Source organism: Hyperoodon ampullatus (assembly GCF_949752795.1).
Source record: "Hyperoodon ampullatus genome assembly, chromosome: 8".
NCBI classification, from domain to species: Eukaryota; Metazoa; Chordata; class Mammalia; order Artiodactyla; family Ziphiidae; genus Hyperoodon; species Hyperoodon ampullatus.
Genome location: NC_136921.1, coordinates 19,944,659 through 20,088,837, shown reverse-complemented (window position 1 = coordinate 20,088,837; position 144,179 = coordinate 19,944,659). Strand labels below are relative to the sequence as shown.

Below are 144,179 nucleotides of genomic sequence, written 5' to 3'. Positions count from 1 at the left end.
ACCTCCTTCCCCCTGTGGAGGGGCCCTATCACCTCCTTCCCCCTGTGGAGCCAGACAGGAACCACAGCAATCCCCCTACGGAGCCTCCCCTACCTCCCAGGTGCTATTCTAAACACACCTTATCTACAAGCCTCATGTACTCCCCACAGCCACCCCAGGGGGTAGGAACCACAATTATCCCCATTTTGCAGATGGGAAAACTGATGCATGCAGTTAAGTGACCAGTGGCAGAGCTGGGATACAAGCTCAGGCAGCCTCGGGCCAGAGCCCCCAAACACTTTCTCCTGCTTTGGAGCCCCTACAACCTTGGAAGACATAGAGGTGGAGAAATTGAGGCTCAGAGTGGTTAGGAGACTTTCCCAAGGGTGCACAGTGAGGCAGAGGGTGACTAGAGCCCCGGCCTGCTCCTCCCCCCCTTACTGTGTTCTCAGCCCCATCCTCCCGATTCTCCCCAGCTTCCCTTCGCTGTGCTGCCCATCCTCACGTTCACCAGCATGCCCGCCCTGATGCAGGAGTTTACCAATGGCCCGTGAGTACTCCCCAACCCCAGCACTGGACTTACATTACCACACTTGATCCTCACAACCACCAAGAGGTAGGAATTCCCATTATTCCCACTATCCAGATAAGGTCAGAGAGGTTAAGAAACTTGCCCAGGGTCACACAGCTAGCTAGCAAGTGGAGGAGCCAGGACTGGAATCCTGGGCCAGGGGCTGTTTCTAGAGCTTGAGCTCCTCCCCCTCACCTCAGACTCTGCTTTGGCCAAATCCTGCCAGTGTGGTGCCTGGAGGGCCCAGGAGGCAGAAGTTGGCCAGGGGTCCGCTCCAGGGCCCACAGCCCTGGGAAGCTGGCTTTGTGTATCCATCCCCCACCTTAGCTCCAGGCTGGCTGTGGGCACTGGAGGAGATGCAGCCAATCCTGAGCCTCCCTCTCGTCCCCAAGGGTGAGCAAGGCCTTCACTTCTTCCATCATGGTGCTGATCTGTGCCATCAACCTCTACTTTGTGGTCAGCTACTTGCCCAGTCTACCCCACCCTGCCTACTTCAGCCTTGTGGCACTGCTGGCCGCAGTCTACCTGGGCCTCACCACCTACCTGGTACTGTTGGGTCAGCGGGCGCCTTGGGGATGGGGGAGGCAAGGAGAGGAGACAACAGATGGAGGGCTTAGCGGGGGACGCACTGGGGCTTCCTCAAAGGTCTTGTCCTCTCCCCTACTCATGGTCACCCCTCCTCCAGGCCTGGACCTGTCTCATCACCCATGGAGCCACCCTTCTGGCCCACGGTTCCCACCAACACTTTCTGTACGGGCTTCCTGAAGAGGATCAGGAGAAGACCTCTGGATGAGCTCCCACCCAGGGCATGGCCGAGGGTGTAACGAGTGGGGCAGACTGGCCTGCTGGACCAGTGGGGGGCGGGGGCCGTGTGTGGAGGCAGCAAGATGGAGTTCTGGAAGCAGGCCAACCCTGGTTCCCCTGGTTCCGTAGGGACCTGCTGTCTCCTAGTTTGGACAAGTGATTAACCTCCGGATCTCAGTGTTCTCAACTATAAAATGGGGACACCAACCTTGCAACGGACGTAAATAAAGCACTTTAACACAGAGCCTGGCACTTGAGACTTAAAAAAAAAAATCATTCCTAAAGTATTCATTGAGCACCTATAGGAGTGACCTGACAGACCAACCCAGTCGGGGGTGGGACACAGGCTCCAAACTGGTACTTAAAATAGAGTCTGAAAATGATAAATAAATGCTAATTCACTTCTTATCCAAAAGAGCAGGGAAACGGAAACAGGAAAGCACAAAATCCCTGAACCATCAAGAATAGTCCCCCTCCCCGAAGGTCTGCCTCACTCCCACTGTCGCTGGAGTGGCCTCAGCCTTTCTGCTCCACCTGAAACCCCTTTTCCAGGCAGTAAAACAGAAGCGCGGTTCTCCCCTCTTAGGGCGCCAAGTCCTAAGGAACCCAAGAGTCAGTGCCTCTGAGGCCCAATTCCTTTGCCATCTCCCCAGGGGACCAGGCGGCCGGGACTCCCACGCCGCGCAGTTAACGCTCCCTGGGCGTTGACTCCCAGCTCCCCCTAGGGGCAGGGACGATCCCGAGCGCCGGTACTCCCCGCCTCCAAAGAGGAGGAGGCTGTCACTCGGGCCTCGCGCCCGGGGGCCTCGGAATCCGCCCAGGCGGGAAGGTGGGGTGAGCTCTGTGGGCGGGGAACCCCCTCGGCCGCAGGGAGCGGCCCGGCGCCCTTTCGCCCCTTGAAGGGGCTGCACTTTACAGACGCTCCCTGGGCTGTTTCTAGGCTCCCCCAAGTCCCTCCTGCCTCTTCCAGTCCCTCGGACCCCAGCCCCTGAGCTGTGGCGCGAGCGTCGGCGAGGAGGGGCCGCCAGCACTTTCCCTTAGATTGAGCTTGGAGTGGGCGCTGTGCCTGGAAGCACCCCCGATTTCCCGGGGATGCGGCGGGGCAGGCAGCTAGGCTCCGCGCTCCGGTTGAGGCGCTTGTTTATGAGAAGAATTTCCTTTCTTAAAAGGGCAACGAAACAAGTGGGGCCCTCTAAGAGGGACGGGATGGGACAGGTCTAGCTCACCCGAGCAACGGTGGAGAGGTACCTGGGCTAGAATGCCGCCCAACCTCCTTCTCCCGGTTTGTCCCTGGAGAAGATGGGGCCCCTGCGAACTGGAAGAGAGGGTGAATGGGGGCCAGGTAGCGGAGAAACGGGAGACCCCTTTCCTGCTTCCCTGAGGTGCCCCCAGCTGTACCCCCTGCCCACCCCTCTGGTCAATTCTCTAGGCATTAGTTGGGTGCCAGCCCTGTGCTAGACGTGGGGAAGGGAGGCACAGTCTCCAATGAAAGATGTCAACTCTCTAGGAGCTCACACTGGGTTGGGGGGCACCTAAGTAAACGACAACAAAACACTGACGATCGGAAGTGTGCGTCAGGCACACCTGCAACCGATAAGGCAAGGCCCACAGGAGATAAACTCCTGGACAATATTTTGAAAGCTGAATAGACAAAGGGAGAGCAGTCAAGGGGGAGATGAGCATGCCGGGAGTTGGGGTGGGGGGTGGGGGTCAGTGTGTGCAAAAGCTAGAGACTTGCAACCTTGTTGGGAGTTCCCCAGAAGAACAGGCAGGCTGGTCATACGAATAGTCAAGCCTGGAGCTTAAAACTTGGGGTAAAGGAAGGTGAGGAAGGGAGGGGACCAAAGGGCCAGCTAAGGGTTGCTCTGGGCCTGGGTAAGGCGTTAGCGATGAAGTCAGGCCAAGGTCAGTCATATCCAGACAGGGACGCCTCCAAAAGGGTTGCTCCCTCCCCAGTAGCTCTGGTCCTCCCAGCCCCCAGGTTCAGATCTAACTAGATGCTTCATCAGCCCCTCAGGCTGGGAGTGGCCTGACACCCAGAAGCTTCCACCCACAACTCCATCCCCACAGACACCCCAGACCCGGCACTGCACAGGCGTCCTGACTCACTCCGCATCCACCCCGCTCGGTCGTAAGGTGCACCACGGGGTGTCTCGGAGCCTGGGCGGAGGGCATCCGGCCTTTCTGCTCGGCATTCCCCCTACCCGCTTGCCTGGGTTGGACCCTTACCAACCCTATTTGGCAGAGAAGGAAGCTGAGGTGCTGGATGAACAAGACACTTGTCCATAGTTGCCAGACCGACCCCGGCTGAGTCCTAGTGTTTCTCGACTCACAGTCCCCATGACTTTATCCGTCCTGGGGCGCAAACTTATGAAACAGATAAAAATAAACTAGGCGGGTACGGCGACCCCCCCACCTGCTGTAGTAGAGAGCGTAGAGGGAGAGCAGCTGGGTGTGGACTCCCCTCCCTCCTGAGGAAAGCCAAAGAACCCGCCCCACCTTACAGAACGCTTCCACCAGCAACTCTGTCCCCACAGACCCCAGACCCCCGCACTGCACGGGCGTCCGGGCTCACTCCGCAGCCACTCCGCCCCGGCGGAAAGTGCACCGCTGAGCGTGAGAAGAGGGCAGGTCTCGCTGGGAGGAGACCCGCACCAGCGAAGGCTCGGAGGAGACGATGGCGGGGAGCGGGGCGGGGGCGGAGAGTTGGGGTAGGAGGTGAAGGGAATAGCGACGGGAGCCCTATCTCCGCGTCAGCTCCCCTGACCCTCAGTGGCACGGTCGGCCAGGTTCCAGCCTTCACAGAGGGAAAGACGAAGGGAGTGGAAGGCGAGCCGCCCTGCTCAGGCGAGGGGCGAGGCCTGGGGTTCACTCAGCCCTCCGCCGCACATATCCTTTTGGGGTCGGCGCCGGCTGAGCATCCGGAGAGAATGCCGAGGCCCCGCCCCGGGGCCGTACCGAAGGGGAGGGGGCTCGGCGCGGCGACCGGAATCCAACCTCTGCCTCCGCCGGAGGGCGGGTCGAGTCACTAGCTCGTCGGGACTCAGTTTCTTTATCTATAAAATGGGTTAAAAAACGGGTTGTTCTGAGAAGTAAATGAGATGAGAGGCGCAGCCAAAGCGGGACCCAGACTGAGCGCTCGCCGCAAGTTGGCGATTATCGTGATTAAATGCAGTGATGGCAGGCAGCCGGCCGGCGGCGTAGTAAGATGTTCCGGAAAAACCCGAACAAACTTTTTGGCTAACCCAATAGCAGAAGGGGGGTCGTGGAGTCCACAGGATTCACAGCCTCTGACCACCTCCTCCCCGCCCTGCTGCCCAGCCCCGAAGGTGGCGCGCCTTCGGGCGAGCGCCGCTCCCCTCGCGCGGCCTCTCGCTCCCCGGCTCCCCCCTCCGCCCGGCCTGGAGGACGTGCGCCGCGTTAGCACCCAGCGGCCGGACGGGACTGGACGCGCCCGCCCCGCCCCGCCCGGCGGGGGAAGGAAATGCTGAGGCGGGTTTGTCAAGGCTTGGCGTTATGAATATTTTTAAAACGTGAACACAAAATAGTAACGGCAAATGGAAGGAACTTCATAAACAGGAAAAAAAAAACCGCACCCCCAAACCTCACCGCGCGCCACACGGGAGTTTCCCTCGTGAAGAATCTGCGTGGAAACGCGGGCCCCGCGCCCGCCGGTGTGTCTGCACAGACCCAGGTGGAGCGGGTGTTCAAGGTCCTCCAGTTGACGTTGTGGTCCCCACGGTTGGGCACTGAGCCCGCAGGGATGGGGGCCCCACTGTGTGTGGCCGCCGCTTGATTTTCCCCCCAGACCAACGGTCACATCGTGGCCGGCGTGGAGGAGGGGAGGGGCCTAGAAAAGCCTCTTGGAGGGTCTTGGAGGGGGTGTCAGTTCTTCGAGGTCGGTGGGATTTGGCTGTGAGAAGTCGGAGGAAGCGCATTCCAGGCCGAGAGAACAGCATGTACAAAGGCCCTGAGGCGTGGAGGCGCTTGGCCTCTGGCGAGAAAGCCAGGTGGCTGGAGTGGACGTGGCCGGGCGCCAGGTGAGGCGGTTGGGAGAGGTCGGCAGGGGGCATCCCGGGGCATACAGCTGGAATTTCCACGCCCTACAACTCCGGGTTTAGGGGAAGGGGCCCGAGACTGCCGGTAGGTGGTGACGGTCATGGTCCGGTTAAGAGCCTAATTGTGTGGATCTGCACAGCCGTGCACAGCCAGCCGTTTGAAGGTAGCAAAGAGTCTTTGCACGCTCACGACTTCCCTGCGACATGGCCCCTAGACCGCCGGAGAGACCCATTTTACAGGCTAGACGGTGTTACCCCATTTCCCAGATGAGGAAACCGAGAAGCTGCCAGCCCCCGACCCTCGGAATGTGCAGAGGTGGAGCCGCGCCGCCCTCTGGGCACTCCCGGGCGTGGGCGCTCCGGGCGGGCCCTGTCCCCAGGCCGCCCAGCGCCGGAGAACAGTGGGCCGGGTGCCGGCCCTGCCACGCAGCCGCAGAGGCTCGGCCCCGCAGGCGGGCGGGCGGCAGGAAGGGAGGCGACGCCCCCTGGAGTGCGGCAGGAACCCGGCCGGGCCCGCCTCCTAGCCCGCCAAGCCGCGCCGGCCCCAGAAGTGATGAAAGCCCCGGCCAAGTCCAGGTCACGCCGAAACCGTTGCCCTTTTAAGGGGGAGCCTTGAAACGGCGCCCGGGTTCCATGTTTGCATCCGCCTCGCGGGGAGGAAACTCCATGTTGTAACAAAGTTTCCTCCGCGCCCCCTCCCTCCCCCTCCCCCTTAGAACCTGGCTCCCCTCCCCTCCGAAGCTCGCGGGGATCCCTCCCTCCCACCCCTCCCCTCCCCCCCGCGCCCCGATTCCGGCCCGAGCCGGGGGGGAGGCCGGGCGCCCGGGCCAGAGTCCGGCCGGAGCGGAGCGCGCCCGGCCCCATGGACAGCTCGGCCGTCATTACTCAGATCAGCAAGGAGGAAGCGCGGAGCCCGCTACGGAGCAAAGGTACTGGGGCGCGCGGAGGGACCCGCAATCCGGGCGCTGCGGGGAGGAGGAGGGGGCCGCGACCCTCCCCGGGGCAGCCGCCGCTGCCGCCCCGGGCTCCCGACTCGGCGGGGCCCGAAGCTTCCAACCGGAGGGGGAGCTGGTTGAGAGTTTGAACTCGCAGAGGCTCAGAGACGCGGGGCGGGGCCTGCCGCCTTTTGGGCGCTCCTGTCTGCTCGAGGTGGGGAAACTGAGGCAGGGGTAGAGAAGGGGCGCCCTCCGGGTTTCCCGGACTGGCTGTGCGCGATGCCCGAGAGTCGCCCCCTCCCCCCCATTGGCGCCAGTGGGGCTGGGAGATGGGGGCGTTGAAGAGGGCGCCTTCAGGCCACCAGCTGAGACTCCGCCCCCTCTGGGCCGCGGTCTGGTTGGGTCGAGGGAGGGGGCGCAGAGGTGACAGCGGGCTGGGCAGGGTTGGAAGGATCTCCCACTACCACACAGCCACGTTCTTCACAAACTTTCCCGTCATTGGTGGAGGCGCCGAGCCTCTCGGAGACGCAGAGAGGGGCAACCGCTTTTAAGGATCGCCAGCGCGCCCGCGGGGAGACCCGTTTCGGGCCGGGAACTCGGAGCCCCGGCTGCAGGCCGGTGGGCGCCGGTTCTGTGCGCACACGCACCGACCCGAGATGCCGCCGGCCTCGGCCGGGCACCCCGGGGCTTGACGGGTCTGGGCAGAGGGTCTGCCCCTCCCTGTCCCGGTGTTGACTTCAGAGGCTCGGAAGTCCCTCTAGGTCTTCGCACCTGTGGCCTGGGCCTAGCTCTGCCCGGGCCGGGTGGAGGGGTGTTGGAGGGCGGGCTGTCTATCAGCGGGACCTAAGTTGGAGGTCCGGGCGGGAGCGGAGGAGGAGGGGCCAGCAGATGGCGGCAGGACAGTGGCCCCAGGCCCCCACCCCCTGTCTCTGGGCCCAGCCTCAGGGAGGACTTTGGACCTCTGGAGGCGGAGAGGATGGAAGGAGGGGAAGGAGAGCAGGAGTGGGCGGGCCCCAGGGCCCCAGGCCTCAACCCTCTCTGGCAGGGGCCCTACTGAATAGGGGCTGCTCAGGTACAGGGTGTGTCAGGAGGTGCCCCTAGTGGGCTGATCCCCCAGCAGTGATGGAGGCTGTTAGGAAAACACCTTCAGTTCCCGCCTCCAGCCAGCCCACTCCCTAATGTGGGTAACTTTGCACCCACACTAGAAGAACTTGTGGGGAGCGGAGGGGTGGCCTGGAGCCGAGACTGTCAGGATGCCACCTTCGTGTGTCTCCCTCAATGAAGGCAGCACGGCCAGACCCTCTCAGCCCAGGGGTTCGCGCCTGGGCACATGTGCCCACCTCTGCAGGCCAGTCAGTGTGCCTGCCCCCACCTTGGGCCTCCCTCCACCTTGGGCCTCCCTGCTTCAGGTGACCAGAAGCCAGCGGCGTCTCAGAAGCCCCGGAGTCGGGGCATCCTCCACTCACTTTTCTGCTGCGTCTGCCGGGATGATGGGGAGGCCCTGCCTGCCCACAGTGGGGCGCCCCTGCTCGTGGAGGAGAACGGTGCTGTCCCCAAGGTGTGTGATGGCCAGGAGGGCGCTGCAGGGGCACCTGGGCTCAGCCCTCAGGGGGTTTAGGGGGAGGGGGCTCTTCATGACCTGCTCATAGGCCCTGGAGGGAGGCTGGAGCCCCCCTGTCCCCCCAGCAAGCCCTCCACCCTCCCAGGCCTTCCCAGCCCTGAATGCCCCAAGACTGCCTCCCAGGGTAGGGCCCCCCCAACCACGGGAATTCTGAATTTCCCCTTCAGAAGTGGAAGCTTTCCTCTGCCTTGGTTTCCCAGGTCAGGAAGTGAAGCCCAGAGAGCCAGGCGGCCTACCCCAGGCTCCCGAGTTGGCAGGGGCAAAGCTGGGAAGGGGTTGGTCTCTCCCACTGTCCTTGTGGCTCGCCAGGTAGAGGGCTGGGGGAGGGAAGACATGTGGAGGAGAAATGACGGGGGCTTGAGAGAGGTGCCCGCAGCCAGCCCCGCCCGTCCCCACAGCAGACCCCAGTCCAGTACCTGCTCCCCGAGGCCAAGGCCCAGGACTCGGACAAGATCTGCGTAGTCATCGACCTGGACGAGACCCTGGTGCACAGCTCCTTCAAGGTGGGCCCTGCCCAGCAGCCCTCAGCCCCGGGTCTCTAAGGGAGTCGGCCCTGGCCCGGGAGGCGGTCTCGGCGGGCCTCGCTCCAGCTCCAGCAGCTCTTTTCCCCCCTCACAGCCAGTGAACAATGCCGACTTCATCATCCCTGTGGAGATTGATGGGGTGGTCCACCAGGTGAGGGGCCGGGTGTGGGGGGATGTGGTAGGCTTGGCATCTGTCTTCCAGACCCCAGGCTCTTCCCACCAGTCCTGAGAGTCCCGGGTGGGGCTCTGATAGATGTGGAATGTCAGAGGCCCAGAGAGGGTGTGAGACTTGCCTGAGGTCACACGGCCCCTCAGGGACTTGGCCCGACTCCAAGGCCTGCAGGGAGTCCGGGTCCTCTTCGGTGCCTCCTCGCCCCACCCTGCCCGGGACCCAGTTCAAGTAATTCAGGATAGGTTGTGTGCTGTCCAGCCTGTTCTCCATTACTTGGCTCGGGGGCCGGCGCTCTGCAGCTCTGGGGTGAGGGGATTGCCCCCAGGCCCCTACATCTGGCTGAGGCCATGGTGGAGGAAGGGGCTGGGAATTAGTGATTCCCTTTGAGGCAGGGCCCGAAACCAGGAGTTGGAGGTTCATTTTGATTCTCTTCTGGGTGGGTGGGTGTCTTCCCCAGTGGTGGTGGCACCAGCTGGCTGAGTGGAGCCCGCAGGCCATGGGACCAGCCTCCCTCCTGTGCCTCCTCCACCCACTCCCTCCCAGCCCCCGGCCACCCCGCCCCGCCCAGGCCTGTGGGCCAGCAGTCCCCTCACTGGCCCACCCCCCAGGTCTATGTGCTGAAGCGGCCCCACGTCGACGAGTTCCTGCAGCGGATGGGTGAGCTCTTCGAATGCGTGCTGTTCACCGCCAGCCTTGCCAAGGTGAGCCCTCCACCCTCCGACGGCCTCCTGGGGCATCTCTGCTTCCTATCTGCCTCCAGCGCACGACCTCTAGGCAGTGACCTCTGGGTCGCCCTTGGCCCTGGATGACCCACCTCCTGCCCCCCAGTACGCAGACCCAGTAGCTGACCTGCTGGACAAGTGGGGGGCCTTCCGGGCGCGGCTGTTTCGTGAGTCATGCGTCTTCCACCGGGGGAATTACGTGAAAGACCTGAGCCGGCTGGGCCGAGACCTTCGGCGGGTGCTCATCCTGGACAACTCGCCCGCCTCCTATGTCTTCCATCCAGATAACGCCGTGAGTGCCGGGCAGGATGGGGATGGGGGCCCCTGCTGGGGTCCGGTGCCCTCCCATTCCTCCCTCTTTCCTCAGTGACCCATGCCTGCTGCCCACCCGCCTGGTCCACCCACTGCTGCTCCCTGTTCTGTGTTAGTCACTCAGCCCATTCTGCCTGCAGATACAGGGCACCTGCCATGGGCTCGGGTCCCTGCTGGACACTGGAGCAGTTTCCATTTTTCGTACCGCCAGTTGTGAGCTGTTAGTGGAACACGGAAATAATTTAGTGGGTCTTAGTTGGGATTTTTTAAAAAAATGAAATAGAACTGAAAATATCAGAGTGCTTAGCACACGGTAAGGTTGAGTATGGTTCCGTAGAACCTCTGCTCTGACCTGTGTGTAAATGTGCCTCACTGGGGCTGCTGTCAGAGTGTGTGAAGGCTGTGGGTAAGGGGCTTCCAGGAGGCGGCCCATCGAGCAGTGGGTGCTCAGGATTGATCTGGACATTCTGTGCTCCGGGCCGCCTGGCCCCCTCACCACCCTACACCCATCTCCTCAGGTACCGGTGGCCTCGTGGTTTGACAACATGAGTGACACGGAGCTCCACGACCTCCTGCCCTTCTTCGAGCAGCTCAGCCGTGTGGATGACGTGTACTCAGTGCTCAGGCAGCCTCGGCCCGGCAGCTAGTGAGGCGCCACGGGGCCAGGACCTGCCCCTGACCACACCCGCACCCCTCACACGCGGACTCTTCCTAAAGCAAACTCAGCAAAGAAAACAGCGCCACGGGGAAGTGGGCGTCTCCCCCGCCAGCCCGGCCAGGCTGTGCAGGGGGCAGCAGGCTGCACCGAGGGCGACGAGTCCCTGGGTCCCTGTGTCAGTGCCTTAGAACCTCCTCCTTCTTGGGGGACCTGTGGGGCCCTGCGTGCCGCCTCCCTCCTCTCTCTTTCTCTCTCTCTCTCTCTCTCTCTCTGCACGGCCATGTTTCTCTGCTGCCAAATTGGGTCCCTCGGGCCCTTCCAGTTCTGCCTGGGGGAGGGGCAGGGTTTTGCTGCCCCGCGCCTTGGGCCCCCTGCCTGGGGACAGTGGACACCAAGTGCCTTGCATAGAGCCCTCTTCTCGGCCCAATTTTCCCAGGGCCACAATCCGGGTCAGCTCTGCCTGGAACAGCCATCAGGTTGCAGCAATCTAGGCTGGTGGGGGAGGACCCAGTCTCCCCACCTCCTACCTTGGGACTGCTATAGCCTCCACCAATCTCTAACTAGGAGGGCGGGGAGGGTAGAAGATCTGTTACCACTTGTAAAGGGAGCAGGGGTCTATCCTTCAGGACCCTAGAATCCAGCTTCTCTGGGCTCATCAGCACCTGAGGGCCGCTTCCCACATGGCCCAAGCTCCAACCTCTCACCTTTGCCTTGACCACCCCGAGGCCCTGGGGTTCGGTGCCCCAGCTCCGAGTGTGGAGGCATAGGCAGGATCCCTTTGCGGTGCCATATAAATATGTATATGTGTATATAGATTTTTAGGGGAAGGGGAGAGGGAAGGGTTGGGGTGGAGACATCCCTCCCTCACCCCTTTCCTGGACCCATAAACTGGGGGGGAGGAGGGAAAGGATTTCTACATTTTTTAAACTGCTATTTTCTGAATGAAACAGGCTGGGCCAAAGAGCCCCAGGCCCTGTCCTTTGTCCCTCACACCCTCTTCGATCCGTTTATTCAAAACACATCTGTTGAGCACCTTCTCTGTGCCCAGCGCTATGCTAGGCCCACCATGGCGTGTGCATGTGTGGGTCTCTACACCACCTAACAGGTGCCTCTCCCACCCACCCCATACTTCACCGGTGCCTTTAGGGGATCTGTAGGAGGTGGGACCCTTCTTGCGGGGTTTGGGGGGCTCTAGGAAGCCTAGCCAAGCTGTCCCCCTCCCCTGTGCCAACCCACCCCTGCAGCCCTCTGCCTCGGGCAGCTCCCAGGACGTGCTGCCTTCCAGCTCTGAGGCCTTTGTCTGGAACCCCTCCCCCAAATGCTGGGTCTGGAGGTCAAGGCCTTGGGCTCTCCCCAGGGCCTATCGGTTAAGGGGACCCACATACCAGTGCCAAGGGGGATGTCAGGTGGAGATGTCGTTACCCTTCCCCCCCTCCCAGCGAGCTGTGGGTGGGAGGGAGGACAGGTTGGTCTGAACAGGTGACCTTCCCAACTAAGTGCCTTCTCTGTAACGGACAGCCCCAAAGTGTGATGAGAACTAAAGAGAAAGACAGACCCCCTTATCCTGACTCTCTGGTTATTGGCGGGGGGACGGGGGGGAGGCGTTGACGTGCGGAGAGTCCCATGAAGCCATACCTCGCTTCAACAAACCCTTAAGAGCGACGGCGGTAGTAGTGGAGGGAGGGGCTGCCCTAAGCCCCCTGGGGCTTGAAGTCCGAAAGTGCAAACCTTGAATGGATCTGAGTGCATCCGGCTGTGCTATTTAATTCTACCTCTCTTTGGCCTCAGTTATCTAATCTGCAAAATGGAGACAGGCCCTCTTTACAGAATTGATTAAATGCCTGCACAGGGAGGACTCAATATCATTAGCTCTAAAGCAAGCTGAAATGCGTCCCTAGGAGAGGCCCCTGGAAGGTATTCGGAGACGGGAGGGGTGCGGTCTCCACTCCGGAGCGGAGGGGAGGGGCTCACGAGGCCCCAGAGGGGGGAGGGGGGGTGCGGGGCGAGTTAGAGGGAAGCCAAGGTCAGCTCCAAACGGAAGTACTTAGAACGCGGCTGACCCAGGCCGCGTGCGGGCGGCCGAGGCGTCGCGGGCTGAGCCACGCCGCCGGACGTGCTGGCAGGCTGAGGCGTCTGGGGCTCTGGGGAGGATGGGTGGGGTGGCGGGCTCAGTCTCGTTCACCTCCGAACCCCCTCCGACCGCGGCCTCTCACTACCCGCCGGCCGCACCCTCGCACGAGCCTCTGGCCCACTTCCTGCCTCCGCCCCTCCGGCCCTGGCAGCACTTCCTTTGCAAAACTGGGCAGCCCCAGGCCCTGGCAGGAAGTGCCTTCCCGGCCCGCCCTCTCCTGCTTCCCACGGTGGCCGCTAGAGGCCTCTGTCCTCGCGGACGCCCGGGGTCCCCAGCGCCGGGCCTCCGCCGCCCGCCCTCTGGGCGCACACACCCAGCCCTCTCCCCCACCCCGCCCGTGGCTGGAAAGCTGAGGGCAGGCTTCATTCCCCCCTCTCCCGGGAGTGGGTAGCTTCTGGCTCCATCCCGCCCGCCCGAACAAACCCACTGCGGGGAAGGAAGGTCTGCCCCTCCCAAAGGTTGATCCCTGTTCCCGCAGCTCCACCTCCCCTACCCCTCCCACCCCCTCCCACCCCCTCCCACCCTTACCTTGTGGATCCAGCCTCAAGGCTGCCTGCTGGTGCCCCAGATGCTGATCTGCCCCCCAAGTCTCTGAGGGGATCTGCAGTGTGATACTGCCCCCTCCCCGCTGCTTTTCCCTGGCAGAAAAGTGTCACGAAGCATCCACCTGGGAAGAGAAGCCGCAGTACCCTCGCTCAGTGCCATCAGCTCCAGTGCCAGTCTGAGCGGAAGCCCCGGAGCCCTTGGCAGGGTGAATACCGAGTCCTCCCTGCCTCTGCCCTGACCCTGCTTGGGGTCCTGCACTATTTCCTGCTCTCCATGCAAACACCAGTCCCTCCAGATTTGCATCCCCCCAGAGAGTCGCCACAGCTCCCAACTTTGAACGAGACCACAGCCAGCCTTCCCCCGCCCCGCCCCCCACACACTTCACCCACAGAGTTCAACACAGCCACGTGTATCAGAGCTTACTTTGTACCAGGCACAGTGCCAGGACCGGGGGACATGCCATCACTAGGCTGTGCCGCCTCTCTCAAGGAACTCACACCTTAGTGTGGAGAAAGACACCTGAACGGCCTGTCCAACCCTGAAAGGCTGCAAATGCAGTGCAAGAGATAACACGGAGGGCAGGGGGCACAGGGGACACCTAGCCCCTCTGCGGCGGCCACGGGGGGTGGGGGGGACTGGAAATCCTTCCCGCGGGAGTGAGGCTCAGAGGATTTGGGAGGGAGACGAGGTTCGGGTGAAGGTGGTCTGTGCGTGGAGGTACACCAGGAAAGGAAGCCAGAGCTTCAGGAGGGCCACAGGAGGAGCGTGGGAAGTGACAATTTTGGAAATGCGCACAGTGGGGGGAAGGATGGGAAATGACGCCGCAGAAAGCGGGAGCGAGGTATCGAAGATCTGTAGGCAGACCGAGGGAGTGGCCTTTTCATTGCGAGCAGTGGGTGACATTGAGGGACACTGGGGGACACTGAACAAGAGACGGGCCGACTCAAACCTGGCAGCTGCGCGTTGGAAGCTAAATCAGGGGTATGGGGACATAGGGCTCTCCCTGCGGGGAGACCACAGCCGTGGTTCTGAAGACAGATGATGAAGACCTGAACTGAAGCTGAGGCAGAATGAAGAGAGAAGGACGAAGCGATGGATGTGACATAGGAGATGAACTTGGCAGGAAGCTGTGGCTGGTTGGCTCTGGGGGCATGGGCGGAGGGGAGGGAGGAAGGCAACCTGACTTCTGGCTTTGGAAACTTCAGCTGTGAGAATGTCTCTCACTGAGCCTGGTGTGGGGCTCAGTTATTCACTATTTGCTTGTTACGCACACAGAGAACAGAAGGAACAGGCAGCTTTTTTTGCACGTCTAGGAATTTATATGGTAGATAAAATGTATATGCATATAATTTGTATGCATATGGGTATTAATTTCATCCTTGTTGGTAATAGCAAAGCACTTGAAATAACTTCAGTGTCCAAGAATAAGGCACTAGTTAAGTAAATGTCACTGTATCTATACCAGAGAATACTATATAGTGATGAAAAACAATGAGGTGGAACTATCCAAGCAGATATAGAATGATCGCCAAGATAAACCGGTCAATGAAACAAAGCAAGATTCATAGCAATGGTGATGGTGTTTTCCCACTAAAGAGAAATATAAAAGTAGACACAAATACACGTATATAATTTTGTATACTTCCGTAGGGTACACAAGATATGGGAGTTGTGGCTAATTGTGGGGAACAGAGCTGGGGGACTGGGTGGGAGTCATTTAAGATGGGAGGGACACGTTTTATTATATATCTTTATATTTTGAATTATTTTACCAGGTACATTTATTAATTTTTAAAAATAAAAATCGATTTAAATTAAAAACAGCTTTCTAAATATATTATCAAAGATAGAAATCACAAATTCCATTTCTTTCCTTCAAACAGTCATTGCATGCCTACTCTGTACCAGGCACTAGGGTACAGCAGTGAGCAAAACAGACACTGTGGGGAAAACAGACATTAACAAAGTAATTACAAAATAATATTACAAAAGGAGAAGTAGAAAGTGGTAAATAATCTGAAACTTTTCTTCTGCCAGTGCCTGGAGATGACTTCTAATTGCCCCAAGATTACGCCACTATGACCTCTAATTGCAAGGGGGAAATGTGCCTTTAAGGTGGCGATATCTGGCAATCTCCACCGTAATCAAGGGATAAAACTTCGCCTTCACTCATGCTGAGACAACTTGACATTGTGTACCTCCTGATGCCAGGCAGTGTGAAGTACACAGCAACACTTTTGACCACACTGCTCAAAGTGTGGTCCACTGAACGGAACATCAGCACCATCTGGGAACTTGATGGTAATGAAGAGTCTCAGGCCCCCCTCCAGACCTATAGAATCAGAATCTGCACTTCAAATAGATTCCCCAGTGATTCTTAAGATATTACAGTTGGAGAAACACTGTCCTTTTTCACATATTCTTGAAAAATTTGTTTAACCAGAACCTACCAAGCCTTTAGAGGTACTTTCAGTTTGTGGGAAATACAGGAGGAAGAGGAACAAATTTAAAAATACACAAAGAGGGGCTTCCCTGATGGCGCAGCAGTTGAGAATCCGCCTGCCAATGCAGGGGAAATGGGTTCGAGCCCTGGTCCGGGAAGATCCCACATGCCATGGAGCAACTAAGCCCGTGCACCACATCTACTGAGCCCACGTGCCACAACTACTGAAGTCCACGCACCTAGAGCCCATGCTCAGCAACAAGAGAAGCCCGCGCACCGCAACGAAGGCCCAACACAGCCAAAAATAAATAAATAAATAAAATTAATTTTTAAAAAATACACAAAGAAAGACAAATCCCAGTGTGAACACTCTACAAGACATTGCCCTTGACTCAGGAAAGCCCATGTCATAGAAAAAAGTAGCAGGACTCTTCTAGATGAAAAGATACTGAAGAGACATGACAATCAAAGGAAATGCATGATCTTGATTTGATCAAGAATCAATGAAACCAGGTGTTACAATCCTCCTGTGGACAACCGGAGAAATCTGATTATGTATTTCATGGAAGATGATATTAGAAATAATTGTTAATGTTCTCAGTTGCAAAAATCGTATTACAGTTATGAAGGATATTGTTCTACTTCTTAAGAGATGTATGACAAATATTTTGAGCTGAAGTATAATAATATCTGCAACTTCCAAATATATATATATATATAGCAAATGTTAATTCTTGAGTCCATGGGTGTTTATTATTATACTATCATACTATTATTTCTACTTTTCTATATGTTTGACATTTATCAAAATTAAGAAATTGGAAATAATTTTTAAAAACATATGTTCTCCTGACTTCCCTTGTGGTCCAGTCGGTTGAGATTCCATGCCTGCAATGCAGGGAGTGGAGTTCAATCCCTGGTTCAATCCTTGGTCGGGGAACTAAGATCCCGCAGTTCTACCCCAAAATTCTAAGGCTAAGTTAAAAGGCAAGCAATAAATTAGAGAAAACTATACCATAAATTGCAAGCAGTTTACCAACCTTAATACATTAAATATATAAACAACTCCAACAAATCAGTTAAAAATTCATAGAAGACATAGCCTGTATATACATACTTAAGCTGCATCACTCGGCCTGCCGGATCTTACTTCCCTGACCAGAGATTGAACCCGGCCCCAGCAGTGAAATCACCAAGTCCCAACCACTGGACCGCCAGGAAATTCCCCAATAAATATATTTTTTAATGGTCTATCTCACTGGTAATCAAAGAAATATAAATCAACACAAAGACAATTTTCTTTTGGACATTCAAACTGACAGAAATTTTCTTAAAAGCTGGAGTCCAGGGGCTTCCCTGGTGGCGCAGTGGTTGAGAGTCCGCCTGCCGATGCAGGGGACATGGGTTCGTGCCCCGGTCTGGGAAGATCCCACATGCCACGGAGTGGCTAGGCCCGTGAGCCATAGCTGCTGAGCCTGCGCGTCCCGAGCCTGTGCTCTGCAACGGGAGAGGCCACAACAGTGAGAGGCCCACGTACCGCAAAAAAGCAAAAAAAAAAAAAAAAAGCTGGAGTCCAGTACTGGGCAAACAGCCAGATGCCTGTGACTATAAATTAATGCGATTTTTCTGGAAGGCAACACGCCTATTCACATCTTCGACCCAGCAATCCCACTTTTAGGAGTTCATCCTAAATAAATAATAATGGATACAATCTATTGGCAAAGATTTAGCAATAAGAATACGTATCACATTGGGCTTCCCTGGTGGCGCAGTGGTTGCGAGTCCGCCTGCCGATGCAGGGGACGCGGGTTCGTGCCCCGGTCTGGGAAGATCCCACATGCCGCGGAGCGGCTGGGCCCGTGAGCCATGGCCGCTGAGCCTGCGCGTCCGGAGCCTGTGCTCCGCAACGGGAGAGGCCACAGCAGTGAGAAGCCCGCGTACCGCAAAAACCAAAAAAAAAAAAAGAATACGTATCACAGCATTCTTAGTGATATCAAGTAATTGGATATAATTCGAAAGTCCAATAATGAGCTATTGCTTACATAAGCTATACTATCTATCTAATGGATTATCATGAGATGATTAAAATGACACTGCCAATTAGCATGTAACATGTCACAGTAAAAAGGATATATATGAAGACCGATAGATGATAGATAGATATTATATACATATATTACACACACAGCATATGTACTGGGCAATAACTTGAAAGAAATACTCCAAAATAACCCAGATTTATCTCTGTAGTGGAATTATAAATGAGTTTTTCCTTTCCTTTTTGCCTGTCCGTAAAATTGAGTGAACATATACTTTTTATTCACACAAAAATGTGTTTTTTGTTGTGTTCTTTTTTTTTTTTTTTTTTTTTTTTTTTGCGGTACGCGGGCCTCTCACTGTTGTGGCCTCTCCTGTTGCGGAGCACAGGCTCAGCAGCCATGGCTCATGGGCCCAGCCGCTCTGCGGCAGGTGGGATCTTCCCAGACCGGGGCACGAACCCACATCCCCTGCATTGGCAGGTGGACTCTCAACCACTGTGCCACCAGGGAAGGCCTGTTTTTTTAGAAACAAAATACCACCTGCAGTGTGTGTATTCCTCTTATCAAACTGTGCGTGAGCTCACACACACACCTGCATGCACATGCGCACGTGTGCACACAAATGTACATTTGGTCTCTAGAACTCTTGGGAAGGTGTGGTCAGGAGAAGCAGCTGCCCTCACCCAGCCCACTTCCGCGCACCCTCCTAAGGACCACAGTTCAGAGGTGACAGGAGAACTTCTGCAGCAGTGGAGGTTGGGGGCAGCTGCCCAGGGTGCTGAGTCTGTGGGCAACGCCGACCTGTGAGTGAGACCCGCTCCTGAGAGGGCTGCGCTCCTTTCCCCTTCTGAGTGAGAAGCCCCCCTGGATCAGGTTCAGAAATGGAAGCTGGGGCTCCTGGGAGAGAGCAGCAGAGCAGAGTCCAAAGGCAACGGTTTATGGCGGCTCATAAAAACTCCAGGTGGGGCTTCCCCGGTGGCGCAGTGGTTGAGAGTTCGCCTGTCGATGCAGGGGACACGGGTTCATGCCCCGGTCCGGGAAGATCCCACATGTCGTGGAGCGGCTGGGCCCGTGAGCCATGGCCGCTGAGCCTGCGCGTCCGGACCCTGTGATCCGCAACGGGAGAGCCCCGCGTACCAAAAAAAAAAAAACAACTCCAGGTGGAGTCAGCGCGTCTGAAGAGGGAGGCAAGAAGAGCACTGTGCCCCTCTGAGCGCGCGACCTCTAGGGGTGCCAGTGTCCCATATGTCCTGGAAGGGCCCTAAGTCTGAACACCTGGCCCTGAATCCCTGGGTCCAGGGCTCCCCCACCCCAGGGCCACTCCCCCAGGGAAGGAGGGAGGACGGCAGTGCCGGCTCCTCTGGGTCGAAGGGAGGAAGTGTCCAGGTGCCCCTATCTTTCCTGGCAGATGCTGTCCACCTGCATCCCATTCTGCCTGGGCCCTGGGCAGAAACGCATCCCATCCCTGGGCGCCTGCTCGGGAGCCAAGGGTGGGGCACCTTGGCTCTGGGCGTCAGGCGGTCGCTGGGCTCCTGGCTCCCGGGGACCTGGCGGGCACCTGCCTCCCCACCCCCGCACCCATCCTCTCTCTCTCTCTGGGGCCCTGTCTTCCCTTATATGGTGAAGGCAGTTCCTGGGGTGGAGGGGGGAAGGGACAAAGGTCGCTCTCCTCCAGCCAGCCTGCCACAGCTCCCTGAGATCTCCCAGGTGGCAGCTGCCTTCCCCCTGACAGGTAAGGCCACCCTGTGGGGACACACGGGACCACAGGTGGTGGGAGAGGAGAGAACAGGGTCCCCTGCTCCTGGTGGGTAGCCTGGGGCCTCCTGCAGCTCCTTGGCGCGGGTGTGCGGGAGAGGCTTCGTTCTCTGCAGAGTCTGGAAAGGGCAGGGAGCCCAGTGTGGCTTCCTGGGCCTCCAAGGGAAGGATTGTGCAGCTTCACCCCAGACAACTGCTCTTTCCGAGCCCCACTTGCCGCCAGTCTCCACCCCACCTCAGGTGTCACCCATCCCCGCCCGACTGCCCTGGACTGACGAGTATCTGGGGACTTCTAGATGTAAAACTCTCCAGTTCTGGGCAAACTGGGACTAGCGGGTCACCGTGACCTCACTCTCCCTCTAACCCCTGCGCCCACTGTCTCTTTGCTCATTTCTTCCTCATCTGAAATGGTTTCTTTATCTGTGTCCCCATTCCCTTGACACTCCTGGGACCTCAGGGCTCTCGCCTCTTGGATACTAGGGTGTGAGCAATAGCCATCAGGGATTGAATGGGCAAAGGCAGAGAGGGGGCGGGGGACTGGGGGCAACAGGACCCTGGGCCCTGGTCCAGGCTCAGCCACCCTCGCATGCACCCCTGCCCCATCTGTCCCCCACAAGGGCCCGTCCCCTCAGCCTCACCAGGCACTGTGGCTCCATTCAGCTAAAATGGGGGGTGGGCAGGGGAGGTGGGAGCCAAGTCCAGGTCAGGATCTTGGGATGCATTGACCACCCGCTTCCCAGGACGCCTGTTCAGGCCCAGGTCGAGGCAGAGTCAGCAGGCTGGGGGCTGGGCTACGTCCACTTCTTCTGCTCTCACGGGCCTAACAAAGCAGGAGGGTGTCCTTTGTTTGGGGACTGCCACATCCCTGTCCCGCTGAGAACCGCATGACTAAGAATGAAGACAGCACTCTGGGGCTCTCTGGAGCCCCAACTCTGAGGACAACAAGGCAGCAGTTACGAAAGGAACGATGGGACCTGGGGGCAGCAGGAGCCCTAACTCCCTCCACGGTCCCAAGAAGGGCCATCCCTTTTATTCTGCGGTTCAGTCTTTCAGCTTCAAGAGTATTTACTGAGCACCTACTATGTGCTAGGATCTGGGGGCTACACAGACAAATGTGTCTAGGTCCTTGACCTTGGGGACCTCAGACTTATAAACAGATCCTCTCATCATCATGTGGTCAGGGGTCCAAGAGAGGCATCCGGCCAGGATGCCTTGGAGTTCCTGAGGAGGGGTCCATAGCCTAGCTTGAGGATTCCGGGAAGGTATCTTGGAAGAAATGAGACCTAAATTGAGTCAAGAAGAGCACGTGAGTGTTGGCCAGGTGAAGACAGGTGGCGAGGGCCCTGGAAAAGAAAACTAAAGGAGGAAAGAGGGACATGAGGGGAGGGTGAGAAGCAGCATGGGTGGGTGGGGGTGGCCAGGGCCAGTGAACAGTGTGGTGTTCCTAGAAGCAGAGAGAGGTGGGGGTGTGTTGGGGGCAGACTGGAGCGGCGTTCAGGTGGACAGAAGGGCCAGAGAGGGAGGGGTCCAGGCTGCTGCACCAATGGAGGGCTTTGGGCTCTGGGAGTGTTGGTGCCCTTCCTCGAGGTGGGGACTGAGGAGAGAGGGGACCAGGAGTGAGGGGGCAGCCAGTGAATTCAAGCTGAGAGAGAAGACATCACATATCCAAACCCAGGGCTGTGCTGTCGGCATTGGGGCAGCATGGGACCCATATTCTTCCCAGCAGTTCAGGAGAGACTGGAGGCTGGGGAGGACCAGGGGGGCGGGCCAGAGGCATCTGCTCTGACCAACGTCGACAGGGCAGGAGCAGTTGGCAGGTACCCTTGGAGCATGAGTCACCCTCTCGGGGCTGCCCTCCCCAGAATGCCCTTGCTCACCCCTTGCCTGTTCAAGCTGCTGGAGGTCCCCAGTCCTGATTTCTCTCTAGGGAGAGAGAACCCCAGCTGGAGGTCCCCAGTCCTGATTTCTCTCTAGGGAGAGAGAGCCCCAGCTTTGTCAAGCCCCTGCTTGCCATAATCTCCACTGCTTTGATGGACAAGAAGAGCCTCATCTTGTCTGCCCTCTATTCCTCTTGCTGTTTCCTCCTAGACTCAGAGCGTGTCTCTGTGGGACTTTAAATATTTATTTATTTATTTATTTATTTATTTGGTTGCACCGGGTCTTGGTTACGGCAGGCGGGCTCCTTAGTTGTGGCACGCGAACTCTTAGTTGCGGCATGCATGTGGGATCTAACTCCCTGACCAGGGATCTAACCCAGGCCCCCTGCATTCAGAGCAGAGTCTTATCCATTGTGCCACCAGGGAAGTCCCCCTGGTGGGACTTTAGAGATCACCTAGTTGTCGACCGCCCACCTCACAGATGAAGAAACACAGCCATGTCTGTACAGCTAGTGAGGGTCAGTCTGTTTTGGTGAAAAGAGGGATGTGGACGAAGGTGGTGATTGAAATAAAACAGAAAACATTTTCCTCCTTTGTACCCAAATTGGTTCGACTGAGCCAGGAGTCCTGGGAGCCCTGGGGCCTCTGTGGGTTGAGAAATACCTCGTGCAAGAGGCCCTGGCCGACAGGGTCATCAGACAGGACCCAGGCACAAGGGGCTCCTACATGTGCAGTGCTGGCCGTTGGCAGGTGGCCCTGATCTGCCGGAGGGGGCGCTAATCAAAGGCTGGGCAGGGAGACCTTGCCCCCAGATTCCACAATGCCAGGGAGACGGGCTCACCCTTCAGGACTCGGAAGAGGGAGTCTACCAGCAGTAAAAGACCAGGTCATTGTTCCAAGGGGTGACTCAGACTTCAGGTGCAAGGAGAGATTAGATAGATTCCAGCTGTCAGTGCATGGAGGTGGGGGCCACATGACCTTTCATTTATTATTCACTGATTCAAGGAGCATTCATGGAGGGCAACTCCATGCAGGGCTGGGTGGTAGGTTCGGTGGGGAATGGGGTGGCCTCCAGCCTGGGAGGGAGGAGCAGGAAGCCAGGGACAAAAATAACCGGGGACAAGTGGCTCTCCTCCTCAGCTCATCAGAATCACTGGGGAGTTTTAAAAGCACCTATGCCCCGCCTCCCAAAAGGCAGAAAATAAAGTACCCAAGACTGGGCCCCACCCAGGCCTAATTAAATTAGAATCCCTGGGGATATGGATACATCCTGAGCATCGGAGCATCAGTGTTGTTTAAAATCTCCCTAGGGAGAACGGAGCGAGAAGCGTGCTTCTCAGGGAGGAGACTGGCTTGCCAGCGCACGGATCCTTCTGAACTAACTAAGATTCGCAATGCAGGGGGCGAAGGTCCCGGTGTTTTTGTTGTTGTTGTTTAGGTTCTAATTCGTCCCCTCTCCGGTCCCGATTACTGTACTCAGTAGATTTAGATGGCATGGACTTGAAATAAAGCACCTTTGTGTTTAAAAAAAAAAAAAGCTCCCTAGGTGATTCTGATGAGCGGCTGGAGTGGAGAACACAGCTACAGGTCAAAGGAATAGAGCCACGACAGACACCATGAAAGAAGATTGGGGAGAGAGTTCTTCCCGCTCAGTGGGTGGAGGGTGGTTCACATTGGAAGGATTCACTCATTCATTCATCCATCCATCCACTCAATCACTTTAACCCACACACCCAACCAAGCCCCCGACTACCCGCCCATTCATCCATCTGCCCATGCACCCACTCAGCAAAGTGCCAGCGGTGCTACGTGCTGGCGATTCAGTACGGAGCAAACAAACACGGTCCCACCCCATTTTGTGTGGGCCACCAGAACAGTAACTGCAGGGTGTCTGGAGCTAGCAAGAAACAGGAAACTGCTGCATACACTTTTCTTTTATTGTGGTAAAATACACAGAACATAAGACTTACCATTTTAACCACTTTAAAACATACAATTCAGGGCTTCCCTGGTGGTACAGTGGTTGAGAGTCCGCCTGCCGATGCAGAGAACATGGGTTCGTGCCCCGGTCCGGGAAGATCCCACATGTCACGGAGCAGCTGGGCCCGTGAGCCATGGCTGCTGAGCCTGCGCGTCCGGAGCCTGTGCTCCGCAACGGGAGAGGCCACAACAGTGAGAGGCCCACGTACCGCAAAAAAAGAAAAAAAAAACAAAAACCATACCATTCAGTGACATTCAATACATTCACAATGCTGCACAACCACTACCACTATCTAGTTCCAGAATATTTTCATCATCCCAAATGGAAACTCCATACCCACTAGGAGTCGCTCCCCATTCCTCCCTTCCTCCCAGCCCCTGACAACCACTAATTGCTTGCTATCTCTATGGATTTGCCTATTCTGGATATTTCATATAAATTCAATCATACAGTACCGGGCCTTTGTGTCTGACTTTTTTCACTGGGCACAAAGTATTCAAGGTTCATCCACATCCACGTTGTAGTGTGTATTGTGCTTCATTCTTTTTTTTCAGCTGAATACCATTCCATTGTGTGGACAGACCACCTTTTGTTGATCTATTCATATGGACTTTTGGGTTGTTTCCACCTTTTGGCTATTGTGAATAGAGCAGCTATGAATGTCACGTACAAGTTTTTGTTTGAACACATGTTTTTTTCAATTCTTTTGGGTGTGTACACTTTTCAACCCTTATTTATTCTTTGATTTCTTTTTAAAAAAGAAAACTCTGTATGATGTATATATATATTTTGTTTGTTTGTTTGTTTGTTTGTTTTTTAACCAGGCATGGCTTTGATCAAAACTTTTCAGGAAGGAAAACTGTTTGGGGCTAGATCAAGAAGGCCTTGATTGCCAGGCTAAGGAGTCGGGGGAGACTTTTTGCAGTAGGTGATGAGGGCAGGTATTTAAACAAGAATGACAGGATCAGAGCTGGGTGAGAAGACTGGAGGATGGGCCCCCGGCCAATCAGGGCCCAGGGTGGGGAACCTCCCCCAGGTCCCTGAGCCCTGGCCTCGGGGCACTGAAACCGAGGCACCCCCAGGCCTTCTTTTTTTTTTTTTAATATTTATTTATTTATTTTTGGCTGCATTGGATCTTCGTTGTGGTGCGTGGGCTTCTCCTTGCGATGGCTTCTCTTGTTGCAGAGCACGGGCTCTAGGCACGTGGGCTTCAGTAGTTGTGGCACACGGGCTTAGTTGCTCCGCAGTATGTGGGATCTTCCCAGACCAGGGCTTGAACCCGTGTGCCCAGCATTGGCAGGCAGATTCTTAACCACTGCGCTACCAGGGAAGCCCCCATGTCCTCTTCTTACTCTGATACCACTTCTCCCCAGGCTCATCCGCCATGACCAAACTGAGTGCCAAGGTGAAAGGCTCCCTCAACGTCACCACGCCCGGGGTGCAGATATGGAGGATAGAGGTAAGGACCTGCCTGGGCACAAAGGGGGCTCTGCAGGACTGGGATGGACCAAGGGAAGGGAGAACCCTGGGATTACTGACTGTCCTCCATCCTGCCCTGCTGGCATGCGAGCCCCTGGTGCCTGTCCCCAAGTGCCATCCCCACCCCCTCCTCAGGTATCGGGCTCCTTTTCCTTCCCACCCTCCTCACATCCATTCACCTTGTCAGTTTTCTCATGCCCTCTTCCTCCTGGCCTTCCTTTCTTAACTCTCCATTTGGTTAAGGGAGGCAGGGAAGCTGGGGCTCCTCGGTGGTTGACCCTCTGACCTCCCTTCCCTCCCTAGGCCATGCAGATGGTGCCTGTTCCTTCCAGCACCTTTGGCAGCTTCTTCGATGGTGACTGCTACATAGTCCTGGCTGTGAGTGGGGGATGGGCAGGGGAGGGGGCTGAGCAGAGAGCAAAGCTCACGGTAGCAACATAGAGGAAACTTGAGGCTGGGGGCAATGGGAACTGCCGCCTAACTTCACCCCAGGACAGCATTCACTGGGTGTTCCCAGCCTAGAGGTAGCTCCGCAGGGTCAGAGATGTAAGAGGCTCTCCCTGCCCTTGGGCTGTGAGCTCCCAGCTGGGGTGACCATCTGTGGATTTGCAGTCTTGGGGGATCTTCCGAACTGGTGGGATGTCACCCTACCTTGAGCCCATGTTCCCAAAATCTGTAGTCAACTTCATTTCACCTTCTCAGTTTTTTCCACATCCTGTATTGTTAACGCATTTGTACTTTTCCTTATATTGATTCACTTTTAAAATTTAACTCCATTTATTTAAAAACTTAATATCATTATCATGAATGGAACACAGTGTCCCCTGTCACAAACAGAAAGTAGCTATAAAATATTTCCATAGGGCTTCCCTGGTGGCGCGGTGGTTGAGAGTCCGCCTGCCGATGCAGGGGACAGGGGTTTGTGCCCTGGTCCGGGAAGATCCCACATGCCGCGGAGCGGTTGGGCCCGTGAGCCATGGCCGCTGGGCCTGTGCGTCCGGAGCCTGTGCTCCGCAATGGGAGAGGCCACAACAGTGAGAGGCCCGGGTACCGCAAAAAAAAAAAAAAATTTCCATAATCAGGGACTTCCCTGGCGGTCCAGTGGTTAAGACTCCGCGCTTTCACTGCAGGGGACGTGGGTTCAATCCCTGGTCTGGGAACTCAGCTCCTGCATGCCCGGTGGCGTGACCAAGAAACAAAATTCCATAATCATTTCATATGTACATTTCATTGTATACCACCCAATCACCTATCAGACCTCTGATGGTCTGTGCACATCACTTTGGGAAATGCTGTAGTCCAACCAAGTTATTTCCAAGATGAGATGAGGAAGGCCCAGGTGGGGGAAGTCACTTGCCCCATGTCTCAGAGAGTCTGACAGAACTGGGCCACGATGCAGGGCTGCTGACTACCAGTCCCATGAACTTCCCCCATGCCAAGCTCCCCTGTGGCCCAGGCCCCACGAGCTTGTGAAGCAGGGAGGCAGGGAGAGGGCTGTGGGAGCCCAGGACCTCGGGTACACTGGACATGCCCTCTCCCTAGATCCACAAGACAGGCAGCAACCTGTCCTATGACATTCATTACTGGATCGGCCGGGACTCGTCCCAGGATGAGCAAGGGGCAGCTGCCATCTACACCACACAGATGGATGACTTTCTGAAAGGCCGGGCTGTCCAGCACCGCGAGGTCCAGGGCAACGAGAGCGAGACCTTCCGAGGCTACTTCAAGCAGGGCATTGTGTACGGAGGGGCGCGCTACAGGCTTGGGAATGGAATCAGGGCTGGGGAGGGACACCAAGGCTGGGGGGCAGACCTGGGGCTGGAAAGGGAGCCTGAGGCCGTGGGGGGAGCCCATGAGAGTAATTTTTGTTCACCTTTCTAATCTTCCACCCCCATTTCTGCCGCTGCCCTGTCCTTGGTCTTCATCTCTCTGAGTGTGTCTTTGGCTGCCCCGGAGGCCATTCTGAAATTCTGTAACTCTGCATACCATGAATTTGTGTAAATCAACCCCTATTTGAATGTCCTGGAGAGCTCAGCACCAAAGGAGGCCCTCCGGGGCCTCATATCAAGTCTCCCCACTGGCCAATGAGCATATGACTGCTCCTTCTTTCTCTAAAGAAAAATTTCACACTAAAATCCAGATTTCCAGCTTTTCTTGAAAAATCTGAAGTTCTGACCTCCCGGCTTTTCCCATGGAAACACACGGTCAGGAGCCAAGTTGCTACTGACCTGTGGGATAGGCCAGGATTTCTCCAGTTAGCCACAGTCCCCACCCTTCCCTTTTGTCTTGCTCTCCTTCTTTCTACACTCACAGCAGCAGTCCACTCCTTTGAGCACTTGAGGTGGTACCTCTCCTGGCTTAAGTCTGCTTGGGCTGCCATAGCAAAATACAAAAAATACAAAAACCAAAAAATAGATTGGGTGGCTTAAACAACAGAAATTAGTTTTCTCACAGTTCTGGAAGTTGTCAAGTCCAAGATAAAGGTGTCAGCTGATTTGGTTGCTGGTGAGGTCTCTCTCCCTGGTTTTCAGATGGCCACCCTCTCACTGTGTCCTCATATGATGGAGTGTGAGCAAGCTCTCTAGTGTCACTTCTTATAAGGGCACTAATCCAATCATAAGGTTCCCACCCTTATGACCTCACCTAGGCCTCATCTAATCTATTACTTCCCAAAGGCTCTATCTCCAAAAACCATCACATCGAGGGCTAGGGCTTCAACATATGAGTTGGGAGGCGACACAATTCAGTCCATAGCATCTCCCCTCTTTCCTTCACTTCAGTCCCCTGTCCTTAGAATCCTATCTGGTCCTTCTACATTACCACATTACCATGTACCCGTCTTCGCAGGGCTCTCAACAGGGCAAGGACTAGCATGAGGTGAGCGAGGCATCTAGGGTACAAACTCCAAAGAGGCACTCACTGCCAGGGTCGTGTAAATTGAGGCAATAGACTGACTTTGTATGGCCCTGAGAGTGAGTGCCTCCTTGGAGTTTGTGCCTGAGGTGCCTCATGCACCTCCCTAGTCCCAGCCCCAGCCCTCAAATGGCCCCCGTGGCAACCAGGTACCCAAGATCTGGGAGGACGGGGACCTATCACACCTTCCAGCCCACTCCCTTGGGTCAGTTCACCTGTCTTCACAGGATCCGGAAAGGGGGTGTGGCTTCTGGCCTGAAACAAGTGGAGACCAACTCCTATGACATCCAGCGGCTGCTACATGTCAAGGGCAAGAGGAATGTGGTGGCCAGAGAGGTGGGCATCAACCAGGGCCCTGGGCATGGCCTCCTCTCCCCGCTCCCAGCCTGGGTGGAAAGCAGAGGCTGAGGAGGGGTGAGGGGCAGAGAAGGGGTGGGGAAGAGAAGATGGGTGATGGGGGTGAGGGATGGGGTCCGAGTGGGGTCTGCGCCTGCCTCGTGGCTCTCCAGGTGGAGATGTCCTGGAAGAGCTTCAACCGTGGGGATGTTTTCCTCCTGGACCTCGGGAAGCTTATCATCCAGTGGAACGGGCCAGAGAGTAACCGCATGGAGAGACTCAGGGTAACCCTGCTGGTGCACCACCCCTCGCCCCAAATCCCACCCTGCCCCGACCTGCTCCTGCACCCAGCACCCAGCCTCCCTCCCAGTCAAACTTGCCAGACCGCTGACACACCCCCAAGCAGCCCCCACTTCCCCAGGCGTCTCTCCCCTGACTGTCCAGGGTCCTGTGTTTGAAGGTGGATCTGAGTCTTCCCGTGTATGGGGAGAGCGATGCGTGCTGGAGTTCGCGTGTGTGTACACTGGCTGACCCACTCAGGTCTAATGAGTCCCTGCTGTGTGGCAGACCCTGTGCCAAGCATTGGGCATCTGATGGTGAATGAAATGGGCAGCGCCCTGCCCTGGCTCTGGCCTCCAGCTGGCTGTCCAGTGGGGAAGACAGACATGGAGGGCAATATTGGAGAAGTGAGGGGTGGGGAGTGTGGCGCTGGGGGTTCTGAGAGTTCTAAGAAGGCTTCTGGGGGGAGGCAGGAGAGAAGTGGCTGGCGGGGAACCTCCTAGCTCAGCCAGAGCACAAAATGAAGGCTCTGAGGAGCTTGGAGCAGAGGGCAGGTGGGTCTCATAGGACATGTTATGTGGTCAGAAGTCTGTGTGAGAGGGTTGGGTTTTGTTCTCAGTGCCCGAGAGGCCGTTGAAGGCCACTCTGACTTTTGACAAGCGAGAGGGGGTGGAGGGTTTGAGGACACACAGGGAGCCCCTCTGGCCGTCTGGGTGAGGAGCGCGGCTGGGAAGGTGGAATCACAGGACTTGCGTGTCAGACTGGGGGTGACGAGAGAGGGGCGAGGCAGACGTCAAAGGATGTGCTTTTTGTGGGGATGGATGGAGTCCCATTTCCTGAGATGGGAAGATCAAGAAGCAACAGAGCTGGGGAGAAAATCAAGAGTTCGGTTTGGGACATCTTAAAATGGGGTTATCGTGGGAGTTGGAGAAATAGGATGAAAACAGAGGGCTGGGCAGGAGACAGATATGGACCTGAGCGCAGAAGCCTTGGGACTGGGTGAGAGGGCTTGGGGCGGGGGGGAGTGGAGAGAGAAGGGGACCGGGGCGGAAAAGGCCAGTAACTGAGTAGTAGACGTTGGGCAGAGGAGGGTAAGCCAGCCCTGTGTGTGAGTGTGCGTTTGGACATCTGTGCGAGCACATGAGAGACTGCTGTGTGTGTGTGTGTATGTTTGGGCGTATGTGTGAGCACATACGTGAGCCTCTGTGTGTGTGTGTGTGTGTGTGTACACGGCTTTGGGGCAAAGAGACGGAGGACTGTGATCTTCAGGGCTCACCTCTTACGCAAAACTGTGAAGTAAAATCACAAATTTCAAACGATGTCAAAAACGAAGGCCCAGTAAGTCCCCTCCAGACCCTCTCCTGCCCAAGAGGAAACCTGCTCTTCCTGGGTTTTTTGCCTGGTTTCCTCACATGCACCTAAAAAGCCTGGTCCCCCATCGAAAGGGAAGGGCCGGGCAGGTGCCTCCCCCTTGGGGCTGCTGTAGGGAGCTGGGCTCTCCAGGTGTGGTTTGGGGTGGCAGGCACTGCCCTGTCCCCCGCCCCCCGCCAGCCTTCACGGGTCCCGGGGCCTCCCTGCAGGGCATGACCCTGGCCAAGGAGATCCGAGACCAGGAGCGGGGTGGGCGCACCTACGTGGGCGTAGTGGAAGGGGAGGACGAGAAGGCCTCGCCGCAGTTGATGGAGATCATGAAATATGTGCTGGGCCAGCGGAAGGATCTGAAGGCCGCCATGCCTGACACGGTGGTGGAGCCGGCACTCAAGGCTGCCCTCAAGTTGTACCAGTGAGTGCCCAGCTCCCTCTGGGCTCCTCTTGACCCTGGGGGACTTCCTGGGGGAGGATTCCACAGGCGAGGTCCCGGGACCCCCCTTGTCTATGCCGCACGTTTGTCCTGCAGCGTGTCTGACTCAGGGGGAAACGTGGTGGTCAGAGAAGTCGCCACGTGGCCGCTCACACAGGACCTGCTCAGTCACGAGGTGAGAGGGTCTGGAGGACGCCCCCAGACCCAACTCCCATCACCCCCCTGCCCGCCACCTGCCCACTCTCCCCCAAGTAGGAGCGGCACCAGGGGCCTGGGCGGCTGTGGAGGAGGAGGTGGCGTGTGAGGGAAGGCGACCTCGTGTGCCTGCAGCTCCCCCAGCCCAGCACTGAGGGCGCCCTCAGGCTCTCACCCTGCTTCCTACTCTCCCGCCTCCAGGACTGTTACATCTTGGACCAGGGGGGTCTGAAGATCTACGTGTGGAAGGGGAAGAATGTCAATGCCCAGGAGAAGAGGGAAGCCATGAACCAGGCACTGGTGGGCCTGGGCATCAGGGAGGAGAACTTGGAGGAGAAGGCAGAGAAGCCGACTCCAGCAGGGAGAGGGCAGCGGGGTCAGGGCCAGGCACAGCCCCAGGCAGAGGCCAGGGAAAGCTCCGAGCCTGATTTAGCTCCAGGGGGTCTGGATATCCGCTCTGTAGCCATCTTGGCGGGTCTAGGCACGTTGCATAGCCAACCACCCGGCAACCTGGGGGCCTCTGAAGAATGCGGGCTCCCACCTCCAGCTTGGTTGGGACAAGGGAGGGAGAAATGGAGGCTGGCCTTCCTACAAGAGGGGGTTGGGGGCTTCCCTGGTGGCGCAGTGGTTGAGAGTCTGCCTGCTGATGCAGGGGACGCAGGTTCGTGCCCCAGTCCGGGAAGATCCCACATGCCGCGGAGCGGCTGGGCCCGTGAGCCATGGCCGCTGAGCCTGCGCGTCCGGAGCCTGTGCTCCGCAACGGGAGAGGCCACAACAGTGAGAGGCCCGCGTACTGCAAAAAAAAAAAAAAAAAGAGGAGGTTTGGTCAGCATGGGGCTGAGGCCAAGTCAGAGTTTGGGGTCCCTGTAGGAGGCCAAGTCAGAGTTTGGGGTCCCAGTAATTCTAACTGGCTTGGGGTCAGCGTTGGATTGGGGGTGGGGTTCAAGGTTGGAGATGGAGGCTGGGATCAGGTTTGGTTCAGATTTGACCTTGGGGCTGGGGTCAGAAGTGGGTTTTGAGGTTAGTAGTGGATTCAGGGTTGAGGTCAGAGCCAGGTTGGAGGTGGTGTCGAGTTTGGAATCTGGTTTGGCCTTGGGGTGGGGGTCAGAGCAGGGTTAGGTTTGGGGTCAACCTGGGACTGTGGTAAGATTCTGGTTTGGGCTTGGGACCGGGGTAGATTAGTGGTTGGGTCTGGTTGGGGTTAGAGCCAGGCTTTGGCTTTCACTAGGGGGTGGGGACTGGGGGAGGGACACAGGCCCAGCCACCTCCTTCTCTTCCCAGAACTTTATCAAAGCGAAGCAGTACCCACCGAGCACAGAGGTGGAGGTGCAGAATGATGGGGCCGAGTCAGCCGTCTTTCAGCAGCTCTTCCAGAAGTGGACAGTGCCCAACCGGGCCTCAGGCCTGGGCAAAACCCATGCCGTGGGCTCCGTGGGTGAGGGTTGGTCTGAGGCAGGGTGGGACCAGAAGCCGGGAGCGGGGCCCAGAGAGCACAGACCTGTCTCCTGCCCTCCTTCCTGAACACGCCTCTTGCATGTGCACTTTCACCCTGGCTCTGGACTCCCCAGGTTGGGTGGGGACACAAAGGGACTTGGAGAAACTCAAGAGTTGTCACAGAAAGGGAGCTGAGAACAGCCTGACTTTCATTTGGAGTGGGGTTGGGTCTCCCTGGAACCCAGAAAACTTTAGTCTCCTGGACAATATTTGTTGAGGGCAAGCTCTGTGCCAGGCACCTGGGGGTGGAGAAAAGGGTTGTCCTTTCTCTGGCTGCTCTGGGAGGCCCCGGTGAAGCATGAGCCTTACTGGAGGGAGATATGGTTCTGTGTTATAACTCTGCCATTCTCCAGCTGCATGACCTTGGGTCAGCTACTGAATAATCTCTAGCCTCAGTTTCCTCATCTGTAAAATGGGTCTAAGAATTGTAGCTTCCACTCAGGGCTGTTGTGAGAACCTGGGGGAACTCAGCTGGTGACACTGGGTTTCATGATTCCCCCTCACTCCAGCTAAGGTGGAACAGGTGAAGTTTGATGCCACGTCCATGCACGTCCACCCTCAGGTGGCTGCCCAGCAGAAGATGGTCGACGATGGGAGTGGGGAGGTGCAGGTAGGGCGAGGGAGGAGGGTGGCCTGGGATGGGTGGGGAGGGGTTGGCAGAGCCCGTCCTGGACCTCACACTAGCCTGGTACCCGCCCCAGGTATGGCGCATTGAGGACCTAGAGCTGGTGCCTGTGGATTCCAAGTGGCTCGGCCACTTCTATGGGGGCGACTGTTACCTGCTGCTGTACACCTACCTCATTGGCGAGAAGAAGAACTACCTGCTCTACATCTGGCAGGTCAAGCCACACCCCACCCTGTCCAGAGCATAGCCAGCGCAGCTCCCCCCTCCACTATACCCAGGCTAAGTGGCCATTGCGCTTGAATTGAATACCTCTGGTGATGGGGATTTCACCCCTTTTCTATCTTGGAACTGCTTTGGCTGTGAGATCCCACGGACACTGAGTATCCCCACTCACAACCCTTTCCCCTTTTGATTCTCTGAGTCTCTCTTCCAACTCCCATTCCCTTTATCTGCTCTGACTGTGGGTTTCTATGTCCAGATGTGAGGGAGCAGGGAGATGCTTGGGTGCTGGGGTTGAGTGGTGTGGTAGCCATGGTGTTTCCCTGAGAAAGGTTCAGTAAGCAGGAGAGGAGGTTTGGGGTCAAGGTGGGTCAAGGGTGGACTGGGGCTGCAAAGAGATTAGGTGTGGGGCTGGGATCAGAACTGAGGTCTGGGTCAGGTGGGGATTTGGGCTGTGTCTGGGGTGGGGCTTGGTGGGGAAGACAGTTGGTTTTGGGGCCAGGCAGAATTGGGGATGGAGTTGTGGCTAAGGCTGGGGACGGAGTCAGAATCGGGGGCTGTCCTCATCCTACCCTTTCCATCCTGCTCATCCCCAGGGCAGCCAGGCCAGCCAGGATGAAATCACAGCCTCTGCCTATCAAGCAGTCATCCTGGACCAGCAGTACAACAATGAACCAGTCCAGATCCTGGTCCCGATGGGCAAGGAGACACCTCACCTCATGTCCATCTTCAAAGGACGCATGGTGGTCTACCAGGTGTGGTTGCTGGACCGGGGTGCCTGGCAGTACCAGCAGCTGAGGCGGGATGGGCATCCAGGAGATGGGGAAGGGGACATAGGGTGGGAGCGGGGCTAGGGTGAAGCCTATTCTCCCTAGGAGAGGACTGTTTGAGGCTCCATCATCTATGTGGAATGGTAATAGAAATAGCAATTCAGTATTTTATTTTATTTTATTTTATTTTTTTGCGATACGCGGGCCTCTCACTGTTGTGGCCTCTCTCGCTGTGGAGCACAGGCTCCGGACACGCAGGCTCAGCAGCCATGGCTCACGGGCCCAGCCGCTCCGCGGCATGTGGGATCTTCCTGGACCGGGGCACGAACCCGTGTCCCCTGAATCGGCAGGCGGACTCTCAACCACTGTGCCACCAGGGAAGCCCCAATTCAGTATTTTTAAAATCCATTTGATAAACACTTAGCACATAACATACAAGTACTGTTTCTCTCTACACCCCTACTCCTTGGGCCCTCTCCATGAAAAAAAGAAGTTATTGTGGCTGGATCTGCCTAACGATGGACCTGTCTAAAATGCACTGGCGCCTTTTGACATAATGAAATAGCCGTCTCTTGCATTCCTTTAAGCAATAATCTGGTTATTGAGCACTTACTAAGCATACAGCCCTCTGCAAAGCGCCAAGGGGGAGAAAAATGCCATGCTAATGCTGTTTACCATCTTGTTGGGCAACCAGTGAACCAACAGCCCAAGGCACTGTGTGCTTAAATGCCAGAAATATGTTGCATTCAAAGGGGAGCATGCATACAGTAATCAGGGAATAGGCATAGAGTCCATGATGGAAAGGGGGTTTGGAGGAGGTCTTGACATTGGGGTCAGAGTTGAAGAGCTCAGCAGAGGTAAAACGAGGGCATGTGATGCAGGGGCACAGCCAGGACAAAGGCCCAGAGGAAGGGCCCCATGGGGAACAGTGAGAAACTGGCCAAGCTACATGGAGGGTTTGGAGAGAGCTGAGAGTGACCCTGGAAAGGAAGTCTCCACCTTCAACATCAAGGGCCGCGCTGAAAGCTGGGCTCTAGTCTGTAAGCCGGATGAAGGTTTCAGGCAGGGAAGCACCCATGACCAAAGCACTGTTTTGGAAAGACTGCAGTCTGGTGGTGGCATAGAGGACCGGGGGGGCAGCAGACCCACCCCACCTCTGTCGCCCCTCTAAGCCCCCATCACCTTTACTAAGTTACTCCTGCCCTTCTCTCCCTGCAGGGAGGCACCTCTCGGGCTAACAGCGCGGAGCCTGTGCCCTCCACACGGCTGTTCCAGGTCCGGGGGGCCAGCACCAACAACACCAAGGCCTTTGAGGTCCCAGCCCGGGCTGCCTCCCTCAACTCCAATGACGTCTTCATCCTCAAGACCCAGTCTTGCTGCTACCTGTGGTGTGGGAAGGTGTGTGCAGGGTCCAGCGGCCTCCCCCTCCCCGCGTGCGTCTTGGCGGTCCCCCAGCCTCAGAGCTGCCTCCCCGTGTGGGTCAGGGCAGGGGCCTCTGGCCGGATAGGTCCCCCTCTCTGGTCTCCCTGATGCCTCTAGCCCTGCCTCGCTCCTTCGCGGCGCTGGGTCTGGCCATCCTGATTCTCTACCTCTGCGTCCGAGTAGGTCTCTCTCCTTCCGTTTGTCTCTGGACACCCATGTCTGTCCCCGTGTTGCTCTGTCTTAATGTCTTGGGTTCTCTCACTTTCCCCCTGCCTGTAGCTGCCTCCCCATTTATCTCTGTCAGGAGGGCTCAGTCTCTTGGAGACTTCCTCCTGCCCAGTAGGAGTGCAGACTCTTTTGTCTCCTCTGCCATCCTTTGGGGCACCAGGGGCAGAGGAGAGGTTGGGAGAACTGCCCCTGCCTGGGCCGTGTGCGTGGGCCCCTCATCCAGGAGAACCTCCCAGACCTGGGAGCTCTGGGCCAGTGCATGTGGTGGAAGGAGGGGGAGGCGTGGCACTGGAGATGGGCTCCCCCAGCACAGCCGACCCCCCTTTTCCCAGGGCTGTAGTGGGGACGAGCGGGAAATGGCCAAGATGGTTGCTGACACCATCTCCCGGACCGAGAAACAAGTGGTGGTGGAAGGGCAGGAGCCGGCCAACTTCTGGATGGCCCTGGGCGGGAAGGCCCCCTATGCCAGCACCAAGAGGTAACTCCCAGGTCCCTCGACCGCCAGCTCACTTTGCGAGGCTGGAGAGCCTCCCGGCACCTCCACCCACATGGCCCAGAGCCTGCAGCAGGTATGGATTGAGAACTCTGTGTGCCAGGCTCTCAGGGCTGCCAGGTGAGTAAGGGGCAGCCCAGGCCCTTGGAGCCTCTGAGGCACTGGGGCTGTGTCTGTGCTGCTTACCCCGGAATGCCGGGGGCCTGGTGGGGGTATTTCCACAGCCATAGGAGGCAGCTCAAAGAGAGGGGCAGGGTTATAGGTGTGCCCTTTGGGAAGAAGATGCCAGGGTCCCAGCAGCTCCTGTCCTTCCATGCTGCCACAGGACCAAGATGCTGAGGAACACAAGCTGTAAACCCTCTTTTTCTAAAGAAGGTCCATGATCCACTATTCCCCAGTTCAAAAGCAAAAGGGCATGTACTACAGTAGCAGCAGGAGGAATAGAGGGAAGATATCAGGAAGAACTTCCTAACAGGACTATAGAAGAGCCACTGAAATATATGTCCTGGAAGATCGGTGGGAACTTCTCCCTTGGAGAGCTCCTGGACTCTTGGGAGGATGCGGGAACTTTTGTGTGATCAGAAGAAAGAGCATTTTCCTAGGAGACAGGCTTTCCAACGTGATCTCCTCTCCACCTTGCAGGCTGCAGGAGGAAACCCTGGTGATCACTCCTCGGCTCTTTGAATGTTCCAACCAGACCGGGCGCTTCCTGGCCACAGAGATCCCTGACTTCAATCAGGATGACTTGGAAGAGGATGATGTGTTCCTGCTAGATGTCTGGGACCAGGTAGGTTTGAGGCCTGGGGACCTCCCTTCCCACCACCTCAATCCCCAGAGCCAAGAAATAGTGGCTTTAGGGATCGGTAAGGTTTGACGTTTACTTGGCTCCCATATACGTTCTCCCTGGGAGTGGTGTTGTGAGCCCAAGAAAGAAGGCGGCAAGTAGAGAGGGACTGCAGGGCAGGATGTATTCTTCTCCCAAAGTCCAATTCATTTCATGAGGTAGAGGAGTGTTTTTGAGGGTCTTTGGCTCTGGAGAGGCTGGGAGTCACACATCTGCAGAATATCTAGGGAGAGGGCATCTGTCCAACCTCCATTTCCAGAGGCAAAATCAAGGCCTGATGGGGCCTGCCCAAGGTCAGGGGCTACTTCTGGACATCTGAGCCTGGGGGAGCCGAGAGAGGACAGGAAGGACTGACCCTGGGTTGCTCCACAGGTCTTTTTCTGGATTGGAAAGAATGCCAATGAGGCCGAGAAGAAAGCTGCAGCCACCACGGTGCAGGAATACCTCAAGACCCACCCCAGCGGCCGGGACCCCGAGACCCCCATCATTGTGGTGAAGCAAGGACACGAGCCCCCCATATTCACGGGCTGGTTCCTGGCTTGGGATCCCTTCAACTGGAGTGTGAGTGGCCCCAGCCCACCTGCCCCTTCCAGCCAAGTGCATCCTTCATGGCACATCGAGGGCAGGGTGGACTCCTGGCTTTTCTGTTCATTGTGATGGACGACCTGTGATATATCTGTAAAGGGGTTTGAGGAGACTTAGAATAAACAGTAAGGCTGCAGCAAGACCATTAAGGCCCCTGGTGAGGGAGAAGAAAGGAAATCTATCAAAAACCTAGGCTAATGACAGTGTCTTGCTTGTGCACTAGATTTAGCTCAAAGCTCTTGGACATTATTGGTAAGAGCTGTACTGATTATTTAAATGCAAATTAATTAAAATTTGCATTTAAATTGATTAAAGAATTGATTTCTTTAAAATTAAAGAATTGATTTCTCACTAAATTAATGAATTAAAGAATTGAAATTAAGGAACTGATTTCTCACTAGTCACATGTGGCTGGTGGGTACCATATTGGACAGCACAGAAAAAGAACATTTCCATCATCATTGCAGAAACTTCTATGGGACAGCATTGGTGGGTCCTCTGAACATGTCAGTTCTAAAGGGAAGTGTCTAAAGACGGATGTCTCCTGGCACTAAATTCTAAGCAAAATGGGTCCTATACGTGGTCCTTACCTGAGGGACAGTGAATCAGATTTCCACAGGATTTTCTAAACTGGTCTCAGATAGAAGCAGAGGGCAGCTCCTCAAAATGGAACCCCAGTGAATGTTCTCTGAAGGAAGGAGGAAGGCTAAGGTAGAATGAATGTTGGCCTGGTGGCTTTGGGTACATGAAATTGACACAACAGATGAGATTAGGGAAACAAAGCTTAGATTAATTTCCTCAAATGTGTTTAAACAAATTCAGTGTTTGATGAGCTAGGTTTAGTCTTGATGATGGATTCAAACAAATCTCAAGGCGGCACACCTAGATGCCAGAACTTCTCAAATTCAGGTCAGTGTCCCAAGTCAACAACTCTGGCAGGTCTTCCCCCGCCTCAGGTCTGTGCTGGCGTCTCTCTCAGACTCATTCATTCACTCACTCAATCATTTATTCATTCACTCATTCATTCAGTCAGCATAACTGGAGCTCATAATGTGCCATGCTTGCGGCCAGGCCCTGGGGATGTGGAGATGGGGCTCCCCATGGATCCAAGGTCCCCTCCACTCCCTTCACTCCTCCATGGTAGGGTCCCCTCCAGGCTCTGAGAGGAGCCCCCCAGTTCTCCAGGACCCCTCAGTCCTCCAGAGCCTACACAGTGTGGGCAGGGGTCTCAAGACTGTGGGCGGCTGCTTAGACCCCGAGGGTGGGGAAAATTCACACTTTCCATCCCCATGTTGGGCCAAGCAGGGCAAATAGCCCCCTGCCCCAGCCTGTTACCCGTCAGCCCTTCGTGCTCATCCTTACCATCCAACCTCCTTTTTCAGGGACGTCCTCCAGCCTCCCCCTGACCTCCCTCATCTCCTTCTCTCCCCCGGGCCCTAGGCCAGTCTTCTTTCAAAGCCTGAAGGAAAATGTTCTTCCGTCTCCTCTGCTGAGACCCAGGTCTAATTTGTTACTTTACCTGCAGAATGCCAAATCCTATGAGGCCCTGAAGGCGGAGCTTGGAAACTCTGGGGACTGGGGCCAGATCACTGCTGTGAGTATGGGGCAGTTGGCGGTGGCCATTGACAATGGTCAGACCCGTGAGAGCTGAGAAAGCTCCACGGAAGATGACAGGGTCCTCTGCTTGCTTTCCATTGTTCCCTCCCACTTCTCCTAGAAGTTCTTCTTGCTGTTTAACTTCAATGCCTCTAGCTGTTTTGTCTCCTCCATTCCCCAGTGAAATGGTTCCCAAATTTTATCATGCATGAGTCTGGGTGATGGGGAACTAGGGGATGGGGGAAGCTTATTAAAATGCAGATTCCAAGGTCCCACTTCCCGAAATTCTGGTTTGTAGAGTTGGGCTGAGACCCAGTAATATGTGTATTTTTCACAAAGGGCCCAAGTAATTCGATGCAGTTAGTCCACAGATCACACTTGGGGAAATAGTGATGTCTCTACTATCATCACCCTGGGGATTCCCTTCTCTGGGTAGAATAACCTTTTCCTCCGATGTTTCAGTTAGTTCATGGAAATGTGTTCCGCCTACAGGCCTAGGATGTGGAAATAGGAAATCAAAGTTCACAGGCCTGTAGGGGAAACAAGACCAAGTAGACTCTGCAGAAGTGTGTCCAGAACATGAGAGCAATTTCCCAAGCATGCTGGGTTATCAGCAGATAACACGTGTGGCCCCTCAGCCTCACCCGCAGGCTGGGAACCCTGTGGCACTCAATAAACCCTTCTTGGTTGACGGATGGTGCAGGCGGGAAAGCATAGATAGATAGGTCAAGGCTAAGTGAATTTACGGATGACTGTTTCACAACAGATAAGAGAAAGAGGGTCATAAATGTCCAAGGTAGACCTCGAACATTAGGGTAGCCATGGAGAAGTTCATAAGTCATAGAACAAAAGTCATCTTACACCAACTGGCTTTGGCTGAATACAGACCATCAAGCTTTAGCTCATGGGTCCTGTCCAAAGTGCCATGTTTTTATGAATGTGTGTATGTGCGTGTGGACAGTGGGAGGCGCGGGTCATGGAAGGCTTCTTCTTTGTTTGTTTGTTTTTTTTTTTTGGCCACACCGCAGGCTTATGGGATCTTAGTTCCTTGACCAGGGATTGAACCCGGGCTCTCGGCAGTGAAAGCGCCGAGTCCTAACCATTGGACCGCCAGGGAATTCCCATGGAGGGCTTCTTGAAGGAGGTCCCCTAGGGTCAGTGTTGACTTCAGAGAAAAAGGCAGCCTGGGAGGCAGCCACAAACCAGCTGAACTAACAGTGTTTTCCTTTTCTTCCCTAGGAGCTCACAAACCCTAAACTAGACGTGTTCAACGCTAACAGCAATATCAGTTCTGGGCCTCTACCCATCTTTCCCCTGGAGCAGCTGGTGAACAAGCCTGTGGAGGAGCTTCCCGAGGGCGTGGATCCCAGCAGGAGGGAGGTGGGTCAGACTCTGAGAAGGAGGATGAATCTGATTTAGTGAGAGATTTCCTCCTGAAAGGTGAATGGGAATTATTCAGGCAGAGTGGGTTACTCTTGGAGAAGGGAACAGTATACACGAAGCCCAGAAGTAGGAAGTAAACACAGCTCGGGAGAAAGGACGAGGCGGCCAGAGCGGTGGGGTGTGTGGAGCTGGGGAGGGGCGGCTGAAAGGGGGGCGGGGGACTGGGCAGTGCCTTCTACGTCAGGCTAGGGGTGGGCGGTGTCCATTCTAAAAGTCAAGGGGAACCATTATGGTGAAGTTGGGGAGTGGCAGTCAGGTTTATGCTTTTCAAAGACCACACTCTAGTTGCTCAGTGAAGAATGGACTGGAAGGTGGCCAAAGCAGCAGCCACAAGTCAGGCTGCGAGGTAGACGGGAGCCTAGAATAGATGGTGGCAGGTGGAGGTGGGGGTGGGTGGGGGGAAGGAGAAGGTTTAGGGAAGTATTTCGGAGGTTAAGTCAACGACACTTGGTAACGACCGGATAAAGGTTGTGAGAGGGGAAAGTTGTGTCATTTTCTGAGATAAAAATCCTGGGTCAGACCCAGCTTAGAAGGGGACAATCATGAGTTTAGTGGCAGCCATGTTGTTTGCAGCACCCAGGAGACATCCTGGTTGAACTACATGTTTGGCGGGCTGGCAATTCAGGGGAGCACCGGGGAGGACACTCATTGCCACAGGGTCCATCAGGTAGCCGCACCTGCTGTCTGTGTGGACCACTTGTGGGAGAGAGTTTGACAAGAAGGGCTTGTTAAAAAACACATTTCTGGACTCTTCCCTGGTGGACCAGTGGTTAAGACTTTGTGCTTCCACTGCACGGGGTACGAGTTTGATCCCTGGTCAGGGAAGTTCCGCATGCCATGCGGTGCAGCCAAAAAGAAGAAGAAAACAAAACCCACATTTCTAGTATTCATTCCCACTTCATGAAGGTCTAAAATAGACTGCAAATCTAGCCTGAGAGGGTACTGAGAGAAGAGAAAATTTACTCTGTATATAATAAATCATAAAGAAGTCTTAGAGATAAATTAATGAATCTACAGAAGTGAGATGACTATTTTCTCCAGGAACATCTGTTATGGGTTTGGGCCCGATATATGCGTAAGTGTATTGTTTCCAGAACATTGCATCCTGCCCGTCACCTTTAGAACCCTTTTATGCATTCTCTCCCACATCCACCCATGTGTCCTCACTGTAAAATTGGGATGATCCCAATATCATATAATATCATATTATTCATAATAATGTTACAAATATTATTACTTGCCCAGCCCCTGGTACATAGGAATTGCTCTATACATGTAGGCTGTTATTATCATTGCTTGTTCTGCACCTGAGAAAACTCAGACCCAGAGCGGGGAAGTGACTTGCCTAATGTGATGTAACTAGTCAGTAGCAAAGTCAGAGCAAGAATCAGGTCTTCTGAGTCCCGCTGGTACTGTCATATCATGTAGCACAGAAAAAGTATTTCTAAACGGAAGGGCAGACAACATTATTGAACCAGGTGATTAAAAGGGGGCTAAATATTGACAATATATTTCGTTGGTAAGGCTGTGGAGAAACATATATTATTCTGTTGGTGTGAGGGCAGAAAGTTACAACCCCTGTAGAGGGGAATTCTGCAATATCTAACAAAGTTAAATATGCATTTACCGATTTTAAAAAATGAAAGCTAAGTAGATCGCTAATTTTGAATATAACAAACGGAATCAAGACAACCCCACCGTGGTAGAAGCAGTCTAAAAAGTCTTAGATTCTTTTTAAAAAATCAGTTGCTGCTGATTTCTTTTTTTAATTGTGGGAGTAGCGTGGATTCTTGCAGCAGAGCTGTGGGCTCCGTGCCAAGTGGGGAGAGTGGACAAGCTCTCTGGCTGCTCCAGACATAGAGGCAGTAGCAAGAGGGTAATCTGTTTGAGTACCAATGAGTAAACCACAGAGAGGCGGATGTGGGCATGGGTGAGGCCAGTAATCAGCTGGTAGGACCACAGGGTTCAAGAACAGGACCAGTGGAAAGATACAAGTCCACTGGGATGGGCAGTCCCTGCCCTCTAGCCTGGGGGTCAGAGTCCAAAAGTCTCAACCAAGCTGCAGAGCCAGCTTGGGTGGGACAGAGAGAGGGCACCTAAGGCACTTGCAGGCCATCGAGACGGCAGCCACAGCTGTGAGGGACCTTCTTCCGAAACAAGGTGCTCCACTGCCCTGCCTGGGGGGAGCGGGGAGGGCTCCCAGGAGCCTTGAGCAGAAAATGCCCAGAGGTGGGATGACAGGTTAGAAAACTGGGGCTTCAGATACACCTGAGCTTGAAATCCATCTACAGGTGTTTACCAAGAAGCCGTTCAGTTCAGGGCTCTCTGAGGGAGTCACAAAAACATTCTCCAGGGCAATCCTACATAGCAGCACAGCCCGGATTGAAAAGAAACCCGTTGCTCTCACCCCGACTCTGTCCCCTTCTGGTGCCTGGGGGAGCAGAGATGGAGGTGGGAGATGCTCTTTTCTAACAATTTTAATTTGGGGTTCTTACTTGAGTATGCCTTGAGGATACTGGCCAGCTCCCAGAAGTTTCACTACTATATCATGTTTGAACTGGGAGCAGAGGTCATTTCAGTCTTATGGCTGAAGAGACCCAAGGTCTAGAAAGGTGACTCCCAGTCGTGATTTTCAAACCAAGAGTGAAAAGGTAGAATTTCGCTATCTGATCTTCTAGATTATCCACAGGATGAGAGAAGCTGGTACATGTCATTTACCCAAATATTTTGTTTTCCACTCAATAGCTAGGCAAAATTTGGCTCTAAATTTGTTTTGTGGCTTTCCTAGCTTCTTTTCTTAGCATCTTTCCCCTCACCTCAGTTGTACCCCTGCTGCTACCTGCCACCATCTCTAAGCAAAACCTGTTCCCACAAAATAATGGCTGATGCATTTCACAGTGGAATATAGAAGCCTGGTGAGGTTTAACCAGGAACATGTTGCCTTTTAACTAGGAACAAACCTAGAAGCCAAGAGATGACGATAACTATAACGATAAAATTCAGTCACCTGTGAGCACAGTAGTATACATTGCCAGTCTGGGAGGGAAAGATGACCTTTACAGGATCCCTGAAATCACTCAGGAAAGGGGGTGAGTGTGGTGCAGTGGAGCATGTATTGGGATCAGATGACCTGAACTTTTTTTTTCCCTTTTTAAAAAAATTATGGTGAAATATACATAATATAAAATTTACCATCTTAGCCATTTTTAAGTGTACAGCTCAGTGGCATTAATAAACACATTCACATCATTGTACAACCATCAACCCTGCCCATCTCCAGAACTTTTTCATCTTCCCAAACTGAAACTCTGCACCCATTAAACAACTCCCCCATCACCACTCCTCCCCCAGCCCCTGGCACCCACCATTCTGCTTTCTGTCTCTATGGGTTTGGCTCCTCTAGGAACTGCATGTGAGTGGGCTCATACAGCATGTGTCTTTATGTGATTGGCTTATTTCACTCAGAACAGTATCCTCAAGGTTCATCCATGTTGTAGCAGATGTCAGAATTTCCTTCTTTTTTAAGGCTGAATAATGTTCTGTTGTATTTATATACCACTTTTTGCTTATCTATTCATCTGTCAATGAACACTTGGGTTATCTCCACATTTTAGCCATTGGGAATAATGCTGCTATGAACATGGGTGTACAAATCTCTCTTCAAGACCCTGCTTTCAATTCCTTTGGGCATATACCGAGAAGCAGATTGCTGGGTCATATGGTAATTCTTGAGGCATACCATACCGTTTTCCATAGTGGTTCCCAGCAATGCACAAGGGTTCCAGTTTCTCTACATTCTTGCCAACACTACCGTTTTCTGTTTTTGTTTTGTTTTTGTTTCGTAATAGCCATCCTAGTGACCATGAAGTAGTATCTCATTGCAGTTTTGGTTTTTGTTTCCCTAATGATTAGTGATTTTGAGTGTCTTTGCATGTGCTTATTGGCCATCTGTATGTCGTCTTTGGAGAAATGTCTAATTAAGTCCTTGCCCATTAAAAAAAAAATTAATTTATTTTTGGCTGCATCATCAGAAAATAGTTGCAAGTCATCAGATATATGACTTGCAACTATTTTCTTCCATCTGTGTGTAGTCTTTTTCTTCCCCACGCATGTTTGTTTATTTATTTATTTGCTGCACTGCACACCATGTGGGATCCTGGTTCCCCAACCAGGGATCGAACCCATGCCCCATGCATTGGGAGCGTGGTGTCTTAACCACTGGACCACCAGGGAAGTCCCTGTGTGTCGTCTTTTGATGCACAAAATTTTTTAATTTTCATGAAGTCCACTTTTTCTTTTTTTCTTTTGTTGTCTGTGCCTTTGGAGTCACATCTAAGAAATCACTGCCAAATTCAATGTCATGAAGCTTTTTTTTTTTTTTTTAAATAAATTTAGTTACTGGGCTTCCCTGGTGGCGCAGTGGCTGAGAGTCCGCCTGCCGATGCAGGGGACACGGGTTCGTGCCCTGGTCCACAAAGATCCCAGATGCTGCGGAGCGGCTGGGCCCGTGAGCCATGGCTGCTGAGCCTGCGCATCCAGAGCCTGTGCTCCGCAACGGGAGAGGCCACAACAGTGAGAGGCCCGCGTACCGCAAAAAAAAAAAAAAAAAAAAAAAAATTAGTTATTTATTTTTGGCTGCGTTGGGTCTTCGTTGCTGCCTGCAGGCTTTCTCTAGTTGCGGCCAGCGGGGGCTACTCTTTGTTGTGGTGCACGGGCCTCTCATTGTGGTGGCCTCTCCTGTTGTGGAGCACGGGCTCTAGGCATGCGGGCTTCAGTAGTTGTGGCTCTCAGGCTCAGTAGTTGTGGCACATGGGCTTAGTTGCTCCACGGCATGTGGGATCTTCCTGGACCAGGGCTCGAACCCGTGTCCCCTGCATTGGCAGGCAGATTCTCAACCACCAGAGAAGCCCTCTCCCATTTTTATAGAGAGGAAAACTAAGACCTAGAAAGAGAAGCAACATTTTAACCAAGCTAAGTCAAATGTGGTAATTCTTATTTCAGGGTTAGTGTGACCTTGACCCTGGTCAAAAGAAAAGCAGCTCTATCTGCCTCATGTTGTTACCATCCTTTTCATTATGTTCCAAATTCAGGGATCAAATCTCTTGAATCTCAAAATGCCACCTCTCCCCTTCCCATCCCTTTCCTGGCTCTCACATTGGCTGTTTTTGCTCACTTGATTTCTGTACACACCTATATGCCTCAACAAGTCGAACTCTGGCAAGAACGTGACCTTTGCCCTCTGGTTCCTCTCCTCTTGTAGGAGCACCTGTCTGTTGAGGATTTCACCAAGGCCTTGGGGATGACTCCTGCTGCCTTCTCTGCTCTGCCTCGATGGAAACAACAAAACCTCAAGAAAGAAAAAGGACTATTTTGAGAAGCAAGAGTAGCTGTGGTTTAAAGCAGTACCCTACCCCACTTGCAGAGCTTCATTTTATTACTGGTATTAGTCCTATATTAATGGAAGTGAAAATTTACAGTTGTACCTGTGAGCAGCCGTCTGTGGCAATGTCACTTCTGTTTAGTAATCTACCGATTCCTCCATAAGGAGCCTGTGGTCCCAATTTCAGCTCTGAAGGTGGTTGCATTTTTTTTTTATCCTGGGTGTTGCATTACTTTTAAACCATCCTGTTCTAGAGCTTTCCCTTCTTAGAAGAGCAGCCCAACACTTCATGGAAGAGCCTTCCCTAGGCTTTTATCATGACTCATTTTTAATTATGGCAGGTGGGCTGAAGCATTTTGCAGTTTTATCTTTCCGAGTAATGGCTTTTCCTTTTCACATATACTTTTCTCACTGCCTTCCTCAGGTGATGTTAAAGGGGACCCATTCTTTGAAAGAGCTGAATGGTTCAGGTGATGGCCCTATTTAGGAGGTTTCACAATACTCACTAACCAGTACCCAGTGAGAGCAACATACCCACTAGGCCTAGGCTTGAGGCCTAACAGCAAGTATGAAATGCAAATGCTATCTCACCCCCGTCTCTGGTACTCTTAATAATAAGGCGAAGGAAGAGCACCATTAAGGCCCATGCTGGGTTTAAAAACTGTTATCCAGAACCTCTGCAAAGCTTCACAGGCTCCTCAGATGAAATCCACCGGAGGTTGGTGCTGACTCAGCCATACCTGGTTTCCCATCCCATTCCCTTTAAGGTGTAACAGTGCACTTGAAAGTCCAAGTCAGAAGGCCAACAGAAGGTGATTTCCACAACTTCAACAACTGGTTAAGTGTCTGCAAGAATATGTCCTTTTCAGAAATAACAGTTGAACCAACACAAGGTTAATAAAGGCTTTAATTTCACACACAAAAAACTCTATGCATAATTTAAAAAGGAAACAAAAAAACCGTACAGGGTACAGAGGAACAGTTCTGCTATAACACAGATAAAGTGCCGCTCCATACAAAACAACATAAAGAACCAGAATCAAAAGTCACTCTGAACACAAAGAAAATCACCTCACAAATAATATGGCCAAAGCTGCCAGCAAACCTAGTAGTGGCTCAACTAGGCAAAGTGTAGGAAGCTTACTTCTGTTCTCCTCTCCGTAGCATAAATAAACAACACTGACAATAGGCCAGAGAAGATGGGGATGGAAGGAAAAGAGAGGGAGGGAAACCTAAAGACGAGAGGTGTGTACAACCACTGTGTCTCACTCTTCCACCCATTCTCTTCTTGAAACAGACCAGTTCAGATGACTGCTCTTCTGTATTGGCATTGGACCTAACGAACTCCAGTCCTGATGCAGACCCTCATCCACTCTGACACCAGTGGACACGCCTCTACTTCAAACCTCTGCACTTTAAGTCCAAATTACTGAAATCAACTGCTTGTATTCATACTGGCACATTTTTTATTAAAAACTTCAAAACCTCAGACACATAGCACACATGGAAAGGAAAACACTAATTGTGTGTAAATATAATACAACAAAAGACTGCCTGAAGTTTAGTAATCAAAGCATGCCATAAAGAAGTCAGTGGGCGTGGTGAGACACAGCAAAAGAAACCTGTCACAAAACTCTCAAGGCCTAACAAACTATAGTTTTCCAATAAAATAAATATATATATTTTTTCAGATGTTAATAAGACACTGATAGAGACAAAATTAGAATTTTGAAGTAATGCATTAGAAAGATGTTAGAGGGCAGAAATCTGTTTTTGTACACACTTAAAGAGCATTACTCGGTGTAAAGCAAGATGGGGAGGAGGAAAAAGATGTTTCTATTTTGGGGGGGACACTTTTATGTGACTTGCATCTAGTACTGGGTGTTGATTTTTCTAAAAATCTCCATGTATACACAAGATCCACATGTACTTGGAGATCCAGCTGTTTCCCTGATTTAAAACAAAAGGGCAAAAATGGTTGGATGACTAAGAGCATCCACTGTAGTCAATTTAGAGGACAGAGAAGAAAGAGGAAGAAGGGTAATATTTTTATTTGTTTTAATATTATCTCTGTTCAGTAGATCACAAATGAGTTTACAAACTACTTTTCCCGCATGTTTTCAACGCCCATGCTCTCTTCTACACTCATAATGCTCCACTACATATGAGATACTGCCAAGAATATCTTTAATTTAGGTGTTTCCTAATAATTTTCATTATACAACTAGCTGTACATGTGTAGAGCTATATTTATAGAGTTACATAATGGTAACTTCAATATGGAATAGGTAAATTCATCAATTCACTTGCTGAGGTTTTAATTCTTAAAGTTTATTTTAGAAGAATTTTACACTTGAGCAAGGAGAGAAGTAAAGAAATGTCTAGTCTAGTATTTGCCTCCCAGAGTTAATGAACTGATCTTTAAGTATCGCTGCATACTTCTTAAAATGTAAACACATTTACATTTGTTATTGAGCCATTAAGTTAGGCCTGAAATTAACAGACCATGGCAAGTAAACAAGTAGCTCTTGGAATCAAAATATAAATAGAAGAATAATTCATGGACTTGCTTCTTATTCTATCCTGCTGAAACAGAACTTCTGAGTCTGTACACATAAATATATTCCCTACAAAACAGAATCTATCTCCGTATAGGCCTAAATTATAGTTAGGGCTTCTAAAGTGATAGCAGCACCTGGGCACATGCAACTTTCCAATCCTCTGTAATAATATTAGGTGATAATAATCAACAAGTTTGAATTTTAGTTTAGCTTTCCCTTCCAAAAAATTCCAATTAAGATCAGTTGTATGTAGAACTAAGAACTGTCAAGTTCCAATTCAAAGTCATTTAAAGTAACATATTTGGTATTTTCAATAGGAGTATTAGTTATTGTGCAAGCTGCCTGGAACTGAAGCTCTCCGTCCCTATCTAACTTGTCCCTTTCGGGCACCAACAGGCCAAATGCCCCATTCCCCAATTCTGAGCAAACTGCACAAAAAATATTATCTACTTGTAATTTTTAAATACATACAGTCAGCTCAAAATAACAACAAACTCCATCAACATGGTCCAGCTGAACACTCCATGTGTAGTCATTAATCCTTCACTGAACCAAAATGAGAAAGTAACTCTGTAGTGAAAGGGGTAATAGTTGAAGGAGTGAAGGGAGAGAGGAAGGCTGACCAGGCCAAAACAATGGACAGACATCAAGGGAATTTCAAGTCCCAAACCTGCAAGTATATGAGCAGTGACATAACTCATCTACTTTTTTCAACTAGTAATTCCTGCCTAAGACATGGAAGAGCAAATCAAATTAGGTTCAAGCCAAGTGTACTTCTAAACCATACGCACACACAGCTATGAAAAGCAAGTCAAACGAGGGTACTTCATGGGCAACCTAGGCTTATGGCATTATATCTATTTGTTTAAATGCCCTAAATGCACCCACTCATGTCAAATCATCCCAATCATTTTTAACAGCATCTCTCAAAAGCTCTCAAATACAGACACAGAGAAGTAATAAACAGCTAAAGAATTTGATTATCACTTCACTCACAGATGAGAAAACCAGTTATTTCCAAGAAAAAAGTAAAATGGCTCCCCAGTGGAAATAAACAAAATTTTAAAAGCTAGTTTTTTAAACAAGTGTTTTCCTCTGCTCTATACTACTCCTGCATATCCTACCACTGTACCACGTTGGAAAGTTCACTACCTTAACAGGTAGGTAAATGGTAGGAGACGAAGCTTTTATCAGTAGTTAAGCAAAAGTGCTGGGGCCATTTACAATTCAAAGATTCAATATTTTAGAATAGGTTACTATGTCAGAACACATCCAAGTTTCAAGAGTAGGGCTGGAGCTCTCTTAAGGCAATCTTCCAGAAAAGATGTTACATCTTCTGTGATGTTGGACTTAAAAATGAAAGAAAATGTTGAAGGTTTCATTTTGCTATACTTAACTCTGTGTGATCCTAATGATTCCTGGGCTCACGAAATTATTTTAGGAACAAAATTCTACTCTCAAACTCATTCTTTATATGGTTTCACAAGCTGTTTAACCAAGCTGGTTATGTCAGCTGAGTGACTAACATAGCACTTAATGTTGAACCCCATTTAACCTCAACTCAAAGCACCTAAAAAGTAAGATAATTATGCACCTTTGTTATTTGTTAGTTCTTGGAATTACCTAAACCAATCATATTTTAATTCTCATCCTGTTTTAAGGGCAAAGCCAGACAGCAAATGGTTATATGTTTAAACTTTATCCTATAGCTCATGTGCTTAATTTCACCCTTGAAGCAGGGCTTTCAGCTTTAGTGGTCCAGAGTTTCACCTTTAACACAAGAATACTCCTCCTGACCTCTCTATGTATGGGAGACAGAGATGCTAGCATTCTTCATATTCTCTAGGTAATCTTGTAGGGGAGTCCCAATTGGGACAACATCACTTTCCTACCTCTTAAAGTTTTGGCTGCAGTCTGTTAGGGTAATGCTTGCTCCATGGAAGAATGACACAGAAGAAAAATAAAAGATTCTATCTTCACCATGGTAATAATATAGATGATATACAATGAAAATACTGTGTGAAGGAATCTCTTTAAAGAAAATACAAAGTGTACAATGAATACCAAATGTGGGAACATAACACATTCCAAAGCACCAACAATCCATTTCTTGGGACTGCATGTAAACAGCAAAAGCATTATGAATCCATGAAATAATTTTTTTAAAAAAGCTCCTCAAGTCAGGTGGCAGAAATGTCCCTCCTTTGTCAGGAGGACAAACTGTCATTAGTGTAACATGGAGAGCTGGCTTTCCAGTGAACTTTACTAACAGGAAACACACATGGAAGATTACAGACGTGAGTGAAACTACTCAAGGAACATAAAAGCTAAATGCCAAATGATATGTATATCTTCACACATTTCTCAGGTGAATGGACTCTTTGACAACTTCATTTCATCTCCAAACTGCTGTGCTATTAATTTTGAGCAGGCATACTCTGGTGGGCTATCCTAACTCTTTAAGGCTCCATTCATTCCACATATATGTGTGTGTATGTGTGTGTGTGTATGTACATATATATATATTTACAACATGTATTCCTAAGACAAAAGGAAGTGCCACTCTTGTAGGAGAAAAAAAGGATAATCAGCTACAGATGTGAGACCAAAGTTTCCATAAAACAATTAATATGGAGCGTTCCGCATAATTGCAGTTTTCGTCTTTTGGTTTGGCCCTGAGCTGTTTGTTGCTCCCGCATCAAGTAGAGTTCTAAATTCTCCTCGGGCAGAGGAAAGAGAAGTGGGTGGCAGTAAGAGAGAATATGCAGTGCACACTGCCAACCCAGGAGTTTGTTCCTCATGAAGCCTGACGAGTGGTCTTTCCCACTTCCATACTAAGTGCCTGAGAGGTCTTTTCTGTTTCCAGCAGCTCATCAAAGATCTCCCTTAAAATAAAACAAATAAAAAGTTAAATAGGAAATTCAGTGAACAGAGACAGAGGACAGACAGAAAATAAACATTGATAAAGGCTGCATAATCCCATGATGCCTAAATTTCATTAAATAAGCAGCTCATTCATTTTATTACCATCTTAACCCCATGTGCCAATTCTTAAAAATACTTGGGGGGAATGGCAATAGCTAGCTTTGATAGAAACGCTATGTAGTTCCTATCCATATAACTCAGATCTTCTAGCTGATACAATGAAAGACCAAAAAGTTTTATGACAGGACAGCTTCCATCATAAAAAGATCTTAAGTTCTATACCTAGATTCTACTGTGTGAGTTAAGAGAAAAAATATTTTGGAAATATCAAGACATGAGCCCTAAGCAAAGACAATAAAAATCATAAATCGTCAACCAATTAACTGATGGGAACATTTTATCCTTAAAGAAAAAAAAAAAAGAATTCAAGTGATTTTTAGCCCACGGCTTCAGATCAGGCAAAGTTTCTTACTTGTGCATATAAAAGAAGATGTAACCACTTCGATCTCGATCACTCTGCACAGAAGCCTCTTGGATTTTAGATACCTCTAGGTCATTATAAGTAAACCAAGCCTGCTTCTTAATGTCGTACACATCACTAATGTAATGACCTGAAATAAATAAAATCTTAAAATTAAGGTTATTTTTTTAAAAAAACGTATTGAAGGGGCTTCCCTGGTGGTGCAGTAGTTAAGAATCCTCCTGCCGGTGCAGGGGACACGGGTTCGAGCCCTGGTTCAGGAAGATGCCACATGCTGCGGAACAACTAAGCCCGGGCACCACAACTACTGAGCCTGTGCTCTAGAGCCCGCAAGCCACAACTACTGAGCCCATGTGCCACAACTACTGAAGCCCACGCACCTAGAGCCCACACTCCACAGCAAGAGAAGCCACTGCAATGAGAAGCCCGCACACCACACCGAAGAGTAGCCCCCGCTCGCTGCATTAGAGAAAGCCCGTGCACAGCAACGAAGACCCAACACAGCCCCACCCCCCCAAAAAAAAAAAGTGTTGAATTTTTCTCAGGGACAGGAAGTTTCAGAAAGAGAAACAGCCAACCCCATTTCACCTTACTATACCAGGACAACTTTTTTGATAAATATATTTTGTTTAGGGACATTTGGGTCACACGTGAATAGAGAAATCAAAACAGTTGTACCTGTTAACACAATACACACTTAAGTGTGATCAAAGAAAAGATTTCAAAGTTTTTCTTGATGCGTTTAACTTACACCTCACAAATCTAGGCTCAGAGCAACCCAATAAGGAGTAAATACTGGCTAGTCCATTTATAAAATGCTGAAATCCTAATGTCCATTTACCTGAAGAAGAAGTGCTACCAATGTGACTGACAACACTGATGAGCCGATAGGAATGAGGAAGATTTCCTGTCTGGAAAACAGAAGTGGGCATGACTTTCAACTCTTCATCTGAATACAAGCAAAACACTAATTTTAAATTTATTATCAAAGCTGACATGGCAAAGTTTCAATGTGTGGGGGGTTAGACTCAATAAAAAAACCCAGTGGTTGGTATTGTTCATATCCTTTGACCCAAGAATTCTACTCCCCAAGAATTTATCCTAAGAAAATAATGCAAAAGAAGGAAACAGTATATATGTATATAATTATTCACTGTAGCATTATCTATAATAATGAAAATTTGGAACTAACAATACGCTCAGTAATAGTTAAATGGTTACTGGTATATCAACTCAGTACAGTATTATTCAGTTATTTAAAGAAAAAATATGTGGGTCAGCAACATGTTAACTTGTTTTTCAAACTTACATGAACACACATAATAACTATAGCTCTATAAAATAGATATGTTAATGGCTAAGTACTGAAAAACAGAATGGAAAAAATGAAAAGAGTTGCTGTGTTGCTGTAGGGATTATGGATGAACTTTTACATTTAAAAAAATGCTATTAAAATATTATTAGCAGAAAAGTAAAACAAAACTGAAAAGTGGTATTCATGGACTTCAGGCAGCACTATAAGATATAATTTTGGGAAGAAATACAGCTATAGGTAAGCCATTAAAATGTTCAAAAACTTTGATGCTGTAATTTATTTCTGGGAATTTCCTTAAAGAAGAAAATCCTAATACAGAAAACACTACATTTATATACAGTTCCTTGATATGTTACTTATTATAATGAAAAAAAACAACTTAAATGCTCAATGTTAACTAAAAATTAAATAAAATAAATAGCATGTTCATTGATGGAATACAGTATAGCCATTAAAAATGAAATGCTTATAGTCTTTAACAAGTAGGATAAAAACTGTACTTATTCTATGACTTTAAAAGCATACTTGGAATACTTTGGGGTAGGGATGATAAAAGAATATATCAAATGCTAACAGTAGTTGTGTTAGAATAGTGGGATCCTGGGTAATTAAAATTACAAAAAATTTGGAAAATGGGAAAAAAGCAATTATTTAGGGTAAAAAGAGATTTCAAGTGCTCTAGTTAATGTCATCAATAGTTTTTATTGAGTAACAATCAACTATTTTTAGTATTTAACCTTAAAGATAAAATAGTTTTGGTAGAACTGAAGGTGATTTAATATACATATAACTTTGAGAACTATTACTAAGTTAGTACCTAACATGCACATAAGGTGATCAGGACGTGTGTTTTTTTTGGTTTTTTTTTCATTTTGTTTTGAATCTTCTGTGTCAGAAATGAGGAGCAAAGGCCAAGAGAAAGTGAAGACCATATGATGGCTGCCAAAGGGGCAGAAGGGGACCTGCAATGGACACTGACAGTGGGGCCTTTGAAGATAAGGAACAGCAGCAGTACTGACAACTTGACCTCCGAAGGGAATATAATGTCACCCACCTCAGCATTTCTTTTCAGCTCCTCAGCTTCAGCTTCTGTATACTCCATATCTAAAACATCCTCATTTCCAGAGTCCTCATCAGAGCCCAATGAATCCAGAAAAGAGTTGTTAAACTCTGAAGAACACAAAGACAAAGTCTTGTAAAAGTTCTTGGAATAGACACAAAGAGATACGATTGGGAAGGTATAGAACAGCTTGAAGTACACATTTGATCATTCTAAGAAACATAAAACATTATTATTAGGGTTCCAATTCACCCAGCTTACTCTAGGGAATAAAAATTCAGGCACCAGTTATCTGTAAAAGAAATGTTCCCTTTTGTTTTAAATATATTTATATGAAAGGGGATAATACTCTTTTAAGAAAGGAATAAAACGGACAAAAAAATTACAGATAATCCAATTTCACTGAATTCTCTATTATATAAACTATATGTTAGATTTGACACACTTGGTGCATATTATGGATGCCACCAGCAAACAAATTATCTGACAGAAAAGAGACCATAAGAAGATCAACATCCTTTCATTTTCTTCAACATTAAATCATACTTTGAAATTTAACAAAAATAATGGAAATTCAACCTTAAACTCCTAAGTTTTACCTAAAATTCTAAACAAACAAATAAATCCAAGGTCCAATTTTTCTCCTTAATAATGTGTTTCCACTGGAAGAATCCATCTTTACTAATGGCTTCAAATAAAGAATCCCAGGAGCATCTGTGCATAAATGACTCTTTGTTTTACAGAGTTGTTTAAAAGACATGAACACTTAAGAATGGGAAGAACAGGAAGAGACTACAGTATCAAAATTCTGGACTCTGGAATATAGAGGGGTGACTGACTTAGCAGACCTAAGAAAGTCAAACCTAAGCCAGTAATGGAAAAGTTGAGAACCAATCCAATTTATATTACAGAGTCCTCAAAAGACATACAACTTGGAAATAGCAGGTACCTCTAAAACTGGAGGCTAAGAAGAGGATAAAAATAAGGATTAGGTGGGGCTTCCCTGGTGGCGCGGTGGTTAAGAATCCACCTGCCAATGCAGGGGATATGGGTTCAATCTCTGGTCTGGGAAGATCCCACATGCCGGGGAGCCACTAAGCCCGTGCGCCACAACTACTGAGCCTGCGCTCTAGAGCCCGCGAGCCAAAGCTACTGAGCCCACGTGCCTAGAGCCCGTGCTCCTCAAACAAGAGAAGCCACTGCGATGAGAAGCCTGCGCACTGCAACGACAAGTAGCCCCCACTCTCTGTGGCTAGAGAAAGCCCTCGCACAGCAATGATGACCCAACACAGCCAAAAAGAAAAATAAATAAATTAATTAAAAAAAAAAAGAATTAGGTGAAAGCTGTTTGAGATACAGACTCCTAGATCCACTTCCCCTTACTTCATGCTGCTGGGCAATGACAGAAGTTGGCAGCTTTGTTCTTTGGAGAGTTGGTAAAACAGTCTCTGGATTGGAGGATTCCAGGCACAGGGGAGTACCATACTGAAAACAGGGGAGTAGGTGACAGTGTGCATATTGAAAGATGAATATAACTCCCATCCCCACCCCCAGCCCTATGCCTATACTTGGCTTCTAGAACTCTGGCAGCCACATCTTTTACCTGTAGGCAAGGGCAGGAGACTAGAAAACTTTCTTTAGGAATCTTACCAGTCCAAGGGAAGGCCTAAAATATTAACATCATCCCCCAAACAGTAAAACCCTGTAAAACTCAAAGTTGACAAGCCCTAGCTATTCATATACTCAGAGCTTCCAATCATCTTTTTAGTCCCCTTTTTTTTAAACATCTTTATTGGAGTATAATTGCTTTACAATGGTGTGTTAGTTTCTGCTAGTCCCCTACTCTTAATCATGAGCTGACAGCCAAGGATTACTAGATAATTGAAAAAAGACTCTAACAAGGAATATAAAGACCATAATAAACACACAGGACAGAGCAATCTGGAGAAAAGAGAATCTATTCAGGGAGATGGAAATGTCAAATAAACAAAAAAAATGAACCATATTTAATATCTTCAGAGAGTTGAGATGGTATTACTTCTCTGAACCACCCCAACCCCAAAATGTTATAAAAAAGTAACAATCACAAAAACCAGTTCTTGAAAATTAGAAATATGGTAGAAATAAAATACTAAAAAAAAGTTTGGAGTTGGTGATAATGTTGGAGAAACTTCCCAGGCAGTATAGCAAAATAACAAAAAAATGGAAAACAGAGAGAAGAGATGAGAAAATTAAGAGGATCAGACTAGGACGTCTGAATAACAGGAGTTTCAAAAAGAGAAGAGAGGAAGTAGAATGAAGGAAATCAGTGCAAATTTCTTAGAATTGAAGGACAAAAGTTTCTAGATTAAAACAATCCTCTAAGTGCCCAGCAGATATGGATGAAACAGACACACATCAAGGCACATCACTGTGAAACATAATCACAATGGAAACAAAGAGAAGATCCTATAAGCTTTCAGAAAAAAAAGATGTCACATCAGAATAAAGAAGAGCTTTAGACTTCTCATACAGCAACCCAGCAAACAAGACTTTTGTCATTGCCAAGCAGCATGAAGGTGCGGGGAAACAATGCTTTTACAATGATTGTAAACCCAGAATTCTATATTCAAATAAACTATCAGTCAAATACTGGGGCAGAATGAAACTTTCAAGTCCTCCAAAAAATCTAAGTCACATCCCCTCTTCTTCAAGAAAACTACTGGGGATGTTCTCCATCAAAGCCTAAGTACACAAAGGATGAGAAAAGAGTCATACAGGAAATGAGAGATTCGAACAAAAGAGCGAATCAGAGGGAATCCCCTGGAGAATGGTTAGGGAGATCTCAGGATATCTGTGCATGGATGTAGAGGGCAACCAGTCCAGACTGGAACAATATGACTTGAGACGGCCATTCATCACCACCATTGCACCATCTTTTATATCTGAGGACAGAATGCCTAGGTGAGCCTAGCTTGAATTCTTATTTGTAACTGTCTCAACCATCTGCCAGTGAAATTCTTGCTCTCTCCACCATGCCCTGGTGTCTAGATCAGCCTAGAACACTCATTTTATACCAGCAAAGTGTTTTGCTTTTATCTATTTCTCAGAGCCAGAGAAAAACCAGAGTGATCTTAGAAAATACAGTTAGCTCACTTCCCATGACTACCTGTCCTGGTAGACTTCCAGCACATGGTCCATAAATTAGTTCTGCCAAATCCCCTATGGTGAACCTTACGCTTTTGAATACTCATTCACGACTTTGCTCACTGCCTTCCCCAGAGTGAGCTCTTGTAAATTCACAGGGAAACTGAAGTCACATTATCTTCTCCTAATAGTCTTTTTTTTTTTTTTTACATCTTTATTGGAGTATAATTGCTTTACAATGGTGTGTTAGTTTCTGCTTTATAACAAGGTGAATCAGTTATACATATGTTCCCATATCTCTTCCGTCTTGCGTCTCCCTCCCTCCCACCCTCCCTATCCCACCCCTCTAGGTGGTCACAAAGCACCAAGCTGATCTCCCTGTGCTATGCGGCTGCTTCCCACTAGCTATCTATTTTACGTTTGGTAGTGTATATATGTCCATGCCACTCTCTCACTTTGTCACAGCTTACCCTTACCCCTCCCCATATCCTCAAGTCCATTCTCTAGTAGGTCTGTGTCTTTATTCCTGTCTTACCACTAGGTTCTTCATGACATTTTTTTTTCTTAAATTCCATATATACGTGTTAGCATATGGTATTTGTCTTTCTCTTTCTGACTTACTTCACTCTGTATGACAGACTCTAGGTCCATCCACCTCATTACAAATAGCTCAATTTCGTTTCTTTTTATGGCTGAGTAATATTTCATTGTATATATGTGCCACATCTTCTTTATCCATTCATCCGATGATGGACACTTAGGTTGTTTCCATCTCCGGGCTATTATAAATAGAGCTGCAATGAACATTTTGGTACATGACTCTTTTTGAATTATGGTTTTCTCAGGGTATATGCCTAGTAGTGGGATTGCGGGGTCATATGGTAGTTCTATTTGTAGTTTTTTAAGGAACCTCCATACTGTTCTCCATAGTGGCTGTACCAATTCACATTCCCACCAGCAGTGCAAGAGTGTTCCCTTTTTTCCACACCCTCTCCAGCATTTATTGTTTCTAGATTTTTTTGATGATGGCCATTCTGACCAGTGTGAGATGATATCTCATTGTAGTTTTGATTTGCATTTCTCTAATGATTAATGATGTCGAGCATTCTTTCATGTTTGTTGGCAGTCTGTATATCTTCTTTGGAGAAATGTCTATTTAGGTCTTCTGCCCATTTTTGGATTGGGTTGTTTTTTTGTTATTGAGCTGCACGAGCTGCTTATAAATTTTGGAGATTAATAATTTGTCAGTTGCTTCATTTGCAAATATTTTCTCCCATTCTGGGGGTTGTCTTTTGGTCTTATGGTTTCCTTTGCTGTGCAAAAGCTTTTAAGTTTCATTAGGTCCCATTTGTTTATTTTTGTTTTTATTTCCATTTCTCTAGGAGGTGGGTCAAAAAGGATCTTGCTGTGATTTGTCATAGAGTGTTCTGCCTATGTTTTCCACTAAGAGTTTGATAGTTTCTGGCCTTACATTTAGGTCTTTAATCCATTTTGAGCCTTATTTTTGTGTATGGTGTTAGGGAGTGATCTAATCTCATACTTTTACATGTAGCTCTCCAGTTTTCCCAGTATCACTTATTGAAGAGGCTGTCCTTTCTCCACTGTACATTCCTGCCTCCTTTATCAAAGATAAGGCGACCATATGTGCGTGGGTTTATCTCTGGGCTTTCTATCCTGTTCCACTGATCTATATTTCTGTTTTTGTGCCAGTACCATACTGTCTTGATTACTGTAGCTCTGTAGTACAGTCTGAAGTCAGGGAGCCTGATTCCTCCAGCTCCGTTTTTTGTTCTCAAGAATGCTTTGGCTATTCAGGGTCTTTGGCGTTTCCATACAAATTGTGAAATTTTTTGTTCTAGTTCTGTGAAAAATGCCAGTGGTAGTTTGATAGGGATTGCATTGAATCTGTAGATTGCTTTGGGTAGTAGAATCATTTTCACAATGTTGATTCTTCCAATCCAAGAACATGGTATATCTCTCCATCTATTTGTATCATCTTTAATTTCTTTCATCAGTGTCATAATTTTCTGCATACAGGTCTTTTGTCTCCTTAGGTAGGTTTATTCCTAGATATTTTATTCTTTTTGTTGCAATGGTAAATGGGAGTGTTTTCTTGATTTCACCTTCAGGTTTTTCTTCATTAGTGTATAGGAATGCCAGAGATTTCTGTGCATTAATTTTGTATCCTGCTACTTTACCAAATTCATTGATTAGCTCTAGTAGTCTTCTGGTAGCATCTTTAGGATTCTCTATGTATAGTATCATGTCATCTGCAAACAGTGACAGCTTTACTTTTCCTTTTCCGATTTGGATTCCTTTTATTTCCTTTTCTTCTCTGATTGCTGTGGCTAAAACTCCCAAAACGATGTTGAATAATAGTGGTGAGAGTGGGCAACCATGTCTTGTTCTTGATCTTAGTGGAAATGCTTTCAGTTTTTCACCACTGAGGACGATGTTGGCTGGGGGTTTGTCATATATGGCCTTTATTATGTGGAGGAAAGTTCCCTTTATGCCTCCTTTCTGCAGGGTTTTTATCATAAATGGGTGTTGAATTTTGTTGAAAGCTTTCTCTGCATCTATTGAGATGATCATATGGTTCTTCTCCTTCAATTTGTTAATATGGTGTATCACGTTGATTGATTTGTGTATATTAAAGAATCCTTGCATTCCTGGGATAAACCCCACTTGATCATGATGTATGATCCTTTTAATGTGTTGTTGGATTCTGTTTGCTAGTATTTTGTTGAGGATTTTTGCATCAATATTCATCAATGATATTGGTCTGTAATTTTCTCTTCTTGTAGAATCTTTGTCTGGTTTTGGTATCAGGGTGATGGTGGGCTCATAGAATGAGTTTGGGAGTGTTCCTTCCTCTGCAATTTTTGGGAAGAGTTTGAGAAGGATGGGTGTTAGCTCTTCTCTAAATGTTTGATAGGATTCACCTGTGAAGGCATCTGGTCCTGGACTTTTGTTTGTTGGAAGATTTTTAATCACAGTTTCAATTTCAGTGCTTGTGATTGGTTTGTTCATATTTTCTATTTCTTCCTGATTCAGTCTTGGCAGTTGTGTATTTCTAAGAATTTGTCCATTTCTTCCAGGTTGTCCATTTTATTGGCATAGAGTTGCTTGTAGTAATCTCTCATGATCTTTTGTATTTCTGCAGTGTCAGTTGTTACTTCTCCTTTTTCATTTCTAATTCTACTGATTTGAGTCTTCTCCCTTTTTTTTCTTGATGAGTCTGGCTAATGGTTTATCAATTTTGTTTATCTTCTCAAAGAACCAGCTTTTAGTTTTATTGATCTTTGCTGTCGTTTCCTTTTTCATTGATTTCTGATCTTATCTTTATGATTTCTTTCCTTCTGCGAACTTTGGGATTTTTTTTGTTCTTCTTTCTCTAATTGCTTTAGGTGCAAGGTTAGGTTGTTTATTCGAGACGTTTCCTGTTTCTTAAGGTAGGATTGTATTGCTATAAACTTCCCTCTTAGAACTGCTTTTGCTGCATCCCATAGGTTTTGGGTCGTCGTGTCTCCATTGTCATTTGTTTCTAGGTACTTTTTAATTTCCTCTTTGATTTCTTCAGTGATCACTTCGTTATTAAGTAGTGTATTGTTTAGCCTCCATGTGTTTGTATTTTTTACAGATCTTTTCCTGTAATTGATATCTAGTCTCATAGCATTGTGGTCGGAAAAGATACTTGATACAATTTCAATTTTCTTAAATTTACCAAGGCTTGATTTGTGACCCAAGATATGATCTATCCTGGAGAATGTTCCATGAGCACTTGAGAAAAATGTGTATTCTGTTGTTTTTGGATGGAATGTCCTATAAATATCAATTAAGTCCATCTTGTTTAATGTATCATTTAAAGCTAGTGTTTCCTTATTTTCATTTTGGATGATCTGTCCATTGGTGAAAGTGGGGTGTTAAAGTCCCCTACTATGAATGTGTTACTGTTGATTTCCCCTTTTATGGCTGTTAGCATTTGCCTTATGTATTAAGGTGCTCCTATGTTGGGTGCATAAATATTTACAGTTGTTATATCTTCTTCTTGGATTGATCCCTTGATCATTATGCAGTGTCCTTCTTTGTCTCTTCTAATAGTCTTTATTTTATTTTATTTTATTTATTTATTTATTTTTTTTGCGGTACGCGGGCCTCTCACTGTTGTGGCCTCTCCCGTTGCGGAGCACAGGCTCCAGACGCGCAGGCTCAGTGGCCATGGCTCACGGGCCTAGCCGCTCCGCGGCATGTGGGATCTTCCCAGACCAGGGCACGAACCCGTGTCCCCTGCATCGGCAGGCGGTAATAGTCTTTATTTTAAAGTCTATTTTGTCTGATATGAGAATTGCTACTCCAGCTTTCTTTTGGTTTCCATTTGCATGGAATATTTTTTTCCATCCCCTCACTTTCAGTCTGTATGTGTCTCTAGGTCTGAAGTGGGTCTCTTGTAGACAGCATATATATGGGTCTTGTTTTTGTATCCATTCAGCCAATCTGTGTCTTTTGGTGGGAGCATTTAGTCCATTTACATTTAAGGTAGTTATCGATATGTATGTTCCTATTCCCATTTTCTTAATTGTTTTGGGTTTGTTATTGTAGGTCTTTTCCTTCTCGTGTTTCTTGCCTAGAGAAGTTCCTTTAGCATTTGTTGTAAAGCTGGTTTGGTGGTGCTGAACTCTCAGCTTTTGCTTGTCTGTAAAGGTTTTAATTTCTCCATCAAATCTGAATGAGATCCTTGCTGAGTAGAGTAATCTTGGTTGCAGGTTTTTCTCCTTCATCACTTTAAATATGTCCTGCCAGTCCCTTCTGGCTTGCAGACTTTCTGCTGAAAGATCAGCTGTTAACCTTATGGGGATTCCCTTGTGTGTTATTTGTTGTTTTTCCCTTGCTGCTTTTAATATGTTTTCTTTGTATTTAATTTTTGACAGTTTGATTAATACGTGTCTTGGCCTATTTCTCCTTGGATTTATCCTGTATGGGACTCTCTGTGCTTCCTGGACTTGATTAACTATTTCCTTTCCCATATTAGGGAAGTTTTCAACTATAATCTCTTCAAATATTTTCTCAGTCCCTTTCTTTTTCTCTTCTTCTTCTGGAACCCCTATAATTCAAATGCTGGTGCATTTAATGTTGTCCCAGAGGTCTCTGAGACTGTCCTCAGTTCTTTTCATTCTTTTTACCTTATTCTGCTCTGCAGTAGTTATTTCCACTATTTTATCTTCCAGGTCACTTATCCGTTCTTCTGCCTCAGTTATTCTGCTATTGATCCCATCTAGAGTATTTTTTTTTTTTTTTTTTTTTTTGCAGTACGCAGGTTTCTCACTGTTGTGGCCTCTCCCGTTGCAGAGCACAGGCTCCGGACGTGCAGGCTCAGCAGCCGTGGCTCACGCGCCCAGCCGCTCTGCGGCATGTGGGATCTTCCCGGACTGGGGCACGAACCCGTGTCCCCTGCATCGACAGGCGGACTCTCAACCACTGCGCCACCAGGGAAGCCCTAGAGTATTATTAATTTCATTTATTGTGTTGTTCATCGTTGCTTGTTTCCTCTTTAATTATTCTAGGTCCTTGTTAAATGTTTCTTGCATTCTGTCTATTCTATTTCCAAGATTTTGGATCATCTTTACTATCATTATTCTGAATTCTTTTTCAGGTAGACTGCCTATTTCCTCTTCGTTAGGTCTGGTGGGTTTTTATCTTGCTCCTTCATCTGCTGTGTGTTTTTCTGTCTTCTCATTTTGCTTATCTTACTGTGTTTGGGGTCTCCTTTTTGCAGCCTGCACGTTCGTAGTTCCTGTTGTTTTTGGTGTCTGTCCCCAGTGGCTAAAGTTGGTTCAGTGGGTTGTGTAGGCTTCCTGGTGGAAGTGACTAGTGCCTGTGTTCTGGTGGATGAGGCTGGATGTTGTTTCTCTGGTGGCAGGTCCACGTCTGGTGGTGTGTTTTGGGGTGTCTGTGGACTTATTATGATTTTAGGTAGCCTCTCTGCTAATTGGTGGGGTTGTGTTCCTGTCTTGCTAGTTGTTTGGCGTAGGGTGACCAGCACTGTAGCTTGCTGGTCGTTGAGTGAAGCTGGGTGCTGGCTGGTGTTGAGATGGAGATCTCTGGGAGATTTTCGCCGTTTGATATTATGTGGAGCTGGGAGGTCTCTTGTGGACCAGTGTCCTGAAGTTGGCTCTCCCACCTCAGAGGCACAGCACTGACTCCTGGCTGCAGCACCAAGAGCCTTTCATCCACACAGCTCAGAATAAAAGGGAGAAAAAAGAAAGAAAAAGAAAGAAAGAAAGAAAGAGAGAGAGAGAGAGAGAGGGAGGGAGGGAGGGAGGGAGAAAGGAAGGAAGGAAGGAAGGAGGGAGGAGGAAGGAAGGAAGGAGGGAAGGAAGGAAAGAAGGAAAGAAAGAAGATAAAATAAAATAAAATAAAGATATTAAAATAAAAAATAATTATTAAGAAAAAAAAATGTTTTTAAAGAAAAAAAAAGACAAAAACAAAAACGGATGAATAGAACCCTAGGATAAATGGTAGAAGCAAAGCTATACAGATAAAATCTCACACAGAAGCATACACATACACATTCACAAAAACAGGAAAAGGGGAAAAAATCATAAATCTTGCTCTCAAAGTCCACCTCCTCAATTTGGGATGATTCGTTGTCTATTCATGTATTCCACAGATGCAGGGTACATCAAGTTGATTGTGGAGCTTTAATCCGCTGCTTCTGAGGCTGCTGGGAGAGATTTCCCTTTCTCTTGTTTGTTCTCACAGCTCCCTGGGCTCAGCTTTGGATTTGGCCCCGCCTCTGCGTGTAGGTCGCCGGAGGACGTCTGTTCTTTGCTCAGACAGGATGGGGTTAAAGGAGCAGCTGCTTCGGGGACTCTGGCTCACTCAGGCCGGGAGGAGGGAGGGGTACGGAGTTCAGGGCGAGCCTGCGGCGGCAGAGGCTGGCGTGACCTTGCACCAGCCTGAGGTGCGCCGTGCGCTCTCCTGTGGAAGTTGTCCCTGGATCCCGGGACCCTGGCAGTGGTGGGCTGCACAGGCTCCCCGGAAGGGGTGTATGGATAGTGACCTGTGCTCACACACAGGCTTCTTGGTGGCGGCAGCAGCAGACTTAGTGTCTCAGGCCCATCTTCGGGGTTCGCGCTGTTAGCCGCGGCTTGCGCCCGTCTCTGGAGCTCCTTTAAGCAGCGCTCTTAATCCCCTCTCCTCACGCACCAGGAAACAAAGAGGGAAGAAAAAGTCTCTTGCCTCTTTGGCAGGTCCAGACTTTTCCCCAGACTCTCTCCCGGCTAGCCGTGGTGCACTAACCCCCTGCAGGCTGTGTTCACGCCGCCAACTCCAGTCCTCTCCCTGTGCTCCGACCAAAGCCCGAGCCTTAGCTCCCAGCCCCACCCTCCCCGGCGGGTGAGCAGACAAGCCCCTCGGGCTGGTGAGTGCCGGTCGGCACTCTGTGCGGGAATCTCTCCGCTTTGCCCTCCGCACCCCTGTTGCTGTGCTATCCCCTGCGGCTCCGAAGCTCCCCGCCTCCGCCACCTGCAGTCTCCACCCGCGAAGGGGGCTTCCTAGTGTGTGGAAACCTTTCTTCCTTCACAGCTCCCTCCCACTGGTGCAGGTCCCGTCCCTATCCTTTTGTCTCTGTTTATTCTTTTTTCTTTTGCCCTACCCAGGTACGTGGGGAGTTTCTTGCCTTTTGGGAGGTCTGAGGTCTTCTGCCAGCATTCAGTAGGTGTTCTGTAGGAGTTGTTCCACGTGTAGATGTATTTCTGGTGTATCCAGAGCAGCAGAGGGTGGGCAGGTCCCTGGTCCGCCGAGGTGGCGGCGACGGCCGTATTAAAACATTTTGATGAGAGACAAAGTTTCTTTCACCACTTACTGTTGAATTCTAGGTTGAATTTATTCCATTATACAGAATGTTTCATTCCCATTTTTCAATGAGGAAACTGGGACTCAAAGAGGTTAAATAATACCCAAGATCTCACCCTCAGCCTCCTAGCAGTCTTAACAGTGGCAGTATTGCTCAGTCATACAGATGGATTACAGATAGACTGTCCTTGCTATTTAATTTTTCAAAATTAAAAAAATAACATTGTTTAGGGCAGCTGTTCAGTTGATGCCACGTGTCCTGGGCTGGTCTTGGAGGTGCTGCCAGGAGTTACTGGACCCTGTGAAGACCATCCGTGGATCTTGGGTTAAAAATCTGTATTCTAATCTGAACTGTGGGAAGAAGGGATGGTTGGTGATATTCCTACTTGAAGGACCATCATGTTTTCCAGACTAGCACATGTGCAGACTGTTGCTGTGCTTCACCGTGCAATTCATTTTCCAGTGGCTTCTGCTATTGGGTTGGCCAAAAAGTTTGCAAGATGGTACGGAAAAACTCAAATGAACTTTTTGACCAACCCAATACATCTGCTGCAACTAAAAACACAGTCCAAGGCCCTCCATCCTCTGATTACATTTTTGAATGGGAATCTAAATATGGTGCCCACAACTACCACCCTTTACCTGTAGCCCTGGAGAGAGGAAAGGGTATTTAGATATGGGATGTAGAAGGCAGAAAGTATTTTGACTTTCTGAGTGCTTACAGTGCTATTAACCAAGGGCACTGTCATCCAAAGACTGTGAATGCTTCAAAAAGTCAGGTAGATAAAGTGACCTTAACATCTAGAGCTTTCTACAACAACATGCCTGGTGAATACAAAGAGTATGTTACTAGGGTTTCCCTGGTGGCACAGTGGTTGAGAATCTGTCTGCCAATGCAGGGGGATATGGGTTTGAGCCCCGTTCCAGGAAGATCCCACAGGCCATGGAGCAACTAAGCCCATGTGCCACAACTACTGAGCCTGCGCTCTAGAGCCCACGAGGCACAACTACTGAAGCCTACATGCCACAACTCTGAGGCCCGTACACCTAGAGCCCGTGCTCCAAAACAAGAGAAGTCACCGCAATGAGAAGCCTGCGCTCCGCAACAGAGTAGCCCCCGCTCGGTGCAACTAAAGAAAGCCCGAGCCCAGCAATGAAGACCCAATGCAGCCAAAAAAAAAAAAAAAAAAGAGTATGTTACTAAACTTTTCAACTACCACAAAGTTCTTCCTATGATTACAGGAGTGGAGGCTGGAGAGACTGCTTGCAAACTTGCTCGGAGATGGGGATATACTACTGTGAAGGGTATCCCAAAATACAAAGCAAAGATTGTTTTTTGCAGCCAGAAACTTGGGGTAGAACATTGTCTGCAATCTCCAGTTCCACACACCCAACCAGTTACAATGGTTTTGGACCATTTATGTCAGGTTTTGAAATCACTCCATATAATGATCTGCCTGTTCTTGAGCATGCACTTCAGTATCCAACTGTTGTGGCGTTCATGGTGGAACCAACTCAGGGTGAAGCAGGTGTTGTTGTTCTGGATCCAGGCTACCTTGTGGGTGCGCAAGAGCTCTAAACCCAGCACCAGGTTCTGTTTATTGCTGATGAAATACAGACAGGATTGGCCAGAACTCGTAGATGGCTGGCTATTGATCATGAAAATGTCAGACCTGATACAGTTATTCTAGGAAAGGCATTTTCTGGTGGTTTATACCCTGTATCCACAGTGTTGTATAATGATGAAATAATGTTGCCCATTAAACCAGGGGAACATGGTTCTATGTATGGTGGCAATCCACTAGGCTGCCGAGTGTCCATCACAGCCCTTGAGGTTTTGGAAGAAGAAAACCTTGCTGAAAAATGCAGACAAATGGGTATCATCTTGAGAAATGAACACATGAAGCTACCTTTGATATTGTAACTGCTGTAAGAGGAAAAGGATTATTAAATGCTATTGTTATTAGAGAAACCAAAGACTGTGATGCTTGGAAGGTATGTCTGTGACTTCGAGATAATGGACTTCTGGCGAAGCCAACCCATGGTGATATCATCAGGTTTGCACCTCCGCTTGTGATCAAGGAGGAGGAGATTCTGGAGGCCATGGACATCATTAACAAGAACATCTTGCCTTTCTGAGGGTGGTGACAGTTTTCAGTGGCGCCTGGTAGCCAGCCAGAGACAGGCAGTCAGTTGATATCCTGTAAAAAGCTCTGCATTTCTGTGCTTAATGCAGGCATATTCCACTCCCTCGTGGCAAGGGCTTTTTAAAAAATATGTTTTCAGTTCATACATAATAGAATGACACTTATAAATGTGCAGTGTGCTGTGGAACGTAACTAAAAGAATGTCCTGGCATCTTATATTCAATTAAGTGGTTTTGTGTGTGTGTGTGCTTTCTAAGGTGAGATGCCTCTCTCTATATAGAAATCCTTTTAATCAAGCCCCTCAGCATAATTTATATACATTTTAATAATTTCCTTGCTGGTATAAATGTTTGTATTTGAAAAAGTTATATGAGGGTATTACACAGAAGACTTGCTTAACCTTATAAAGTTGAATCATAATCACTGAATTTTAGGAAGGATTAATGGTTAAGCTTACATAAAATCTACTAGATTTAAGTAAACTCCATATTGGCCAGCACCAGGATGTATTCTATGAATGTCATTATTTTGAATTAAGAATTAATGTTTAACATTCCCAGATTATGTTTTAAGTATTTGATATAATTTGTAAAAAAGTGTTTATTTTCAGAGTTTCTTTAATTTTAAAATAAAGCTCATATTTAAAATGTCAAAAAAGTATTGTTTAGGGATATGAATATGCATGGTAACATTTTTTTTTTTTTAAAAAAAGGTAAGCTAATGATGAATACAAATGTTAGAATGGTGGTTTCCTTTGGGAGGGAGGGAAGGGAAGGCGCATACAGGTAACTTCTAAGGTTCTATATCTTTACCTGGGAGGTGTTCAAATTTGTTACTGTTATTAAAAATAACAAAAACATTTTATATGCTCTTCTGTGTGTGATACATTCAGCATATTAAAAAAATGTAATTAATCTCCATACCTTGAAGACTTAACTCTGTAGCTCTCTTGAGGTCATCATCTTCTTTCTGTTCCCAAGCCTCCTAAAGGGATAAGAACAAAACTAAGGTATTTAAAGAAGTATTGATTAAACTTATTTAATGAGGATAAAATCCACTGCTTTGAAAGTATTTGCTAATAATGTTTTCTATAATCTTATGGATGTTTGGAATATGACCTCTTGAAGGATATGGAGAAGTTCTTTACTTTTTCCAACACTGTCTTCCTAAAACAAAAACCTGGGGGTTAAAAAGGCTTAAATGCTATCTCTTCTAGTTAGTGATGCTTGGCTTGCCAATCAAAAGCCATTCAATGTGACATTATGATGTAATTCCCTTTTCTTCTAACATGTATGAGATACCTGGAACATAGCAGATACTTAGTGAATAGCTCTCTTTTCTTCTCCTGATTTACAGGATTTGCCAAGTTCCTTGGTATAAATACTCCTACCATGGCCAATTTTAAGCTACCAATGTGACTCTGAATGCAGATTTGGGAAGTATGTATAGTGGGCTCCCCTAAGCTGACAGGGAGCTGGCTCTAGCACAGACCCTACGCCTATGACATCAAGATAAACAATATTTCCGCAACATATTATTGATAGATTTCTATTTTTATTCTTGTTAAAGAAACTATAAACACGTAAAAGAAGCTTGGTAAATACTAAATGAATGTTGCTGACTGTTGCTTTTCTAATACATATGAGGTTTTCTTAGAAAAAAATTGTACCTCTGAAAATGTTTCAATGAGATGACTCATTATAAAAGGAATAGGAAAATGTTTACTACAAAAAAAATTTCCCTCTCATTTTCAGAGAAAAGATAACTTACAAAGGATGCATGAGTAAAAAAAAAAAAAAAAGTAAAATTGTTTTATACTTTTCTCAATTCTAGACTTGTTGTTAAAGTTACTTAAATGTATAAGAAGCTTAGAATGAGCTATTCTGCATTATAGTCCTGGAAGTAATAATACTGTGTTCAAGAAAGTTACAGAGGTATTCTCTAAGAGGAAATATGATTACTGAAATGTATCCAAGTATATAAAGTCTATGCTGAAACAAGAAGGTAAAGGACACTCTTTTAGTAATTAATAGAACGATGCGGGTACACCAAACTAAAGAAACTTCATCTCATAATCCTATCCTCATATCTGAGAAAAATAAGATAGTTTTAAATGGGTCAGCTGACAAGAAAAATATATGTCTTTTGTCTAAGAAAAGGAGGGTTGCTGAATTTTTTCTTTTTCTGCACTATAAGGAACTATTGTTAAGAAACCAAACCATGGCTTTTTACACTAAGTTTTCTGTAACAAATGATTACTATATATTATTTGTAAGATAGTTTGACATATACACATCTTGATGACAAGGCAACTAAGGAGGTACTTCTTATAAATATCAATAAAAGGATACAGAGCAGCTGGCTCTGAAATAGTTTTAAAGCAGGAGTTCTCAACCTTGGCTGCACATTAGAATCACTGGGGGAAGTTTTGTTTTTTGTTTTTTTTTTAAACCATTATTTAAAAAAAAAAAAAGAAATCTAGATGCCAGACCAAACTCCAGATCAATTACATCAGAATTTCTGAGGGGCAGAACAACCCAGGCATCAGTATTTTTTTTTACAGTTCCCCAGATAATATTAATGTGCAGTTTAAATTAGGCCCAATATTCTAGTGACATTAGACTTCTTAATCTGATATTTGCAAACACTAAAATTGTGCATTCATTCTAGGGAGTCTTGGCAAATTTTTATTACTAACATGCATTGTATAGGATTAGATAACCATCAAAATATCACCTTTTAGTCAGATACCTCAGCTGACTGCAACAGTGCAAATCAACCAGCTTTGGCAAATATAAGCATAAAGAACTAAAAATTGAAGAATAGATAACTACATAAAGAAAAGAGCAGATAAATGTTAGTCTATGACTAAAATCTAAAATTTCAGACAATATTCCAGCGAATTTCATGTTCAAATAATTCATAGGAAAGGATTCATATTGTGAGAAAATGACCAAAACATTTTGCCTTAAAATATTAATGATAAAATCATCATGGTATACCGGCTGTTTCAACTGCTTGCAAAATAAAGTTGGACTAGGGATGATCCCTAACAACTCGTCTTGCTTTAGTGTGCAATAAATTATACTAATAGGAGGTAACCAACAAGACATTTTGTTGCATTTGGGTTTTTTAAAAAACAAAAAGGACCAATGTTTCTGTTTCAAACCCAAGGCAAAAGCCCCAAACAAGTTTACTTTGTTTTGGTGGCTCAGTGGTTCACCGTATGTAAATCACCTGGAATAATGTCTGACACATAGCGCTTAACAAATGTTTTTTACTATTATTATTGTTCTATTTCTTGGAAAAGACAGGTATGGAGAAAGTAGCAATATAAATATCTCTTACTTGTTCCTGAAGGCTCTGAGCCAACGCCTGCTGAAGCTCTTGTTCCTCCCTCTCACGCTCCATATCATACTGCTGGAGCCAATCAACCTCTCCTTGAGGTCCTTCTGGAGTTTTGTTTTCTTTATTCTCATCACAGTCTTTAGTTATCTCGGTAAAACTGGCAGGATCTGAGGAAGCAGAACATAACATAACTGGGATATCCTCTTATAAACTGAACTCTCTGCACTAGAGTGACATGCACTGTTCAAAGAGTAATGTATCCTAACCTCAGACATAACCTGCTTGGGACCCACAATCTCACCTTACTACATATCTAGATCAGGGTTTCTCAATCTCAGCACTATTGACATTTTGGGTGGGATAATTTTTTGTTTGGTGTGGGGAGAGGGGCTGCCCTGTACACTATATAGTGTTTAGCAATATTCCTGACCTCTACCTACTACATGCCAGTAGCAACCCCACACTCCCCAGTTGTGACAACCAAAAGTGACATTGTCAGATGTCTCCTGGGGGACAAAACTGCCCTTGGTTGAGAAACACTGACCTAGAGCAATGGTTCTGAAACTTAAGCAATCATCAGAAACACTATGGTTAAGGATGGAGAAGAATAAATAGCCATATTCAAATGTCATGTCACATGACCAAGTACTAGGAATAAAGTATTGTTTAGGGTAAATGAAGTAAGAATTAGGATAGAATACTTAAGCTAATTACTGAGACTTTCCCATTTGTTACACTGTATGTCATATGAGCATTTTTACATTAATAATCAAATGAGCCTTGAACATATTCTAAATCAAAAGAGCTACACAAAATATGTAATAAACATCTCATGTACCATACAAGTATATGACAACATATATGTTTAAAACATTCATCCAAGGAGGTAAGAAAAAATATTAACCTTTTATTTCTTTCTGTTCATTCTCAATTTCTAGATTATGGCTAGCTGGAATAAATAATATAGGCATAATTTTGTTCTGGTTATCTGAATTTCATTATTTTTAATATAGGTAAGAGTGGGGAGAAGAGGAAGGAACTTCCTTCCCTCTCTCCCTTCTCAAACACTTTACCAAAGCAAAAATTTTCATCTTAGTAAGTTAAGGAAGTTCTCATAAAAAGAATTCAACTGGTTAACAAGAACTACCTTTACAGATTTATTTCACATGGATTGTTTTAAAATTAGTAAGTGCTCTTTACCTGCCCCAATACTGCATTGTACCCATTTAAATGGTAGATAATTTTCTATAGCACAGACAACTCTGAAGCTTACAGCATCTTGATTTTAGACTCTAAGTCAGCAACTAGTCACCATTTTTTAATTGAACTGACTTGCTGACTGAGTATTTATCATTGAAACTAATTCTGAATGTTCATTAAAAGAGGAAAAGAAACTCAGGATATTATTAAGTGCAAAAAGCAGTATGATTCCAATTAAAAAAAATTATACTCCTCCATTCTTGGAGAAAGTCATTTTCCATAGCCTCCAAGGGGCAGCTCTGAGGCGTATAAGATCCCACGTGTCCCTCTGGCCTTAGCTTACTGGACCAGGAATGAATATCTGAAAGAATCAACCAATCAGACCACTTCTGGAAATTTGGAATCGTGACATTCAAAGTTAGTTGATGTTGAGCGTTTCAAGTGGAAGAAAGATTGGGGAGTTGAGGCTGCTATTTTAGGGCATAAGATGAGCATTATTACTTTTATTATCAAAACATACTCATAAAAAGAAGGTGAGAGAGGCACAATTTTTCTTAACCAATAATTTTCAGCACTCAATGTACCAATGTACCTCACACAATCCTAGAATTACACTAGGATTACACTACTATCCATGTGATAGAAAAACAGATGTAAGAAAGTTTACTTTGAGATGCTAAAAATCAATATACATCTGTCTTCAGGACAACATTATCAGATGGATACAAAAAAACATTTCAGATCTAGGAACAAATATGACCATGAAATAAAAAACACAGAGGGGAACCATGTGTTAAAACTCAAACATTCTTATACTAAATATATCATCTGACGCTTCTCCCACCCCAATTGAAAGCTGCTCCTTTCCTACATTCTATATTTCAGTCACTGGGATCACTGTCCACCCAGTTTAGTTGTTTTTTTTTTCTGAAGATAGAAACCTGGGAGTCATTTTGACTTCTCATTTATCCCTTCATGTAACATAAATCGTTATTTCCTAATTATCTTTCGAATCCGTCAACTGCTTTTCTTTCTTTTTAAAAAAATATTTATTTATTTATTTGGCTGCGCTGGGTCTTAGTTGTGGCACGTGGGATCTTTTTTTTAGTTGCGGCATGCAGGCTCCTTTTTATTTATTTTTTAGTTGCGGCATGCAGGATCTAGTTTCCTGACCAGGGATCGAACCCGGCCCCCCTGCACTGGGAATGCAGAGTCTTAACCACTGGACCACCAGGGAAGTCCCAACTGTTTTTCTTTTCAATGCCAAAACCTTGGCTTAGGGCACCATTAACTTTTGGTCTGGACTACTGCAATAACTGCCAAACAGGTCTCACAAGATACTTCGGTTCTTCTCTAATTTATGCACTACACTGCAGCCAGAAATGATCTTTTTCAAATATAAATCTTTATCAAATACTTTTTCACTTAAAATTATTCAGTAACTTCCTAATGCTTTTGAAATAAAAGTCCAAACTCCTAAACATGGTTTTAGGCCATGTAAAAACTGGAGGCTGCATAACTCTCTAGTCTCAACTTTTTGCTTTTCTCCCTCAACACTATGTTCCAGCTATGCAGATCATTCTGAACTTTTGTAGGTCCACTAACTTACCATGGCCTTTCTCATGTCTGGGCCTCTGCATACACTCTTCCCCTCCCTTTGACTAACAGTAAAACCTTACTTAACCAGTATTCCTTCCCCTCCTCAGTTGATTCATGAGACAACCAATCTGATGAGCCCCATATATTTATTGAGAATCTACTACATGCCAGGCACTGCTAAAGAAGCTGGGGATATAGTGATAATTAAGGCAAGATGGCCCTTGCGCCCTGAAGGCACTTAAGTGCAAAGCTTCTGAGATGAAAATGAGCTTAGCATGAGGGACACAGAGAGAATGCTAGTATGGCTAAAACAGCAGAGTGAAAGAGGGGGAAGGTAAAGATAGGCCATGGTGAGAAGCTTGGATTAAGTGTAATGGGAAATCACAAGTTTTAAGCAGAAGGGTGACCGTGTGATTTAAGCTTCAGAAAGATTATGTTGGCTGCTTTGTTCATGAAAGAAGTCTGTAGTGGGGCAAGAGTGACAGAAGAGACATTAGGAATCAACTGTAGTGGACCAGGTCAGAGATGGAAGGCTAGAGTTACAGCTATGAAGATGTTGATAAATGATTAAATTCAGGATATATTTTGGAGGTAGAGCAGACTAGACTTATTGATGGACTGAATGTAAGGTGTGAAGTAAAACAAAAAAATCAAGGGAGACATATTTTTTGGCCTGAGTCAAAAAATGGTGGATGGGGCTTCCCTGGTGGCGCAGTGGTTGACAGTCCACCTGCCGATGCAGGGGACGCGGGTTCGTGCCCCGGTCCGGGAGGATCCCACATGCCGAGGAGCGGCTGGGCCCGTGAGCCATGGCTGCTGAGCCTGCGCGTCCAGAGCCTGTGCTCCGCAACGGGAGAGGCCACAACAGTGAGTGGCCCGCGTACCGCAAAAAAAAAAAAAAAAAAAATGGTGGATGGTGGTACCATCTGTTGATATGGGGCAGGGTTATGGGGGGGCGGGGGGTGGTTAAAAATCAGACCGCCAAATGGACATTTCAAGTAGGCATTTACATGTGTAAGTTTAAAGCTCAGGGGAGAGATCCGGGCTAGGGATATGAATTTGATATTTCATCAGTATGTGAGGTTATGGTAATGTCTGAGATCACTCAGGGAGAGAACTTTAGAAAAAAAGACCGCTAAGGACAGTGTCCTGGGAATACTCCAACAGTTAGAGTTCTGATGAGGGAAGCAAAAAAACAAAACCATAAACCCTGGAATGAACAGTTGGTTTAGTAGGAAGAAAAAACCATGGCAAGAATAGTTTATAGAAAAAAGTTTATAAAGCTTTAAATGTTAAGGAGGGAGTGATGGATTGTATGAAAATTGCTAATGCAAACTTTATAAAGACCATTTCAGTGGAGTGCTGGGGATGAAAGCCCACTTGGAGAGGGTTGACAAGAGAATGGGAGATGGTAAGAAAGTAGAATGAGTAAAACAACTCTTTGAAAGGATTTCTCTGGGAAGGGAGCAAAGAAAAGGAGCAGTGGCTAGAGGGAAACACAAGGTCATGAGAGTTTTAAAAAGATGGGTGACATTAAGGCACACCAGGAATAATTTAGAAGAGGGAAGACCTGACGCAGAAGAGAAAGAGTATCATTTCAAGAGGGAAAGTCTTTAGAAGGCACAAGTAGATGAGATCTTGGATATGAATGGAGGGATTGGCCTTAAATAAGAAGAGGGACATTTCCTCCATAACAAAGGTGAAGGCAGAGTTTTCATCTGACTGCATCTATTTTCTTTGAAAGGTATACAGCTAAGTTATGTGCCTAGAGTATGTGTGGAAGGAGAACTACAGATCTGAGAAAGACATGGAGACCAAGAAAAGAAATTTACTAAGGAACTATAACAGAACTGACTAGCAGCATGTAGTGCCCATGTAAGAGCGCAGTCATGATTTTTTTTTTTTTTTTTAGTGGTACGCGGGCCTCTCACTGTTGTGGCCTCTCCCGTTGCGGAGCACAGGCTCCAGATGTGCAGGCTCAGCAGCCATGGCTGACGGGCCCAGCCACTCCGCGGCATGTGGGATCTTCCCGGACCGGGGCACGAACCCGTGTCCCCTGCATCGGCAGGCAGACTCTCAACCACTGCGTCACCAGGGAAGCCCCATAGTCATGATTTTGAAGAAAGTATAGTCAGCACAGTTTGGGGACTTTTCTCCAGCAATCTTCAACTGCTTGGGTGTAGACATGGAATAAGAAGCTGGTTGAACTGGGAGATGGGACTTTGTTAGGCGACTGAGAGAAGAAAACAGAGGAAAGAGATAGAAGTACCAAAATATGGCATATAGGCTGGGGAGGGAAGTGGTGACAAGAGGGAGGTGATGAGTAGCAAAAAGTAGAAGACAATGGATTGGAAGTCTTAATGAGATCAAGTAATTGTTGAAATAAGAATATGATATTAGGTGAGCTAGGGAGAGAGAAGGGTTAGAGAAGAATATGTGAAATTAAGATTTCAAAGGCGGTACATTTACTGATGATGACAAAGTCTAGGGAAGTGGTTCTCAAACTTCAGCATGCATCAGAATCAACTGGAATCAAAACACAGAATGCTGAGCCCCACATCCAGAGTTTCTCACTCAGTAGGTGTGCGGTGGGGTCAAGAATGGCATTTCCAGCAAGTTCCTACATGATACTGATGGCCTGGGGACACACTTTGAGAACTACTGGTTTAGGGTATGAATTTTGGCAGTTATCAAGATGGGGTAGAAGAAAAGCTCTTTGGAAATAAGATTAGGAATTGAGAAACCAGGCTGTTGAAATGGTCATTTATGAGGATGCTGAAAGCCCTAAGAACGCTGATGGGCGTGGAGTGACTGGAAGGTAAAAGAGAGCTACAGACAGAGAAAATAGGTGGCAAAGTCTGAAGTCACGTACCAAAGGAGCTGGGGTTTTTGTAGGATGAAAGAAGACAAGGAGTTGGAAATGGCAATGGGCAACAAGGCAAAAACCATCTCCAGGCTCTGAAGTTTTAGGGTATGGGGAAAAAAACCTAGCTTATACTTAAAGAACAGTAGGACAATCCATAATGGGAGTCTTTTAAAGAAAAATTGGCCTGACTAGAGACTAAAGGGACCTAACAACCAAATGCAGGGGGTAAGTTTTGGGTTCTAGATTTTTTAAAAGGTGTAAAAAATATTTTGGGGATAATTGGGTAAATGTGTATGTGGGCTCTATATTAGAACTATATATGGAATTACTGTTAATATTCTTAGGTATGACAATTGTTATACAGGAAAACTTCCGTGTACTTAGGAGAGTCAGGCTGAAGTATTTTAGGGTGAAGTATTATGATACCTGCAACTTCAAATGGTTCCATTAAGTGTGTGTGTGTGTGTGCGTGTGTGTGTGCGCACACACGCGCAATCTCTAAAGATGGCCTCCAATGAACCATGCCTACAGGTATTCTAACTCTGTGTGGTCCACCTCACAGTGAATCTGGGCAGATCCTGTGAGTGCTTTAAAGAAATGTGGTGGAATTGATTCTGTCCTAATTTTGAGCCTATACATTAAGGAAGCTTGGCAGCAGCCTCTTTTGTGCTTTTGGGAGCCCTGAGCTATCATGTAAGAAGTTTGGCTACCATGCTGAAGAGGCCATACAGGAAGGGAGAGGCCCTGAGATTACATGAAGAGATGAAAAGCTGAGGAGAAGAGGGGAAGGGAGATGGCCAGGGAGAGGGGACCAGAAGAACAGAGAGGATATCTAGCCAGCTCAGCTGACCCTTCTAACCAACACAACCCATGTGCCAAGGTGAGCCATCTTGGATGTTGTAGCACAGTTAAGCCCCAGCCAACATCACACAGAGCAGAAAAACTACCAGCTAAGACCAGTCAATCCATAGTAATGAGATATTAAAATTACTGTTGTTGTAAAGCACTGATTTTGGGGTAACCGCTGCACAACTACACATACACACAGGGGCAGTGTGGAAGGGAGAGAAAAAAATGTGACAAAATGTTAATGAATCTAGGTGAAGGGTATAAAAGTGTATATTGTTTTATTCTTCAATTTCTCTCTGGACTTGAAACTTTCGAAATAAAACCTTATGGAGCGTTTGATCACATTTGATCGTTCCTTAGAATTATTATTGATTTTTAAAGTATGATAATGATATGGAGGATAGGTTTTTGTAAAAAGAGTTCTTATCTTTTAGTGATACTGAAATCCTTACTGATGAAATGATCTAGTATCTAGGATTCACTTCCAAGGGCAGTGATTATAAGTTTAGTAAGAGAAGGGGACATCATAAGGGTACTTGCATCAAGAGGTAAAAAAGGGTGTAAAGAAAAAAGAAAAAAAAAGGAAACATCTATATACAAAAACCATCAGCTTTTTGTTTCCAGTTAAATTGAGGAAATACTAACTCTTATTTTACTTGCACATAAAATAATTCAAAACTGAGGAGGCCCTAACAACCCCAAGAATACAGAAAATAATTTTGTGATATACTACTATTCTCTTCATCTCCAAAATCCTAGGCTTGATATACGGAAACACGTTAGCAAGCTACCTAGATACAGATACTAAAGATATAGATACTAAAGATATCAGGAGAAAATATTAGACTTGGCCCCAGGAAAGGAAGTGAAAATTTTCTACTTAAAAAATCTTAAAATACCCATAGTGCAAGGCAAGGAGGCTCAGCTCTGTTGTTTGCAGTGATAGCTTGAGAAATAACAAAATATGAGTAATAATTACCACAAAAATAATTTTTATCTGTATAGCACTTTACATAATATGTATATACTATCTAACATTCTACCCACAACTATCTGAAGTATGTCTGGTACATTCCCCATACAGAGGTAAGAAAACTGAGTATCAAAGAGGTTAAATTACCTACTTAGAAATTTATAACTAGTAGGTGGTATAGCTAAGACTAGACACCCAAGACCCTCTTAGTTCAGTGGTCTTGCCACCATTATGAAGGGATGAACCCAGAGAAGAATGGAGAACTTAAATTATTTATACATTAAAACTTGGTATAAGTTCAGATATACAAAAATGAAGAATTACACAAATTTCTGAGAGCAGTGGTGTGAAAAAAGTGACCAAAAACTGACACAAACATTTTTTAAATGCACAAGAATATTAACTTTTCTTTTGATGTACACCTAAAGGGACATGGCATACCTTACCACTAGCCTCTGGATACTAACTCACAATATTTGCTTCTCATTTTTTTAAACCGTTAGAAAAAAAAAAAAAGCACAAAAATATTATTAGCTCTGTTATTCAGATCCATCTCACCTCCCATTATGTAGAAGTCATTTGTTACTATAAAGCTTTGGAATACAGTTGTGCCTGTTTAACAGATGTTTATTTTCATTAAACCTACCGGGCTCTGTGACTGTTTTTGGCTTCTCAGTTTCCACAGGGTCTGGATTTTCAGGCATTTCTTGAATATCATCTTCTGCAAATCCAGTATCAGGGCTGCTGGTTGGTTTATCATCATCTTCATGACTGAGAGATGGTGAAGCTTCTCTTTTACTTATCTCTAAAACAGCTGCTAGAAGCTCTTCTTCACTCATTCCGTCAAATCCTGAGTTTTCCAATTCAGACTTATCAGGTTCTAGTCTGCAAGATTTTGAATCCTGAAGAATAGAGCTGCTTTTAGAAGAAACCAGAATGCCTACAAATATAGCAATCTTGGAGTTTAAAGTGATAGGGACTCCCCTGGTGGCACAGCGGTTAAGAATCCACCTGCCAACGCAGGGGACACGGGTTTGAGCCCTGGTCCGGGGAGATCCCACATGCCGCAGAGCAACTAAGCCTGTGCGACACAAGTACTGAGCCTGCGCTCTAGAGCCCATGCGCCACAAAGCCCGCGCGTAGCAACAAGGAAGGAATGGACGGAGGGAGGGAGGGAAGGAAGGAAGAAAGAAATCTTGCCATTTGTGACATCACTGAAGGACCCTGAGGGAAATAAGTTACACAAAGGCAAATAATGTATGATCTCACTTACATGTGGAATCTAAAAAACAAACAAACTAAGCTCACAGATACAGAGAACATATTGGTTGTTACCAGAGGTGGGGGCTAGGGAGTGAGTGAAATGGGTGAAGGGGCAAAAAGGTATAAACTTCCAGTTATAAAATAAAAAAGTCACAGGGATGTAATGTACAGTATGGTGACTACAGTTAATAATATCGTACTGCATACTGAAAGGTGCTAAGAGTACATCTGAAAAATCCTCTTTCACAAGAAATGATCTATCCTGTGTATTTATTAAGTTTGCTGATGCTGGCTATGAAAGGCATTTGTTTGGACAGTCAGATATTTTGGTGAGAAATTACTTACCTTTTCCAGGTCTTCCTGCTGCTGTTCACTGCCTGACATTTCACAAAGTCTCTGGCTAAGGGCCACAGAGCGTTTAAGCTCATCTTCACTGTCTGAATCAAGGCATAAAGCCGAGGAGTTCTTGGATTTAGAGGTGAAATTCCTGTAATTTAAGAAAAACGAACAAACAAAAAAACCCTATGTAAGTCTGACAAATAAATATTTGTCCTTGTTATTTTTTTGAAGTATAAATACCAATTAAAACAAAAAGCTTTTCCATTATGGAGAATGATTTAACAGAGAAAAAAAGATATATCAAAAGAGGTCTCTTTAAGAATTACCTTTGCCCTACTCCCAAAGAGCCATGCTTTGAAAATCAGACAACTCTTACGCTATTATATATTATCAGTAAACCAATCACTTTGTGCCTTTTTTCTTTTAACGATCAACTCCAAAGAAGTTTGTTACTGGCTTTATAAAGCAAGTATTCTACTGAATGCATGCAGACATAGCAATGAATACATGTTTTTGACAAGAGAGTGCATGAGGACTAATTTTTGCTCTTTTAAATTATGATCCATGTACTTTGAAATTAACAGTAACATTCCACTTATCCATTTATATGTAGGTCCAGCTTCTGGCAACCTCTACCTTCTAGAACATAGGAACTTAAAAGTAAAACAAAACAAAACAAAACAAAACAAAACAAACGCCTCTGAGGAAGGCAGCAGTTTCAAAGCCCATGAACTTTACTCTTTAGGCAGGGACCCTATTTCCCCAGGAAATAGTGTATAAAATAATGTAGCAAGTTCATCAAGAAATGAGAGCTAAGAAATGTGAGAGAATAACCACAAAAAGGGCAATAAAGAGCTATAAAGTAATTTAATGTAAAGGTAAACTGTCTTATAAGAATTAAGAGCCTCTGAGGGCATTATCATATTAAAACACAGTGCAATAACTGATATTTACAACGCCGATTTTAAGTAATTACAATATATTTAAATTATCCGCAGCGTATTTTATTTAATATAAGGAATTCTGTAAGCTTACAAAGATATAACCATCTAAAATGGTTAAAACATTTTAAAGATTAAAATTAAAAAGACAACGTTTAAAAGGACAAGCTTCAGTTATATAAAAATTCATTTATTTGGAATATCAAATATTATTCTTCAATGATACCAGATAAGTAAGGTGTTACTGTGTTGTCTTCTGAGTGAGCTGAAAATAAACTAAAGGAAAAAGCGGTAAAGGTCAAAAAGCACAAATTTTCTTTGATGAAGGTTAACATAAATTCATATGCTGTACTAAAAAAAAAATAAAATGGAAATTGGAAAATGCAATAATCTAAATGTGAAAACTGTAAATAAACATGTAGAATGATGGCACCAAGAAATAAGAGGCCACAATGGAAATCAGGAGGATTGCGTAGCAATGTAGATCCAAGAAAAGAGGCAAGTGGTCAGTGATAAACCCAACCATAGTCTTTGGCTGAGAGCAGCCAGGATATCACTGCACTTCAGTCTGAACACTTGAATAGCCTCCCAATATGTGTTCAAAAAGGGTTTTTAATATAACTTAGAAATAGCCAATTAGCCATCTTAATTCTTCATTTCTGATTTCATGCTCACCAAGCAAAACTGAAAATATTGATTTATTTATCCATGTAAATACTTTGCTGAAGGAGGATGACACCTGGCTACTAATATACCAGGGTCAAACGTGACAAAGGACATTATAGAAGAACCAATGGTATTCTGGTTCATAGTTCAGCCTCTTTTAAGTTTGATCGGCATGACAGGTCTTCTAGGGCCTAATCATCCTTTATTGACCAACTCTCAAATTCTCATAGCAGTAAGACCCTGGAGAACAGATTGACCATGCCAAGTATAATGATGCCCAATGAAACCATCTCTTTCTTGAAGCTATAGTGATTTGGTACATAAAGAGTGCATTCCATTAATAGTTACTATATTCACAGAAGGCAGCTTGCCTGTAGTAAGGAAAAATATTCATCCTGTAAATGCATCACTTGCTCACTTTCTAAGCAGCCAAGTGGTATTGCTCATTTGTATCTTGAGAACGGGCAAGAGTATTCATATCGGTACCATTTCAGATTTCTAGTCAGTTAGTCATCTGGTTTTAATTGCACTGAAAAATAATTAACAGGAGGAAAAGAAAATAGCAATTCCCAAATGTCATTTTATGGTTATATAAGCCCCCCAAAAGCCCTTAAACAACAAAAGTGTCTCTTTTCTAAAAGTACTTTGGGACATCAAATTTAAAAAAAACTAATTTTAAAGACAAATGACAACGAAGCCATTCAGAAATGTCTAATCAGGAACTGTGGTTCTAGTCAAATCATAGAGGAGGTATATTAAAAAAAAAAGTATTTGTTTCTTTCTTGGACAAACTTTTGGTCTTAAGCAAAAAACATTTGTAGAATAGCTACATTCTAATGTGTATGTGTTTTCCTGTCCCCTTTCAGAATAGTTCCAGCTCAGTGTCTAAGACAAGAAGTCCCACACTGGTAAGCAACAGGTGAAAAGGTATTTTGGGATCTCCATGTGTATATTTGAAGAATGGTGCTTTTTATACCAGTATGGGTTATTTTAACCCTTCAATCCTTAAAATCCCTCATCATTAGTCAATTTCTAGAGTTGTAGGATGAAAATATTACATACAACAGATGATTTAAGAAGTTTTAAAACAAAATTTTGAGAGGACCATCTGAACTTGATTCAGTGTTAAAAACTTGATACTCACTAAATTACAGTTTAAAGCATATTCAGGAAAATTCCAAAGTACAGTAATGCAGAGCAATTATCATGCAAAAAGAGAAACAATAAGAAAAGGGGAGGGGATAATCTTGGAAATCAGGGTAAGCCAAATCCTTAAAAATACAAATTTTGGGTACACAAGAAATATAACTCACTTTGAAGGTGTTGAAGGGCTGGTGATGCAGGAATTCACCATTTGAGAGGCTTTCAATGGTCTAGAACTATCAGAAAATTAGAAAATATATATGTAGACAATTACTATTACTAAAAATATATTTAACTTACTAAATGAATTATTCTGTATTATAGTCTCTTATATATCCTCTTGAAAAGCAAACAATTATAATACTTTTTAACTAACAATAGAGGTCAAAAGAGAAAACAAAATACTTTCTCTAGGCTCTTCCTTATCTAATGATCTAAATAAACAACATTGGAAATGAACTCAAATACAATATAAAGAGAACAACTTGGGAAATTCTCTTTGTCTCAGTTCTTTTAAGCAATAAAATAACAATAGCTCTCATTTATTGAGGACTTACTAGATGTCAGGCACTGTAGTAAGAACTCTTGTGTATTACCTCATTTAATGTTCACAACTACCCTGTTATTTTCCCTACAGACAGGTCAAGGAATTTGTCCAAAATCTTAAAGCTATCGTATCACAGAGTCAGAGAGCCTGGTTTCAGCCCTGTGATCATAAACAGCCTTGGCTAATGGTTTGAAAATACTGCCAGAAAGAATACTAGCTCTACCAGTAGAGGGCAGTTTCCATCAAGCAAAAACATCTATTCTAATGAAAGGCCATAAGAGAAAAATCCAGAAACACTGATTCTCTGGGAACATGTTGTTATTGACTTATTGAGGCCTTTAGTGTAAATGTACATGATGTAGAATATATTTCAATTATTAATCCAAGGGGAATAATTTTTACAAAACTTCATTAATTCATGTTAGCAAATGTTCATTTGCTTTCTGTAATGTCTATTATTCCATGTCAGTGAAGAGACCTGGCTCTTCCAGTTACTAACTGCATGAGCTGAAGAAAATCACTTAATTTCCTTGGATCTCCTCTGTATAATTAAGAAGTTAGACAAAAATCTCTAAAATCCCTTTCACCTCTAAAGCTCTAGAACTTTATGATTATACCAAACTAGTGTTCAAGTATAAAAAAGAACTACAATATATGGCTCCAAAGTAATGCAAGTATGCAGAAGAAAGAGAAACATTTAGAGAAGTCTTAAGGTTTTCCTGGCATTCATGATGACGCAAAATAGAATGTAAAAGTTACTTCTTGGGCTTCCCTGGTGGCACAGTGGTTGAGAGTCCGCCTGCCGATGCAGGGGACACGGGTTCGTGCCCCGGTCCAGGAAGATCCCGCATGCGCGAAGCGGCTGGGCCCATGAGCCATGGCCGCTGAGCCTGAGCGTCCGGAGCCTGTGCTCCACAACGGGAGAGGCCGCAACAGTGAGAGGCCCACGTACAGCAAAAAAAAAAAAAAAAAAAAAAAAAAAAAAAGTTACTTCTTTTCTCAAGGAAAAATTTTGAGGAGCCACTGAAGTTTTTTGCTCAAACTGGGAATAATACATTTATGAAGACACAATCTATTTTGGGGGTCCCAGCATAATATTTAATGTACTGTTTCTCAAGTCTGCATACTCCAGAGTCAGCAAAGGCATTTGTTAAAAATATTGATTCCCCAGACCTATATCAGATTTTCTGAAACAGAACTTCTAAGGAACAAACACAGGAATCAGTATTTTTAGGGTTCAGGTGACTCTTATGATCATGCAAATTTGGTTTGTATTCCCCAGATGTATCAAACTATCTTCTAGTGATCTAAAAGAGTAAGGAGCACTCCCGGAAAAGGTAATTTATTATGAAAGGCAATTAACATATGTTGTAAGTTTTTGTTTAAGCATTTTAGTCAATTACTTAAATCAGGTAGTAACTTAGCACAAAGTCCCAATATAAAGCAAAATAAAAATCTCCTTCTTGGTCTGATTTTACCTGGAGCCATGTTATCTAGTTCAGTCATTCTTTTGATCAGATACTAAAAGCCTTTCTACTTCAGAAGGGAAAGAAATTCTCAAGGACTTACATTGCCATTTGTGCACTCCAACCAAGGTTGAAGGGTGGTTTTGTATTTTCAGTGCAATGAGATGAGAGGGTCAGGTATCTTGGAATGATGACTTGCTGCCCAATCTTGTTGTTAAGTGAGAGAGCAACATTGAAGCTATATCGTTTCAAATGAAGAATGAGGATCCTGAAAAACAGGAGGTGATAACATTATTAGTTTATACATAATAGAGGTAGCTCTCTTACAGGTAAGAAGAGATCACTGTAACTAACCATGTTAGACAGCTTTTGAGTTAAAGACTACATTAGGCTGAACTAAAGATCTGTCAAAGAACACTTACTGAATACTTGCCATGTGCTAGGCATTGTGCTAGGTACTAAGAATAAAAATAAAAATAAAACACAGGCATTGGGTAGGTATTAATTATTAATTGGGAGGTTTCAGTAAAATAATGTTCCTAGAAAAAAAAATCAAAACACATCAGACAAGAAAACTAATTTTAGAATAGTGGTATTGATAATGGATCAAATCCCTAAATTATTTATTTCAATGTTATATAGTTTACAAAAAAATGGGTGTTATATAACGACAAATGGTAATTTAAAGTGTTAAACAGGACTTCCCTGGTGGCGTAGTGGTTAAGAATCCGCCTGCCAGTGCAGGGGACGCGGGTTCGAGCCCTGGTCCGGGAAGATCCCACATGCCGCGGAGCAACTAAGCCCATGTGCCACAACTAATAAGCCTGTGCTCTAGAGCCCACGAGCCACAACTACTGAAGCCTGCGCACCTAGAGCACGTGCTCCGCAACAAGAGAAGCCATCACAATGAGAAGCCTGCTCACTGCAACTAGAGAAAGCCTGCACGCAGCAACGAAGACCCAACACAGTCAAAAATAAATAAATTTATTAAAATAAATAAATAAATAAATAAAGTGTTAAACAGCCCTTATGTTTGATGGTGAAAATTAATTTTTTTAAGATGACTTTTGACAAGAACTGTTCTTATTTCAGTAGCACATTCTCTAGAGAAAGGTAAGAGAGAAATGAAAAGTTTTCTCCACTTATAAAAAAGTTCTATAAAATGTACATGCACAACAAATTATAACTAAGTGTTACACATTACTGAATTAAAAATTTACTAGTAAGTCCCCATCATTATTCCAAAGTCTCATCAGCCTTGTTCTCTTGTTGCCATCTTCTTGGGACTCTCAGGTTCCTTCTCTTCTTCAACTTTCCAAATCCTCTTCCTTTCTTATACAAGAGAATTGTAGCTTTCCATTCTCTAGCCTCTTCATATCTCAGCTTTGCTGACCTTCTTTACCAATCCATCTGATAAGCCTCACTTATTCAGTAATATTTGTAAGTACTTTAAAGAAGAAAAATTGAAGAGCCAATTAATTTTACCTGGGTAGCCTGTTAAATTTGTGCCTGACAAGAGCACATTTCCCACCACACTTCTCACAGGAATACTCAAGTTCTTCTGCCTGTAAAAAGACAAGAGGGAAAAATAAAGAAGTATAAAGTTGAATTAGCACTGCCCCATTAAATGCTAATTTCTCTAGTCATACTAGTTCAGTGGAATGACAACTCCGACCAGTTTAGATTTTGTGTCTAGAATTATAAGCCTTACTAAATTAAGACCTAATCCTCAAAATATAGTTATAATATCATGCCCTGTTTCAGAATTCCTAATTTCCTTTTTTTTACCAAGGAAACATCTCAATTTATGACAGTAACTAAACTACAGTAGCAGATTCTCAACCTTTTCCCCATGGATACACAAGAACCACTGCCAAGAGTATAACCAGATTTTAACATTTGGCCATAGCAGAGATAAGATCACCTTCAGGTTAGGCGGAGTTCCTGGTCTGTTAGGTGTAACTCTACCCCTTTCTTATAATGGAACTCAATCTTCTGGTGACAGCCCACTAAGAACAACTGCTCTAAAAGGACCAAAGTTTGGGGTGGATATCATTACCTAGAGAAAACTGAAACAAGAAATCCTTAAAAAATGGGGGTAAAGATACACAGGAAAAGCTTCAAATTCTACGATAATAACAGGAATAGTAAGGAATGACTAAAACAAAAAGAAAAGCAGAATATTTATCCTTGGGTGGAGCTGAATATTCATCATTTCAAGAACAGAGGTCTTTTTTTTTAATTTAAATCTTAGGATGACAACCCTGCCCATTTGCTACAACAAAACAAGAACCACTATTATACAGATGGCAAACTGCCATCAGTTATAAGGACTGCTACACAACATGTCCAATTATGCCCCAGAAACTTTCTGAATATCTGTTAACAGTATAACACAAATGCAAATATTTATCTATAGCTCTGAATAAACATGACTTGTCCTTTCTGTTTCTAACACGGTACATATAACCTAAGGAGAAGCAAAAAGTATTTTTTTTCATTCCTCAGATCTTAGTATACTAACTTAGACAGTGTCTCCAATTTTGACTCACATTACCCGATTTTAGCATATGTCACTTCATATTATTTGTTTACAAACAAATGCTTCTAAGGTTGTCTAAAATACTTGCTGTTGAGTTAGACGTATAATCTACTTGAGCAATTAATTTTCATCTACAGTCAGTTAACAACCATATTTACCAAGCTCCTAAAAATAAATACTATTTATAAATATTTCTCATTTGTTTCCCCTGCAACTGTTTTGTCAAAACTCTGACTTAAAGAAACCAACTTCAAATACAATTATCTATGATATATAAAATTTAGTTATGTGGAAATACCAAAAGATATTATTTACCCTAAAGAAAAGATCAAGGGAATCTTGAATTGAACGAGGAGGGAGTGGCTTTTTCCTTCGAGGAAGGTCAATGGAGAGGTCATTAAACTGTTCTCTTTTGGGAATAATCTCTCCACATCTGTAAAAATAAAAGAAGACAAATGTAAGAATTTAGAAGCCTAACTGTGCAATACAAAATAAATACAAATATACTTCAGAAACACTGCTCCCCCAATGAACTTATCAGGTGCTGAGAGACCATGACTAGGCATGAGAAATAAACACTTAAAACTTTTCTCATGCTTACATTAACCCTTATTAAATCCATACAGGTAAAACCTCAATTGAAAGTATTTAAGTACTTTCTTAAAATGCTAAATTTAAAATTTTTATACTTTCCAAAAACCCCCCAAACTTTAAAACACTAAAGTATAATATATATATAGAAAAGTGAACCAGTCAAAGTTGTATAGCTTGATGAATTATCAGTTAACACACACATGTAATCACCACTCAACTCAAGAAATAGAACACTATGAACTCCCTAGAAGCCCCCTCACATGCCTCTTCCCAATCACTATGCCTTTCTTACTTCCAAAAGATAACTATTGTCCTGACTTCCAACACAACAGTTGAGTTTTGGTTTTTTATCCAATCTGCCACTCTATGTCTTTTGATTGGAGCATGTAGTCCATTGACATTTAAGGTAATTATTGATAGATATGTATATATTGCCATTTTAAGCCTTATTTTCCAGTTGATTCTGTTTCTTCTTTGTTCCTTTCTTTTTCTTTTTGTGGCTTGATAATTTCCTTTTATTTTATGCTTGTGTTTTCTTCTTTTTGATTTTTGTGAATCTATTGTGTTTTTGATTTGTGGTCACCCTGTTTTTTGAGTATGTTAACCCCTTCCTATATCTACTTGCTTTATTTAATTTATTTATTTAAAAAAATTTTATTTATTTTGGCTGTGCCCAGTCTCAGTTGCAGCACACAGGATCTTCACTGCGGCATGGCGACTCTTAGTTGCAGCAATGCATGTGCGATCTAGCTCCCCGACCAGGGATCGAACCTGGGCCCCCTGCACTGGGAGTGCAGAGTCTTACCCACTGGACCACCAGGGAAGTCCCTCTACTTGCTTTAGACTGATAGTCATACAGGGCATACAGTCATACAGTCATACAGTCATACTCAAACACATTCTAAAAAATGGAATAGTCAGCCATAAAAAAAGAACGAAATAATGCTATTTGCAGCAACATGGATGGAACTAAAGATTATCATACTAAGTGAAGTAAGTCAGAAAGAGAAAGACAAATACCATATGATATCACTTATATGTGGAATCTAAAATATGACACAAATGAACCTATCTATGAAACAGAAACAGAATCACGGACATAGATAACAGACTGGTGGTTGCCAAGGGGGAGGGGGTTGGGGGGAAGGATAGTGTGGGAGGTTGGGGTTAGCAGATGTAAGCTACTATATATAGAATGGATAAACAACAAGGTCCCACTGTATACAGCACAGGGGACTACGGTCAATATCCTATGATAAACCATAATGAAAAAGAATATAAAAAAAGAATGTATATATGTATAGCTGAATCACTTTGCTGTACAGCAGAAATTAACACAACACTGTAAAATAACTGTACTTCAGTAAAAAATTATACAAACAGCTCATACAGCTCAGTATCAAAAAAACAAACAACCAATCAAAAAATGGGCAGAAGACCTAAACAGACATTTCTCCAAAGAAGATACAATGATGGCCAAAAGACACATGAAAAGATGCTCAACGTCGCTAATTATCAGAGAAATGCAAATCAAAACTACAATGAGGTATCACCTCACACTGGTCAGAATGGGCAGCATCAAAAAGTCTACGAATAATAAATGCTGCAGGGGGTGTGGAGAAACAGGAACCCTCCTACACTATTTGTGGGAATGTAAACTGCTGCAACCAGTATGGAGAACAGTATGCAGGTTCCTTAAAAAACTAAAAATAGGGCTACCATGTGATCTTGTGATCCCACTCCTGGCCATATATCCAGAGAAAACCGTAATTCGAAAAGACACATGTACCCCAATGTTCACTGCAGAACTATTTACAATACACAAGACATGGAAGCAACCTAAGTGTCCACTGGCAGCTGAATAAATAAAGATGTTGGGTATCTATACAATGGAATACTACTCAGCCATAAAAAAAGAAATAATGCCATTTGCAGCAATGTGGATGGACCTAGGTTTAATCATACCAAGTGAAGTAAGCCAGACAAAAACAAATATCACATGATATCACTTATATGTGGAATCCAGAAGAACAAAAAAGATACAAATGAATTTATTTCCAAAACAGAAAGACTAACAGACACAAACAACAAACTTATGGTTACCAAAGGGGAAAGGGGTGTGGGGGGAGGGATAAATTAGGAGGCTGGGATTAACATATACACACTACTATGTATAAAATAGATACCCAACAAGGACCTACTATATAGCACAGGGAACTATACCCAATATTATGTAATAATCTATAAGGGAAAAGAATCTGTAAAAGAATATACACATACAACTGAATCAGTATGCTATACACCTGAAACTTACATGATACTGTAAATAACTATACTTCAATAAAAATTTTTTTTAATAGTTGAGTTTTACCTTTTCTGAACCTTACATAAATGGAACCATACAGAATGTTTTCTTTTAACTAGCTTCTTTTGTTCAACATGATTATAAGATTCAACCATGCTTGTTACAAATGGCTATAGCCCATTTTTCATTGTTGCCTAGTATTAGGCTGTATGAGCATGCCACAATTTTTCCATATTGACGGACATCTGGACTATTTCCAGTTTTTGACTAAATGAACAACGTGTCAAACTGAAAATACTATGTGCTCTCAGTAAACATGTGTAGGCAGTTCTGTTCGGTAGCAGAATTGTTTGGTCATTGGATACATTTTATAGAATTTCAGAAAATGGACTCACAGATCAAAATATCATATTCAATCTACCTGGAAGCCAACTGATTTCTTTTACTTAGTTTTAGTTGACTGTTTTTCATTTTGTCTGCATTATCAGCATTTTTAGTAATATTCATTTTCCTGTCCCAGTTCTCTATTGCAACAGTTGAAGACTAGGGACTGTAAGAATACATCTGTTCTTCATTAAATAAACATTTATTGAGTGCCTCTCTCCTAGGCAGAATTCTAAGATGACCCTTGCCCTTCCTTGTATAATTCTATCCCCTTTGAGTGTGGGAGGACTGTGATTATGATGAGCTATCACTCCCATGATGATGTTACTTTACATGGCAAAAGGGATTTTGAAGATATAATTAATGTTACTAATCTTAACTGTAGAGTTCATCAAAAAGGAGATATCTGAATGGTTGAGGCCTTATCACATGAACTCTTTAAATCTGGGTCTAGAGGTCTCAAACAGAGGAAGTCACAGATTAGAAGTCAGAGAGATGTACTGCTGGCCTGAAGAAAGCAAATAGCACTGTTGCGAACTTCCTATAAAGGCCACATGGCAAGAAACAATAGGCAACCTTTAGGAAATGAGTTGCCCCAGTCAACAGCTAACAAAAAAATGGGGACCTTAGTACTACAACTGAAAGGAACTAAATTCTGCTCACAACCTTAATGAGCTTAGAAGGGGACTCCAGCCGACACCTTGATTTCAGCTTTCTGATACCTGAGCAAAGAATTCAGCCAAACCCTGCCTAGACTTCTGACCTACAGAACTGAGTTAAGTGGATGTTGATTTAAGCTGCTAAGTTTGGGGCAATTTGTTATGCATCACTGAATATGTCTCCTATATGCTGAAACTGTTCTCGGCACTGGGGTTGTAGCAGAGAACAAACCAAGACAAATATATGGCCCCTCATGAAGCTTTCATTATACTGGAGAAGAGATACAATAAAAATACATACGTAAGTAAAATATATAGTATGTTAGGTAAGTGTTAAAGAAGAAAAAGAAAGTACAGAAGAGGGAAGCAAAAGATGAGAGTAGATGGCTGGAATTTTAGATATGGTAGCAAGAAAATGCCTCACTGAGCAAGTGATTTTTATATAAAGATACGGAGAAGGGAGGGCACTAGCTACGTGATAATATGGGGAAAGAGAAACAGTAAGTGAAAAGGCCCTGAGGTACCAGGATCCTGGCATTTTTTAAAAAAAGCAAGAAGGACTTCCCTGGTGGCACAGTTGTTAAGAATCTGTCTGCCAGCACTATTTACAATAGCCAGGACATGGAAGGAGCCTAAATGTCCATCGACAGAGGAACAGATAAAGAAGATGTGGCACATATATACAATGGAATATTACTCAGCCATAAAAAAGAATGAAATAATGCCATTTGAAGCAACATGGATGGACCTCGAGATTGTCATACTGAGTGAAATAAGTCAGACAGAAAAAGACAAATACCGTATGATATTGCTTATATGTGGAATCTGAAAAATATGGTACAAATGAACCTATTTACAAAACAGAAATAGAGTCACATATGTAGAAAACAAACTTATGGTAACCAAGGGGGAAAAGTGGGGGGGATAAGTTGGGAGATTGGGAGTTACATATACACACTACTATATAAAACAGATAACTAGTAAGAACCTACTATATAGCACAGGGAACTCTACCCAATACTCTGGAATGACCTATATGGGAATAGAATCAAAAAAGAGTGGATGTATGTATATGTATAACTGATACACTTTGCTGTATGGCAGAAACTAACAAAACACTGTATGTCAACTATACTCTAATAAAAGTTAATTTAAAAAAGAAAAAAGAAAAGAATCTGTCTGCCAATGCAGGGGACATGGGTTCGACCCCTGGTCTGGGAAGATCCCACATGCCACGAAGCAACTAAGCCCATGTGCCACAACTACTGAAGCCCATGTGCTCTAGAGTCCACAAGCCACAGCTGCTGAAGCCCACATGTCTAGAGCCCGTGCTCTGAACAGAAGCCACCACAATGAGAAGCCCACACACCACAATGAAGAGTAGCCCCCACTCACCGCAACTAGAGAAAGCCCGTGCACAGCCACGAAGACCCAATGCAGCCATAAATAAACAAACAAACAATAAATAAAAACAAACAAACAGGACTTCCGGGTAAGATGGCGGAAGAGTAAGACGCGGAGATCACCTTCCTCCTCACGGATACACCAGAAATACAGCTACACGTGGAACAACTCCTACAGAACACCTACTGAACGCTGGCAGAAGACCCCAGACCTCCCAAAAGGCAAGAAACTCCCCACATACCTGGGTAGGGCAAAGCGGAGAGATTCCCGCACAGAGGATCGGTGCCGAGCGGCACTCACCAGCCTGAGAGGCTTGTCTGCTCGCCCGCCGGGGCGGGCGGCGCTGGAAGCTGAGGCTCGGGCTTCGGTCAGAGCGCAGGGAGAGGACTGGGGCTGGCGGCGAGAACTCAGCCTGAAGGGGGCTAATGTGCCACAGCTAGCCGGGAGGGAGTCCGGGAAAACTCTGGAGCTGCCGAAGAGGCAAGAGACTTGTTCTTCCCTCTTGGTTTCCTGCTGCGCGAGGAGAGGGGATTAAGAGCGCTGCTTAAAGGGGCTCCACAGACGGGCGCGAGTCGCGACTGAAAGCGCGGAGCCCAGTGACGGGCGTGGGACGCTGGGGCTGCTGCTGCCGCCGCCAAGAAGCCCGTGTGCGAGCGCAGGTCACTGTCCACACCGCCCTTCCGGGAGCCTGAGCAGCCCGCCACTGCCGGGGTCCCGGGATCCAGGGGCGGCTTCCCTGGGAGAACGCACGGCGCGCCTCGGGCTGGTGCAACGTCACGCCGACCTCTGCCGCTGCAGGCTCGCCCCGCACTCCGTGCCCCTCCCTCCCGCCCGGCCTGAGTGAGCCAGAGTTCCCGAAGAGGCTGCTCCTTTAACCCTTTCCTGTCTGAGCGAAGAACAGACGCCCTCCGGCGACCTACACGCAGAGGCGGGGCCAAATCCAAAGCTGAGACCCGGGAGCTGTGAGAACAAAGAAGAGAAAGGGAAACCTCTCCCAGCAGCCTCAGAAGCAGCGGATTAAAGCTCCACAATCAACTTGATGTACCCTGCATCTGTGGAATACATGAATAGACAACAAATCATCCCAAATTGAGGAGCCAGGAGTCAGTACTGTGCCTCTGAGGTGGGAGAGCCAACTTCAGGACACTGGTCCACAAGAGACCTCCCAGCTCCACATAATATCAAACGGCGAAAATCTTCCAGAGATCTCCATCTCAACACCAGCACCCAGCTTCACTCAACGACCAGCAAGCTACAGTGCTGGACACCCTATGCCAAACAACTAGCAAGACAGGAACACAACGCCACCCATTAGCAGAGAGATGGCCTAAAATCATAAAAAGTCTGCAGACACCCCAAAACACACCACCAGACGTGGACCTGCCCACCAGAAAGACAAGATCCAGCCTCATCCACCAGAACACAGGCACTAGTCCCCTCGACCAGGAAACCTACACAACCCACTAAACCAACCTTAGCCACTGGGGACAGACACCAAAAACAACAGGAACTACGAACCTGCAGCCGGCAAAAAGGAGACCCCAAACACAGTAACATAAGCAAAATGAGAAGACAGAAAAACACACAGCAGGAGAAGGAGCAAGATAAAAACCCACCAGACCTAACAAATGAAGAAGTAATAGGCAGTCTATCTGAAAAAGAATTCAGAATAATGATAGTAAAGATGATCCAAAATCTTGGAAATAGAATAGACAAAATGCAAGAAACAGTTAACAAGGACCTAGTAGAACTAAAGATGAATCAAGCATCGATTAAAAACACAATAAATGAAATGAAAAATACTCTAGATGGGATCAATAGCAGAATAACTGAGGCAGAAGAACGGATAAGTGAGGTGGAAGATAAAATAGTGGAAATAACTAATGCAGAGCAAAATAAAGAGAAAAGAATGAAAAGAACAGAGGACAGTCTCAGAGACCTCTGGGACAACATTAAACGCACCAACATTCGAATTATAGGGGTTCCAGAAGAAGAAGAGAAAAAGAAAGGGACTGAGAAAATATTTGAAGAGATTATAGTTGAAAACTTCCCTAATATGGGAAAGGAAATAGTTAATCAAGTCCAAGAAGCACAGAGAGTCCCATACAGAATAAATCCAAGGAGAAATACGCCAAGACACATATTAATCAAACTGTCAAAAATTAAACACAAAGAAATCATATTAAAAGCAGCAAGGCAAAAACAACAAATAACACACAAGGGAATCCCCATCAGGATAACAGCTGATCTCTCAGCAGAAACTCTACAAGCCAGAAGGGAGTGGCAGGACATAATTAAAGTGATGAAGGAGAGAAACCTGCAACCAAGATTACTCTACCCAGCAAGGATCTCATTCAGATTTGATGGAGAAATTAAAACGTTTACAGACAAGCAAAAGCTGAGAGAGTTCAGCACCACCAAACCAGCTTTACAACAAATGCTAAAGGAACTTCTCTAGGCAAGAAACACAACAGAAGGAAAAGACCTACAATAACGAACCCAAAACAATTAAGAAAATGGGAATAGGAACATACATATCGATAATTACCTTAAATGTAAATGGACTAAATGCTCCCACCAAAAGACACAGATTGGCTGAATGGATACAAAAACAAGACCCATATATATGCTGTCTACAAGAGACCCACTTCAGACCTAGAGACACATACAGACTGAAAGTAAGGGGATGGAAAAAGATATTCCATGCAAATGGAAACCAAAAGAAAGCTGGAGTAGCAATTCTCATATCAGACAAAATAGACTTTAAAATAAAGACTACTAGAAGAGACAAAGAAGGACACTACATAATGATCAAGGGATCGATCCAAGAAGAAGATATAACAATTGTAAATATTTATGCACCCAACATAGGAGCACCTCAATACATAAGGCAAACACTAACAGCCATAAAAGGAGAAATCGACAGTAACACAATCATAGTAGGGGACTTTAACACCCCACTTTCACCAATGGACAGATCATCCAAAATGAAAATAAATAAGGAAACACAAGCTTTAAATGATACATTAAACAAGATGGACTTAATTGATATTTATAGGACATTCCATCCAAAAACAACAGAATACACATTTTTCTCAAGTGCTCATGGAACATTCTCCAGGATAGATCATATCTTGGGTCACAAATCAAGCCTTGGTAAATTTAAGAAAATTGAAATTGTATCAAGTATCTTTTCTGACCACAATGCTATGAGACTAGATATCAATTACAGGAAAAGAGCTATAAAAAATACAAACACATGGAGGCTAAACAATACATTACTTAATAACGAAGTGATCACTGAAGAAATCAAAGAGGAAATAAAAAAATACCTAGAAACAAATGACAATGGAGACACGACGACCCAAAACCTATGGGATGCAGCAAAAGCAGTTCTAAGAGGGAAGTTTATAGCAATACAATCCCACCTTAAGAAACAGGAAATATCTCGACTAAACAACCTAACCTTGCACCTAAAGCAATTAGAGAAAGAAGAACAAAAACATCCCAAAGTTAGCAGAAGGAAAGAAATCATAAAAATCAGATCAGAAATAAATGAAAAAGAAATGAAGGAAACAATAGCAAAGATCAATAAAACTAAAAGCTGGTTCTTTGAGAAGATAAACAAAATTGATAAACCATTAGCCAGACTCATCAAGAAAAAAAGGGAGAAGACTCAAATCAATAGAATTAGAAATGAAAAAGGAGAAGTAACAACTGACACTGCAGAAATACAAAAGATCGTGAGAGATTACTATAAGCAACTCTATGCCAATAAAATGGACAACCTGGAAGAAATGGACAAATTCTTAGAAATGCACAACCTGCCAAGACTGAATCAGGAAGAAATAGAACATATGAACAGACCAATCACAAGCACTGAAATTGAAACTGTGATAAAAAATCTTCCAACAAACAAAAGCCCAGGACCAGATGGCTTCACAGGCGAATTCTATCAAGCATTTAGAGAAGAGCTAACGCCTATCCTTCTCAAACTCTTCCAAAATATAGCAGAGGGAGGAACACTCCCAAACTCATTCTACGAGGCCACCATCACCTTGATACCAAAACCAGACAAGGATGTCACAAAGAAAGAAAACTACAGGCCAATATCACTGATGAACATAGATGCAAAAATCCTCAACAAAATACTAGCAAACAGAATCCAACAGCACATTAAAAGGATCATACACCATGATCAAGTGGGGTTTATCCCAGGAATGCAAGGATTCTTCAATATACGCAAATCAATCAACGTGATACACCATATTAACAAATTGAAGGAGAAAAACCATATGATCATCTCAATAGATGCAGAGAAAGCTTTCGACAAAATTCAACACCCATTCATGATAAAAACCCTGCAGAAAGTAGGCATAGAGGGAACTTTCCTCAACATAATAAAGGCCATATATGACAAACCCACAGCCAGCATCGTCCTCAATGGTGAAAAACTGAAACCATTTCCACTAAGATCAGGAACAAGACAAGGTTGCCCACTCTCACCACTCTTATTCAACATAGTTTTGGAAGTTTTAGCCACAGCAATCAGAGAAGAAAAGCAAATAAAAGGAATCCAAATTGGAAAAGAAGAAGTAAAGCTGTCACTGTTTGCAGATGACATGATACTATACATAGAGAATCCTAAAGATGCTACCAGAAAACTACTAGAGCTAATCAATGAATTTGGTAAAGTTGCAGGATACAAAATTAATGCACAGAAATCTCTGGCATTCCTATATACTAATGATGAAAAATCTGAAAGTGAAATCAAGGAAACACTCCCATTTACCATTGCAACAAAAAGAATAAAATATCTAGGAATAAACCTACCTAAGGAGACAAAAGACCTGTATGCAGAAAATTATAAGACACTGATGAAAGAAATTAAAGATGATACAAATAGATGGAGAGATGTACCATGTTCTTGGATTGGAAGAATCAACATTGTGAAAATGACGCTACTACCCAAAGCAATCTACAGATTCAATGCAATCCCTATCAAACTACCACTGGCATTTTTCACAGAACTAGAACAAAAAATTTCACAATTTGTATGGAAACACAAAAGACCCCGAATAGCCAAAGCAATCTTGAGAATGAAAAATGGAGCTGGAGGAATCAGGCTCCCTGACTTCAGACTATACTACAAAGCTGCAGTAATCAAGACAGTATGGTACTGGCACAGAAACAGAAAGATAGATCAATGGAACAGGATAGAAAGCCCAGAGATAAACCCACGGACATATGGTCACCTTATCTTTGATAAAGGAGGCAGGAATGTACAGTGGAGAAAGGACAGTCTCTTCAATAAGTGGTGTTGGGAAAACTGGACAGGGACATGTAAAAGTATGAGATTCGATCACTCCCTAACACCATACACAAAAATAAGCTCAAAATGGATTAAAGACCTAAATGTAAGGCCAGACACTATCAAACTCTTAGAGGAAAACATAGGCAGAACACTCTATGACATAAATCACAGCAAGATCCTTTTTGACCCACCTCCTAGAGAAATGGAAATAAAGACAAAAATAAACACATGGGACCTAATGAAACTTAAAAGCTTTTGCACAGCAAAGGAAACCATAAACAAGACCAAAAGACAACCCTCAGAATGGGAGAAAATATTTGCAAATGAAGCAACTGACAAAGGATTAATCTCCAAAATTTATAAGCAGCTCATGCAGCTCAATAACAAAAAAACAAACAACCCAATCCAAAAATGGGCAGAAGACCTAAATAGACATTTCTCCACAGAAGATATACAGACTGCCAACAAACACATGAAAGGATGCTCAACATCTCTACTAATTAGAGAAATGCAAATCAAAACTACAATGAGATATCATCTCACGCCAGTCAGAATGGCCATCATCAAAAAATCTAGAAACAATAAATGCTGGAGAGGGTGTGGAAAAAAGGGAACACTCTTGCACTGCTGGTGGGAATGTGAATTGGTACAGCCACTATGGAGAACGGTATGGAGGTTCCTTAAAAAACTACAAATAGAACTACCATATGACCCTGCAATCCCACTACTGGGCATATACCCTGAGAAAACCATAATTCAAAAAGAGACATGTACCAAAATGTTCATAGCAGCCCTATTTACAATAGCCCGGAGATGGAAACAACCTAAGTGTCCATCATCGGATGAATGGGTAAAGAAGATGTGGCACATACATACAATGGAATATTACTCAGCCATAAAAAGAAATGAAATTGAACTATTTGTAATGAGGTGGATGGACCTAGAGTCTGTCATACAGAGTGAAGTAAGTCAGAAAGAGAAAGACAAATACTGTATGCTGACACATATATATGGAATTTAAGAAAAAAAAAAGGTCATGAAGAACATAGGGGTAAGACAGGAATAAAGACACAGACCTACTAGAGAATGGACTTGAGGATATGGGGAGGGGGAAGGGTAAGCTGTGACAAAGTGAAAGAGCGGCATGGACATATATACACTACCAAACGTAAGGTAGATAGCTAGTGGGAAGCAGCCGCATAGCACAGGGAGATCAGCTCGGTGCTTTGTGACCGCCTGGAGGGGTGGGATAGGGAGGGTGGGAGGGAGACGCAAAAGGGAGGGGATATGGGAACATATGTATACATATAACTGATTAAATTTGTGATAAAGCAAAAAATAAAAATAAAAAAAAAAAAAAAAAAAAAAAACAAACAAACAAACAAACAAACAAATAAAGCAAGAAAGCTACTTTGGTTCGAACAGAATGAGCAAGGGGAAAGAGTGATAAGAGATGAAGTAAGAGAGTTACCTGGGACAGAGGGGTTGCTAAAAGGCAAATCACATGCAGTCTTGTAGATCATAGCAAGAATTTCAGCTTTTATTTTAAGGGTTATGAGCAGAGGGCCGACATGAACTAATGTCCATTTTAAATGGATCACTTTGGCTAATGTGTTTAAAATAGACTACAGAGAGACAAGGGCAGAAACACAGTGATCAGTCAGAAGGTATTGCAACAATCCAGGCAAGAGATGATGGTGGGTTGGACCACAGCGGTGTCAGTGGAGGTAGTAAAAAGAGGTCAGATTCTGGCTGTATTTTGAAGGAAAAGCTCAAAGGGTTTGCTGACATATGGGATGTAGGGGTGCAAGAGAAAGAAAAGTTAAGAAATACACCACACTGTTGTACTGATAAACTTTAAGTAATGAACTGTCATTACTGAGATAGGGAAGACTGCAGAAGGAGGTTTTATGGGGGATTATTAAGTACTTAGTTTTAGATGTTTTAAGTTCTTTAAATGGAGAATTCATACAAATTCTTCATATTCAAGAATATATTACTAATATATTGAAATGGCTTATAATCATTGAAAACCAGTCAATCTAAACTATAACAGTTTAAAAAAATTAAGTACATTTGGTTAACAGGTCAGACTAACTTACAGCCAGATGGGACAGAGGCTAAACATGGAAAATTACAATTCAGGGATAAGGTGTATAGAATCTTCCTTCAGCCAGAAACTATTTTATCTTTAAAGAGTTGTCTTAAAGAAAATGACTAATAAAGCAACTAAGGCAAGGCCTTCGAGGAGGTAGTTGTACTGCTGCTGCAGCCCCAGAGAACCTTGTTACCTCCAGGGCTTGCCAACTCTTGGGCCACTGTTCAGCCTGGATGCCTGGCATTCAGCTTCATGCCTACACACTGTGAGCCATGTCACTTCATGCACTGGTACACACACCTCAACTGCACACCCAATATTTGGGTGCTGCATAACTGGAATGGCTGACTGATGCTGTTGGCCCAGTGAAGCAGGCATCACTTTGACATAGCTTTCTTTCTTCCTGTGAAGCCTGTGGCCATTTCTAGCACAGGCAACAGAAATTTTCCTATCAAAAGAAACTCAGTTGACACCCCACAGTTAAATGAAATATTAACAGTGACAAACTGCTTCTCTCTCTGACTTGAACAAATTTTGTTTGGAAAGTGCATTAGAAGAAAGGGAGGGATGGCTATCATACTATGGGCTCTCTAGCTTTTGCAAGATGATGAACTGTATTTATAAGACTCAGACCTTTTCTTTAAAAAATAATTTATCCACTAGGGGGAAAAAAAACACTGAAGAAATCATGAAGATAAACAATGTCACAGACTAATGATGCAAAACTACTGTCTTTGTAGTGTCCATGTGAATGTTCAAAATTCTAGTAAAAAATACTAGAGTGTCATAGCTGGAAGAGACCTCATTGAACACTATCATTTTGAGCAGCCTAAGAAAAATAAATAAAGGGGACTTCCCTGGTGGTGCAGTGGTTAAGAATCTGCCTGCCATGCAGGGGACATGGGTTCGATCCCTGGTCTGGGAAGATCCCACATGCCAGGGGCAACTAAGCCCGTGTGCCACAACTACTGAGCCTGTGCTCTAGAGCCCCACAAGCCACAACTACTGAGCCCATGTGCCACAACTACTGAAGCCGGCACACCTAGAGCCCATGCTCTGCAACAAGAGAAGCCACCACAATGAGAAGTCCGTGCACTGCAAGGAAGAGTAGCTCCCGCTCGCTGCAACTAGAGAAAGCCCACGCGCAGCAATGAAGACCCAATGCAGCCAAAAAATAAATAAAAATTAAAGAAAAAAGAAAAATAAGTAAATATGAAAGACAGAGGATGAAGAGCCAACATATGGCTGTTGAGTATTCCTAAAAAAATTCCAGAACAAATGGAAGAGAAGCAATGTTTAGAGAATAGTTTTCCTGAGCTGAAAAAAATCCCAAATCTTCAGATGAAAAAGCCCCATCATGTTAAACGCAAAATTAATGAAAAAGGGTCAATACCTAGATGTAAATTAGTGAAACTCTGAATTTCAAAAATTAAGAATATCACAGATTTTCAGGAAGAAAAAGATTATCAACAAAATCAGACTTCTCCTAAGTGTCAGAGTAACAGGATATGGATGGGACAGTATATGTAGTATGTTGAGGGGGAAGGCTGTGTCTGACTTAATAATTCTGTATTAAGTCATGTGTGAAAGCCACAGAATTAATTCTTATTTATATGTGGACTCTGAAGAATTCCACTCTCTGAAAACAAATGTATTCAGAGATGTACTACTGATAACTGGAAGATTAATCAAAATAGAACCTTTTAATGTGAAGCACCTGGTAGAGAGTCCTGGTAATGAGTATGGAAATTAATTAAATGTAGTAGGTAAGTCTCAATAGTTAATGTAAACGTGGTTAAAAAGCATTGCAAAAATTAAAAATCATTCACATTTTAATGTATCTTGTAAAAAAAAAAAACAACCCATTTTTTATAAAAACAATTTGGTTCAACAAAATAAGCAATAGGAGGGAGTCTTTTCAGGGAAAAAGAAAAGACGAGGGCTTCCCTGGTGGCGCAGTAGTTAAGAATCTGCCTGCCAATGCTGGGGACATGGGTTCGAGCCCTGACCTGGGAAGATCCCATACACTGCAGAGCAACTAAGCCCACGTGCCACAACTACTGAGCCTGAGCTCTAGAGCCTGCGAGCCACAACTACTGAAGTCTGCACGCCTAGAGCCCGTGCTCCGCAACAAGAGAAGCCACCGCAGTGAGAAACCTGAGCACCACGACGAACAGCAGTCCCTGCTCGCCGCAACTAGAGAAAGCCCGCGAGCAGCAACAAAGATCCAACTCAAGCAAAAAATAAATAAATAAATAATAATAATAAAAAAAAAAAAGACGAACAAGTATTCTCGAAGAGCTTGATTTTCCACAGTGATTAAAAGGAAAAAAACCACACACACAGTCACACACACTCAAAAGGCAGAGCAAAATTAGCCATTTAGTCAGCACTAAGGCATTTGACAAACTAAGTTCACTTTAGTTCTCACCCCACCAAGTGTTCTTATAGATGATAAAGACACTGAACAAAGATATTTATACTCATGTTTCCCCATGACACAGGAATGAAGATAAGAATTAAAACCTTCTAGAAGAGTTTTAGTGACTTGCTGTAAAGAATTAAAAGGGAAAAGGGTTCTCTTAGAGACTACTTACGCTTTACAGATGATGGAGTGCTGAACTTCAAACTCCAAATTACTAATAACAGGGCAAGTGTATACTCTAGTAGCTGAAATATCTGGTGAATTTTCTTCTCCAGGAACAGGTTCAGTCTTCCAAGTTTTATTTAATTTTTCCATATCCTCTTTCAGCTGGTCTAAGCACTGACTTAAAAATTCATGAGCGTCCTAAGAAGGCATAATATCCTTAATGAGGTCAAAACATTTCTTGTCACAACAGTAGCTTATTAACACTGTGATCTATACGAGTAAAGCACTTGCAAGTCAAAAACATGGGTGGAAAAAGGCCAGATTTACTCTAATGATTTTGCGGTACATATTTTGTGAAAACAAAACAAAACAACAAATGACATATGTTATATTCCTAAGTTAGATTAGCATGACTAATAAATGAATCACTCCTTCATTTATTTTTTAAAAATAGAGTGATTTTTCTAAAATAGCCTTTGTAGCTAAAATAGTCCAAGGTCCTACACTGGCAAACCACATCTATATTATTAAAATATGATAAAATACACAGAAGAGTCATATTGAACCTTACCAGAAGTCCTCAGGTTTTCCAACCTGTGATGAACACACATACACAAATCTCATTTTAAAATAAAATTGGGTAACACGCTAAAATCATTTCAATCTTCCCTATCTCTAAGGTGTTTAAAAACAATTAGACAAGCCTGTTAGATAGATTCATCCACCAGAGCACAGACAGCAGAAGCAAGAAGAACTACAATCCTGCAGCCTGTGGAACAAAAACCACATTCACAGAAAGATAGACAAGATGAAAAGGCAGAGAGCTATGTACCAGATGAAGGAACAAGATAAAACCCCAGAAAAACAACTAAATGAAGTGGAAATAGGCAACCTTCCAGAAAAAGAATTCAGAATAATGACAGTGAAGATGATCCAGGACCTCGGAAAAAGAATGGAGGCAAAGACTGAGAAGATGCAAGAAATGTTTAACAAAGACCTAGAAGAATTAAAGAACAAACAAACAGATGAACAATACAATAACTGAAATGAAAAATACCCTAGAAGGAATCAATAGCAGAATAACTGAGGCAGAAAAACGGATAAGTGACCTGGAAGACAGAATGGTAGAATTCACTGCTGCGGAATAGAATCAAGAAAAAAGAATGAAAAGAAATGAAGACAGCCTAAGAGACGTCTGGGACAACATTAAATGCAACAACATTCACATTATAGGGGTCCAAGGAGAAGAGATGGAGAAAGGACGTGAGAAAATATCTGAAGAGATTATAGTCGAAAACTTCCCTAACATGGGAAAGGAAATAGCCACCTAAGTCCAGGAAGTGCAGAGAGTCCCATACAGGATAAACCCAAGGAGAAACACACCGAGACACATAGTAATCAAGTTGGCAAAAATTTAAGACAAAGAAAAATTACTGAGAGCAGCAAGGGAAAAACGACAAATAACATACAAGGGAACTCCCATAAGGTTAACAGCTGATTTCTCAGAAGAAACTCTACAAGCCAGAAGGGAGTGGCATGATATACTTAAAGTGATGAAATGAAAGAACCTACAACTAAGATTACCCTACCCAGCAAGGATCTCATTCAGATTTGATGGAGAAATCAAAAGCTTTACAGACAAGCAAAAAGCTAAGAGAATTCAGCGCCACCAAACCAGCTCTACAACAAATGCTAAAGGAACTTCTCTAAGTGGGAAATAAAAGAGAAGAAAAGAACCTACAAAAACAAACCCAAAACAATTAAGAAAATGGTCACAGGAACATACATATCGATAATTACCTTAAACGTGAATGGATTAAATGCTCCAAGCAAAAGACACAGGCTTGCTGAATGGATACAAAAACAAGACACACATATATGCTGTCTACACGAGACCCACTTCAGACCTAGGGACACATACACACTGAAAGTGAGGGGATGGAAAAAGATATTCCATGCAAATGGAAATCAAAAGAAAGCTGGACTAGCAATACTCATATCAGATAAAATAGACTTTAAAATAAAGAATGTTACAAGAGACAAGGAAGGACACTACGTAATGATCAAGGGATCAATCCAAGAAGAAGATATAACAATTATAAATATATATGCACCCAACATAGGAGCACCTCAATACATAAGGCAACTGCTAACAGCTATACAAGAGGGAATCAACAGTAACACAATAAAAGTGGGGGACTTTTAACACATCACTTACACCAATGGACAGATCATCCAAACAAAAAACTTAATAAGGGTCACAAGCTTTAAATGACACAATAGACCAGATAGATTTAATTCATATTTATAGGACATTCCATCCAAAAACAGCAGATTACACTTTCTTCTCAAGTGTGCACAGAACATTCTCCAGGATAGATCACATCTTGTGTCACAAATCAAGCCTCAGTAAATTTAAGAAAAGTGAAATCATATCAAGCATCTTTTCTGACCACAACGCAATGAGATTAGAAATCAATTACAGGGAAAAAAACGTAAAAAACACAAACACATGGAGGTTAAACAATACATTACTAAATAACCAAGAGATCACTGAAAAAACGAAAGAGGAAATCAAAAAATACCTAGAGACAAATGACAATGAAAACACGATGATCCAAAACCTATGGGATGTGGCAAAAGCAGTTCTAAGAGGGAAGTTTATAGCTATACAAGCCTACCTCAAGAAACAAGAAAAACCTCAAATAAACAATCTAACCTTATACCTAAAGGAACTAGAGAAAGAAGAGCAAACAAAACCCAAAGTTAGCAGAAGGAAAGAAATCATAAAGATCAGAGCAGAAATAAATGAAATAGAAACAAAGAAAACAATAGCAAAGATCAATAAAACAAAAAGCTGGTTCTTGGAGAAGATAAACAAAATTGATAAACTATTAGCCAGACACATCAAGAAAAAGAGGGAGAGGACTCAAATCAATAAAATTAGAAATAAAAAAGGAGAAGGTACAACAGACACTGCAGAAATACAAAGCATCCTAAGAGACTACTGCAAGCAACTCTATGCCAATAAAATAGACAACCTGGAAGAAATGGACAAATTCTTAGAAAGGTATAACCTTTCAAGACTGAACCAGGAAGAAATAGAAAATATGAACAGACCAATCACAATTAATGAAATTGAAACTGTGATTAAAAATCTTCCAACAAATAAAAGTCCAGGACCAGATGCCTTCACAGGTGAATCCTATCAAACATTTAGAGAAGAGCTAACACCCATCCTTCTCAAACTCTTTCAAAAAACTGCAGAGGAAGGAACACTCCCAAACTCATTCTATGAGGCCACCATCACCCTGATACCAAAAGCAGACAAAGATACTACAAAAAAAGAAAATTGCAGACCAATATCACTGATGAATGTAGATGCAAAAATCCTCAACAAAATACTAGCAAACAGAATCCAACAACACATTAAAACGATCATACACCATGATCAAGTGGGATTTATCCCAGGGATGCAAGGATTCTTCAATATATGCAAATCAATCAATGTGATACACCATATTAACAAATTGAAGAAGAAAAACCATATGATCATCTCAATAGATGCAGAAAAGCTTTTGACAAAATTGGACACCCATTTATGATAAAAACTCTCCAGGAAGTGGGCACAGAGGGAACCTACCTCAACATAATAAAGGCCAAATATGACAAACCCATAGCAAACATCATTCTCAATGGGGAAAAACTGAAAGCATTTCCTCTAAGATCAGGAACAAGACAGGATGTCCACTCTCGCCACTATTATTCAACATAGTTTTGGAAGTCCTAGCCACGGCAATCAGAGAAGAAAAAGAAATAAAAGGAATACAAGTTGGAAAAGAAGTAAAACTGTCACTCTTTGCAGATGACATGATACCATATTTAGAGAATCCTAAAGATGCCACCAGAAAACTACTAGAGCTAATCAGTGAATCTGGGAAAGTTGCAGGATACAAAATTAATGCACAGAAATCTCTTACATTCCTATACACTAATGATGAAAAATCTGAAAGAGAAATTCAGGAAACACTCCCATTTACCACTGCAACAAAAAGAATAAAATACCTAAGAATAGGGCTTCCCTGGTGGCGCAGTGGCTGAGAATCTGCCGGCCAATGCAGGGGACACGGGTTCGAGCCCTGGTCCGGGAAGATCCCACATGCGGCAGAGCAACTAAGCCCATGTGCCACAACTACTGAGCCTGTGCTCTAGAGCCTGTGAGCCGCAACTACTGACCGCATGCTGCAACTACTGAAGCCCGCGCGCCTAGAGCCCATGCTCCACAACGAGAGAAGCCACCGCAATAAGAAGCCCACACACTGCAACGAAGACCCAACACAGCCAAAAATAAATAAATAAAATAAATTTTTAAAAAAACCCTAGGAATAAACCTACCTAGGGAGACAAAAGACCTGTATGTAGAAAACTATAAGACACTGATGAAAGAAATTAAAGTTGATACCAACAGGTGGAGAGATATACCATGTTCTTGGATCAGAAGAATCAATATTGTGAAAATGACTATACTACCCAAAGCAATCTACAGATTCAATGCAATCCCTATCAAATTACCAATGGCATTTTTTACGGAACTAGGACAAAAAATCTTAAAATTTGTATGGAGACACAAAAGACCCCAAATAGCCAAAGCAGACTTGAGGGAAAAAAACGGAGCTGGAGGAATCAGACTCCCTGACTTCAGACTATACTACAAAGCTACAGTAATCAAGACAATATAGTACTGGCACAAAAACAGAAATATAGATCAATGCAACAAGATAGAAAGCCCAGAGATAAACCCACACACCTATGGTCAACTAATCTATGACAAAGGAGGCAAGGATATACAATGGAGAAAAGACAGTCTCTTCAATAAATGGTGCTGGGAAAACTGGACAGCTAGCTACATGTAAAAGAATGAAATTAGAACACTCCCTAACACCATACACAAAAGTAAACTCAAAATGGATTAGAGAGCTAAATGTAAGACCGGACACTATAAAACTCTTAGAGAAAACATAGGAAGAACACTCTTTGACATAAATCACAGCAAGATCTTTTTTGATCCACCTCCTAGAGTAATGGAAATAAAAACAAAAATAAACAAATGGGACCTAATGAAACTTAAAAGTTTTTGCACAGCAAAGGAAACCATAAACAAGACGAAAAGACAACCCTCAGAATGGGAGAAAATATTTGCAAACAAATCAACGGACAAAGGATTAATCTCCAAAATATATAAACAGCTCATGCAGCTCAATATTAAAAAAACAAACAACCCAATCCAAAAATGGGCAGAAGACCTAAAGAGACATTTCTCCAAAGAAGACATACAGATGGCCAGGAAGCATATGAAAAGCTGCTCATCATCCCTAATTATTAGAGAAATGCACATCAAAACTACAATGAGGTACCACCTCACAGCAGTTAGAATGGGCAGAATCAGAAAATCTACAAACAACAAATGCTGGAGAGGGTGTGGGGAAAAGGGAACCCCCTTACACTGTTGGTGGGAATGTAAATTGATACAGCCACTATGGAGAACAGTATGGAGGTTCCTTAAAAAACTAAAAATAGAATTACCATACGACCCAGCAATCCCACCACTGGGCATATACCCAGAGAAAACCATAATTGAAAAAGACACAAGCACCCCAATGTTCACTGCAGCACTATTTACTATAGCCAGGTCATGGAAGCAGCCTAAATGCCCATCGACAGACAAATGGATAAAGAAGATGTGGTACATATATACAATGGAATATTACTCAGCCATAAAAAGGAATGAAATTGGGTCATTTGTAGAGATGTGGATGGACCTAGAGACTGTCATACAGAGTGAAGTAAGTCAGAAAGAGAAAAACAAATATCATATATTAACACATATATGTAGAACCTAGAAAAATGGTACAGATGAACCAGTTTGCAGGGCAGAAATTGAGACAAAGATGTAGAGAACAAATGTACGGACACCAAGGAGGGAAAGTGGGAGGGGGTGGTGGTGGTGGTGTAATGAATTGGGAGATTGGGATTGACATGTATACACTGATGTATATAAAATGGATGACTAATAAGAACCTGCTGTATAAAAAAATAAAATTCAAAAATTCAGAAAAAAAGAAATAGAAAAAATAAGAAAATAAAAACAATTAGTACTCACATTCTGCATATAACCAGAGAATCTCTCTGCTGTAGCTGAAATGGCATTTTTAACCTTCTTGAGTAAATCTTTTTTCGTCTCTGAATTACAGATATCTTTTTTAACAAGCAAGTGTGCAAAGCGCCTAGTAAAAGAGACAAGTTTAGCAGGTTTTACAAAACACTGGATGGTATTATATTTTAAGGACTGCTAACAATGGCACATAAAATTTTAAGTGTCTAATACTCCATTATTCTATAATAAATAAGGTAAAAAGGTTACTCAGTAAGTACATAACAGTTACCTGATAAGTGCGTTGAGTGGAATTTTCTTCCATGGGATACCTTGCTTGAGCAAGTCATTTGCAAATGATTGGAGTGAAAACAGAGACTGTAAAATAGCATTCATATAGCAGGTATTTCCCAAATTGGAGAAGCTGAAAATGAAAGAAATAGTACTTTTGAAGACAACAGTAGTTCCTGAAGTATGTTCACTTGAGCAGGGGTTCTCCACTATCGCATGCATCAGAATCACCTGGAGGGTTTGTTAAAATACATATTGCTAGGCCCCAACTCCCGAGTTTCTGATTCTGTAGGTCTGGACAGGGAAGGTGCAAAAAATGTGCACTTCTAACAGGATCCCAGTTGATGCTGATGCAGTATAACATTAATACAACTTAGTTTCATCTCAAGGAAAATTATACATTTTCAAATGAATGCTAAAAAGGACTGGGGACTTATATAGAATATATATACGCTTAATGGGTACCGCCAAACATTATTCCAAAGTACATATTTTTAAAAAAACATTTGTTTGGAAATATTCTCAAACTTTCAGAAAAGTTGCACAGAATAATATTCTTTATCTAGATTCACCGATTGTTAACCCTTTTGTACTCTGTGCTTTATCATTTAACACCTCTCTCTCTCTATTTTTCCTGAACCATCTGAGAGTAGGCTGCATAGATCATACCCATTTAGCTCTAAATACTTCAGGGTATATTTCAAAAGAACGAGAACATTCTCTTATATAACCAGAGTACAGCTACGAGCATTATAAAATTTAATGCTAACATAATACTCTTATCTAATATACTTTCTTTAATCCAATTTTGTCAATTGACAATGTTTCTTCACAGTATTTTTTTCTCCCTAAGCACAAGATTCAGTTCAGGATAACATAATGCATTTAGTTTTCATGTCTCTTTAGTTTTCTTCAATCTGGAGTAATTCTTACATTTGGACTCAACTCTGTCATGTTGTTATAATTTTACTTATCTATTTCGTGTGTTTTAGAAATATTTCTTTTGGTTTTAAGAAAGGCTTTTTTAGAAGTGGTTATATCTGTATTTGTACTTTTTTTATAGTGCTCATAAACCTTTTTTTTTTTTTCCGGTACACAGGCCTCTCACTGTTGTGGCCTCTCCCGTTGCGGAGCACAGGCTCCGGACGCACAGGCTCAGCGGCCATGGCTCACGCGCCTAGCCGCTCCGCAGCATGTGGGATCTTCGCAGACCGGGGTGTGAACCCGTGTCCCCTGCATCGGCAGGCGGACTCTCAACCACTGCGCCACCAGGGAAGCCCATAATCCTTGTTTTTTAAGTTTTTTTTTTTTTTACTATCTAGTCTGTCCACTTTAAATAGTACTCTTTGTGACTTCTGATACCACTTACTTTCAAGCCCCTTCCCTGTAACCAGTGCTGCAAACAACCAAGATCCAGACCTATATTCAATATTTAGAAACTTAGTATTTGAATTTCTCTTTCTGAGAGTGATTTTTTTCTGTGCTTCATCTAAGTCTTTTACTCCTATATATTCTTTTTTCATGAAATCTCTTAAGCCTCTTGTCCCTGACTCTCAGCACCCACAGGCTTAAAGCAGTGGGAAACAGGAACACTGCTAGAATCTGCTTTGCTTCTCTACTTAGAAAGTAGTTTAAAGGTGATGGTATTCTTTGTCTCCTAGAATGCTAAAGGTTATATGTGTTTTTCTTTGAACTCCTCATACTTTTTATGTTTTGTGGGGGATTTGTGAGGAATACTGGAATTAGGTAGCCTCCATTATCCTCTAGAATTGGCAGCTTTCTACTCGGTATTTTTGTTTGTTTGTTTTTTAAGGAGTCCTTAGTCCTGGGTATTTAGCCTACTTGAAATACTGCACTCAAATTCCTGCAAGAAGTCTGAAAAAAGGAAAGCTGGGTACAGGTACTATACAGAAATTAAAGAAACACTGGAGGTAGAGAGGGAGCCTGGAGCACCAAGGGTAACTCAAGGATATCGAAGGACTCAGAAGGATATGAATGACAGAGACCAAAAGTAAACTATAAAATACATAGGAGGAGGCACTAAGAAGATGAGCCAAGTAAGGTCAAGGTAGATAGAAATAAGATATGGATGAAAAATGGTCACAAAATAGGACAGACTAATATAAAAACGTCTGGTAAGGAAGCAGCAAGATAATAATTTGAGGCAGAACAATGAGAATGAAGAAGAAAGGAAAATAAGAATTAAACTGGAAGGTAAACATTTTAGAAGACAAAGCAAAAAAGAAGAGGCTCAGAGAAGAAAAGTAAGTAGAGAAGAAAGTGAAATGTTTTCATTACAAGTTTTATGTTCTTTTCTGCTAAAATATGAGGCAAATAAACTACTATGGATAAACCAAACTGGCAGACACCAGTCACTCAAGTAAAAAGGTAATCCGAAAGCTGGGGAAAAACAGTAATCTGAGTGAGATTAAAAACAAACAAGCTGGTAGGTTTTGGGAAAGCAATGTGGTAAGAGTAATCAAAAATTTCAAAGTGCCTCTCTTAGTCTTAACAATTCTATTACCAAGAATTTTTCCTATAGAAAAGTTCTAACAAATATTAAAAACACATGTATATAAAAATGTTCGTTTTAGCCTGGATTATAATTGGAAAAAAGGGGAATCTAAATGCACACTAACATGGTTAAAGGTTATGTACTAACATAAGAGGATGCCCATAATTAATGTGGGGTAGAAAGAAATCAGGGAACAGAGAAGTAATATAGCATAGTGATTAAGAATGCAAGTGAACATGGTGATCATTTTGAAGTGTACAGAAATACTGAATCACTATGTTGTGCACCAGTACTAACATAGTGTTGTAGGTCACTTATACTTCAAAAACAAATAAATAAACAAACAAACTCACAGAAGAGATCAGATTTGTGGTTACTGGACGTGGGGAGTAGGGGAAGGGGGAACTGGATGAATGTGGTGAAAAGGTATAAACTTCCAGTTATCAGATAAATAATTACTAGGAATATAATGTACAACATGATTAATATAATTAACACTGCTATATGTTATATAGGAGAGTTGTTAAGAGAGTAAATCCTAAGAGTTCTCAAAGATTCTTGAGAAAGGAAAAAATATTTTTTCTAGGGAACTCTCCTACACTGTTGGTGGGAATGTAAATTGGTGCAGCCACTGTGAAAAACAGTACGGAGGTTACTCAGAAAACTAAAAATAGAATTACCATATGATCCAGCAATCCCAATCCTGGGCATATATCCAGACAAAGCTATAATTCAAAAAGATACATGAACCCCTATGTTCATAGCAGCACTATTCACAACAGGCAAGACATGGAAACAACCTAAATGTCCACTGACAGATAAATGGATAAAGAAGATGTGGTATATATATACAATGGAATATTACTTGGCCATAAAAAAGAATGAGGGGTCTCCCTGGTGGCACAGTGGTTGAGAGTCCGCCTGCTGATCCAGGGGACGCGGGTTCGTGCCCCGGTCCGGGAGGATCCCACATGCCGCGGAGCGGCTAGGCCCGTGAGCTATGGCCACTGAGCCTTCGCGTTGGGAGCCTGTGCTCCGCAACGGGAGAGGCCACAGCAGTGAGAGGCCCACGTACCACAAACAAAAAAAAAAAAGAATGAAATAATGCCATATGTAGCAACATGGATGCAACTAGATATTACCATACTAACTGAAGTAAGTCAGAAAGAGAAAGACAAATACCATATGATATCACTTAAATGAGGAATCTAAAATATGACACAAATGAACCTATCTATGAAACAGAAACAGAACCACAAACATAGATAACAGACCGGTGGTTGCCAAGGGAGAGGGGGCTGGGGGAAAGGAAAGAGTGGGAGATTGGGGTTAGCAGATGTAAGCTATTATATATAGAATGGATAAACAACAAGGTCCTACTGTATAGCACAGACAACTATATTCAAGAGCCTATGGTAGCATGATAGGGCTTCCCTGGTGGCACAGTGATTAAGAATCCACCTGCCAATGCAGGGGACATGGGTTCGAGCCCTGGTCCAGGAAGATCCCACATGCCATGGAGCAACTAAGCCCGTGCGCCACAACTACTGAGCCTAAGCTCTAGAGCCCGCGAGCCACAACTACTGAACCCGTGTGCCACAACTACTGAAGCCTGCACGCCTAGAGCCCATGCTCCACATCAAGAGAAGCCACTGCAATGAGAAGCCTATGCACCTCAACGAAGAGTAGGCCCCTGCTCACCGCAACTAGAGAAAGCCCACGTGCAGCAACGAAGACCCAACACAGCCAAAAATAAATAAATAAAATAAATAAATTTAAAAAAATAGCCTATGATAAACCATCATGGAAAAGATATTAAAAAAACCAATGTATATATATGTATAACTGAATCACTTTGCTGTATAGCAGAAATTAACACAACATTGTAAATCAACTACACTTCAATGAGAAAAATATTTTTTCTTTTTCTTTTGTTTTATATCTATATAAGATGATGGATATTCACTAAACTTATTGTGGTAATCATTTCATGATGTATGTAAGTCAAATCATTATGCTGTACAATTTAAACTTACACAGTGCTGTACATCAATTATATCTCAATAAAATTGGAAGGAAAAAAATGCAAGTGCAGTCCAATTGCCTAGATTTACTACTGCTGTACTACAACACCTCAAGTAAGTTAATTAACTTCTCTAAGCCTTAGTTACTTCATCTATAAAAACAGATTTTTTAATACGTCTAGCTCAGAGAGCTATTGCGAAGATTTAAAGAAAAAAATTCATTTAAATGCTTAGCACAGTCTCTGGCACGTAACAAACACTTTAGATAAAGCTGCTATTATTATTATAGTTATTATACCATGGTCTCATTTTTGGGTGTTTAATAAGAATATAAGCATGAAGGGGCTGGGAAGGATATAAATAAAATTAATGTTGAAGTATCTCAGGAGATGACATGTATGGGATTTAAGAATATGCACTTTCTGCTTTTGACAAATGTCTATATATATATATAAATATATGCATATATATTTTTTCAAAGTTTGAAAATTAGAGGCCAGATAATGGACTGAATTTTATGGATGTGAGAAATCTTTAATAAGTGAGCAAATATTTGAGAACTAAAATTAATATGACTCCTTTATTCATTTTTTTATACCAAGTAAAACATACTTCAGTTGAATCACTTTATAAAAAGAAAGCAAAATAAAAGAATTTACCTACCCCTGCAGTTGCTGCTGTTGGTGAGAGGAAAGGGGCACTCTTGGTTTGTTCCAGCCAGTGTAATCCTGGTTACACCTCAGTTTTTTAACAGAAAGAGGAGCTGGCTGAGGAAGAAATCCCAAACTTCTTTTGGCAGAGGGAGTTTGGCTTGAAATATTAGTCCTATAAAAAAGAAAAAATGAAGAAGCATAACACTTTTGAATGTTACTTTCTTCCCCCAGTAGATTCAGAGAAGTCAAGGTCTAGGGGAAAAAAATCCTGAATTTGAGGAAATATCAGTAATAATGATCACTTGGGAGAAAATTTCATAAATGTAAATCAGTAAATCTGTTGATAGGGAGCTGAAGGCATAATACTGTACCTACATAACCTATAATCAAAATAATCCAAGTTAATGGCCTGAGAAAAGCCATAAATAGTTTTACTTCTTTATTCACTTTTATCCACTTAATGACTATCATACATTAGTTTACCTAGTCTTGAAAACATTTAGGCAGTGAACTTTTTCCACTGCTAGACAACAAATATTCTTACCCAATCTCCTTGAGAACTTACTCTAATTTATATGCTTAGCAGTGAAAATAGTAGGAGTAATTTCATTTAAAGTTTTCCTAGATACTGACTGTTTTCCAAAGAGGCTGTACCAATTTATATTTCCATCAGTAGTGAATTTCCCTTTCTTTACATGGTCTCCATTACATTATTACCACTCGAATGAGTGAAACATGATCTCATTGTTATTTTGTTTTATATTTTCCTGATTACTACCAAAGTTGAACATATCAATCTTTTCTTTATGGTTTCAATTTCTGTGTCTGGTTTAAGAATCATTCTGTAGGGACGTCCCTGGTGGCGCAATGGATAAGAATCCGCCTTCCAATGCAGGGGACATGGGTTCGAGCCCTGGCCCATGAAGATCCCACATGCCGCAGAGCAACTAAGCCCGTGCGTCACAACTACTGAGCCTGCGAGCCACAACTACTGAGCCCATGTGCCACAACTACTGAAGCCCACGCGCCTAAAGCCCATGCTCCGCAACAAGAGAAGCCATCGCAATGAGAAGCCTGCGCGTCGCAACGAAGAGTAGCCCCCGCTCACTGCAACTAGAGAAAGCCCACACACAGCAACGAAGACCCATTGCAGCCAAAAATAAATGAATAAATTTAAAAAAAAAAGGAATCATTCTGTAATGTAAGGTCAGAGAAATGTTTTCCTATATTTTCTTTTAAAAGTTTAAAATCTTGTTTTCCCTCCTACTCAGGTCTTCAAGCTGTCTGAACATTTACTTTTTGCATCTTGTAAAGCAGGAATAGTATTTGCTTTTTTATAAGGAAAAACCAATTGTCCCCAAACAACTTATTGTCTGCCTAGGCCATCTGTTAGCCAGTGTCTGGTTTTTTACTCAAAAAAAAAAAAATTGTGAAATAGAATACAGAAAAGTATATAAAAATCAAATGTGTAACACTGTGGTACAGGATGTTGATAGTGAGGGAAGTTTTGTGTGTGAGGGAGGATGGGGGTATTAGGCACACTTTGCACTTTCTGTTCAATTTTGCTGTGAACCTAAAGCTGCTCTAGAAAGAAAAGTTTATTAATTAAAAATCAAGTGTGGAGCTTAACAATATTTTTATAAAGCAAACACATATGTAAACAACCATTAATGTCAAAAACCTCCAAGTATCCCTTCCCAATCACAACCCCATTCCTCTACCCTAAAAGTTATCATTAGCTTTCTATCAGTTTTATTTCTTACTATGTACTCCTACATATTGTAGTTTGGACAATGAAAGGTGTATCTGTTTTCATCCTTTTGCTTTCAACCTTTCTCCATCTTTATACTGTAGTTGTCTTTTAAACAGCACATGGATTCTTCTTCTTCCTTTAAAGTCCAGTCTTTCTCTTTAACTGAAACATTTAGTGTATTTAATGTCATTATTTAGGTTAATAACTCAAAATCTTTGTCTACTAATTCTATCATATGTGCCATTTCTGAGTATTTATTAATTTTTCTCTTCTTATGAGCTGTATTTTCCTGTTTGTTTGTAAGTTTAGTAATATTTTCTTGGATGTCAGACATTGTGAATTTTATCTTGTGGGGTGCTGTGTATTTTTTATTTCTATAAACATTCTCAAATTTTGTTCTGGGATGTGGTTAGGTTACCGGGAAACAGTTTGATCTTTTTCGATCTTGCTTTTAAGGTTTGTCATGTGGGAAAAGAGCAGCAATTCGTCTAGGGATAGTTTTTCCTCACTAATGAGGCGAGACCTTTCTTAGGCATTCAAATTGCTGCTATTAGGAACAGGAACTATGCCTGGCTTTATGTATACTCCAAGTATTATTCCCTGACATCCTTTTGGGTGGTTCTTTCCCTGGCCTTGACTAGTTTCCTCACCTGCATATGCTGTTCAGCACTCAAAATGAATACTCAAGGGGACCCTCTGCAGATCTCTGCAATTCCTTCTCTGTGCAGCTTTCCCCTCTGGTACTCTGCTTGGTGAATTCTAGCCGCCCTTGGCCTCCCTGGACTCCTAGCTCCACTTCTTCAACTCAGGAGGAGCACAGGGCTAGCTCTGCATGGTTCTCCCTCCTTGTGTAGCAACCTGGAAACTTTTACTAGGAAGCAAGCTGAGGCAGTAATGAGCTTAATTTGTTTCCCATCTCTCAGGGATCACTGTCCTTCACTGACTCATGTCCAATGTCTCAAGATCCATTGTTTCATACAGTTTGTCCAGGTTCTTAGTTGTTTCATGAAGGAGGGTAATCTGGTCCCTGTTATTCCATCTTGGCCAGAAGTGGAAGTCATCTTTAACTTTTTAATATATCTATGTTAACTGTGGCCTCCTCTCAAACAAAAAACGAACTTAAAATGTTTTAATTTCCCTGTACTTTTCTCCACTCCTTTATTTCTTCTTATTGTATATTTTATTAGTTTTTTTGTTTTTAATTCTATCATCATTTTATAAAAACTATCAAAATGTATTTATTTATTTTATTTATTATTATTATTTTTTACATCTTTATTGGAGTATAATTGCTTAACAATGGTGTGTTAGTTTCTGCTTTATAACAAAGTGAATCAGTTATACATATACATATGTTCCCATATCCCCTCCCTCTTGCGTCTCCCTCCCACCCTCCCTATCCCACCCTTCCAGGCGGTCACAAAGCACCGAGCTGATGTCCCTGTGCTATGCGGCTGCTTCCCACTAGCTATCTTCCTTACGTTTGGTAGTGTATATATGTCCATGCCTCTCTTTCGCTTTGTCACAGCTTACCCTTCCCCCTCCCCATATCCTCAAGTCCATTCTCTAGTAGGTCTGTGACTTTATTCCTGTCTTACCCCTAGGTTCTTCATGACATTTTTTTTCTTATATTCCATATATATGTGTTAGCATACGGTATTTGTCTTTCTCTTTCTGACTTACTTCACTCTGTATGACAGACTCTAGGTCTATCCACCTCATTACAAATAGCTCAATTTTGTTTCTTTTCATGGCTGAGTAATAGTCCATTGTATATATGTGCCACATTTTGTTCATCCATTCATCCGATGATGGACACTTAGGTTGTTTCCATCTCCGGGCTATTGTAAATAGGGCTGCATTGAACATTTTGGTACATGACTCTTAAAATTATGGTTTTCTCAGGGTATATGCCCAGTAGTGTCAAAATGTATTTAGATGCATAGAATAAGCCTGGAAGGATATCAGTAACAGTAGTTGCCTCTTGAAAGAAAATGAACAAGCAGGAGTTAGGAGAGATTTATTGTTCACTATATGCACCCTGAAACTTTTGAAGTTTCTATCATACGCCCTTATTACCTATACAAAATAATAAATTTTAAAGGTATTTAATTTTTAAATATGCTTAACATTTTTTTTGCTCACTGATTTTTCTTACTTCTACTCCTTTTGTTCAGTTTTCTTCTTGCTAAATAAATTCTGTCTTTGTATATCTAAAAACAGCAATTTTTCAGAAGTTGTTTTCATCTTTTGAATTTAATAAACATGTCGTTCTTTATTCTCTTTTTTTGGCTGCATGGCACAGCATGTGGAACTTCCCCGACAAGTGATCGAACCTGTGCCCCCTGCATTGGAAGCACGGAGTCTTTTTTTTTTAATTAATTAATTTACTTATTTTATTTTTGGCTGCCTTGAGTCTTCGTTGCTGCGTGCAGGCTTTCTCTAGTTGTGGCGAGCGGGGGCTACTCTTCGTTGTGGTGCACCGGCTTCTCATTGCGGTGGCTTCTCTTGTTGCGGAGCACGGGCTCTAGGCACGCGGGCTTCAGTAGTTGGAAGCAAGGAGTCTTAACCACTGGACCACCAGGGAAGTTCTGTCTGCATTCTTGAATTAAAATTTAGCTGGATATGGAATTCTTTGATATTATTACTCCAGTGTCTTCTGTTCCTATTGTTGCTAATGTCAGTTTTCCTTTTATAGACGATATTTTTCTTTCTCTTAGCTTTTAAAATTTCTTTACCCATCATCTTCTACAATGTGGATTAAAAAGATATATATATTGGCTGTTTGGCATTTGTTGAGGCATTTCAATGTGGACTTCCACCATTTTCATCCATTCTTTCTTTGACAAATCCTTGCCTTTATTCTCCTTAGTCTTTTTCTTTTTTTTTCAAAATGCTATTAAGACATGGAGGGTAGACCAAGGAGCCCAACATAATTCTCTTAATTTCATTTACATTTACCATCTCCTCTCTGTGCTACATCCCATGATCATGCATTTTTTTTTTTTTTTTTTTTTGCAGTATGTGGGCCTCTCACTGTTGTGGCCTCTCCCATTGCAGAGCACAGGCTCCGGACGCACAGGCTCAGCAGCCATGGCTCACGGGCCTAGTTGCTCCGCGGCATGTGGGATCTTCCCGGACCGGGGCACGAACCCGTGTCCCCTGCATCGGCAGGCGGACTCTCAACCACTGCGCCACCAGGGAAGCCCTATCATGCATTTTTGATGTGTTTAGTAGCTGTATCAGTCTGGACCTCTAACCTGCATAGGACTTTATATCAGGGGTTCAGAATTCTTGCCCCTATGCAGGTAACACTACAGCAGATGCCAATCATTGCAATTCCCATTTTTGGGTATTTGCTCTCTGTTTAGGGAGCATCAGGCAAGCAGCATACTTATGGTTCCAAACTCAGGTAGTTATACAGAAGTGTTGCGCCTTGGTTTACTAGCACAGAGAACAGTTCTAGATACCCAGCTTCACGTAGCTTCATATAAGAAACCAAATTCTAGTCTGGGCTCATGTTCAGTTCCCAATCTCATGCTGGTTTTGAAGACCCAGCCCTAAATACTTGACTCCAGTCTGTGTTTTGTAAGTGCTTTATGGCTTCAGCCTTTACTCAGTATTAGTTTGCTCACCAATCTGGAAATTTTCACCTTATCCTTGAGTGCAACTTTGCATTAAAAGAAATTTTTATTTCCTCAATCATTCCTAGGTGCAATGAATATGCTCATTCTATTATTTTGAGAAGAAATTTGTACTGTATTTAATAAATCACTTGAAAACCAAACTTAGTTCTTTCTTTTTTCAACTTAGATTCCTTTAAGATTCTTCTAATAAGCAGAAATGTCAAGTTTCCTCTGCCTTAAATTCAAATAATTTAGTTACCACTGCAGTCATAAAGTTCTTGACAGATACCACCCAAGGCTAAATATACCTAAATATACAATATCAAATTCTTTATTTTGCCTTAATCATTTAATACAAATAATCCAGATGTCTTTACCACTTTGAATTAAATTCTAGTAAAAAACAAAATATGACTTAATAGGTCATTACACATCATCATATCTATTATACACCATTACCCTCACTTTTTATCATTATCATTGCCCCTCTGTGCAGCATTCCATGATCACACCTCCTTGACAAGTGCTTAGCAGCTGCCTTATAAATTCATACCCAATAAACCTAGAAAATTTAATCTATATCTCTAGAATCAGCAATTAAATTTCTGACTAGCCTTTTCCAGTTAAAGATACCCACTAATGTGAAACTTTTGCTTTTTAAAGAAAATGCCTTAACTTTTGGCAGGTAGCTTAACAAATACACAGGCAACAAAGGCAATTTTAAAATGCCCCAAAGGACAGATCATATGTTCATCACTTGGAACAATGGAAAATACACTGGTCTAGTATCTGATCACACTGCCAGTCATAACCTGTGGCCTCAGTACAAATCTTCCTACACATCAGTTTATTCTTGTGTTGAAAAACATAAAAAATAAGAGTTTGAACTAAAACATTTCTAGAGTACTTTCTAACTAAAATGTCATGAATCTATAATTCTCATCAATTTTGTTATTTTAAATTAGGGTATTCATTTAGAGCACAATGCACAGCCCATCCCATCATTTAATATTCTGAAGAAGAAAGCTCTTCAAGTTCTTCACAAGGCATATAACCAATGCATACCTGTCTAGGTTAGTGCTGCCAGGAGAGAAGTCCTTGGATGCAGCTCTGCTACCATAAAAAGATGATGACTGCAAAGGTAAAAGCCCTAAAAAATGAACAGACACAGGAAACGTTCAATTCCTAAATCAACCATTCAAGTTCATTTAATAATAAAATTATGCATTGGGACTGTTTATATTTAAACTGTTTTTTCCCCCTTCTTTTCATCAAAATAATACATATATATGCATGTTAAAAGATCAAACACTGTGGAAAACATTATAACAGGTCATAAAAGAATACTCTCCAGCCCTAAAGCTCCACAAATTTTGCTTCCAATCTCTAACCATTTTTTGAAACGTAGTTTTTCCGATTTCCTCCACAACATTAAATAATGTTTCTATAATTTCTTGATTTATTCATTTTTAAACAATATCAGCTGATTCCCTTTTTGAAAAATTAGAAATAATTTCTTATTTACATCACCCCTACTCTTGTCCTCCTCTCTCCAACCAATTACCAGTTGTGTTATTTTGTTTTATTTATTTATTTTTTGGCCATGCCACGTGGCTTGCAGGATCTTAGTTCCCTGACCAGGGATTGAACCTGGGCCCACGGCAGTAAAAGCGCCGAGTCCTAACCACTGGATTGCCAGGGAACTCCCTATCAGTTGTGTTATTTTAGTACTACTGATTAACTTTGCAACTTTAACACACTTAAACTTTCTACATTTTAGTCCATGAACCCTTTTATCACTTGATCATTTACTTCCTTCTCTCTCTCCTCTTCTACATCAACTTTTGTAAGACGTACCTTAACTTCAACAGTATTAAGGATCATTACGTCTTTAAGTATTCTGTTTTCTAACTATATAGGTTGATTGCAAAAACTGAAAACCAGTAAGTGGAGTTTACATAATGTATTATTATTTCAGAGGTAAGAATTACATTAGAGAGACTCTTTCTGTAGGAGTCCAATGTTACAACTCTGAACCACTGAAAGGAGACCGTTCCTAGAGTCCTGATCAAATGAATTCTCGTAAACTCCCAAATTATCAAAATCATGCCGTATTTTAGCTTGCTTCAATTTAATTTCAAGTTGAACACAGTATTCAAATCAATACCAGATACCTGAGTCTTTAAGGAGTTTAGAGGATCAGAGAGATATGTTAAGTATAGGAAACACTAATAAAAATTCAGTGACTTTTAGTTTTTGTAAAAACAAGGAACAAGTGAGCTTAAACAACTGCTTCAGGCAATAATTTCAAGATCTTCTGGAACTTCTAATAAGTAGCAACACTGATGAACTTTCATTTCAACCACTTTAACTCCCTGGATTCATTCCATGGTTCAGGTACTTTGACAATGAAATAATTTAATTCTAGGTAGTTAAACAGGGGAAAAGGCAAAGCTTAAATTCCTTGCAAGCAAAATAAAAATTCCCTTATAGTTCTAATATTTTTAAAAATATTTTAGCCAAGCACTAGATACAAATTGGTACCTGATAACCAGTACTGAATTACACAGTATTCCTGAATAATGTAGAGAAATATGCCCCAGTTTAGGTTTCTATTTCTAGTCTAATACAATCCATCATACAATAAATGAGTATCTTATAAAAAGACCAAATACTTACCTGATGTCCTATTCTCTTCTGACTGTTTCAAACTCAGCTGCTTCTCTCTACTGCTGGTTAAATACTTTCTTGAGGGATCTGTCATAGCCTTGTTGTTCCTACAGTTAATAATTTAATTCAAATATATATATGTATAAAGATACAATTCTTAATTTTAAATAGTTGTCATTAAAAATTTACATTTCAATTGCTGAATTCATTGATTTGCTTGGAAGTCAGGTTACAAGGTGTCAAAGCCTTAAGCAAATGAGGATCATAAAAATAAGCTTTCATTACCTAGTCAAAAGCCAATTTAATCCATAACCCTGGTAATGAGGCAAAAATGAAGGAGTATTTTCTTTATACAAAAGTCAAACCAGAGACAGCAATATTATATAGGTTTTCTTAGCCAAAAGCAAGGCCAGATGAAATGATTCAGCTACTAAGACCAAAAGAATCCATTAAGAACTAAGCTAAAAAAATTAAAATTAAAAAAAAATTTTAATAAATAAAATTTCTAAAAACGTAAACTATTCAAGCTTGATACTGAATAGGTTTAAAAAGTAAAACAGGACTTCCCTGGTGGCGCAGTGGTTAGGAATCCGCCTGCCAACACGGGGGACATGGGTTCGATCCCTGGTCCAGGAAGATCCCACATGCCACGGAGCAACTAAGCCCGTGTGCCACAACTACTGAAGCCCATGTGCCTAGAGCCCGTGCACCGCAAGAAAGAGTAGCCCCCGCTCAACGCAACTATAGAAGGCCTGCGCGCAGCAAAGAAGACCCAACACAGCCAAAAATAAATAAATAAATATGAAAAGTAAAACAAAATCCAAAATGTTCTTATAGTTTATGTAATTTGAAATACTATTGACTAAATGTCAACATTTCACTTCATAGTGATTAAACAATTTTAAGTTCATGAACACAAAATTAAAATTTCTTAAGCCCCCTTTCCTCCATTATTCCCAATACCGGGACCTATATTAAGTAGAGTGGGTCCATTCAGAAACATGCTCATGCTTTGATTAAAAGTGCTAATTTTAGGAGAACCATCATGAATAAAGCCTGTAAGCAGACAATGTAGATGCTCCATCCAGATTCCCTCTGGCCCCATTTCTGTGTCCTCTCATCCACACCAATTTAGGTATTTTTTGTTTGTTTTCAATTTTTTTTTATATTGGAGTATAGCTGATTAACAATGGTACGTTACTTTCAGGTGTACTGCAAAGTGATTCAGTTATACATATACGCATATCTATTCTTTTTCAAGTTCTTCAATTTAGGGTTTTTTTTTTAAATTTTTGGATAGCCTATACCTAGGGTTCTTCTTCACAGGATTGCCCTCAAGCTACTAGAGAGACTTTGCCTGAACTCTCGGAGAGTCACAAGTAAGGTCAGGTGCTAAAGTATAGAAGCCCAGCTCCCTTGCCTTGGATTAGAACAGTTTTAAGGTGAAATTTATACAACAGGTTTCTCTCTCTGGGATTAGGATGAAGCCTAACCTCTGCATTTTTCTGCTCAGAGATCAGATATCTGTCTGAGATCACACACATTCTTTGTTTCTTGCACTTCAATATCTTGCTTCCCCCACTCCCTTCCTGGGTATCCCCTGGGAATAATTCCTAAATAAATCATTTGCACACTACTCTCCATTTCAGGGTTTGTTTCTGGGGAACTTGATCTATAACCGTTAGTCCTAGAAGTGGGTCTAGGAAGCATACTCTCTAAGGACAGGATTCTGGAATTGGATCGATTGTTTGGCAATGGCAACAGAAATTCCATTCCTGGTGGTAAAATTTTTGGTATCCTATAGTGTTACACCACCAAGATTTTTCATATGTAGTGAACGACTTGGATAAAGTAGAAGAGAATATGGCTCATGCAATCTCTCCAGCATTTGAAAAATGTGGTAGAATGCACAACGGATCTTGTTAGGGTTATAGAAATGTTCTAAAACTGGATTATGCTGATAGTTGCACAACTCAATAAATTTACCAAAAATACAGAATTATACATTTAAGACAGGTGAATTTTATGATGTGTAAACTGTATCTCAATAAAGCTGTTTAAAAAAAGTCCCAAATTATTCCCTTCCTTGTACCCAAGTCCCCTATTAAGAAATGCAATCTATTTCCCCATCCCTTAATGAGGCTGGCCTTGTGATTTCCTTTTCCCAAACGAATGTGACAGACATAACAGCACATAAGTCCTGATGCTAAGGCTAAAGGCACCCTGCAAATTTCCACTTGTTCTCTTGGAACCCTAACACAGCTTTGTGAATAATTCCAGGGTAACCTGCCAGGTGACAAAAGAAAACATGGCCAATCTCCCTCATCACCCCAACCACTAGACAGCCAATGGCCAGTCATACAAGTAATGCCACCTTGGACCAGCCAACCCCTAGCCAACCTACCAACTGACCATGGATGCATGAGAAAATGAGAGAATCCAACCACAACTGGCCAACCCAGACCCAGATAAACAGAACCACTCAAGTGACCACTGACCCGTAAGCGATAATAGTTACTATTTTAAGTATATTGTTATACAACCCTAGATAGCTGATACAGTGATATGGGGTAAATAATAATCATAAAGACTATGGGTCATCAAGGGACTATGCAACCAGAGCAAGCCATCATGAGCTGGGTGCTATCATACCCATGAAGCTGTTAAGATCAGGAAGTTACAGCAGTAATCCATCATAAAATGTGAGTGGTATATCCAAGTAAATAGGAATAGATAATGAGAACAGACCTATGAGCATTCCGGTGACCAGCTGGAAGAAGAGGAAAAAAACCTGTGCCTGGTTCATGGATAGATCATCTTGGTACATTGGTAGAAGCTGAAAATGAACTGTTGCTGCACTGCAGCCCCACTAAGGGACTGCCCCGGAACACAGGAGTAAGACAAAATCCTACACTGTGCAGAGTTTGAGAAATGCACCTCATTATCCACTTTGTGTGTAGAGAAAAGTGGGTCAATGGATCCCTGGATGGTGGCAAATGATTTGAATGGATAGTCAGGGGCCTGGAAGGAATAAGACTGGAAGATCAGGGAGAAATGATTTATGGAAGAGGTTTATGGATAGTCATATAGAAGTATGTACAAAGGGTGAAGATCTGTTTCACATGTTAATGCTCACCAGAGAACTCCATGAAAGAGACATTAAGTCTCTTAATGTCTCCACTTAAGAAACAATCATGCAGGGTAACTTGTCCAGTAGATGCCATTCAATCTCTGTACTCAGCCATCCAAGTATTTCCACAAAAGGGCCCATGAATAACAGCCATGGTGGCAGAGATAAAAGCTCTGAATGCACCCTATAATAGGGGCTCCCCTTCAATAAGGCTGGTTTAGCTATTGATGCTGCTGAATGTCCAACTGGTCAGCAGCAGAGGCTGATCCCCAGCCCGTGACTGAGTACTATCCTTTAAGGAAATCAACCAGTCATTTGGTGATAAGTTGATTACATTAGACACCTTCCATCCCAGAAAGAGTAGCAATTAATTCTGGCTGGGATTGGCATATATTTTAGGTTTGCTTTTGCCTTTCCTGCCCACAGTGCCTTGGCTGCATTGCTACCTGAGGGCTCATAAGAGTATATGATTTATTAACATGAAATCTCACATAACACCATCCTGCAATGAGAAACCCACGTTATACAAAAGAAAAGGAGGTACAATAAGGGCATATGACCAAAGGCTCCATTGGTCCTACCACATACCATATTACCTCAAAGCTGATGGCCAATAGCCTTTAAAGATGCAGCTTAGAGATGATCTCATTAGGAACTGGGTGCCCTTCAAGACACAATATATAGCAAAAACCAACAAGCCATTACATTTATAGAGAATACATGGGTCTGGAAACCAAGAAGTAGACGTAGGAATGCCCCCACGAAGTATCACTCTTGATAACACTCTTGTGCTTCTTGTCCCCTCAATTTAGATTCTGTGGGTCTAGAGGTCCTGGTTTCCAGAGTGGGGACTTTTTCACCAGGGGGACAGGAAGAGTCCCATTTAATCTAAAGCTATGGCTGCTATCTACTCATTTTGGGCTTCTCATGCTGGCAGATCAACAGGCAAAGAAAGGAGTTACCACACTGGAACTGACTTTGATTATTATAAGGGGGCAGGGTTGCTGCTATATAATGAGGGCAGGAGGAATATGTTTGGAATAAAGGAAATTCACCAGGGAATCCTTAGTGCTCTTATGCTCAGTTTTAACTCTGAATGGGCAATTATAGCAATCACAGCCTGAGAAGTACACAGTGACCAGGGGCTCAGACCCCTCAGAGAAGAAGATCTCAGTCATACCACCAGGCAAACCATTAAGACCAGCAGAAGTGTTAGTGGAAAATGCAGTGAATCTAAAATGGATGGTAGAAGTAGATAATAATATCAGTTATAGCCTCAAGGCTATTTGTAGCAATAAGGACAAAAAGAACTGCAGCTCATCCCACTAACCCTCCTTTTTTTAATATTCTCACCCCGAAATTGAAAAGCATCAATGTGAAGAGTCTATAATAAGATGGAATGAACTTAATAGTGATGCTCTATCAGAGTCCCCTCAGATCGCTGTTTATACTTCTCACACATCTAGACTATTATGTCTTCAACTGCCAGCACCTGCAGTTCTTCAGAAGACTGCCTTTGGGCTCTTTCAAATATTTTATGCATCTAGGCAGAGCCAAAAGCCCCAAGGCAGCTGTTAACCAAAAACAGTGCAGTATGGAAATATGAAGCCCATCTTCCTTACTTCTAGTTGAAAGAAGCCCAGACCTCCTGCTGGATCAAGATGAGGCCCAGTCTCTGTGGGACTTTTATCTAAGGTGACATCCTTAGTTGGCTTCTTCCCCGTCCCAGTCCTGCTTTCCTTACTCTGTTACTGGTCTCGCCTATGAGTACTTCCTTAATAAGGCACTTGCAAAAGTATGTTCATCTAGAGCCTGCTTCTAGGAAGTCCAAACTTTAAAACATTTAATTGTGATGGTATAAAAAGTATTATTAGCCCAGAACAAGGATTAGAAATTTAGGGTTCATCAGACAACTCAAAGTGGAACAACTGAGACTTCCCCAAAGTGTGGTGAATATGGTCGACTGGCGTGTTAAGTCCATTACTACCACCTTTCAGTGTACCTCCCTGTTCTACAGAAGCCAGAAAGCTCAAAAACTACATTTCCAAGTTAGTGTTCAAGATTTAAGGTAAATTACATATACTCGTGCAAGATATGGGAAATGGAAATAGGGAGAGGTCATGTATTCTGCTACTTCTGGTGGTTAACATCAATGTGGGGGTATCTGGTTTTCCTGTAGAGGATTTCCGTATTTGGCAGTGGCAGCACAGTTCTAGAGATAACAGTTTTCATGCCAGCTTCCAATTCAGCTGTTCACTTCATGATAGCCAGGAGCATCTTTGGTGACCTGATCTGGGGCATGGCTCTCAAAATCATTCCTGAAAGCTTAACCTAGAGTCTACATTTTCAGCTTTCCTAATGATTCTGTAAGCCATTTAATGCTCTCTGTATGGAAATACCTTTGTGTGTAAACTAGCTAGAGTGAATTTTGTTCCCTACAACCGGACTCCAAATACACAAATTTTGTTACTAGAAGTGGGATGCTACCATAACAAACCTATAATATGCAGAACTAGCTCAGTAGGAAGGTAGAGGGTAAGAACACAGACATTACAGACTGGAAAGCTGATGACTATTGTTATATTTCAGCAAAATATTTACAGAACTGTTATCTGTAATGTCTTGGGAGTCAGACCTCAAAGGAAAAGGTTGAGACAATTAAGAACACTGGTCTTTCTTACTGCTTTCAGTGAGGTTCTATTCAAGGCACATAAATCTGGGCAAGAACTAGCCAGCTTGCAATCAAGGATGAAAAGGAATACATTTCTCTGTGCCAATGGCCTAGAATTAAAATTGTGTGGTAACTTGAGACCATATGGGACTAAAAAAATCCAACTCCTTCTAATTCTCAAATTGAGGCAATGATAAGAGGTAAATGGAGAAGTAGTTTTGTGAAAAACTGATGTTAATATTAGGGAAAACTGCGTGAGGGGTATACAGGTACATTCTATACTATCTTTGCAACTTTCCTGTAAATCTAAAATTATTCCAAAATTTAAAAGTTTATTAAAAGAACCAAAATAACAACAAAAATATTGGCCCCAATTCTTTCTCAAGCCTATAAAAGCCTGCTTGTTCCACCTTTAAAGAAACTTCTAGACTTCTAAAGCTTCCAGATTTCTAACTTCCAGAACTACACCAGCATGACGTAGGCTACAAAAGCTGAATGGCTCCAAAGAACATAGTCTTCAAAACCCCCTTCAGCTATGGCCTTGAAAGATAACAGACAAAGGAAATCAATCAAAGGGCAAAGCCAGGAGTCATATGGAGTACGATGAGCAAGTGTTTCTCCTAGAGGATAGGACAGAGACTGCTACATGGGCTAATGAAGAACTTATTCCACTGCTTTCACTGTCTTCACAATTTCTGCCTAACAAGATTTTATCTCTGCTATAGACCAATGACTCCTCAGTTTCCTATTCTTATCTTTTCTAAACAGTAACTTTTATTGTGGTTATCCTGTGCCTACTCCAGCAATGTATAATGAATGATATGTGTATGGAGATGGGAGTGAGGAATGCAGATTAACCTGCCTCTTAGTTTTTAGGTGTCAGACCATGAGGTGCTTGGTCCAAGGCACACCTGGACCTTATGGAGAGAACTGCACATAACCCAGAGATCCTGGACTCTGAGCTGGATACAATGACTAAATGAGACATGGAGGTTGTCTCCAGCAGGGTGAAGGTAGGAGTACTCTATATATGGGAAGAATGATAAACAGAGGTAAGTCTGTGGCTAGAAGAGTAAACTATGGCAGACTGTTAGTTGTCCCCAAATAACCATTGTAGTCTTCTGCCATAATAGTAGAATTTGGGCTAAGCATTTCCCAGACCTTCTCATAACTTGATATAACCACATGACTAAGTTCCAGCCAATCTGATATGCACAAAAGTGGTGTGTACAATTTTCAGCCTACACGAGAGCAGTATGCCCTCCCTTTGCTCCTTTCCTCCTTCCCAATAGGAATACAGATATGAGAGTGGAGGCTGAAGCTATCCTGGTTCATAAAATGGAAGCTACTTATTAAGAATGGCAGATCAAGAAAATAGAAGGAACTTGAGTCCATCGTCATTGTAGTTTAAGATACCACACCAGTCTTATCACCTACCTAGATTTTTATATGTTACAGCAACAGAACCAAGAACCCAATTACTATATAAAGTTTCTTTAGCTTTTTCCCAACTCGTTTCTGGCGACCCTTTGATCTTGAACACCAGTTAACTGAATAGCAACTGATTTCTGTTAAGGTATTACCTGGCAACTGTGTAATAGGTTTTCCCTCCCAAAAGACAGACAGACAAACAAACAAACAAAACCCACAACCCACCCATTATGAGGAAGAGAACTGTGAGCTGGTGACTATCCTCTTGCAGGTATGCCCTTTTGTTCAACACAAAAAATAGCTCCAAAAGATTGATGCTCCTTGCCTAGAACCTATGCAAGGTTTTATTTTTTTATTTTATTGGAGTATAATTGCTTTACAATGTTGTATTAGTTTCTGTTGTACAATGAAGTGAATCAGCTATATGTATACCTATATCCCCTCCCTCTTGGACTTCCCTCCCAGCCCCCCATCCCACCCATCTAGGTCATCACAGAGCACCGAGCTGAGCTCCCTGTGCTGTACAGCAGGTTCCCATCAGCTATCTATTTTACACACAGTAGTGTATTTATGTCAAACCTAATCTCCCAATTTGTCCCACCCTCTCCTTCCCCCACTGTGTCCACATGTCTACCTAAGCTAACTTTTCACATGAATAAGGTAAAAAAAATTTTTTACAGGTAAAGGGAAGAGGGAAGGAAAGGGGTCCATGCTAAAAGAGTGGCCAACAAGAAACACTTATTTAGAGTTCTTCAGCTCTATCCTTCTTCTAAGTGCTGCAAATAAAAAAAGCTAGGATGGGAGAAGTGCACGGAAATGACCAAAGCAGTACTAATGGCCAAATCCTCTCCCTATTGAGCCCACAACCTACTGTCACCAAAATACTCTAAATCTTATTCTTCTATCTTTGGGATTCCCATAAACTGAACACCATCCCGATCTTCTTTAGTGGTTGTAATTACCAATATAAGAAACACTGATCTAGTGCCATGAAAGTTCTTAAAGCAACTTACGATGATGAATCATTTTCTTTAGGGTAATCTTCATTCAGCTCTGAGCCAGATGATAGCATTCTTTTCCTCTTTTCAGTCCTATAGAGAACAGAGAAAAAACGTTATTTTTTAAAAGTTGTAATTCATACTATTAAAAAGTATAAACCAACATACTCAAGAACAAGAACAGTGACTACTGCTATCTAATTCTCTACACCACATTTAAATTAATATACTGTGTATCTGCAAGCTCTATACGTGTCACTAACATAAATCACAAGACAAATACTAATTATCTCCAAAAAACACACTTCACACTTTCTTCTTCTAACTGGAAAAATCTTTTTCTCAAATTATTGGTCTCTCTAAAAGGCCTGAAAAACATTTATAAACAGGCAGAGCTAATGACTAAGAAAGAAAAAACGTCTTTCATACCTATTTTCTAATAACCCTGATCTAAGAGGTGTGGATGTAGATGTCAAAGAAGGAACTGTCCGGGTAGCAGTTACTCCACTTCCAGCTGCGGCCTTAATCGATCCTCTACCTGGATTACCAAGAACTTTTCGAAATGGAATATCATCTTTAGTTTCCAAACTTCCTCTTTTTGAAGAGACCTATAAGAATAAAGTTTAACACAGCCAGTTCTTCAAATTAATTGGCATACTTTTAGACCGGTGATCCTCATACAGGGAACTTTTAAAAAAATACCCACAACTGGAGACCCAACTCTAGAGATTCTAGCCTATCTGGTATGGGGGTGAGGCCCATTCATCAGCACTTTTTTTAAAGCACTCTAGGTGACTCTAATTTATGGTCAGTGTCAGAAATTAAGCTTGACGCATATTTTCCTACAGTATTCTTGTAAACTTAAAAATTCCACAGCATTCCTGGAAGCAGAAAGGAATTTGCTTTGAATTACTGATTTAAAAAAAAGGACTCACATACACAAGACAAGGTTCTAGTGACCAGCATGAAAACACATCTTTAGGGGAAAAAATCCAATTATGATCATTTAAAGTGACATAAATGTGAGAAAAAGGAGGAATAATGATATTTGGTTGCCACAATTTAAATGCCAAGTCATATGTACAGCATATGACTTTTGAGGGGGTTCTAGTTTGGAGAAATGAAACTAATATATATAACAATGGGGAGACTGAAAGTGAAATAGAGCCTACTGGCAGAAGATGAATCAAAGACTCTACCCCCAAAACACATTAAAAACATTCAGAGTTAATGCACACTTTACACATATTAGTTGGGAAACAGTGCTTTTGACCAGCATTCTGCCAGATAAGTTTTATAACTCTACATTAAGAGCTATGTGATTATCTCTATGGAAAATATTTCCAATTACCTTCTACAGAATTACAATCTTAGAATAAGAAAGAAAAAAATCTGAGGTCATCTGGATGAACGATTTAAAAGTTAAATTTATTTTCAAATGGGTAAATCATTCTCAAGATTCAAAAAAAATCAAAATACTATTATAAAAGCCATATACTGAGAAGTCTCATTATCACCCCAATGCCATTCACACAGTTCTTCCACTTCCCATCCTCTTACACCTTATAAGTATTCTTCTATTGTTTTGTTTTTTTTTTCTTGCGGTACGCGGGCCTCTCACTGTTGTGGCCTCTCCCGTTGCGGAGCACAGGCTCCGGACGCGCAGGCTCAGCAGCCATGGCTCACGGGCCCAGCCGCTCCGCGGCATGTGGGATCTTCCCGGACCAGGGCACGAACCCGTGTCCCCTGAATCGGCAGGCGGACTCTCAACCACTGTGCCACCAGGGAAGCCCTCTTCTATTGTTTTTTTATGCAAATAAAAATCAATATTTTATTCTTGTTATACAAACAGTAGCATACTATATGCATACTGTTTTGCATATTTTTCAACCTTTTTTGACCATGACCCCATAGCGAGAAATATTTTACATCACAACGTATTACACATACATATAAATAAAACCAGAAGTTTCAGAAACCAATACTTTTCCTTACTATGTATAATACCTTCTCTATTGTTTTCTCCTCTATTCCTTTATTTAATGCTAGTCACAATCCACAAAATTGATTTTATAATCTCACTAATGGGAATCATTATTTGTGAAAGTATATTTGCTTCTGCTAGATATGTTAACACGTATAGTTTAAATATTCTAACACGTTAAATTTCTACCTGTAAATGGATCAATCTCCAAGTAATTATAATGAGTGATAAACCCAGACAAAAAAAATTATACACTGATCCCATTTATATAAAACTCTAGAAAATGCAAAGTAATCTAGAGTGACACAGAGCAATTCACTTGTGGCTTAGGGATAGGGGCCAGACAGGGAGCTGGAGAGAAGGATTACAGAGGGGGATGAAGAAGCTTTTAAGGGATATAGCTATGTTCACTAGGTTGATTACGGTGATGATTTTGCAGATATGTACATAAGTTAAAAATGTATCAAATTGCACACTTTAAATATGTGCAATTTACTGCATATCAATCGTACCTCAATTAAAATGTAAAAAAGGGCTTCCCTGGTGGCGCAGTGGTTGAGACTCCGCCTGCCGATGCAGGGGACACGGGTTCGTGCCCTGGCCCGGGAAGATCCCACATGCCACGGAGCGGCTAGGCCCGTGAGCCATGGCTGCTGAGCCTGCGCGTCCGGAGCCTGTGCTCCGCAACGGGAGAGGCCACAACAGTGAGAGGCCCACGTACTGCCCAAAAAAAAAAAAAAAAAAAAGCAAACAGAAGACCCAAGAGAACAGTCTGGTATCATATAGTATAGAGGCAAAGTTCATAATGTAGAACAGACCCAAAAAGCATCAAAGAAATAATAGCAGCAAACATTTATGGGGTTGTTAGTATATGGTATCGCGGGCTAAGCACTTTTACAACATGCATTATCTCATAACAACCCTTAAAATATTATTGCTGTCTTAATTTTACAGATGGGTACTAAGGCTCAGGGTACTTAAGGAACTTCTCCAATGACCTACGGCTAGTAAGTGGCAGCACCAAGTCTCAAACCCACATCTAACTTCAAAGCTATGGTCTTAAAAATTACACTGTGGTAAATTTCAGATATGTGGAAAGTACCCTTGAGATAATGCAAGAATTACTAGACATTACAGTCTAAATTCTACTTCCTGCAACTACTTTATAGAATGTCTATCTAAGATTATCTTTTTTTTAAAAAAAGCTAAAATGATTCAAATAAACATACCTGATTGTCTGAGTAAGAGAGCTGCCTGTTGGTCTCCTTCTGTGAGGTCCTGCTGCCCAGAATAGCTCCAAAACTACCAGAACCCTGAGAAGGTTTCATGGCTGGTGGAAAAAAAAAAAAAAATCTCTAATCACTTACTTTAATAAAGAGATTTGTCATTATTATTATTTAATATTGAGGAAACAGAAACAGGAAAAATAAAACAAATCAAAGTGCTTATCTGACAGAAAGTAATTCTGATATATACAGTAACTAAAATTTAGAACTAGGATCAAGCAAAAAATGAAATAATGCAAAAATCTGGAAACGTATTGATAATAAAAGGGTAAATTTTTAAATGCAAAAAGAAAATGCTAGAAATTCTCCTATATAAATATTTGGTAATTAACACTGTAGAAAAGTTAGTCACTGTGTATCTATGGCATGAACATGGACACTGGATGCTAAGGACATGTGTCAGAACCAGTGACTGATATACTTCCAGTAATGTACATGCCAAAACATTCTCTGTAAGTTCAGCAGACTAAATGGCTTCTATTTTAAAGAAATCAACGCTAGTTTAAAGAACATGCAAAGTAATGTATAAATATGAATTTTTATATACTTTAAAAAGTATTTTAAGGGAATTCCCTGGCAGTCCAGTGGTTAGGACTCTGTGCTTCCACTGCTGGGGGCTGGGGTTCAATCCCTGGTCGGGGAACTAAGATCCCACAAGCTGTGGTGCGGCCCCTCCCCCCGCAAAAAAGTATTTTATATTTTAATTTCATTAATTGCTCACTGATGATCATTTGGAATGTTTTAATTTAAAAACATTGCAAATAATGCCGAACATCCTTTTACATATCTTCTTGCACTAATGGAACAACTTTCATAGGATAAAACTCTTTAGAAAAAGTATGTTGGTGTAAAGGATGTACAATTTTAAACTAAATCGATATTATCACTATTCCTCAAAAAAAAAATCTCTAAGCTCCTACCAAGTATATGAGAGTATCTTGCCTCCCCTCACACTACTGCCAATGTGACAGTAAGAATCTGAATTTAATTACTGGTGAAGTTGAGAATTTTTTCGTGTTTATGGGCCACCTGTTCTTCTTCCTGAATTTCGTATATGTCCCATTTCTCTACTGAATTGTCTTTTTTCTTACTGATTTGGAAAGTCAGTATTTATATATTAGCAATATTAACTCTGTCACTGTGGCTGAAGTTTTCCTTTGTTTTTTCTTTTTTTCCTTGTCACAGAGATCACTTAAATTTTTAACACAGTCCAAGTTATTAATCTTTTCCTTTTTTTATTTATTTTAAACATTTATTTATTTTTATTTTTGGCTGCGTTGGGTCTTCATTGCTGCGCGCGGGCTTCTCTCTAGTGGCAAGCGGGGGCTACTCTTGGTTGCGGTGCACAGGCTTCTCTTTGCAATGGCTTCTCTTGTTGTGGAGCAAGGGCTCTAGGTGCGCGGGCTTCAGTAGTTGTGGCATGTGGGCTCTAGAGCGCAGGCTCAGTAGTTGTGGCGCATGGGCTTAGTTGCTCTGCAGCATGTGGGATATTCCTGGACCAGGGCTCGAACCCGTGTCCCCAGCATTGGCAGGCGGATTCTCAACCACTGCGCCACCACGGAAGCCCTCTTTTCCTTTATTGATTTTGGTTTTATGTCATACTCAGAAAGGTTTTTTCCATCCACATATTATGTTAAAATCCATTCTACCCTTCTAATAATACTTTTATCACCTTTTTTTACATTCAAATCTTTGATCAATGTAAAATCTATTTAGATGAAGGAGTAAGATAAGGATCCAGTTTTATTACCTTCTTAAATGGTTAGCTGGTTGTCCTATTTATAGACAACAATGTTCATCTAATATTAGTCCTTTTCCCATTCATTTCAAATACCACATATTATACTTTAAATGTTTCATACTTTTCAAAGTATTTTTATATTCATTAGCTTACTCTAGTCTGCAAAGTACATATTATCACTTTTGGGCAGCTAAGGCAACTTAAACCTAAAGATTAAAACAACTTGCCTATGAGTACAGAGTCCACAGCTAGCCACTCTAAAAGCAGTAATGACTTACTGAGTGCCTATCATGTGCCAGTCATGCTTTACATTAATGAGCTCTAATTTTTTATTAAGCACTGAAATTAAGGTGATAAAACATTCATTTTAGAGATGAGGAAACTGAAACTCAGTTATTAAGGGAGCTGCCCCAAACCACACAGGAAATAACAAGTAGAGCTAGGATTCAAACCCAAACCTGTTTTAAGTCCAAAGCTCATGTTTTTCCATTAAGCCATGTTGTTCAGACTCAAACTTGGGCCTCAGTCTACTGCGCTTTCCACTCTAATGCGTTTATTTATTTATTTTTTTTAAATTAATTAATTTTTTTCATTTTTGGCTGCATTGGGTCTTCGTTGCTGTGTGCGGGCTTTCTCTAGTTGTGGCGAGCAGGGACTACTCTTCACTGAGGTGCGCGGGCTTCTCATCGCAGTAGCTTCTCTTGTTGTGGAGCATGGGCTCTCTAGGTGCGTGGGCTTCAGTAGTTGTGGTGCACGGGCTCTAGAGCTCTGGCTCAGTACTTGTGTCGCACGGGCTTAGTTGCTCCGCGGCATGTGGGATCTTCCCGGACCAGGGATAGATCCTGTGTACCCTGCATTGGCAGGCGGATTCGTAACCACTGCGCCACCAGGGAAGTCCCCTCTAATGCATTTAGAGACATGCTTTTCTTACACACATCAATTCTTAAAACAGTGATTCAATTAATATGATGGAATAAAACAAATATAGAAATACAGACATAATTCCTGATATATTCTAAACTTTCAAACGGTACTCAATTCCTTGATTCTAAAATTCAATATTTAGAAGACTGACATAGTTCAGATTTGGTAACATGAACACATAATGAATAGAAACCAAATGGCAAACAACCATAAAAAATTTTTTTAAACAAGAAAATAGTGTATGAAATAGAGGTATTAATTAAATCCAAGCAAGGCAGCATTGCTACATCTTCATTTTTTAAATGTTTTTAATGTGTTATATTTAAATTAAAAAACTCAAAAGTTTGTCAACTATAAAATATCAGTAATAACAAAGTACTGATAGAGCTGGAGACTAACTCTATAATAGTGGAAAACTCATTTTAAGCAACAGATTATTCCTAAAAAGATGCCTATAAATATATATTTTTAAAAAATCAAAACATTTTAAATGAAAGGGGTTGGAGGAGGTAGGGGAATCTTATCATACTGTGTGATTTTCTATAGTACCTTCTGTTTTCATAGCAAGAACAAAACCTCAGAATAAGTTTCATATAAAAAAGTAAGTATATAAGATTTATGTAACAAGGTTAAGTTTTCCCAATTGTAATTTAAATCCTACTGCTTTTCTAGACACACTCTTTTGTGGAATCTTTAGGGTGTTCTACATATAAGATCATGTCATCTGAGAACAAAGATAAATTTACTTCTTCCTTTCCAATTTTATTTCTTTTTCTTGCCTAAGTGCTCTGGCTAGGACTTCCAGTACTATGTTGAATAGAATGGGTAAGAGAGGGCATCCTTTCCTGTTCCTGATCTCAGCGGAAAACCTTTCAGTTTTCCATCATCGAGCTATCGGCTGTTCATATAAGGCATTTATTATGTTGATGGAAGGTAGTTTCCTTTAATTCCTACTTTGTTGAGAGTTTCTATCATGAAAGAATGTTAAATTGTATCAAACACTTTTTCTGCATCAAGATGATCATGTGGTTTTTGTCCTCCATTCTGCTAATTTGAATAATCACACTGATAGATTTTTTTCATATCTTGAACTATTCTTGTATTTCAGAAATAAATCCTACTTGGTCATGGTGTATAATTCTTTTAACGTGCTGTTGAATTAGGTGTACTAGTATTGTGTTGAAAATTTTTGCATCAATATTCATGAGGGATACTGATCTACTATCTAGTAATATTTTTATAACTGCTAATGTCAGACCCTGGGAGGATTAGTGCTCACCTGCATTAAGTCTGTTTTGATGAACTGCATCTAGAAACAACCTCATTTCCTCTGCATCCTTACTTGGTACTTTATCAATAGACAAGAAGCTGTTATCTTGTAGAGTTAACATTAGGCGGCTTTGTTTTGCTCCACTGGGTCGAAGCACCACATTTTTAATGTTATGACTTAGCTGATCAACACAAAAGGAAAAGTATCATTAAAAATGAATTATAATGAAGCAGAAAAAGTTGTATAATGAATACTAAACTTTATACTTTCTAAGTTACACATTTCTTACTTTTTCCCATATTAATTTAGTTGTTTTTCTTCCCCCTCCAACCAAAAAGAGTTTCCATTTTTGACACATTTAAATCAAAGATTTCACTTCTAGGAGAGGCAAACACATACTATTAAAATTTTACACAGTAATCCTAACACTCTTGATTTTTTTGGTAGGGAACTGCATATTTTCAAGTATAGTTATAAAGTTATAAAAACTAATAAGTTAATTTACAGGGCCTTGATGGTTATACCATCACCAGTTTAGAAAGCCATATTGGATTAGAGGCTTTTTCTTTCTTCTTTTTTTTTTTTAAACAAAAGCTTATGAAATATCTAGCAAGTGGTTTAAGCAGCTGCAATATAAAAGGATATACTAATCCAAACTGTAATCCTCAAAAGAATTCCACTTCTCAAAAACACATCAACATAAACCTTTACCAGCATTAGAACATTCTTTTTTTCTTTTTTAACTGTCTAAGCAGGTTCATTTAACTTTCAATCACAAAGATCATTAAGTACCCTGGAACTCCCTTAGCTTACTTCTCCCAATCCCCAGAACTGGTTCAATAACTTGTCTTATACTCTTCCAGACTCTGGATATGTGCTATTAAGTGATAACTTTTATTTTCTCTTGGGTGAAATTTTTCCAAGACTAAACTAATAAATCTTGCACGTTTTTCATCTAAATAATTCCTGTCAACCAGGCATCCTTATTCTCTAACACTCTCCCTCAGCAGGCATATTACAGAGGTTTCTAAAGCTGCCTTTTGCTGAAGACATAGCCTCTGAACAGCATAAAGAAAGAAGTAATAGCATTTCACAATTTTTTTTTAATTAGGGAGAATTGACCTTTGACAATTTTTAGATAAGAATGAAAAACGAGTTTTACCAGCCTTAATTTATTTATTTCAAACTTAAATAACATTTTTTAAGCTTCAAACTTGGTCTTAAATTCATGTCCTTGAGTAGAAATTCTATCATAAAACACAATAACTAGTTTCAGATGCTTTAACTCCAAAATATTTAAATCAGCAGTTTACTGTGCAAAAAGGAAAAGAGACTGCATAAAACCATTATTTCAGTCAATATGAGAATAATCTTGAACTTTATCATTTCAACAACTGAAAAATCCTAGCTAGTCATACAATTTTAGTTACTACCCATATGGTGAGGCCTCTCAGCCTTTTCTCTACGTCCACATCTCTGCCCGAGCTCCAGTTTTTTTTACCAAATGCCTAGTAGATACCACTATCTGAATGCCTGACACCTCAGAAAACTCATCTCTCCCAATCCTCATGCCCCAATTCTTCCCCTCTGTCCCCTATCAAAGAGAAGATGAAAGGGACTGCCATCCACTCAAACCTAGGAATCTCCCCAGACTCTTTTCTCTCTCACCCCCCAAATCTAATGAATTAAATCTTCTTGAAATCTCTTCAAATATACCCTTTCCTCCACTTGCTTCTCCCACTGTCTTTTCCTTTGCTCAGGACTTTCATTTCTCATCTAAACTCCCACAATAACCTCTTACATGTCCTTATTCTCCCACCAGCTCTTGAAACAAAGTCATCCGCCTAGCTGTCAAATGAATTTAAACTTAAGATTCTTGGCTCCGTAGTATCTAAGTTCCCGTTAGTATGACAAACAAGATGCTTCAAGATCTGGTTCCTATCTAGCTCTTCAGCCTCTACTTCTGCCATTCACTCCCTACTGTGCATTTATTTTAAAATAATTTTCTGGTTCCCTGAGTGTTGACTCACACTAGCATGTGTTTGTCCATTATAGAAATCACCTCCACCTTACCTCCACTGTGTCTGGCAAATTCCTATCTATCCTCTAAATCCTCAGAGCACAAAACACTTCCTTCTTTGTGTTACCTCAGTATCTCTGAGATAATTTTACAGCTGAGAATGTATCGGGTTACTCTTAAGTTTGAGAAGAAAAGTGTCTCATTCAGCTCTGTATTCTTAGCCCTTAGCACAGTACCCACCACGGTAATCTGTACGTGGTTAACAAATGAATGCTGAATGCAAATTCATCTAGAACTGAGAGGAAGGTGTAATCATAGGTAGATTCCTCATGCTTCTAAAGATCTATGTTTGTTTAAGTATTTAAATATTTACTCAGTGCTAATTTGGGATGAGGACTGAACAACTGAGCCTCTATTTGAAAAAAATCTTTCATTGAGATGGGCAATTAGTAGATATATACACGTGGTAGAAACTATCGTTTCTATTACCCATGTCACCACCTCCAATCTATTTAAGAATATCTTTGATACATAAATTCATAATCAATGTATTTCTGTAGTTTAAAAGCAAAGATAAATAGAAATTTTACTTCAGCTCTGGTTCTCAAGCATAAAGTTTTATAAATTGTTCTTCAAAAGAGTACTTTAGAATGAATATTATACTTTTCTATAATCTAATTAACAAATATAGCATTTTTAAGTGCAGAAAAATGTAAGTAAGACATTAAATTCAACTCTTATCAACACAAGTAGTTCTTGGCTGCACAAGACAGAAGTGAAAACAACATTAACTATCTTTTGCAGTGAAAAAATAATGAGATCTTTCAAAAGTTAACAGAAGAAAACAGCTGTAAGGATGACCTTGAATAATCATCCTTGAACGGTCTATACCACAACCTTTGGCAGGATTATTTATGAAGAAGTAATTAAGAAGAGACACTAATGAGTCTTATTAAAAGCTAACACTAAAAAAAAAAAATGAAATTGAGTTATTTGTAGTGAGGTGGATGGACCTAGAATCTGTCATACAGAGTGAATGTAAGTCAGAAAGAGAAAAACAAATACCGTATGCTAACACATATATATGGAATCTTAAAAAAAAAAAAATGGTACGGATGAACCTAGCTGCAGGGCAGGGATAAAGACGTAGACATAGTAAATGGACTTGAGGACACAGGGTGGGAGGGCGAAGCTGGGGCGAAGTGAGAGTAAGCATCAACATGTATACACTACCAAATGTAAAACAGTTGGCTGGTGGGAAGCAGGAGCATAGCACAGGGGGACAGGGAGGACGATGGGAGGGAGGCTCAAAAGGGAGGGGATATGGGGACATGTGTATGCATATGGCTGATTCGCTTTGTTGTGCAACAGAAACTAACACAGTATTGTGAAGCAATTATATTCCAATAAAGATCTATTAAAAAAATAAAAATAAACTCAATACTGCAAGGATACGTCAGTCAGGGAAATTTTTTCTTGACCCGGCTGGTCCAGAACATAATCATCAGTGAGGCTTTTTGCAGTCAAATACTGTGGTTGTAAATGTGGATTTTTTCCTCACATAAGAATATTATCTAATCCTTTATAAGATGTTATCAAGTGTATTGTCTCACTATTATTTTGTGTTAGTCAGTTACCTGGGTTAATTGCATATTATACAAAATTCACTTCTTTATAGCTGCCTTCCATTTTACTACTTAATGGTATACATCATCTCATCTTACAGCAGTATTAGGAATTCATTTGCTAGCTTTTTCTCTCTAATCCAACTTCTGCACAGTGGAATGGTGCTTAGGACCCTCACCAGAAGATGTGCAGCGGCAAAGGTGAGCTTTGTTTTTGTTGGTATAGTCAATTAGCTAGTTTATCAATGTTTATTGAGGGCCCACTATACACCCACCACTGTGCTAGGTTCTGGAACTAACCAGAAAGATAAAACCTAGACCTTCAAGGTATTCATCTTCTAGGCCAGACATGGAACAGAAGCCATACTGAGCCAGGGCTCTCTTAGGTGGCCGACACTTAACTGACTAATCTGTGGTCTCCATTCCCTCTGCAAATGTAAAGACAAGGTCCACGACATGCTGCGTGATCACAGCCAGTAGTGGCTACTCTAGCAGGCCGGCACCCTGCCACTCTCACCAGTGGAGTTGTCTGCTCACCAAAAGCCAATCTGTTTGTTCCCAAAGCTGTTTATGCTAGTTCTTCCTATCATTGTAATTACACAATTTAATTAAAGTTACTTAAAGTAAAGAAATATGAGTGCAGAAGAGAGAAGTTGTTTCTATAAGATCCAAGTTGAATGTCTGGGAAAGGCACATTAAAGGTGAGTTACTAAAAATGTACTGTCAGCTTAGGTGTGGGAGAGCCAACTGTAAGATACCATTAAATCTGGAAAAATCTGATTGCCTCACAAAATGTCTTTAAGATCTCACTCCACTTTAAAGAAACTAAGAAAAAATGACTGTGAAACCCTCGGACGTGTGGCTTATATGAGAAGTAGGATGAAAAGCACTAATGGGAGGCCCTAAACTCAAAAGACAGGCCTTGGCCCTACATCAAAAACTTGAGGGGGCCTCCCTGGTGGCGCAGTGGTTGAGAGTCCGCCTGCCGATGCAGGGGACACGGGTTCGTGCCCCGGTCCGGGAAGATCCCACATGCCACGGAGCGGCTGGGCCCGTGAGCCATGGCCACTGAGCCTGCACGTCCGGAGCCTGTGCTCCACAACGGGAGAGGCCACAGCAGTGAGAGGCTCGCATACCACACACGCAAAAAAAACTTGAGGGATGTTTTAAGTTGAAATAAAGGCTTAAGGAATGATTCAAAAAAAAGCTAACACTAAATGGTGATGAATTTATCATATATGTTGAGGGGGGAAAAATGGGGGAAAAATAACTGAAGTTATCCTAATGTGGTTTTAAACATAGCTTAGATAGATAGTATCCAAACTCAGTTCCTTTCGGCTTCCTCCCACCAGTTTTCTTTTCAATAATGGTGAGTACTTCCTACTCTTTATTATACACCATCAACAATTTTGCTGAATAATTTATAATATATATACCTAATAGTATTAGTGTCCTGGAAATAAGAAGCAAGAAATAGTAATCTAGGAGGGCTACCATGATACTTAGTATGGCACAGAACAGCTATTCACTAAAGGATGTGATTGAAGATCTATTCCAAATCAAAATTTGGTAATACCTGAAATATCCTTGGAATTCCTCCAGTATTGTAGTGAACTACTAGGCTGACTTTATTCTCTTTTTCCACAACTTCAAAGGATCCTTCTTTCCATTTTGTAATCCCAGTCTGCATACTTCGAATTCTGATAGGACCATGTATCTTCAGAGGAGACATACTTTCTTTAAAAATAAATTGCTTCTAGCCAAATTAAAAAGAAAAAAATATACCTTCACCTGACAGATTCTAAGGAAGAAAAATAAAATAAAACAATAAGTTACAATTTACTAGTGATTAAAACAAGAGTTTGAAAGAGAATATTTAATGAACCATCTTATGTCCTTTTCTCCATTTCAATAAACTACCTCTTACTAAGTATCCTCAAAGGCTTTGGTTAGCTGGATGGCACAGGTAAGAAAAACAAATGAAGCAGTCGCTGACATTCAGTGACTGAATTTACCCACCTTTTATTTTTTCTGCACCTGTTCTCTCCTTTGCCGTGTACCCGTGTCCATTAGTGCCTAAATTTTGCATTTTGTACCATTAACAGCCATACTGCTGCCACTAAAGGCAAGACAATCAGGAATACTAAAGATTCCATTCTCAGTGTGAGTGCCCATGGCAATATGAGCAACTTTTACCTTCCTTCATGATGCTAAAGGATCTTGAATTTCAAATATAAGTAAAAAAATATTTTCAGTCAGCTGACTCCATTTGTTAGAATTAAGTTCCTAGCAAAACATCAAATCATATCACCAAATAATTCTTTCTACCAGTGGTAGTCTATGCATATCCACATGTGAATAAATAATAAATAACTGTGAGAATAATGAGTAATTAATTGTGAGAACAATCAAATTAGTTTAAATGAATAAATAATTATGAGAATAATCAAATTAGTTTAACCTAAAGAATTATATTACTTGAGAAAATCATTTATTCTCTAGGGAAAACAGCCTAACAAAGGAAAAAACCCTGTTCCTAAGATCCACCTATCATTTATGCTTAATATTACCATTCTTGGAAAGAATATTTACTAAGTTTATCTTTGACAAATATTCAAGTTTCCCAAGTGAACTTCTGATACTTACAGAAATGACAGAATGTCTAAGACTCTTCAAACCAGCTTACCAGATGTGAGCAAGTAAATACAATTACAGTAACAGCAAAAAATGTTATCAAATAGTGCGTGTGTTACACACATACACACATATATGCAATCATCTAAAATTAAAACAAAACTTATACTATAGCCTTCAAATCTCTAAAAACATTGCCTCTAATACAGATTCTTGCTTATAATTTAATAAATTAAAAATCATTAAACTTTGCCTCTGCCTAAACAGCTCAACTAGAAAAGCTACTAGTAGTATATGTACAATGAAAAGCATACTAGATCTAGATATCAAGAGCCAGCTCTGTCACTTACTAATTTGTAACTTACCTTTCCTAACAACTAGTTTTCTCAACTGTAAAACAGGAATATGAAAATGCTATAGTGTTGCAATATTAAATGAAATAACACACATTAAGCACTCAACAGGCAGCAGCTTCAATGTGAATGGAATTACTGTCCACTTTCTGAATTTATTCCTTGTCTGAAACACCTCTTTATCCAAAGATCCCAGACAAATAACTTGTTAACAAGGGTCACCAACTCCCTGCCTATAGAGGCCAGGTAGGTGACACAAATGATTTAGGCAGGCAGAATATGAAAACTGCTACTCAAATCTAGCCGGTTTTGCCATGTAGAAACAGTGAACCTAGCATTGCCAGATCATCTAATTCTTCAAGAAAATGACATCCAAATTTTCTGTCAACTGCTCATTTTAAATTGTGGGCAATGAATTCAAACTTATTTTTAAAAGCCACAAATCAAACAAAACCCACCTGTAGGTAGAATACAGCCTGGGGAATCCTAGGTCGAGGCCTCTAGGTGCTGTACATCAAACAGCTAAGAATAACTTTAAAGAGAGATATGAAAACACTTTGAATAGTTAAAGGTATTATGCATTGTAAGTCCTCTACTATTACTCACTCATCTCATCAAATTTTTTGAGTGCCTAATTGTG

The 144,179-nt window shown here is 43.4% G+C and overlaps 4 protein-coding genes and 1 pseudogene across 13 annotated transcripts in view; 4 read left to right on the top strand and 1 right to left on the bottom strand.

The window, feature by feature from the left end:
* SLC11A1 (solute carrier family 11 member 1) overlaps window positions 1-1,437 on the top strand; it is an 8,867-nt gene extending 7,430 nt beyond the window's left edge. For both annotated transcript variants that reach the window (XM_079710253.1, XM_079710252.1), the window contains 3 exons: window positions 456-529; window positions 943-1,096; window positions 1,236-1,437. In XM_079710253.1, the coding sequence (XP_079566379.1) occupies window positions 456-529; window positions 943-1,096; window positions 1,236-1,343 (336 nt within the window). In that variant the 3' untranslated portion in view covers window positions 1,344-1,437. The remainder of the gene's footprint in view (window positions 1-455; window positions 530-942; window positions 1,097-1,235) is intronic.
* A 4,837-nt stretch (window positions 1,438-6,274) lies between these two features.
* CTDSP1 (CTD small phosphatase 1) lies at window positions 6,275-10,345 on the top strand (the record flags this gene model as incomplete). 7 transcript variants are annotated; one of them, XM_079710257.1, is made up of 7 exons in its annotated part: window positions 6,275-6,341; window positions 7,757-7,905; window positions 8,370-8,471; window positions 8,587-8,643; window positions 9,273-9,365; window positions 9,493-9,678; window positions 10,217-10,345. In XM_079710257.1, the coding sequence occupies 7 exons, from the start codon at window positions 6,275-6,277 to the stop codon at window positions 10,343-10,345; spliced, it is 783 nt and encodes a 260-aa protein (XP_079566383.1). The 7 variants fall into 7 exon arrangements, with proteins under 7 accessions (XP_079566383.1, XP_079566382.1, XP_079566381.1 ...); XM_079710256.1 differs by having other exon boundaries at window positions 8,367-8,471; XM_079710255.1 differs by having other exon boundaries at window positions 8,367-8,471; window positions 9,249-9,365.
* Window positions 10,346-24,512: 14,167 nt separating this feature from the next.
* Window positions 24,513-45,224, top strand: VIL1 (villin 1; the record flags this gene model as incomplete). Its single annotated transcript, XM_079710242.1, has 19 exons — window positions 24,513-24,587; window positions 24,911-24,985; window positions 26,150-26,346; window positions 27,748-27,856; window positions 28,030-28,140; window positions 29,716-29,918; window positions 30,033-30,111; window positions 30,333-30,431; window positions 31,413-31,566; window positions 32,135-32,235; window positions 32,327-32,464; window positions 33,066-33,224; window positions 34,458-34,637; window positions 35,222-35,367; window positions 36,025-36,169; window positions 36,599-36,787; window positions 38,337-38,405; window positions 39,647-39,787; window positions 45,111-45,224. The coding sequence occupies 19 exons, from the start codon at window positions 24,513-24,515 to the stop codon at window positions 45,222-45,224; spliced, it is 2,484 nt and encodes an 827-aa protein (XP_079566368.1).
* A 5,297-nt stretch (window positions 45,225-50,521) lies between these two features.
* On the bottom strand, window positions 50,522-142,284 carry USP37 (ubiquitin specific peptidase 37; the record flags this gene model as incomplete). Of its 2 annotated transcripts, XM_079710240.1 has the most annotated exons (23): window positions 50,522-50,676; window positions 51,189-51,327; window positions 52,039-52,108; window positions 53,567-53,682; window positions 67,623-67,683; window positions 70,048-70,214; window positions 78,181-78,436; window positions 79,143-79,284; window positions 82,057-82,122; window positions 84,003-84,167; window positions 85,385-85,464; window positions 86,757-86,874; window positions 101,797-101,987; window positions 107,950-108,073; window positions 108,233-108,364; window positions 113,434-113,595; window positions 119,868-119,952; window positions 121,482-121,579; window positions 129,718-129,795; window positions 130,132-130,310; window positions 132,916-133,016; window positions 136,917-137,088; window positions 142,129-142,284. In XM_079710240.1, 23 exons carry the CDS (start codon window positions 142,282-142,284, stop codon window positions 50,589-50,591), a joined length of 2,946 nt encoding a protein of 981 aa, XP_079566366.1. In that variant the 3' UTR covers window positions 50,522-50,588. The 2 variants fall into 2 exon arrangements, with proteins under 2 accessions (XP_079566366.1, XP_079566367.1); XM_079710241.1 differs by lacking the exon at window positions 82,057-82,122.
* On the top strand, window positions 64,952-66,691 carry LOC307056939 (ornithine aminotransferase, mitochondrial-like; annotated as a pseudogene). The gene is made up of 3 exons: window positions 64,952-65,055; window positions 65,100-65,394; window positions 65,746-66,691. The product of its transcript is annotated as an ornithine aminotransferase, mitochondrial-like (transcript).
* Window positions 142,285-144,179: the final 1,895 nt, after the last annotated feature.